The 143,063-nt window shown below is 52.4% G+C and overlaps 1 protein-coding gene across 4 annotated transcripts; it reads right to left on the bottom strand.

Moving 5' to 3' along the window:
• Positions 1-44,739: 44,739 nt before the first annotated feature.
• Positions 44,740-138,477, bottom strand: BCL11B (BAF chromatin remodeling complex subunit BCL11B). 4 transcript variants are annotated; one of them, XM_044230565.1, is made up of 4 exons: positions 138,375-138,477; positions 124,588-124,953; positions 98,887-99,099; positions 44,740-51,786 (listed from the first exon to the last, which is right to left on the bottom strand). In XM_044230565.1, the coding sequence occupies exons 1-4, from the start codon at positions 138,430-138,432 to the stop codon at positions 49,736-49,738; spliced, it is 2,688 nt and encodes an 895-aa protein (XP_044086500.1). In that variant the 5' UTR covers positions 138,433-138,477; the 3' UTR covers positions 44,740-49,735. The 4 variants fall into 4 exon arrangements, with proteins under 4 accessions (XP_044086500.1, XP_044086501.1, XP_044086502.1 ...); XM_044230566.1 differs by having other exon boundaries at positions 124,588-124,950; XM_044230567.1 differs by lacking the exon at positions 98,887-99,099.
• Between the last annotated feature and the right edge of the window lie 4,586 nt (positions 138,478-143,063).

The raw sequence follows: 143,063 nt of genomic DNA, 5'->3' as shown, positions 1-143,063 counted from the left end.
TGAAGTACACAATACAATCCCTTGCATGTACTAAGAGCTTATTAAATACAAGTTTTCTTTCTTCACCTCCATCCCTCGCCAGAGGCAACAAAATGCCAGTCTGTCCAATGATTCAGACAGAACATTGTTCATCTCAGACCTAAGTCTAGAAGTCAAGTTTTTCAAAGCCATCAGGTATTGTGAGAACATCTCTTGGGTGGACCAAGTGGGGACCTGGCTAGGACATTACTAAGGAAGTGAAAAGGAGAGCCAATTGGGAGTGCAGTGGATTCCCAATATATCTAATTGCCCCATATCTAGTCCCCCTTGCTGAAAGCATCTCAGAGTTTTGGAGAAAATTATCTCTGATAGGAATTCCAGAACAAGATTCCCACTTTGGAAGCCTAGAGGATCAGATCCTGGTGCTCCCTGCCCCCGGTAAATGAGGGACTGGGCACTATGACCTAAAGTTAGCCAATCGGGGCTTTCTTCCTAGGATTCGAAACTTGAATCATCACATCAGAGTGATGTGCAGAGAGGAGAGGGAAGTCGTTCATTGCAGCTGTGACAGCAAAAAAAGAAGCAGTGTTGGGTTCCTGGCTAGGCTGCTCCACTCACCAGATTGTATCTGGACTTTGTGCTTCCTTCCCCTTGTCTCTTTGAGTTCTCTTGGTTCCCTTGGTGTCTGCCCATTCCCAGTCTGGTTTCAGGGCTTCTGTCCCATTTCAGGAATTCCTCCATATGCCAATACACATACACCCCATGATATCTTTCCACCAAATTTGCTCAGATTAACCAAGTATGTTTCTATTTCTTACAATCAAAATCCCAAACTACTACAGGGAGTCAAACTCTATGTCCCTGGGAAAAGCCAGTCTTGGGGAACCAAGATTAGGGGGAGACTCTAAAAGGATAAAGAGGGTCAGGGTCAGAGGCTGGTGGGATTAGACAAGACCTCAAGTAGAAGAAAGCCATAGCCCCAATCAGGTCCTTGTGGAGGCAAGCTCACTGCATTGCACTTGCATAGATATTATGATTTTTTTTTTCCAGAAAAGGAAACTAGTCCTTACAGAGTTATGGGATGTGCCAAAAGGTAGGAACACTGGGATTTGAACCCAAAACCCTATACGATGTTACTGTGCCCATTTTTATAACTGAAGGGCCCATGTTTCTAGATAAGAGTAACTCAAATTTCCTGAGTAACTGCCAAGTGTCAGGTGCTACCCTTGGGCAAGAACTTTCCATGTGTGATGTCATCTAATTCAAATACCTTAAGCTCTGTTTCTGTTTTTCTGATCATTATGATGTTGTTGTTATATTTCAAAACTACTGTTTAAATACAAGAGCATACATGGCACCTGGGTGGCTCAGGTCATGAGTCCAGGATCCTGGGATGGAGTTCTACATAGGGCTCCCTGCTCAGCGGGGAGTCTGCTTCTCCTTCTCCCTCTGCCCCTCCCCTCCCCTCATGCTTTCTTTCTCATTCTCTCTCTCTCAGAATAAACAAATTAAATCTTTTTAAAAATAAAAAATGAATAAATAAGTAAATATGAGAACATAGAGTACCGTAGGATGCCCAAAGCGAACTCCCAGGTTTCCATGCTATTGGGAACTCACTGGCCGAATGTTTGCGTGGAATTGAATCCACTCATCGCAAGTTAGGGGCTGACAACATAACTTCCATACAGGATACAATAGGTATTGAAGGAAAATATGTGATTTTGAAGCTGACAGAAATAGTTAGACTCATCATTAAATGCTGCAATTGATAAAATGAAACAACAACAACAAAAGAATATTTCGGGGAGGAGCACTCTGTCACTGACATTGCTCAGAGTTGTCAGCGCATCGTGAACATGAGAAACCAACTCAGTCTGAGTTGGTTCTATTTGTTTGTTTAAATTCCCTGCAGACAATGTGTCCCCTCCTTGCCTGCTCCCCCAAGCCCCGCTCTCGGTACATCATTTCATTTTGCAGATAAAGAAAGTGGGCTTTGGAGAGCTTCAGCAATGTGAAGTCCCTGATACAGAGTGAAAGCAGAATTCAAAGTCAAGGCTGTAGGGATGCCAAGTTCACTTTCTTGCCACTCTGCTGGGCTGCCTACATGCCCGAAGGTGCCAACGCGGAGGCTTCTTCCTTTGTGTGGGAGATGAACGCCTCCACCCCCTCCCTCACCCTCCCCATTTGCCTCTGAGAGACATGTTCTGTTGACACCTCCCCAGGAATGCACACTTTGCCTGAAAGAGAGATTCGCTTCAATCACCCAGGCACGGAAGAGCTGGGTTCAAGCCCCAGGCCCACTGTGGATGTCTCTTCGACATTCGCAGGAGCTCCTGCCTGCACCCCATCTCCTGTGCTGTGCCACGAGGCCACAGGTGGGAGAGCAAGTTGTAAGACGTGGCCCCGCCAGGGTCCGAGGGACCGTCCCGTCTCCAACCTGAGTGTCAGTATCTGCATCCCATGTCTCGAAGGATTCTGACGCCTGCCATCTGGAGGAAGAAAGCCGGACCCGGGGCGGCAGGCCAAGAAAAGCGTTGTTGCTGGAGCCTCCCGGGAGCCAAGCGGCACCATGTGTCTGAGCATTATCATTTACACTGAGGAACTGGGTATTTAGAAAACAGGGCTGGTACCAAGCACGCCATCTGTGGCCAAGCTTTCCCGGCCCACCGCACCATATTGTGGAAGACGCCGGCTGAAGGAAACAGCGGCCCGTGTCGCGCAGTGTTTGTTTGGTTTGGGGCTTTTGTTGTTTTTTGTTTTTTGTTTTTTCAACAAATTCAAATGTGGCTTCCTCACTTCGCAAAGCAGGCTGAATGGCCCCACAAGTCAGAGTCGCTGGAGGGAGAGAAAGATTTGACGGGGTGTGGGATTTGTACTCTGGCTCTGGGAGAGGTAAAAAAATGATCCCACAGGCACACACTGAGGGCTTAGTCCCTGGCGGGCCCTTAGCTAAATGTGATATATATGTATATTGATCTATTTTATGTGTATAAATAGTTCCTTTGATCTGCACGACAGTCTTGTGTGCTAGCTGCCGTTACCATTCATCACGTGGACTTGGAAATCAGAACCCTGAGAGGTTGAGTAACTCACCCATGGCCACACAGCTCGAGAAAGGGGGAGCCCAAGCACGGAGGCGGGTTTAGTCCACCCACATGCACCCCGGCTGGCCTCCAGGGCCTTTCTATCTCTCAGACACATGGAAGCGGCTTCCAGATCTTTCCAGCAGCTTCCATACTCCACTGCGTCACCCTCTTCCTTGGGCCCTGCTGTATTTTCTTCCGTGAGTTAATGACATCTGAAACCATCTTCCTTATGAACTGTTGCCTCTGTTCGCCTCACCAGATCTGTAGTTCCTTGCAGGTCAGGCTCTGGCTGTGTTCATCTCCATATTCCCGGCAATGGGGCTGCAGGCGGCAGGACACCCGTCACTCCAAACATCGACTTCTTATCTCTAAGCTGAGCACGCCTGGTCCTCCTCCTGCTCCACCTCCGTGCCCAGCCTTCCTCGTCTGTAACGTGCAGGTCGGATACCTGTCGTCAGGGTTGTGCGAGGTTTACTGGGGAAGGTGTACAGGGCCAGGATAGGCCTTGCCTTTGCGATCCCACGGCCCCGCAGCTCAGACTCCTGGCCCGTGTCACGATGCGTCCAAGTAGTCTGTGCCCCTGGCTGTCCTTCCCCCAGGCCGTCTACCTTCTCTGCGACTCTGCATGTGACAGGCATGCAAGACACTATCACTGCATGGTAAAGAGCCCTCAATGTCTCTCCTACGTTCAGCCTCAGTTTTCCCATCTGGAACATGGTCCCCTTGGCCTCTGAAGTCCTGTCCAGTTCTGACACCCGTGGGCACAACTCCTCCAGCCCTGTGAGAGCCCTGGGCCCGCATGGGAGCCCCGCATGGGGAGAGGGTGAGGAGAAGGCACAGTACACAGCTCAGCAGTGCCAGCCCCGAGGTGCTGCCTCTCCCGCACTTGCCAAGCAAGCCCCGGCCCTCGCAGCGGGCAGCCACCCTTGGGAGGAGCCGGCCCATTAAGGAGCGATTATCTCACCACTGCTAAGTGGCTGCCGGAGCAATTGGGTTTGGAGAGTAGCAGGCAGGCTCCGCTTCTGGAGCACATGGTAAAATTTGGTGCAATTAGTAGCGAAGGAACACACATTACTACTATTATTATGTTCTCTTGGCACCCTGGCCCTGTTGCGGGCTGCCTTCTTTCTCTAATTTCTTTTTTTTTTTCTTTTTTTTAAAGAAGAAAAAAAAAATTCTCTTTGGGAACTGAAGCAAAATAAAAATGCCAAGAATTAAAAATGCAAATTCATCCAAGATGTTTTCTGCCCAAGACAGCAATGGCCACATGGCTCGATAACATTTTAAATGTTAAAAAATGGGTAATTTTCAGTAAAAATCAGATTTGCCAGAGCCCGAGTCTAAACGAATCCCATACAGTACTCGGGCACCCGGCCAGCATTCACGAACAAGTCCCTTCAGAAGGTGACGTACTATTAAAATGAGGAGAAAACACAAACTTCGCATATAGAGCACTGGTCCTTGGGATCCAGAAAACGCCGTTGGCTGGATATGGATCTGGCTCAGCCTTGGCCTTGAGCGGGCAGTTTGCCTCCCTGCACTTGGTTGCCCCATCCATAAAATGGCCATAAATAAAACCCACCTTTGGGCTTTGATTAGTAGTCATAGTGTTCTAAAGAACAATAAAGGTTTTCTTATTAAATATTGAACAAATGTCTTGCCCATCAGTTGGTCTTGCTAAATGGAACCATTTAAGGACAGGGACTAGGTCTGCGTTGCCCTTCCCACCCCACCTCCGGACTGTCATGGTGTCCAGCAAAGGGTCTGGCTCCTAAAAGATGCTCAGTAAGAGCTTTGGTAGTAATGGGTCTCAAGAAAGTTGGGTGCCCACCTGTGCTCAGCCGCCAGCCCCACGGTTCAAAGATGAGTAGATGAGTCAGGGTTCAAGGACAAAAACATCTCCTCCTCCTCCTCCACTTCTGAGCTCAGTTAGCTGCACAGGGCAGGAGGGGGTTGGCACCCGTCTTCCCACCAGACACAGCTGGTCTCGAATCCCCCTTCAGCCCTACCACCATGAGACGTTGGGTCAGGCACTAAACCTCTGCGTGTCTCAGTTTTCCCATCTGCTAACGGGGATCACAGTGGACCCACTGCTGGTACTGTTGTCCAAAAATGACTCACATAAAGCTTCGAACACCTGTGTGGCCCACAGTGAGCGCCCAACGAAGGGAAGCTGTTTCAGTCATTGAGCTACTATCCTTCCCTGAAGTAGCTGTTTCCCTGGTGTCTCTTGTTCTCCAGTAAACCCTGCACCTGAACAAGGTGATCTCCCTTCAACCACAAAGTAGGGACCGTGCCCGGACATCTGCCTGTCAGCCTGTGAGGACCCAGCAGGAGACACAGTGCCTCCCCGCTCACCAGGATTTCTCACACCCCAGATTCGCTCACGCCTCTGCCTGGAACCCACCACCCATTACGGCAACTCATCCAGAGCCAAAACCAACCCTTACCTCAGCCTTCGAGGCCCTGTACGTTGTGCTCACTACCAGCCTCTCCCTCCTGTTAGCTCCTGACCTCATCCCCCACCAGCTTCCCAGCTCCTGCTCCGTCACCGACACCTCAACACACGGCCATCTCCAGGCAGTAGCCTTACATCCTTTGCTGGAAGCCATTTCCCCAGGTACCCATAGGGCTTGCCTCTGCACTGCCTCCCAGAAGGGGCTTCCCTTGCAACAGCCCCCCACATGCTCTTGGCAACAGTTGACCTTTTATAGAACAAGACCTCCTGGATGTCTGGTTTCCTTCTCTCCCCACTAGTGTGAGCTGCAGAGGGCAGGGTCCCAGCCAGCTAAGCTTCTCTGAAGACCAAGGGTCATGGGAGAGAAAGGAAAAGTGATCAGCACCAAGAGGGACATTGGAGCCCTCCAGACATGGAAGCTATGCCTCATCTCTCAGATAGGAAATGCGGGTTCGGGCGGGGAAGGGACCTGTTCAAGGCCATGGGTGAGTCATGCAGAGTGTATCTACCTCCTTCCCTTCAGCTTGTTTATGAGCTGATAAATCCCACAAGCGGGGTTCACAAGGTATCACCTCAGGAGCTTTACTTTGCCTCCTACTGTCCCTTTAAAATGTATTCAATGGGAGAAGCTCATCCCCGGCCCTGCCTGACCCTCAGAAGGCCTCGTGACTTTGCAGGTCACTCAGGCAATGAAAGCGATTTGGTCACTCTAAGTCACCAAACACGGTGTCCCTTTAGCAATTAAAAGTATCTGTGTCTTCTTGTAATCCGGATTTCAGAAGGGACTTAAGGGGAAATCGTGTCTCCCCCAGGGCAAGGCCTGGCGCCCCAGAGATCCAAAGCAGAGGTCCTGCCTGCTGCTTCCCTCCGCCGTCTCGCAGACTCCCCCGGCACCCATCCCTGCTTCTGCCCCTCCCTGCACGATCTGGGGCTTGGGCACCAGAGAAGGTTGTAAGAGGATAAGAAATGGAGTGAAAAGTTCTCAGCTGCTGGGTACTGTTTAAGCTGGCTTCTCACGCTTGGCCTCAAAGAGGTGCTCAGCAAACTCCCTGCAGAGACCAACCCCCACCGCCCCTCACCCCCCGACCCCCCGCCCCGGAGTACAGGCAGGTGTACTCTGCCTGCCAGTCGCTTCCTTTTCACATCTCCGGGAACCCTCAGCTTCTCCCTACTGAGTCTGCTTTAGCTGCCCCGTCACTCTGCTGGGCAGCACCTGCCTCTCGATGCAGGCCCCTCCCTGTGGGTGTGGAGAGACACACATGTGCCTGCCCAGCTCTGGTCTCTGGGAGTGCAGGCCAAGGTCAGTCCAGCCAGCCTAGCTATCAGGCTGCCCTGACTCCTTTCAGACAGAGTCCGGACAGGCGGTCCTGCGTGCCTTCTCTGCAAGGGACACACGTGAGCTGCCTCTCACTGAACTTGAGAAGGGGGGGGTCGCCTCGTGCTCCTCTTTGTGGTGGGGGAGGGCTGCACCCAGATCCTACCAAGGAATCTTTCCCCAAATTATCTCCCTTTATTCCCCAAACCCATCTTATACTCTCAGTGGGAGGGAAGAGTTTTTAAATCCAGATCAACTTTCTGTTAGTAATTTGCCTCTTGTTCTGGGACCTCACTGGGGAGGGTGGTGTCTATTAAATGATGATATTTCCAATTTAACAACGTGTCACGGTGTTCTGTTGGTTGGTGTGTTTCTTTTTTTGGGGGGGGGAACGTAGCTGATGAGAATGTTTATGATACTAACAGAACAGATGATTTTTTGTGAATTTTCTGAAGTTAAATAAAATGTGACACATCAGAGATGGGGTCTGGACCAAGCATCCAAGAAGCCTCTCTGGTCTCCACCGATGAAACCTTATCTTCCCTGGAGGGAGACACTACAGCCCCAGCAAGGCCCCTCCATCCGCCCCTTCCCACCCACCCTCAGCTGGAGAGCTGCCGTGAAGGAGGGGCCGTATCTTGGACACCACTGTGGGAGAGTGACTGATGGGTACACCATCACCTTATGGGTCGCTGTCATTATTCTCATTTTGCAAATGAGGGAACTAAAATAGTAGGAACCGCTTTCTTGAGGTTGCACAGCCATTTCGTGGAGGAGCTGGGACTTGAACCCACAGCTACGGAGTCCAGGAGCCTGTGCACTTTGCCCTTCTCCAACTCTGCCTCCGGGGAGATTCCAACAGACCGAGAGCACCCTGCAGTGAGATTCCTATCTTCCCGTGGGTGTATCCAGTCCTGCAGGGCCATGGGAGATGTCCCACAGGGAGCCGTGCCTAGAAGGAGGAGCTGTCGGGAGCAAGCACCACCCAGGTGAGCTTCCTGCCCACACCCTACTGCGGGCACCCATTCAGTCAACCAGCCCTCTTGGCCTTTTACTGGGCAGTCCCGGGCCAGGTTGTAGGAATACTGAGAAAGACAAACTGTAGTCCTGGCCTTAAGGAGCCACACGGTAATGGGATGATGAGCAAGTAAACCAACAAGGCCAGCTGGTAAGAACACTGCTATGGACACCATGGAGGCTGTGGATTGGCAGGGCAGGGCAGCCTTTCGAGGGAAAAGCAGGTCTGAGCTACAGTGAGCAGAAAGGGGAACCAAGGCTTGCCAGATGGCAAAGGCAGGAATGGACCTTCCAGCAAGGAGTCCTTCCAGCACCTTCAAATTGACCACGAGGGCCCCTTTAATAACAGAGGAAGGCAAACCCCCAAGATCTGGGGATGTAACTCAAAGTGGGTCACCACCCCCAGAAAGTGCCCCCAACTCCCTTCTATACCTGTGCATGCTTTTCTGCAAAAACACAGCTTTAAATGTCCTGGGTGTCTGGGAGTCTGTATGTTGCCGGGTCCAGCCAGGCTAAGAGCATGGGAGCAGCCAGTGAGAGGTTTTCACGTCGGCACTTCAGGAAAAAAGGCCTTTTGTCCACAGTCAGTCCAGGGAGACGCTGAGACAATGAGTCAGGGAGAGAAATGAGGAGGTGGTTGCCAGGGCCTGATACAGGCTCTGGGCACAGACCTGGGAGTGAAAGCCCAGGGTGTGGCCAGGAGGAGTGGGGACAGAGAGGACCCCACCAGCTGTGTTGCCTGGGCATCTTGATATCAGAACCTGTGCCATCGCTTCTCACTCCTGCTCCTCCACCAAACCCCCAGCCCAGGCTTCACCGCCAAAGGAGCCTGCAGGAACTCCCACCCAGGCCAGCCCTCCTTAGTACAGACTTCCATGGTGACATGTTTCTCTGCCTCCCAGAACTGATGAGAAGGACATTTCACATCTACTTCTGGGACTTCTCAGCGAAAATCTCTCCCCAACAAGGTGGTAGACTTCGCGGTTTGTTGGTTGGCTGCTTTGTTAGTTGGTTTGTTGGTTGGTAAGTTTGCTGGTAGACTGCGTGGTGACTTCGATGGTCAACTTCTCAGTACATTGTTTGGTAGGGTGGTTGGTAGGTTGGTGGTTGGTGGGTTGGTAGGATGTTTGGTGTGTTATTGATACATTGGTTGGTAGGGTGATTGGTAGGTAATTTGGTTGGTTGCCTGGTAGGGTGGTTGATTGGTTGGATGGTTGGTTGGTCAGTTGGTTCACTGGTTTATTGGTTCGTTGGCTGGTAAGCTGGTCAGTAGGGTGTTTTGTTGGCTGGTTGGTAGGGTAGTTGGTGTGTTGGTTGGTTGGATGGCTGGGTGGGGGCTTGGTATATTGGTTGGCTGGTTGTTTTACTTTGAATCACCATCATTCATCACAACGTTATGTGCCTAATAAGCCCACGATAAATATCCTCTGTGTACTCTCACATCCACACTATCTCATTTGATTCTTAATATATCAGTCCTGTTGGTAGGAGAAGAAGTGATAACCTCTAAACTACAGATGTATAGGCTGTGAACTCAGCCAGACCAGCCTGGGTTCAAAACCAGCAAGTCAGAGGCAGAGGCAGAGCCAGGCCCTGCAGAGGTCTGACTGTCATAGAACTCTTACTTCTGATGAATGAGAGAAAATCCTTCATGGTAATGTTAAGTTCAAAAATGAGGGAAAATAGCATGTTTGTTCCTTATAAGTAATCGTGCGGCCTCTGGGTTTTCTTAGTCTGTATTTTTGGTCCTCTGGCTTTACATAAGCACATTACCCTCACACCACTCTGCAAATTCTGTTAGCTGGCCCTCTCTCTTGTGTCCTTACCGACACCACTACTGTGCAGCGTGAATGACACTGAAAGGCCGTCCATTTCAAATGAGTGTGCTTCTCTCTATCCATTGATTACCTCTTGCAACAAGGAGTTCCCTACCACCCTTGTCAGTTAGAAGGGCGCCTCTCAGCCACTACCTTCCATTTATTGGGATAGAGCAAGGCTCAAAGCCTGCTGACCACTGCCTTCCCCTGGGGCTGCAATATGAAGACAGTGAGTGTTCCCAGGAGGGACCCTGCAGGAAGGGGAGACCACCCCTGCTCCCACAGGAGTCCGTATCAGCTTCAGGGAACTCCAGGCTCTGCTCTTCCACCAGAAAGTCCAACAGCCTGAACAAATTATTTGATCCCCACCATCCCCATGGGATGAACCTCGGCTGCCCTTCACAGTGTCTTGTAGAGAACGCCTGGAACCGGGCATGTGGCAGGGCTGACCAGATACCAGACACCTGTCTGAGCACTCTCCGTTCATTATTCTCGGCCTTATCCATCACACAGTCCTTCCAGCCTTCTGTTGTGGTTAAGGCCACCATCCCCATTTTTCAGGTGAAACTGAGACACAAAGAATGAAGTAACTTGCCCAGATTTCCCAACCGGTAAGTGAAGGATCAGGCTCACGGCCACTGCACTGTTGGCCCAAAAGACAGAGGCACTGAACACGGCCACTGTTGTTACTACTACTAAGCTGGTTCACCTCCTGAGAGGTAACCCTCAGTCACGGTGAGTCTGCGTATGATGATGGTGTTGGGCTCCGTCTCCCTGAGCAGGTCAGAGTCTCTCTCTGGCACCCTGCCTCGGAAGCACGATTCACAAGTGAAAGGAAAGAGAAATCTGAGCTTACAAAGTCAACCTTAAGAATACTGTTTCCCAAAGTGGAAACGATCAACAAAGACCTCCAGTGATGTGTTACTCCTGCCGCCAGGCCCTGCCAAGCCCAGCCACCCAGCGAGCGAGGAACGCACATGCTCGCACACTCCCTCGCTGTTCCGACTTGCCCTCCAGCTTCCCTCCCCTCTACCCCGTTACAGGATAGGAAAGTAATCCTCACCCCCTCCTTCCCAGCACGAGGGCTAGGAATGCCAGGGCCGCTCAAGGAGGGGAAATTCTCTAACTCAAGCCAGTTCCAAGATAAACAGAAAGCTACCGGCTACCAGTCTCCCATGGCTTGTGAAAATGAGACACACTTTCTCATTCACACCATGTTGGTGAGAATGTGTGTGCACATGTATGTGATCGTCAGTGCGTATGAGTGTGTTTGTGACAGTGGAAGTGGGTGTGAGTGTGCATTCTTAGTGTGTGATGGTGTGTGCATGTGAGTGTGAGGGGCGGGGCCTATTGGACCAGGAGCCCCCATCTGGAACATCGTTGCCAAGAATGGTGAGCTCAGGTCTAAACCACAGCTTCTCGGAGCACATCCCTGGGGAAATTCCCTCTCCTCCTCTCACTTCCTTCTGTCTGTCCCCAAACGCTTGCAGAGGAAAATCCTGAACCCCTTCCAGCTGTTTTGTGCTAAAGGTGGGGACTGTTGATGTGCAGAGATAAGGAGAATAAGTTCTCTCAATGAAGGTAAAGACAGCGCCCTAGACTGGCTGAATCCCTCCAGCAAATGCTTTGGGTCAATCAGATCATTCAGGATCAGAGCTGGAAGGAGCTGGAGAGCCCAAGCCAACCTATCTGACAGATGAGGGGAAGAGGGAAGGAAAACCCAACATAGCCTGGGGACCACCATCTTCCTGAAGCCTGTGAAAGACAGTCCTTTCAGACAAGAGGCCCTGTGCAGGTGACGAAGCTAGACTCCAAGAGTTAAGATACTGGCCCATGAAATCACAAGCAAAACTGAGAGGGGGCCGATATGGAGCCACGGTTCCTTTTGACACATGGAAGGAGATTCTTTTTACCAAATGGAAAAATTAAAGAAGATATTATCACCGTCCAGACTAGGAAGGGAAACAGAGGGCTACAGGCTCCCATGTTACTCATGAATTGAAAGAGTACAGACAATGTTTTTTTTTTAAAGATTTTATTGATTTATTTGACAGAGATCAAAAGTAGACAGAGAGGCAGGCAGAGAGAGAGAGAGAGGGAAGCAGGCTCCCTGCTGAGCAGAGAGCCCAATGCGGGACTCGATCCCAGGACCCTGAGATCACGACCTGAGCTGTAGGCAGAGGCTTAACCCACTGAGCCACCCAGGCACCCCACAGACAATGGTTTTATACCCTCCTTTGTGCCTGGTGATGGCACACAGGAACAACTGACGGTGGTAACAACAAATAATCTTTCTATAAGTGAGTATCACAATGAGATTATTTTCAATTGTTATTAAAATGAATATTATAAAAAGATTTTTCCAATTGTTATTTTAAAAAATCTTGTGTTACACTTACTGTGTCATTTGCTGCCCTAAGCACAGGAAGGTCAAGCAATTTGCCCAGAGACACACAGCTAATGAGAAGCACAGCTGGGATTCAAGCAGATAAAACTGTCTATGACATAAAAATAGGTGAAATGTATAAAGCATATTATCTAAGTATATACATTATTAACATATCATATATAACATACAAAAACATATATAGCATATGTGTAACATCTAACAATTGATGTTTTGTATATGATATATAATTTGCATTTTATTTATATATAACATACATAAATCTACCTGTGAGCATTTTATATGTATGTAATGCATGTGTATATAAATAATTTTATATCCATTATAAATTTATAAATATTTACATATAAAATATTTCCAGCATATGAAATTTGCAAATGAGAACATTATAACATATAAATTGGCTAGAATATGTCCCTGACTAGCTTGAAATGTAGTGAGTCCCCCATCCTGGGAAGTGTGCAAGCAGAGGTTAAAGGCTGCCCCTTGGACAAAGGAGAACCTTGTTGGGGAGAGAGAGGAGCAGAGAACTGTGTGCCGATGAACCTGATTCTCAGTCTCGGTGGCTGTCCCACTGGGATGGCCTGGGGGGTAGAGAGCATCACGTGAGCATCCCCTTGAAAGACAGGCAGGCGGGTCTGAGCCCTGGGCAGATGGAGGAGAGCAGAGGAAATGTCAGGAGCAGCCAGCCTTGCCTTCCACTTCTCAGTCTGGCCGAGACAGGGTCCCTGAGGGATGGTCAGCTTTGCTGCAGCAGCCACCCTTCAGGAGGGAAGCAGCTAACAGTGACCCCAGATGGGGGCCCTTTCTGTCAGCTTCACCGGCATCCCCATAGCAAGCCCCTCACTCTCTAGCAGCAGCAGCAGATGAGTTCATCCCCACAAAATCGGAAGAACACTAGAGGAGAAGGGGGTATAGAAAAGAAACCCACTCCAGCATATCGCAGGCTCACTGGATACCAGAGCTTGTGCGAGAAGATGCCAGGAACTGCCAGTTCTCCATTGTCTGTGGGCTGATGTCCAGGACGTCAGAGCCTGAAAGACTTGGTTCTAGATCCCAGCCATGCACTTACTGGTCTGAGTAGGTCACTTGGCAGTGACTGAGACTGACTTTTCTCCTCTATAAAATGGGATAGTACTAGACCCTTTCTTCTAAGATTGTTGGGTACATACACTGAAATTCTGTTTATAAAGTGGCTCATTCAAAGCCTGACACCCCACAGGTGCCCAATAAATGTGAGTTTCCTTCCCCTTTTCCTGGAGACGTGTAAAATGTGTGAATATGATGGCTTTAAAAACAGACCAGAATCAGAAGACATGATTCTAATCCTAGCCCCATCTCAGTCTGCTTCACAGGGTCCTTCCAGGCCTTGTTTCCCCTCTGAGAAATGAAGGGCTTAGACCCCAGGGCTTTCCACAGACCACCCCATCGGATGAAAGAAGGGTCTCTGGGCTTGGGAATCAGCATCTTAAAAACTGGCTTGGGGGATTAGACTCACATCAATATCTGAGATTCAGTACGCAAGATGATGCCTCATGTAATGACCTCCCTTCCTTTTCCCCACAGCCATCCTGAGAAGCCAGGGGACTCTGGGCTTAGTCCCTGTTAAAGATAGGGAAGCAGATGGCCCCGGGGAGATTACATCACTCCAGGTGTTAGGAACCACCTCTCTTGGCTCTAGCTTGGTGCATTCCCACCCCCTTTCCCCAGAAACATAAAATAAAATCATCATAATAAGGCAATGACTCAGACACCTCTCTCCCCTCCAGCCACAGGGGCAGGGTCACAGCACCTCTCCAATCCTCTGCTCCATACCCCCATCCCAGAAGTCTTGCGGTCACAGCCCTTACTCCACTGCGGGTCCTCCTGAGAGTGACAGAGGAAGACAGAGCTCCTGTACCATAGGGTCCCCCCCTCCCTTGGCACAGTCAGAAATAAAAGCCCTTACTCATTTTTTGTAAGACAGAGCCAAGGCGGGGAGTCACAGTTGGGTGGGGGTGAGGATCAGCATGGTTTTTGGGGCGGTGGTGGGGGGGCAAGAAAGATGTAAGCGCTAAGAAACCACTCTGTGTATTTTGCTCACTCCCTATGTCTCCTCCCAAAGCAGTTCCTTATTTGGGGAGCATTTGACTATGATCACAGTTCCATTTGCATGAGAAGTTCCTGGGAGGGAAAAAGGACTTGTCACATTTCTCCCACAAGAGTGTGTTCACACCAAGAACAAGGGAGATGCCAACAGTGGCCTTTGCCGTCACCAGACGTGGCAGCTGAGTGGAAGAATTTCTTCCTCTAGGCACATTTCCCCCTGTCTCCCTAAGAACTGACTTCTCTCTAGGGAAAGTGAATCTGGCTGTCACCAGCGCAGTCTCCAGCGCACCCTCCCCGCTCAGCACTCCGGTTAAAATCATGTCCTGTCTCTGCTACAGGTTTATGAGGCCCTGTTTCAAGGATGACAGTCTCTTCTCCGGGTGAGAACAGGAGAGCTGGGGCCAACTGTTACAAAACAGCCTTGTTGGAAGGAAGCCGGCGGGGATGGGGAGGGAGACCCACAGTCAAACTAGGACAGCATTTCCCAAGAGGAGCCAAGCAAGACTCCACATGATTTCAATCAGGGAAGGACACCCGGCCGTTAGCCACTCCACCTCCCAACCAGAGCCAGACGCATCCAGATGTCTGCACAACATCCTGTCTCCCCCAGGTGCCGAGCCTCCTTGCCCTGCTGGCCTTTCCTTGCCCCTGCGGGGCACACCTGGAATGCGCTCCGGCGCTCACTGCTCTCCAAGGCCGGTCATAATTGCTCAAACCACTCACACATGGGTGTAGTTCACAGCGCAGATTACGGCTCCCACAACGTTGGAGAAGAGGTGACGAAACTGCCCAGGCCCTGAGCTGCTCCCGGGCTGCTGCTCCTGGGGGGACATTTCAGGGTGATACACAGGAAGTGGTATGGCGGCCCTCGTCGTACTCAGCGGGGGATGTGTTTCCAGGTGGAACTCCCAGCAGGAAATGAAATCAATGTCTCTTCCCTGGGAGGCCGCGAGTGGTGGCCGCTGCCTCCAGCACGGCAGGAAGGAGTACGCAAGGCAGAGAGCTGCTAGGCCGAAGTGCTGTGTGCAAAGGGCCTGGGGCATAAAGCTGTGCCACGCAGGCCGAGCGCCCTGAGCCCAAGGTCACAGAGGGGACCCCAGGGGCCCAGAGCGGTCTCGCCAGCCCCTTGGGTGAGCCCAGAAAGGAGCCTTGTCTGACCGAGTCCCCTGACCCCCCGAGAGCCTGTCGTGGCGGCGGGGAGTTCGGAGTACGGGTTCCGGGAGTGCCGGCCCGCTGGGGCCAGGCTCGCGACCCCCAGCTGGCAGCCCACCCCGTGCTGTCCCCCCTGCCCACCCCGACCCCGGAGCCCACCTGACCAGCCGCGACCCACACCCCACGGGGCACGGCCCTCAGAGAGCTCCAGCCCGGCGACCTCCGTGGCCCACGCTGGCGTCCGCCGCGGGTCCGAGTGGCTGGACGCTGCCGCTCGCACGGGCCCTCCGCCGGGGAGAGCCGGCCGCGTCCCAGTCACCGACCGCGGCGTCCACGCCAGGTTGGGAGGGGCTCGCCAAGTGACATCTGGGGCTCCTGCTTCTTGTAAGAAGCCCAAGCCCCTGCCCTGCTGAGTTCAGCTCCCGCTGGGTCAGGCCTGAGACTCAGTCTCGGGGAAAGCCCGAGGATAAAGCAAGCTCAGGCCAGCGGGGCTCCGGCCTTTGTCCCCCTTTTCCACCTTCAGCCTCTCCCAGGGAGGAAGCGTCGGTTCTCTCCCGGGTCCTGGCTGCCCCACCCCCCTCAGAGATCACCTTGCAGGTACCAGGCCGTGGTCGCTTTCCCTCCCCTCCGAAATGAGATGGGCCTCGGCGGGCCAAGAGGATGTCAGCGGGGGACACGTGGAGCCTGAAGCTTGCAGACCAGAGCCCTCGGCCTAAGGACTGTGGGCAGCTTCCAAAGGGACTGCCGTATCAGTGTGGGATTGTGCCCCAGTCGTTTTCCTGGAGGGCTTTTGTCAAGGTCTCAAGGTGTTGTGTGACCTAGAAAATGCTCCAAACCAAAGTAGGAAAAGGGAGGTGCGAACGCGGGCAGTGCTCCTCTGCGACTCAGCCAGCCATTCGGCCCGACGCTGCTGGGCGCCAGGCCCCGTGCTGGACACTGGGTATACTGTCGTGATTAAAAATTGTCCTTGTGGACTAGAGTCTCTGGTGGTGACAAATGATCATCAAAAGTGTACAAACATGTAAAAAGGCAACTCTACCAGGAAGAGGCCCACTGATGAGCCCAGGAAGTAGAGAGCAGCCTGTTGTGCTGGGGGTAGAGTTCAGGGGCCTGGAGACAGGCTGCTGCCAAGTTCCAGAGACCCTGGAGTAGCCAGTCCAGAGCTGGCCTTCGGGCAGCTTGCTATAAAGACAGAGAGGCAGAGAGCCGGCTGGAAGGCCATGGCAGGTAACGCTGTGGGGGCAGGGATGAGGGGCTATGTCTGACAGATGGCGGTATGGTGGGTTTAGGCAACTGATGAAGGTCGCTTGAGGTCCTATTGCTGCCTCACAAGAACCTCCATCTTCCAGAGACCCCGTAGTGGAACGTGCAGGAAAGCCCAGACACCCTCGAAACCTTCTCCTCCAGCCAGATGTTGGGTCTGTGAGCTCCTCGGGGATGGGGCTTACCTAGCAGAGTACCAGGCACATAGTAGACCATAGAGAGTTGCCTTCGTGAAAAAAATCCATGGGGTAGGGGGAAAGTGGCTGTGGTCCCGTCAGTGACTCCACAGGCCTCCTCCTCACCTGAGGGCTGGAGGGTGACAGAGAAGCCCAAGGAGCAGGTTCTGTGTCTCAAAGCAAACCCAACCCCAAAACCACAGGACGGAAAACTCAATATGGAACCAGACAAATTTAATAGTCAAGGGGTGGAGAGTTAAAAACCCAGAGCTGAGCTCTCATAGCTGTTTCCAACGGGAAGAGCCTGGAAGCATTGTGTTTTTGTTCAGAAAATATGGCCCCCATCAGTTGCTGGAGAGTAATTACCCATTAGAGCCACAAAATGCCAATGCACTGCTCTCCCCACGTGGAACGAGGAACTTTTATGATTTGGAGAGAGGAATAAATTGCCTTAAGTATGACATGTACAAACAGCTGTTCTCTGCCAGAATGCCCTGAAGAACCCATTTTAAATAAACACCTATAAGGGATTACAATGGGATCCAAGGAAAGGCCTTGTCCAAGGGATTAAAGCCCAGCAGTCCTCACTGGAAAGCTTCCTCTCCACCCTGACCCCTTGTTCTCCTTTCTCCCAGCCAACAAAGCAGGTCTTCCTGGAGGAATTTTCCCTCTTCCATTTCCCCCCAACCTCCATCTGCTTGCACATCATCTCTCTGCTGGACGGATGAGCAGATCCTAATGGGCCTCTCTGCCTTTAGGCTCCCGCCTGTGCTCCAGCCTCCTCCGGGATCCCACAGTGAACACATACAAATCCAGGCTAACCCTCCTAGCTCAAAGTCCACCAATGCCTCCTTAGTGCCTTCAAGATCAAGGCCACGGTACTCTGTCTAAGGCTGAACTAGTGAAAGCAGGTGGGCACTGCTTGGCTGCAGCCCCCACTCCTCCAGCCTCTCATCTGAACTTCACGTAATTTACTGCTTCTTAGACATCACCACTGAGAAGTCCCCACATGCCTCAAACTCAGTGTGGCCAGGAAAAAGTGTGTTGCCTCTGTCGCACCCATCCCAGATGGCCCTCTTCTCCTGGTCTAGTAGACAGTTTCCCTTCCAGCTGTGTGTGTACACACACACACGCGCGCGCGCGCGCATGCACGCACATATGCACATTGGAATATTACTCAGTCACAAAAAAGGATGAGATTGGGCTATTTGCAACAACATGAATAGACCTAGATGGTATTATGCTACGTAAAATAAAGTCAGCCTGAGAAAGACAAATACCATATAATCTCATATGTGCGTTCTAAAAAACCAACCAACCAACAAACAAAAAGCTGAATCAGACCTATAAATACAGAAAACAAATGGGTGGACGCCAGAGAGGAGGACGGGAGGGGATGAACAAAATGGGTGATGGGTAGTGGGAGAGACAGGCTTCCGATTATGGAGTGAATGAGTCATGGGGATAAGGCGCAGCATCGGGCCCATGGTCAGTGGCATCGTAATAGTGCTGTGTGGTGACAGATGGGAGCTATGCTCGTGCTGAGCACAGCATGACGTGCAGAGAAGAACCACTGTGTTGTGCACCTGAAACTGATGTCGTGTTGCGTCGACTGTACTGAAGTAAAAAGAAAACACAGTCCCCCTCCTAGCCAGCCAGGACCTGCTGGTCGTACTCCCCGAACCTCTCCTCCTCCCTCCGTCAGTCTGAAACCTGCCTCTCTTCGTTCTCCCACGCCACCACCTCAAGTGATTTTTCTGTCCTTAACAGACCCGCTCCTCCCCCAAGGCAATGCCAGCTGCTGTCATAACGAAAAATCCCAATTTCAAAGGTTGAACACAATAGAATTTACTTCTCACTTATGTGAGGGTCTGATACAGGTGCTCCTGATGGCAGTGGGTACTTTTCCTGCAGGTGGTGAGTCAGAAACCGCCGTTCCTTCCGTTCTGTGTCTCTGCCAGGCCCTGAGGCCTCAGGCTTCTCTGCAGACCTTGGAGGAGCTCTCGGAGGAAGAGTAGTGAGGCCTCTGTTCTGCAGACGCCCAGCTTTACCTCCAGCCTCTCACTGATGGCTTGAGAGCTAGTCATCCAGGCCCACCTGGACGCAGGGGCTTCTGGGAAATGTAGTTCTTCGGAGATGGCCTCACCTGATCCCTGACACCGCACTGTGGGAGAGGGAGCCTGCGGTGCTCGCTGGAGCACAGCCCTCTCTCCGCACCACTCTCCCCGGTGAACGTAACGTCTCAAATCCTTGGAACACACCTGAGGTGTTCTCTGAACAGATGTGGCTCAGCTCCCCAGCCTCGTCTCCTCCCACAGGTTTGCCCTGTGCTCCCAGCCCGCTGACAGCCCGGAGCTCGCTCTCTGAATGCGTCAGGCTTCTCCGCAGCCTTGGTGGCCACATTCCCCGCCACAGGTGCCAGGGGAGAAATGGGAACCGACAGTGAGGAAAGCGCCATGAGCCTTCGGACAGCAGGCGTGGCCCGTCCGAGCCCATCTTAGCCCCAGGGGAAGCTGGAGTCGGGGCACAGTGCACCAGGCTTAGGTGCACTCCTGGCGTGACCGGGGTGGGCACAGGACAGTGATACACCCCACTTTGCTGGAACCTTCCAGCAAGCCTGGAGGAGGGTACAGTCACCACATCCCCCCTGCAGATTAGGAAAAAGAAGCACTGGAGGACAGGGGGAACGGATGTTTGCGAGGCGGCTCTGATGTGCTGGGCTGTGAGGACACAAGGGTGGGGCGGGCACTGTTACCCTGTGCCACCACGTCAGGGCTCAGCCAGAGCCCTGACCCCAGCCAGGCCCCTTGTCCCCAGGCAGCTCTTCTGGTCTGGGCCACAAGGCCCCTGGCTGGAAATTAGCCCCAGCTAACTTCCACCCTCCCCACCTCAACGGTTCCAGAAGAGCTGCGTCCCCGACCTGCTCCCTGAAACTCCGCGAGCCTGGGCTGCATCCTGGGGCCACAGAGAGGACGGAGGGCCACACACAAGTGGCCCGGAGAGAATTGGGACGGGGTGGGGAGCTGAAGAGGGGCAGGGATGAAGTTGACGTGGAGGTGTGAAGGCTGAGCCGGGAGAACCTGAGGAGAGACGGACTGAGGAAGGTGTTCTAGATGCACGAGAATGAAGAGCTCGAGGAGGGAGGCGTGAAGCAGGACGATGTGGTGAGGCCCCGGGGAGGCTGGCAGGGTAGCGGGAGGCTACGCCTCAGAGCAGTGGGCACAGCAGCAGCCCCAGAGCAGGAAAAGCCTTGGGTAAGCCTGGCTATGGCCAGCGTCACCTTGCTAGAGCTGGCCATGGGGCTTTGGCCAGAGCAGCAATGTGGCAGCACAACCAGGTTTGTGGACAAGAATAAAGCGGGGTGCTGCTGGGCCCCAGAGCCCCCAGCCCACCTGGTGCTCTTCAGTTCCCAAACCCCAGACCTCAAGGAGCCGGGCTTGCTTGGAACAATCCCAAATCAATAATACATCTTAATCAAGTAGTGGCAAATCTTTAATTGAAACCAATCATGGATCTGCAGTCTCCTCCCTCCCAAAGAGCTGTGCTTTTGACTGAACAGAGGGCAGACGGCATAATGTCCCACCCAGGGAGACTGGGGTCCTGCCCCAGCCCCCCTTCTCTGCTCCCCAGCTACAGAAGATAAGCCAGCAGGGAGGACTGTAGGCTCCCAGGTAGGGCTGGGGGGCAGGGCTGGCTGTGCTCTGTGTTCCCCCGTGTGGTCCCCAGAGGGCAGAATGCTCTCAGGGGCACTCCTGATATGAGAAGAGGCTCCCTGATTGCGGGTGCTGTCCCCCCAGGCCTAGGCTGGATATTACTATCTCTGTATGAATGAATGAATGAATGAATGAATGAATGAATGAATATCACAGGGCCTGGACATGCTGGAAGGGCCTCCCTGTGGAGCCTGCAAGTGGCCAAGAAGTGGGGGGGGGCTGGGAACCCCAGCCTCGGGACCTCAGGCCACTGTCACCTCTTCCTCCCACCCCAGTCTTGAGCACATCACATGCCAGAGGGTACAGCTCCCAGTCATCTTTCCAAGAGAGGAGAGCTGGGTAGACTGAGTCTTCTACCTTTTTATTAGAGACTTTGGGACCAAGCATCCCTTTGGCCCTGGCTCTAATGAGGCCCCCAGGCCCCTGTTCCTGCCCAGCCTCAGTCCCTGGCTCACCATCCCCACCCCCACGGGGAGCCTCTTGGGGCCAGATGGGGCATGTATAACCACATTGTGCCACTGCATGGAAATGGGTGTGCTAGGATCCTGCTAGGTGTCCTGCTCATCTAGAGCCTCCCTTAGGACCTCAGAATCTCAGGTCCTCAGGGAGCCCACCTGAGCCCAAGGAGTAAAGCCTATTACCCAGCACTGTGTCTCCATCCATGCTTCCGCCGTCCTTGACTTCCCAACTCCGTGTGGTACCAGCGGGACCATCAGTCATGCCTCCCCTTTCCCCATCCACCCCAGGGGCCGGGTGTCCAGGGCTGGATAGATGAGGCAGGTGAGGCCAATCACAGGCTTGTGCCAGGATCGATACACTTGGAGGATGTCACTGAAAGATGCCAGCCTGTCTTACCGCCGGATGAAGCCGAGACGTGGACAGCAGGACCAGGAGATGCGTGAGGGAGTGGGGAAATTTGACAGCATGGCCTGAGGCCCTGGACACAGCTGTGCCTGAAAGTTCGGGTAGATAGCTCACTCACCTGGAACAATAAACTCTTTTTGTTCGAACCCGTAGGAGTTGGGTTCTGGCACTGCCCTCAAAGGCTTCCTACTCAATATGCCGTTGAGGGGCTTCTCACCTGATCTTACTGGAAGCTCACAGAGGTGTGTGTGCTTCGAAGAACCCAGATGCTGGGCTAGGAATGGCCCCACAGCCCAGTGCTCATGGCGACGTCCAGCGCCAGCCATGCTGAGGGTGAGGACTGCTTTATAATGTCCAAAAACATGTCACAAAGCCCCATTAAAAAGCACCTGCACTGTCAGTATCCCTAGTAAGATGGAAAAAAACACACAAGGAATTCAATAAGCCCTTTTAGTGAATTTGGGTTTTCTCTCCATGAACAGGATCCACTGACATCAGAGGAAATGCATCCCACAGACACATGTGAGAAGGTTAATTCTTAATCCTGAGAAATGCCTGTGCCAATCTCAGCAGCTCCCCAGCCCTCTCAGAGCGAGTCTGAAGCTAAATTTCCCAGCTCCTTCTGGGCAGGGCTGCCGAGCTCCGGGAAACTAGGGAATCACGTCACTCTCCTTATTCTGACACGGGCGCTGGCGTTCACATCCATATAAGGCCTTTCTTTAGGGTTCCAAACTTCAGGTGGTTTCTGAGGTGCCTTCCCCTCCCCGCTCAGCACGCTCGACCCCGGTGCTGCTCAAACTTGGCATGCATCAGGTCGCCTGAGAAATCACGGAAATCCAGAAGCGCTATCCCACACTGGGATTCTCTGGGGTCAGGTGGAGCCCAGGAATCTGCATTCCTAACAAGCTTCGGGCGGACCACGAGCTCTCGCGGTTCATCCCTTGCCCTGGCTTCTTTGGCGCCCTGGGTGCACCCGTAACCCCCGCAGTGGGGGTGGACGAGGGACACTGGAGGTAGTGAAAAATCACTTTCTGGTTGGAGTCTCCATGGCACAGAGGCTTCCGTGACACTTCTACATCCCCTGGGGAACGGCTTGACCTCTTCCTACCCAATATCCTGAGCCAAGGCAGCCAGGCTGTCCAGGGTCCCTCCTGCCCAACCCCCACCCCCCAGGCCTCATCTCTACTCCTGTGCTCTGACATACATACTTAGCCAGGCCCAAACTCTTGCAATTCCTCTGTCAAGTGGAGTGACGAACTGTTCCCCTCTTTGCTCTGGCAAAGAGGAAGACCAGAGCCAAATTTTCTAGCAAGCGTAACGGGCACATGGTGGCATCTCGTGGACTAAGTTCATCCCTGCTTTCTTCATCTTTCTCCTCTTCTCTATCTTTTAATCCTGAATTCCTCCTTACGAATTCTTGTCTCCTGTACCATTTATCACGTATCTCTAGGGGCAAGCGATAAACGAACAAACAGTGACGCAGCAAATATGCCAGGAGGAGGGTCGGAGTGTCCCCGCCAGACCCCCACTCTGGAGCACCTCAGCATCTCGAACATCCCTCGCCCTCGAGCAGCCTATGACCGCAGGGATCTTCTGGACCGAACCCTGGGGAACTTTCCAAGGTCGTGCCGCCCTCCTTGTTTTATTTTTCTCAAAATCTGAAAATGTCTCTAAAACCTGATCAAACATTTCCCCATCCCGCACCACACAAAAAAACAAAAACCTCCCCAGCCATCCATTTCGCCAGTTATCCGGGGGGAACGAGGAGCGCTCGGCAGAAAGGACAGGGGTGCGTTTCGTTACCCGAAGAAGACGCCGAGAACGGAGTATGATTCACAGAGGTCACCGAGTTCTGACAGGCACATTTTGCTAAACAATTACCTGTTTTGTGCATTGTCGTAAACTACCGCATCTTCCATAAAATGTCCAAATGTTACCGAGGGTGGAATTGGACCTCGGGGCCCTATTTCCTGCCACATTACCAGGCGGTAATTAACTCAGCTCAGAGGTCCCGGTCTTCCCCTGGCACCTCCACGTTTCGCCCTCTACAGCGCCCTCTCAACAACACCTTACAGATTCCGAGCTTGAGGACTTGGTCTAGAAAAGGCTCTGCACCTTTCCAAACGTCGCAGCACCCGGCGGGCTGGCATCCCTTAATTAACCTCCACCCGATGGGTCCCCCGCATGCCAAAGGGATTCTCAAAGGTGCCGTCAAAGGAACGCACGTTGATATTCTGGAGGAAGTCCTGTTCTCCCTGCAACCTCGGGACCCTCGTTCCGTGCGCCTCTGGGAGCCAGTCAGTGGCTAGGGAGCCGCTAAGCCTGAATCCCACCTCCTAGGAGAAGGGCCCAGGATCTTCCATGACGTGATTGCTTCCCCGTTCTCCATCTTCCTCCACATGCTCCCCATATCCCAGCTTCACGAAAGAACCAGGCAGTTCTCCGAAGGTGCCGCATCCTAAAGGTCTCTACGCCTTTACCCTTGCCGTCCCGTCCCCTACATTTTTGCTTGACAAAACCCACTCGTCCTTCATCAGTCTATTCCATCCCTAACTCCTTCAACATCCTCTGCAAACACGAGCCAGCTTCTTCTCTCTCTTGGCTGCTAGAGCTCCACCAAGCCGAGTCATGGCCGAAGGCAGTGAAGACCAATTCCGAGCTCGCAGCTTGCGGAAGGCGTCAGAGGGGCATGGTGGCCTGGGCGCTTTCCTCCCCGCCGCGCCACGGAGCTCTCCTTGGCAAACACCACACACACAGACTCACACAACGCCTGTCTACCAATAAATCACACTTCTATCTATTGAAGCTATTGGGGTTCCTTGTCAGCTTTCATTTTAAAATAATAATAATAATAAAGTTGCTTTGTGCTTAAAAAAAAAAAAAAAAGTTACTCTATCAATTTGACCCTGACTTCCATGAGGCCTGGGATGAAAGCAGGGACCATGCTGTGGAAGGGGTCCTGCCGGGCTGCCTGAGGGAAATGCAAAGGGCGTTCAGAGCATGGGGAGCAGCACAGGCAGAGGCTCCCTGCAGCCCATCCGTTCCTCTGCCAAAGGCCATCCGACGCCCCTGGCTCTCGGCCCCTTCCCCAGCTCCCAGCAATCACGCCTCCAAGACCTTGCCCTTTCACCACGTGTTACCCTGCGGGTCTCCCCAGACCTTGCTGGTTTCATTTACCCCTAACCACGACTCTTCAGCATGCTTTACTCAAACTCTCTCCAGTCACCCCCCTTGGAGTGTGGGAGCCCCTCCCCACCAGGCCCCAGACCTAGATCGCTTACGACCACGATTCATCCATCTACTCAACCACGAGAAAGAAAAGGATTCGAATTTGTAGCATGCCCACCCGGGGCCAGGTACTCTGTCCATGTCATCTCGTTGGATCCTTGTAAAAATTCTGTGATACAAGGGTCACCAGTCCCTTCTAGAAAGAAGTAGACTAAGGCATAGAAAGGTGGAGTATCTGGTCTGGAAAAATATAGCCTCTTTTCTTCCAATCTTAGAGGGATTTTTTTCTAAACACCCATCTCTGCCTGTGAAGCACCATGACTAAGAACCACCCATCCTCCTACCTGGCTGTACCAGGAGATTCCTGAATGACGCTCACTGTATGTGACTGATGCTTCTTTAGGGGAGGGCAGTGACAAAATTTGTGGTGTTTGTGATCTGTTTTTCTTTTTGTGTTTGTCCTTTTATGTATTGCTTACATTTTTTTAAAATAATGAACACCCATCATTTATAAAAATAATGATTCTAAGAAGTTTAAAAATGGGAGTTTCTTATAGTGCACAGTAAATAGAAAGTACACGAGGAGCCCGTAAGTATTTCCCTGTCACAAGAGCAGGGCTGGACTTGCAAGTGTGGTATCCAACGGCACCTGGATATGAGACATCGGTCCACCCCTCGCACTGAAACAGGCAAGTGGGCTGTGAGCATTTATCTGCATCCTACTCATAGGCAACGTCATAAAAATACTTAGGAATTAATAATTTGTGACCTAGAAATTTGCTGGTATCACACACTACAGTCATGTGACCTGCTAGTGAAAGTCTTTCTGGTCTCTATTTCAGGAAGTAAGAGAATCATTATTTCCTAATAAGCCACAAAGAGCCCCATGACATCTAGAATTCCCCCAGAATATACTTGAAACCCCTTGGAGGAGGTCATGTCCGAAGTCCGATCCTTCCAGAAGCGTCCAGATTCTGTGTAATAGAGAGAGGACCTGATGATCTCATCTCTCGGGCTAAGTCCAATAATGGGTTGTAGGTGCCAGACATTAACCGAGGAGAATTTAAAGTTACAATCCAATTCATGGGGAAGAGAGCAGTGGTTCATCAGTCAGGTCTGCCATGGCCACGGGAGGCACTGGGACAATACAAATGCTGGAAGTTTCTCATCTGGTTCCACATCCTCAGACTCAAGAAACTTAACCAAAACATTTGTTATATTAATTCCTCCAAAGAATTAAAATTTCTCAGGATATTGCAGGATGGTATACCCTCCCCCCCACCCCAATTCTCCTTTCCTGCTCTCTGGTGAGTGGCTGAAATTCAGTTTAGGCATTCGTGTTTTCAATCAGGTTTAGTGACGTGTAATTATGTACAATAAAATGCACCAACTTTAAATGTACAATTTGGTAAGTCTTGGCAAATACTAACAACCGTGTAACCACCACTGAGGTTGAGTTAGATGACAGAGAACTCCATCACCCCGAAAGTCTCCCCTTCCCCTCCTCCCACCCTCCTATTCATCGGTCTGCTCCCTATCACTGTGACGTTGACTGTTCTAGAATTTTCCATCGACCAAAAATAATGCACACAGACTCTTTAACTTCTTCCTCTTAGTGTCTCTCACTCAAGGTACGGCCGTTGAGACTCCTCCATGTTCTCGCGTGTATGAGTCGTTCACTACTTTCCAATCCTGACTCCTGTCCCGTTGTTTGCCTACCGACTCCGTCACCGGTGAACATTAGAATGCCAAGGAACGCACCTGTTGAGTCCTACAGGAAGGGTGCGTTTGACTTTGTAAGAAGCTGCCAAACTCTTTTCCCAGGCTGGAAATTGCTTTTGCATAACCCCAGCAATGTGTAAGCGTTCCAGTTGCTCCCTGCCCTTGTCACCGCCCTTATTATCAGCCTTTTCCCATTTTTTAAATTAATTATAGTTAGCAGATAGTGGTATCTTGTTCTAGTTTTACTCGTATTTCCTTAATGATGATGCATTGAGCATTTTCTCCTGTGCTCCCTTGACATTCGTGTATATTCTTTAGTGTAACGCTCATTCAGATATTTTGCTATTTTTATCACTGAGTGGCAAGAATTCCTCTGTATTCTGGATACCAGCTCTTCATTAGTTGTGCGTTTTGCAAATAGCATCTCCCAGTCTGTGGCTTGCCTTCTCATTTCCTCGATGAGTTCTTTTGAAGAGCAAATATTTTGCCCTGGAAGTCCCTTGACTCTTTCTTGGGTTTTTTGGTGTTTTGTTTGTTGGTTTTAGTTACTGTATGTTGTGATTTATTTTTTAAATCTTTCCCTAATTCATACAAGGTCATGAAGTTTTTCTCCTACATTTTCTTTAAAGGTTTTACTATTTAAGCTCTTGCATTTAAGTCTGTGAACCATTTTAAGGTAATTTTTTTGAGGTGGAAATAAAGGTGAAGTTTCTTTCTTTGCATATGCATATCCAATTGTTCATCAAGTTATCTTGGGATCACAGTCAAAACCCAAGTGAGCACGTATGTCTGGGTCTATTTCTGGACTCTATGTTCCATTCCATCAATCTAAAAATCTACCTTTATGCACTACCACCAATCTTGCTTATTGCCACTTTATAGTGAGTCTCGGAATCAGGTCATGTGAATACTCTCATTGTTTTGTTAACTAGCTATACTATTCTAGATCCTTGATATTTCTACATAAACTTAGAATAAACTTACAAATTTCTGCTTTTAAAAATCCTGCTGGGGACCTGTACCCCTGGAGCTAATAATACATTATATGTTTATTAAAAATTTTTAAAAATTATTTTAAAAAATCTTGCTGGGGGTGGCGCCTGGGTGGTTTAGTTGGTTAAGTGTCAGACTCTTGGTTTTGGCTCAGGTCATGATCTCAGGGTCCTGAGGTTGAGCCCCGCATCGGCTCAGCAGTCCGCGTGGAGTCTGCTTGGCCCTGTCCCTCTGCTCCTCCCCCCACCCCACTCTCTCTCATTCTCTATTTTATAAATAAATGAAATCTTTCAAAAATAATGAAAAATAAAAATCCTGCTGGGATTTCAACTAAGATTGCTTTGAACACATGGATAAATGTAGGGAGACTTAACACTGAGTCCTGTGATGGTCATCAAAGTGTATCTCATCCTTTAGTTGAATCTCCTTTAATTCTTCTCAGTAATGTTTTGTAGTGTTCGCTATAAATATACATGTTTTTCATTAAATTAATCAACAACACTTCTTTTTTATATGGTTTTATATGGTTTTTTATACAGTATTGCTTTTAAAAGTTTAAATGACAGGTATTCATTGTTATTATGTGGAAAATGCAGTTGGCTTTTGTGTATCGACCTTGTGTCCTGCAACGTTACCAAACTAACTTATCGGTTCTAAGTGGATTTTTTGTTCTTTGGGATATTCCATGTAGAAAATAATGTCATATGGAACAGTTTTACATCTTTCTTTCCAATTCATATGTCTTTTTTCTTTCTTACCTTATGGCATTGTCTAGGACCTCACATAATGATACATATCACATATCACATAATCACATAATGATACATACATATGGTAAATGCAGAAATCATGGCCTTGCTTCTGACCTAAGGGGGAAGATTCAGCTTTCCACTGAGTATTATGTTAGCTGTAAACTTTTGTAGATTTAAGAAATTCCCCTCTGTCACTTGTTTGCTGAGGGTTTTTAATTAATACTAGGTGTTCAATTTTGTTAAATACATTTTCTGTACTTATTGAGATAATCATACTTTTTTCTTCTTCATCTGCTATTATGGTAAATTACATTAATTGATTTTTTAATTCCTGGAATAAAATCCATTCGGTCATGATGTGTTATCATTTTACATACTGCTGAATTCAACTGGCTAAAAATTTGTTGAGGGTTGATATCCAAGAGAGATATTAATATGTAGTCTTCTTTTCCTGTAATATTTTTGTGTGGTTCAGACATCAGGCTAATGCTGGTCTCATTAGAGGAATTGGATTATTCCTTTCTTCTTCTATTTGTAGGAAGTTTTTGTGTACAGTTAATATTATTTCTTTCTTAAATGGTCGCTGAAATTCACCACTGAAGCCAGCTGAGTCTGGAAAGGTTTTTTTCATTTTTTTTATTTTGTGGGAAGATTTTTAGCTACAAGTTTCGTTTCTTCGATAAATATGGAGCTATTCAGGCTGTCTATTTCTTCTTGAGTGAGCTTTGATAGTAAGTGTATTTCAGAGAACCTCCATTTCATGTTAGTTATGGGATTTATTGACATAAATGTGTTCATAGCAAACTTGCCTTCTCTCTCTTTTCCTAATCAGTCCAGCTAGAGATTTATCAATTTTATTGATCTTTCAAAGTAGATCTTTAAATTTCCCTATAGCTTTTCTGTTTTTTTTTTTATTTCAGTGCTTTCTGCTCTTATCTTTAATACTCCCCCTTTTTTATTATTTTGGGTTTAGTTCGCTCTATTTATTTTTCCAGTTTCTTTAAGTGGAAGGTTAGATCACTGATTTGAGAACTTCTTTTGTAACATGAGCATTTAATTTTTCTTTAAGCACTGTTTTACTGTGTCCCACAAATTTTGATGTTTTGTTTACTTGGTTTTGGGATTTTGTTTATTTGTTGCTTTAAATAGCAAATTCTTTTTTATTGATGTCTGATTAACATATTGTATCCTATTTGTTTCAGGTGTACATCATAATGATTTGGTATTTTTGTACATTGTGAAATGATCATCACAATAAGTCTAGTTATATCTGCCACCACACAAAATTAATACAATATTATTGACTATATTCTCTAGGCTATATGTTACATCTCCATGACTTATTTGTTTTATAATTGGAAGTTTATACCCCCTAATCCCTCTGTTTTGTTCACATTTTTCATTCAGTTCCAATTTTTTTTTAATTTCTTTGTGTTTCTTCTTTGACACAGGAATCATCAAGACATGTGATACTTACTTTCCAAATATGTTGGGAATTCTCCAGGTCTCTTTTAACTTCTAGTTTAATCTTATTGTGGTCAGAGAACATATTTGTATGATTTCAAACCACTTATATTTATTAAGACTTGTTTTTATAGCCCAGATAGTAGTCTGCCCTGATGAATGTTCCCTATGTTCTGTAAAAGAATGTGTATGCTGCTTCTGTTGAATAATGTGTTCTATAAATGCCAGTTAGGTCATTGTGAGTTGATAGTGTTCATTGATAATGGTATCTCCCAACATGCTTTTTCACTTGCTGTCGATTTGTTCTTCCAAGTGTCAAGAGAGGAATATTAGAATCTCCAACTGTAATTGTTTTTAATTTTATCAGAGTTTTGCTGCATAGAGCTTAAAGTTCTATTATAAGTAACATAAGCATTTGGGATTATTATAGCCTAAGTATACATGAGTGTGGGTATGTAGTTGAGACTTTTCTTGGTCTTTTTTATAAGTGATTCTCAACTCTTGTCTGAAGCTCACTTATGTGGGGTAATGATCCCACAGTTCATTACTCTACCCATTCCAGTTTTCCAAAGCAATGACCAAGAAGAAAAAAAAAAGATTAATCAAATTAAAACCTAAAAATTATTCTATCGATATGACTAGAAAACACTGAAAACCACATGAATTCAAGATCACATTGATAATTCACTAATAACAAAGTTTCCTTCCCTCAAATGAAGGAAATTTCAACTCCTTATCTACATATTTGATCTACAGGATTTTGTATTGGCAGGAAGTCAGACTTCCTGATGGAATGAATGGTACAGTAAAATCCTTAGTAAACTCCACTAATGCATCACTTTTAATTTATAAGGACTGTATTTGGTAACTTTTAATAATTGAATGAGTTAGTGTTAAGGGAACATCAATCACACATAATAAAAATAAATGGGATTGTGCATCGTTCACCACTAAGAACTAGATTCAGAATGTGCATTTTTAATCAGCTTGTGACTACTGGGGCCTCCTTTTCCTCCCACAAGTGGGTCGTGGACGACACACTGAGAAACACAACTCCATACGAGAATCCATTAGAGAAACTCTTTTCAGATTAAAGTGCCTGGAAGCACCTGTTTCCCCTCAAGTACCATGGTTCTTTCCATACTCACATGATACCCATTGTATCCCTTTTCTCTTTGACAGCCAGGAAGCTCAAAGCCAAACTTGCAAATCCTACTCTGGAGCCCTTGCCTTGAGTATTTTCATTCTCACGTCTTCTGTTTAAACCGGCATTTGCTTTAATTGTATGATTCCTACTGTTCCAATTTATTAACATATTTCTTATCAGTCATCTCTTTTTGTCTTGTCTGTGTGTATGTAGAACAAGGCGCCGGTGTACATAAATTAATGCACAACTGAGAGTGGCTCCAGATAGTCCCACCGTCCGTGCATGTTAAATTCCTGCTCATAGCTTTGCATCCCACAAGTCCGCTCAGGATCCATCCAAGGGGCTAAAAATACCGTTGTATACTTACAAGGCTGACTCTTAAATTAGAGGAGAAACAAAGTCAGCTTCCCGCCAGCCTTCCTGACATAAGAACACCTGGGGACTGCAGCCCCAGCCAGGGCCCGGTGGGCACAAGGTGAGTGAGGAAATGAGAAGCAATCCGGATGGTACCACATCACAGTAGAACCCGGCTGCCGGGAGATGTCTTGTGCATTCTACTAGAGCAGTTACCAGGGTCTGGAGTCCCGGCGAACATGACATTGTAATCTCAGTTATGTTTTATTTATGGGGAGTAGTGGCACAGCTAGGGTGTGTTAACAAACAAAGATGATTGCTTCTGAGCCACTCTCTCGTCCGGAGGTAATTAACACAAAGTAATGCACCAGTTGGGGGATTCAAAGAGCCAACAACCTTTTCCGTAGGAAAATGATCTGCAACACCCAGGCCAAGAGGGCAGAATCGGGAGAAAAAAGGACGTGTTTTATCTTTGGTTAAAGGTGCATCATTAAAAGGCACTGGCATAAATTATTCTTCCTTTTAAAAAAATCCATATAACATTAAGAAAACTGTGGAGTGTAAAATGTCAGCGGCCGAGACGTGTGGATTTGCAGCTGTTAGCAAAGTGGGCCGGGGGCTCCCTGCGTATCTCGGATGGCATAAATTAAAAATATTGACTGCAACCAAAATAGCATTTGCAATCAGCTCAATGTTGCAATGTGTTATACAGACCATTTGCTTTTAAAAAAATTAAAATATGAATCAAACTTGGATGACAAAGAAGTTCAACTTCTCAGGAAAAACCAAATACATCATCAAAAGGTCACCATTCGTAGACAAATTGCTGTTAAAATTTATTACTTGTTTGCAAAATGTACTGTTGATCATTGGTAACTGCTGAATGCCTGGGCGCCTCCGACTAAATAAATAAATAAGTAACGCATCCCGCATTCATTAGGGGGAAAAAATAATATGAAAAAGTACGTGGAATGCCAGAGCCTAACTGAAGCAGGATAGGGAAGGTGAAGCCGATAAGGGAAGAGCTGGGGGCACAGAATCAGAAGAGAGAGAGAGAGAGAGAAATAAACAGACATCAGCCAAGCAGCCTCGTTAACGCTCCTTGGGAAAACTCGAGATGACCGATAAGTCATAAAGCACAAAAGCCAGAGCATCTCAACATGAACCAGCAAGGTTCCTGAACAGGCTCGGAGATCCTATGCAATTCAGCTAAGCTTTCCGAGGCCCCGCCTCCACCCTCACGCAGGCCGGGTGACATCACTCCACCGGTGACATCACTCCACCGGTGACATCACTCCACCCGGCTCTGAGCTCCCTGGCAGCAGAGACCAGGCTCGGGTCCGACCTGCGTCTCTGGGGCCCAGCAGAGAGCCAGACGCCGAGCTGGGCATTGGCGGTTTCTCCCCCAGCACCCCTCCCTTCAACCCTCCTGCACTGGACAGCAGCCACCCCCTGGGGAGCCGGGGCTCAGGCCCCTGGCCAGGCCAGTTCTAAGCCCCCTGCCACCCTGACTGGTTTAGAAAACCAGGATGAAGCCAACTGGCTCATGGCTTTCTTCTGGCCAAAGAATTGGTTCAGGAATGGCCATGTGGCCCGTTTCAAGGTGACGGGCTGTGAGGAAAGTTGGCTAGGGAACTCTAGGAAAGGGGCCTTCTTCCTCTCCCGAGAGAGAGAGAGAGAGAGAACGGCTGGAAACCACTGTCCTCTCTCCTTCAGGACCATGTGGGGTGGAGCTGTCAGGAGGCGGGGGTGGGAGATGGATGGGAGAGAAGGAGAGGAGACTGGGCAGATAGACCGAATTGGCCCACGGCTAGGGTTAGAACCCGTCAAGCCTCCTCAGCCTCCGCTGCTGTGAGGTTGGGCCGCGTCACCACTTCCTGGCCACGGGGGTTGGGACAGAGCGGTACTCACTGCTCCCACGCCTGGCCCAGGAGGACCCCTGCGTGTGGGCCTCCGGGGCCTCCCCTGCAGATGGATGGGCCGAGGATCCTGCGGAGACACGCCCCCACCCAAGGAGGCTCTTGACAGCTCAGCCCCACGGAACTTTCTGGAGCGCTGGAAAGGTCCCGCGTCTGCGCCACACAGCACAAGAGCCATCAATCACGTGTGGCTTTCGAGGTCTTGAAAGGTGGCTAGTGTGAAGAGGAATGGAACTTTTAGTTTCATTGATTCTTTCAATTAATTAATTAATTTAAATTTAAACGAAACTAGTCAGCAGCTACGCTGTTGGCCCCCAAGGCTCTAGAAGACAGTGGAACACGCGATGGAAGGGGCTGGAGGCCCGAGGCACCCCAGACAAAGCTGCCCACCATCCACTTTGTGGGTCTGGGACGTCAGTGAGGGATAAATCTTTTTTTTTTTAATTTCTTTTCAGCGTAACAGAATTCCTTGTTTTTGCCCCACGCCCAGTGCTCCATGCCACACGTGCCCTCCCTAATACGCACCACCTGGTCCCCCCGACCTCCCACCCCCCGCCCCTTCAGACCCCCCAGGTTGTTTTTCAGAGTCCACAGTCTCTCGTGGTTCACCTTTATGACACCGAGCCGCTGCGGGGCTGAGACCGGGGCGGCTAAGCAGGCATCGCCCGTCCCCCCGGCGAGGCGGGTACAGTCCTTGTCCGGGCGCCGGGCTCGGTGTGTCACAGACGCGTCTTACTTAGTCCTCTCAGCAGGGAAGCAGGAAGGTGCTGCCGCTGTTGTCCACATTTTGCAGAAGAGGAAACAGAGGCGCGGAGCGCTCACACTAGACAAAACTCCTGATTGGGATCCTGGCCCCAGTCACTCTCCCACAAGCGCCCGTCTGAGGCGAAAAGCAAGGGATGAGCTTGCAGGCACCCGAACGAAGGCAGTGGCTGGATCGGAGGTGAACCCCAAAGAGTTCTATCATCTGAGAGGTAGGCCCCGTGGCAAACGACGGAAGAGGCTGCCGGCTACAAGGCAAATGCCTAGGGTTCTTGCCCCGACACTAACTCCTTCCTGGATCGCCGGTCCACTAGTGCTGGTAACGGGGGGAGCCGCGGACCCAGGGTTCTGTCGCCCCGCAGCGGGGGCTTCCCTCCACCCAGCACAGTGGCTCACCTCCTCCTTCCCCAGCTGGGACCCGTCATGCTAAAGGCCAGATGGGACTGGTGCAGGCACCCATGCCCTTCGAGCGCAAGAGCCTGGGAGCTGGGCCCTTGAAGCATCGGGTTGGCATGGGCAGGCCTGCGTGGGGCAGGCCAGCTGTTCTCCCGAAGGAGCGGACCGGACAGCGTGCGGAAAGGCAGGATGCCTGGGGAGCAGGGGCTTCGTCGGAGGGAGGCTTGGCAGACGCAGAGGCAGAGGAGGGGAGTGCTACCACTTCTCCCGCTGTTTATTTAATCCATCCATCACTGCCTGATGTGTGTCTAGGGACGTAGGTCTTTGGAGGTTTTCCTCGTGCATCACCTCATCCATCTTCCCAACCACGCCGTGGGGAGGACTCGTCCAGCCCAGTTTGCTGAGGAGGAAACGGACCAAGAAGTGATGGGGAGTGTCCAAAGCGAGGCCTCGGAGAGAGTGGACGGGGGACCGGGAGGCACAAGCGGACATGGCTCGGGCAGGGGAGCAGCGGGCTCTGCAGGCCAGCATTCACGTGACCCGCACGGGCCTGGAAAACCCTGCCTCTCCGTCTCTCAGGATTCGTGTTTAAAATGCTTATCCCAGGCCCTTCCCCAGACGCACAGACCCAGAGTCTCTGAGCGCAGCGGACTGAGGACCTGCATTTCTTTTTTTTTTTTTTTTTTTTTAAGATTTTATTTATTTATTTGACGGAGAGACAGATCACAAGTATGCAGAGAGGCAGGCAGAGAGAGAGAGAGGAGGAAGCAGGCTCCCCACTGAGCAGAGAGCCGGATGTGGGGCTTGATCCCAGGACCCTGGGATCATGATCTGAGCCGAAGGCAGAGGCTTTAACCCACTGAACCACCCAGGCGCCCCGAGGACCTGCATTTCAACAAGCTTCGTGGATGGTTCTCGGCCAGTGACAGTGTGAGAACCACCTGACTAATAAGGTTTTGGGGCTCCACATCTTTAGGGAGACTGTGGGGCATTCCCCAGGGGCAGCTGGCCTCTGGGTAAGGCCACCATTTCCCAGGGCCCCCATCATGGCCCAGGGCGTGCGCTGCCCAGGAGGAGGCAGCGTCATGGTCCAGAGAGGCGCTCGCAGGGGCACATGCACCGGGTCTCCCGTGCAGGGAGGGAGGAGCAGACATCGGAAACATAAGGAGAGATGGGGAAGGGACTAGAAAGACAAGCCTGAGACGGAGGCAAGGGAGACTCTGAGACAGACAGATCAAGACAGTGGAGACAGAGACAGGGAGAGAGTACCCGAGCGGGATCCGGAGACATGAGTCGCTCCCATCTGCTGGGCAGTCCAGGCCAGATCGGCACCCCACCTCCGGAGCTGGCCCCCTCCCACATGCCAGCCACCCCCTGCCCAGCTGCCAGGCGCTCAGGGCTGTGCCAAGTGGGTGTCTGTGTGACTGTGCCAGGCAAGGCTCCCCGGAGGCGCACACATGGTGGGGGGGCGGGATCCAGCGAGCCTTCACGAGTGCGACACCCAGAGCAGCAGGAGGCAGGCGAGAAGGGCCTCTGCAGAGTGTGGGGGAGCGGGGGTGGGGGGGGGTGTGGAGGCAGCCCTCAAGAGGCTAGAGGAGGGGCGGGGGAGGGTCAGAGGCTGGCTCAGAACTTGGGACCACAACTGGAAAACAAAAGGGAGAGCGAAGGAAATTTTCCTGGCCCACGTATCGGATCCCGGATCTGCATTTGCCTGTCTGATCCTCAAAACAGCTGTGCCACGTAGAGACCGGTGCCCTCACGTTACAGGTGAGGGACGAGGCTAAGGGATTACAGACCCCAGGCACTTAGCTGATGAGAGCTGGACCTAAGTTTCCTACTCAGCCTCAAGTGTGCCTAATTCTAAAGGGTATGGATTTCTTTCCACGACACGGAAGTTTCCAAGTTGATCAGAAGACAGAAAACCACACACAAGATTTTTAAACTGTGCAATTTAGTGATACCAGACCTGCCACAAGGCAGTCATGATGGACCACAGACCAGGAGCCGTGGGTACCACAGGGAGCAGGACCAAAGGACAGTGGAACGGACAGAGTGTCCTGGGGCGGTTTCAGGGGTGAAGGGAGTTATCTGTTTAAGTTCCTGCCTTACCGCCTTCCGAAAAGTATTGTGGAGGTTACAGTAAGATCACATACACTGCTAACTGCTAAAATAGGAAGTCAAAAACAGGGGTGCTGGGTGGCTCAGTTGTTAAGCATCTGCCTTCGGCTCAGGTCGTGATCCCAGGGTCCTGGGATCGAGCTCGCGTCGGGTTCCCTGCTCGGCTTGACTGGAAGAGATTGTGCTGAGTGAAATAAGTCAAACAGAGAGAGTCAATTATCATATGATTTCGCTTACTTGTGGAGCGTAAGGAATAACACGGAGGACATAGGGAGATGGAGAGGACAAGTTAATTAGGGGAAATTGGAGGGGGAGATGAACTATCTCAGGACTCAGAAACAAACTGAGGGTTTTGCAGGGATGGGGGTGGGGGTTGGGTGAGCCTGGTGGCGGGTATTATGGAGCGCACGTACTGCATGGAGGGCTGGGTGTGGTGCCTAAACAATGAATTCTGGAACACTGGAAAAATAAAATTTTAATTAATTAATTAAATCCCCAGTGGATGCTTGAAACCATACTTAGTACTGAAAGCTACACACACTGTTTGTTCTACACATGCACATACCTATGATAAAGTCTAATCTGTTTACAAGTCAGGCACAGTAAAAGTTACCCACAATAATAATAGAACAATTATAAAATTTACTGTAATAAAAGTTCTGCGAATGTGGTCTCTCTCAAAATATCTTACTGTGCTGTACTCCCCCTTCTTGTGACGATGTGAGACGATAAAATGCCCACTTGAGGAGGTAAGGTGAGTGACATGGGCGCCGTGACGTGGCGGTGAGCGACCCGCGACCTCTCGACCCGACGTCGGAAGGAGGCTCATCGGCTTCCGGGCTGCAGGTCCCCGAAGGTAATTGAAACCACGGACAGCAAAACGGCTGATGACAGGGGACTCTGGTACAAGATGAAACATCCTGACTTAGCAAGAGAGGTATTTACTTGCCAATGCCAAGTCCTAGAAATCACAGAAAAGGCCTCCAGATGAATAGAAGTCACAAATGCTGATCTTATGACATGCTTACATACACACATTTATGTAACTCTACATATAACGTATGCGTGCCTAACAGTATAATCGTATATGTAGCAATACAGTTACAAGCTGTACGACTATATGATTATAGACCTAGTGTATGTTATATATTATTCATATATATGTACATATAGAGTGTTATATAGATGCCTAGAGTTGTCTAGTTTTGTAATATGTAAAATACATAAATATATAATATATAGTTATAGTATATAGTTATCCATACTGTGTGTGTGTGTCTAAATTCAAAAGGGAATCCCTGAAAGCAAGAGAAATTGAACCCAGAGTGGTGAGAGCTGATGCCACAGCTCAAGGGTTTCAGACCCGGAAGCGGAAGATGAAGCCAGAAACAGGAGCCCGTGCATCCGTGCGCGAGAGGCTGGGTGCCTGGAAGGGAGCCCCTTGCAAGTCTGGATCTTGAAGAGCAGCTGCCGTCAGCAGCAGCAGGACTAAGACATGCTACACCCACCGGGAAGCAATGAAGCGTGTGGCGCTCCAGGGCCTCAGGTGGAAAGAAATGCTGAGGAAAGCACGGAATCCAGAGCCGCGCTCCCTTTCTAGACCAGCTGAAGACCCGGAGCTCCCACAGAAGCAGAAGTTGCTCTGAAGGACCGTTTTATAACCCGACCTCCTCAGATGCAGCTGGAGGGAAAACCCACAAAGATGAGCTCACAATCTGAACTCACAAACCACCAAGGAATCCAATCCATGAGAGTGAGTCCTGGACACAAGAGACCCCGGGATGAATGGAACGCACAGAGCAGAACCGTAAAACGGCCGAGTTCCCGGGAGGTCAGCGACACGGCGGAAAGCATCGTAAGCCACTTTTCTGTTTGTTTCCTTTGACCGTGGAGAAGAGAAGTGCCAGGTGACAGCGGCTGGTTCTTTTTGTAGCCAGCCCTAGAAACGACCCTCGGGGGCAGATGACAATGTAACACCGTGAACCTCGTGGTAAGGACTGATGTGGGTAGAGTGGGGCTCACGCAGGCGGGTGATGCTGTACCTGGAACAGGGAACGGGGCTTCCAATTCCGAGAGAATGGATGGTCCCATGGGCTGTTTACTGATGAACATGAGCAGACCCTGCTGAGAGCATGAGACCCTGTCCTCTGAGAGAGGGGACAGTTCTAGGGGCGCAGAGCTTTCCAGCTGGTTGGTTCACCAGATGCCGAGGCACATACACAAATAATAATTAAGGGCATCCTCTTCCTAACTCCCTGAGGTTGCCTTGGTCAGCTCGGTGGCCATAAGGAAATCCTGTGCTGGGGGGGCTTGCATGGCCCACATTCATCTGTCACAGTCCCAGAGGCTGGGAGTCCAAGATCAAGATGCCAACGTGTAGTCTTCACCCATGGCCCCTGCTTGTGGCAGCCAGCATTGCGCTGAGTGCTCATGTGACCTTGTCTTTGTGTGCACAGGGAGAGGAAGAGAGCAAGCTCTCTGGTGTCTCTCCCTCTCAGGGCCCCACCCTCGTGACCTCCTATAACCCCGATCACCTCCAAAAGGCCCTGCCTCCAAATACCATCCCACTGGGGGTGAGGAATGTGTGGGGGAGACAAAGGTTCCGTCCATAACAGGTATGGGCTATTTGTATCCCCATTTTACAGGTCAGGTACTGAGGCACAACCAGGTTCAGTGATTGGGCCAAGATCACCAGCTTGTGGGTGTCAGAGTGAGGCTATGAACATGGCACTCTGCACCCCTAGTGTTTCTTCTGTTAGTATCTGTGCTCTGCTATTGGTCTCCAGATGTTTATTCCTGAATTCCCTTGACAACCTGGTGAGATAGGTATTACCAGCATTTATCTGGCAGGCACCTCTAGCTTCCAGAGAAGCAAGTTGCTGGAGAGAACCTCCTAGTTGCCAGAGAGAACCTCAAACCCCTTCCCACCTGCCCCGGGATGCCTGCTCACCTCCCCTAGGTCTGTGAGTGGCCATGAACCTGTGGCTTAGGCCGGAAACACATTGTCAACCTCGACACCTGTGATTCCTCTGCACCTACACCCGCCAATCCCTCAGCACGCCACTCTTCGGTCTCCAGAAGGAGTCCTCTGCTTTTACCACCTCCACCTCTTGGGACACAAATCCAAAGGATGCTCCTCTCTCCTTCCCCAGCCCCCGCTTTGCCTGACAGTCTGCCTGCCACATGTGGCCAGAAGGGGCTCCCTAAAATGTGATCCAGAGTCAGCCACTGTGACCGTCCCCATGCATTTCCCTCCAGCAACAGTGGTGACTCCTACATGTCTTCATAAAAGACATGTGCTGTTTAAGTACCCTGTGATGTGCATAAAATCTCGTGTCCCATCAGGGACATCGTCCCAGTGCCCTTTGAAACTGCTCCAATAACATTATTTTTGAAATCCGCAGAGTATCTGCTTTATTTCCAGTCTTTGCCACAGTAAATACAGCTACAGTGGACATCTTTATAGTTGAATCTGTGGCTGAATTACAGCTTGCTTGGGATGATTTTCTAGAAGAGACATTATTTGATCAAAAACTTTTGATTATTTAGGGGCGTCTGGGTGGCTCAGTCGGTTAAGCATTCGTCTCTTGGATTTGGCTCAGGTCCTGACCTCATGGCTCCTGAGACAGAGTCCGGAATTGGGCTCCCCACTCAGTGGGACATTCTCTCCCTCTGCCCCTCCCCCACCGCCGCGTGCATGTCTGCTCTCTCTCTCAAATAAATATATAAATCTTAGCATAGATCTTCTCGATTACTTGATCAAAAAAGACAAGTTTGCTTCTGTTGTGATTGGGCCAGGTTATGGGATGGACAGGCATTTCCACATTGTCCTGTGGTGATTCTGTACAGAGTCTCTGAGTGTCTTGGGAAATGACTAGCCAGAGCCAAAGGGTCCAAGAGACAGCGGATGCTGGTGAGACACTTGCCAGGGCCTACCTCACAATATTCGCTTCATTTGCAAAAGCAATAGGACCGACCTCCTGAAATTTTGGGCGAGGTATGAGGAAGGCATTTCTGATGAGGCTCTCCTTCCAGCACCCACGTCTGGACGGACATTCCCACCCGTGTCCCCTTGAGGGCCATGATGCGGAGTCTGAGCACGTGCAGAGCTTCCATTCTTTTGAAAGTTGATATTGTCTCATACACAGTTTTCCTACTATTACCAAAGTCTTAACCTCCTGATTCTAGGGGGATATAAACGTCCCATTAGGGACCCTCTCGTTTACTCACTTTTTTATTGTTGAACAGAGAGGCTGTTTGGAAAATGTTGCTATGGTGTGTGTCCTTCGCTGGTGTTTTCTCCTCCCGACTCATAAGCACCATGCTTATGTTTCTTTCTTCTCTTTGGTTCCCAAGAAGCTTAGACTCAACTATACGGTTTTGGGGTAGCCACATGTCACCTTTTCTCTCGGTTATATTCTTACAGAGGTGGACACCTTTACTCTTGTTTTTTTTTTTTTTTTTTTTATCTCTCTGATCCTGATGTTCTACTGGGTTTTTTAAAAATATCTTATTGTGCTTCCTACTGGCCTTCTCACAGCCTTTTGGGATGAGAAAGGATGGAAATTGTTAATAAAGAATTTAATGAAAGTTGAGGTAAAGGCAAATGTGTCTGGGTCTATAGCTCTTCCTCTCTCCAGAAATTGCTAACTAGTATACTTAGTATAGTTTCTGAGAATGACATCACCAGATCAAAGAGAACACCATCAGACCTTTAATATACACCACTCCAGAGCTTTCGAGAGAAAACACGGGAATGTGTTTGCAACACAATATAAGTAACAAACCGAACTCTCCACTGTGCCTCCAAACAAAGGTGGAAAGGCTCATCGCGTGGAGACCTGAAGGGGAAGGGGGCCTGGGGTGCCACCTGCAGCTTTCCTCTTAATTTCTTTCACTTTCCACCTCTTTGGTTCTGCACACCTGCTTCCACCCTATAGCACAGGACATGGGGTAGAAGCTTAGTACAACCTTGCTGGTGGAAAGGAGGAGACAGGTGAGGGAGAAGCACTGGGAAGGCAGCACCATGTGTGACCTCCCAGTAGCTCCTTGCTTTGGTAAAAGACTAGCCTGCCCTCTGGAAACTTTAGCCTGCAATGCATCCTGAGCCCAAAAAAAGTTGCATATGGCCTGTCCCATGAACGACATGCCAGCATCATCATCATATCTTGGGATTTGGTTTGGAGAATAACCACCACTTCCTCTAGATAGGACTCGGGGTTCCCATCCTGGGATATGTCCTAAATTGGATATGTCTTACTTTAAAAAATTTTTAATTATAAAAGATCACAGAGACACAAATCTATATTCAGTATGGCCTGTGAGGAATAAACCACAGTAAAGAAAGACCATTTAGACTGGGGCAGGATGAAATGGACAGAGGACAGGTTTCCTGATCTGTGATAAAGAACATTCATGTCCCCTCTAGCTTCCTGCTAGAGCCTGTGCACCCATCCAAAAGCCAGAATGTTCATCGTCTGTTCACCTTCTGCCTCCCCAGCTAACCAGGAGTCAGCCATGACATGGGCAGTGTCCCCACCACCTAGAAGCAGGGGGACACTCTGTAGGAACCCTGGATAGTTAAGGAAACAAATATCTGAAGAGATGGGTGGATGTCTTACCCTGCCCACTGAAAGGTAATACCCTGGAAGGCAGGGGTGTGTCTTATTGATTCATAACTCCCCAGCAGAGTCCGTGCGCAGCATGGGTCTTTGATGAGTGTTTATTTTATAAGCAACTTGTGATTGGATGGATGAGTGGGTGGATGGATGGATGAGTGGATGGGTAGATGGATGCATGGACAAAAAGATGGATGGATAGATGAGTGGATGGATGGATGGATGGACGGATGGATGGACGGATGGATGGACAAATGGATGGATGGATGGATGGATGGATGAGTGGATGGATGGATGGAGAGAGGGAGGGATGAATGGATGGATGGGCAGCGTGCTATACTTTAGGTGTTCACAGAGGATTCCTTTGTGAGATGGGAATATACCAGATGACTTGTAAGGGCCCCAGCTACAGGATTCTGTTTGTCCATGGGCTTCACTGTACTTTCCCATCATACCCTCCACAAGACATGCCTTCCCCTCCCCCCATGTCCTCATCTTCCTGGTGAATCCTTTCTCATCTTTTGAGAAGCAGCACCATTTCCCTAATCCCCTCTCTCCCCAGTAGATCAGCTGCTCCTTGTCCCAGGTTCCTCTCACTGCCCACATTACCCCACCCTGCAGTCTGTTTTCATAATCCATTTCCCTCATTACAAGGAGTTCCTTAACGGCAAAGACCAGGGCCCAAGAACTTCCTCTGTGCTTAGGCCTGACATCCAGCTCCATCTTTGCTCGGGGGGGCTAAATAGACTTCTGAGCTCAAACAATTTTAACTTCTGTAGAGCATTCTAGAAGGTCCATAACCCGAATCCTATAAAAATCATTTTGAAGGTTATGCAATGCAGACGGCTGGTAACTCAGACTTCACCTGCACATGAGGTCAGAGTCTTTGTCTCCCTGGCTTGAAGGTTACGTAATCTTCATTAGATTATTTTATGACATTAACATGTTTTAAAGTTCTATTCATCTAGTTTTCTCTCCAAGGCGGAAGGGGATTTCTATTGCTGAACTTCAGCTCCAGAACGAGATCTTCAGCAGCCGGTTCTGATGCCCCGACTGGGACTGGGACTGCTAGAAAAATGTGCAGATCCGGAGACTTGCAAGGTAACTGAGGACTCGTCCTTGGACCAGCAAAAACATGGGGGTTTCTGTGCTTGAAAATCCATTCTCACCCTGATTTTTGTAATCCGGATAGAGAACATTTCTGACGTCCATGTGCCCACTGAATTCTGTTACTCTGTGAGCACAGGACCTGTGAGCACAGGTCAGGGTCCAACCACCGAAAAGCAAAAATGGGTCTTTCCAGATGACCTTAACTCTCCGTTTTGTAGGTGGGGAAACTGAGAGCCAGAAAAGAGAAGGGACTGACCCAAGATCACAAAGCTACTGATGGGACAATGGTGAGAATAGAGTTGAGCCTTTCCTTGGCAGCATTGGTAACCCACAGATTTGCCTTCTTAGAAGGATTGAGGGAGAGGATGGGCCACAAGAAAGCAGCTGAGCCCTTCAGTTCTGCCAGTTGCCGTTTTCTGGGTGGGAAAATACACAATGGCTCAAGCACCTGCACTTTAAGGCCAGCTGGGGAAAAGACTTAGAGTCCAGGCCTGTGGAAAAGAAGAGCGTTCCTCTCTGCAAATTCTTGTTCCTTAAGCCCCTAGAAAGCAGGGCAGGTCTTCTCCTGAATGCCTGCCAACTCCATGCTTGATGCCGGGGTTCAAATCTCACTTCTTTTCCTCCAGTTCTTAGGTATGGCCTTAGGGGAATGGTGACCTGTTTGGGATAAAAAGAGGACCCAGAGGAACACTCTGCCTTGTTTCTTCTATCATCTCTGCAGACAGAATCCACAAAGCATCTTAATAAGCATGGTTTGTCCTAGCTTCATTTTTTGCAGAGTGTCCTTGCCAAGATTCTTGGGCTGCCTAGGTTGGGACCTAGTCCCTGGTTGGTATCCAAGGACATTGCCCGAATTGACTTGAGTGGATTTTTTTATGTGTGTCTCTAAGAGCCTGAAAGGTAAGAAAAGTGGTCAAGAAGGACCCCGTGGGTCTTTGATCCCTTTTCACTCAAGGGTGGGCTCTGACTCTCACTCACAGGGACTAAACCAAAGGTAACCTTGTGCCTTACTGCCTGAAAACCAGCAGAATGCTCTCTTCCATCTCATCTCCATCCTGGCTGCCCTGGGTCCAACCCTGGGAACAGCCAAGTTAAAGGATAGTTCCTTCTGAAAGACCTCGTTTCCTCTCCTGGATCTGGGCGATTATTCCTAAAGAACATTTCCTCAAGTCTGTTAACGTCTAGCCCATGGGAGGGAAAGGTATTCCTCCTACACGGTTTTGTTAAGTCACAGACAGTCAGAGATGCTCTCCAGTCCAACAACCTCACTTCGCTGATGGGAGACCTAGAGGACCTGACCAAGGCCACAGAACCATCCGAGTGCTAACGGGAAGGGTTCTGTCTCACTCCGATTGCTGGGCGCCTCACCCAGTAGCCTTCACTGGGTGATCAGAAAATTCGAGCCGAATTAGACTAGACCCGAGTCTTGTCCTTCCCAGACAAGTACCTTTTCTTCGGAAGCACTTGTTCTCCAACGGGGCCGTCTACGAGAATCACCTGCACCACTTTCAAAAATACGTCTGGATCTCACCTCCAGAGATTCGGAGAGTGATCGGTTTGGGTGGGGCCTGGGCACCAGGGCTTTGAAACTCTCCCAGGTGATTCCAGTGCGCAACCAGGACTAAGAACCATGGATCTAGATCATTCTGCGCTACCAGAGTAAAGAAAGAGAACTGCTGGTCTCTCGGGCCACGGTTCCCAGTCTTCCCAAGTATGGGAGCCAAGGGTCTGGGTCAAGAGGAAAATGGAGAAGACCTTCAATTCGCTCTTGGCAATGAACTGTCCATTCCCCACCCTTGAACGACACAGAAAAGGACAAGGTTTGGAGATCAAGTTAAATGTCCAATTTATTTTTATAACTTGAAACCAGAACAAACTTGGTTTTGAACAAGAGTACAAATGAAATGGCAGACACATGCTGAACTCAACATTGTGACATTAAGGGAAAAAAGAGGCCCAAAATCTTGTACAGAGAATAAAAGGAACAATAAATATTTTACTAAGCCATATTGAAATGACCTCCTGTCATCTCAACGTTTTATCCATAATAAAAAAAAAAAGTGCCCGTTTCTTAAACAGAGCACAAATATCAAGCAATAATAAATAGTTCCAAACTTGTAGTAAAAGACAGAACCTCCAAGTAAACAACAAAAGCTCATACAATAAGTAATAGAAAAGGTAATAAAAATATTTCGCCTTGCCCGTACAAATGCAAACAACTTAAATCAATGTAACTTTGCTTTGCAGGGTTGAGATACAAAGAGCACCAAATCACGGGTTTGCCTGTGCGCAACAAAACCTTCGCTACGGACCGGGATGAAAGGCTGACTTCCTTACTTTTCACATTTTGCTTATAGTAGTTCAGCCTCCTCCTCTCCCCATGAAATACCTTCTAATGGCAAGTGGCAGGTTCCAATTTGGGGCAACTTTGAACAAAGTTGTGGCAGTATGGAAACCGGCCTGAGGTCGGCTGGGTCACCCAGGCTCAGGGGGCCCCCCTCACTGGGTCGTCTGCTCCAGTGTGGGCTTTTTAAACATGAAAGAGAAGCATAATGCTCTTTTCTCTGCAATCGACAGAGACACAATCTTTGTGCTTTAGGATGGCTTAGTCCTGGCATTCTGGTGACTTTGTGGAAGCTGGTGAGGGCTGGCTAGCTTTCGGAACTACAGGAGGACCACCCTGGAGGCTCCAGTACCTTAAGAGGGCATTGGAAGGAAAGGGCAGCCCCTGGGTCTTCGGATCGGGCAGGTAGGAAACTGACATCTCAGCTTTCTCTCCCCTCCTCCCCCCTTTCTGTTCCCTTTGCAAAGGTCAGTGGCAAGGAGGGAAGGGTATATGAAACAGAAAAGCTCCCAGAAGAAAGATTTCTGCATTTGGTCAAGAATTGCCCCAAAAGATGCTTGGTTATACTTTCATAACCTGAAATAATGGTTTTACAGTTCCTGAAATAAAAAATGGCTTCCTGATATAAGTTTTTTTTTTTTTAATGTATTATTCCCTCATCCAAAAAACCACCACTTTATTATCTTAAAGCTACTTGGCTTTACAAAAAAAAAAAAAAGAAAGAAAGAAACAAAAAAAAACCAGGGGAGTACAGAGAGGGAGAAAGAAAAGAAATTAAGTAAAAATGAAGAGGACAAAATAAAAGACTGATAGAGGCTGGAGGACGGAGAGGAAACACGGGGAAGGAGAGAGGAGATATGGAAAGGCACCGAATTCATCCCAGGCCCTCGGCACTCGGAAACTGACGGAATGTAGGTTTCAGCGAGAAAAGCAGCAGAGCAGGTAGGAAAGACGACAGGCCAACACTCTCCATGGAAGAAAGGCCCTGGGTGTGACGGGGACTCTCTCCTGAAATCCAGCTTGCACTGGTCTCAGCAGCTCGCGTCACCTGTGCCTCGCTGATTCACCAGCTCCTTTACTGCGTCTTTTGTCTGTTTCATGTTTTCTCAAGGACTAAAGAAAGCTCGGTTTGCATTCCTTTCTGCTCTTAAGGGCGGGAGACGTGGTGACCGCCACAGTGGTGGACAGTAGAGAAGGAAGATGCCCTCTCGCTCTCTCCTCTGACACCTGACATCTTACAGACGGCCTCTTGGAGAACGAGAGGACTCTGTGAAATGTTACCGACATCTTTACAAAAACTGATTTCTCCACTCAACACGAATAAAGAATTTCCCATCCGGTCTGCTGTGGCCACACCAGGGAGCCTTGATGCAAGGTTCGGGGCATTCGGAGAGAAGCCCTGCTCGAACAGTCCTTTGTATAGGCCAATTCCGACAAAAATATATACAACTAAAATGGTTTGTGAACCAAAGCATTTAACGACTTCCTTTTGTTTCTTTTCCTCAAAGGTTGTCAAACAACCCTTCTTCTCCTGTACAATAGGACTAAACATACAAATTTTTTTTTGCAATATTTTATCCTGCCAAATTAAAAAAATATATTATGGCAGCCTGTTTGTTTTTGTTTTTTTTTTCTTTTTATTTCCAAATTCACTAACAAAAAGGTACATTAAATCCCTTTAAAAGGACAAGCTTACAGTTAAAAAATTACAAGCTCCAGTAAAAATACAGCAAGTGCCTACATCATATGAACCAACCAATATATCCATTCCAGAGGGGGCGGGGAGAGAAAAATAAGTAAAGGTCAGAAATGTGATTTTTTTTTTTTTCTGCAAAGCAATAACAATATTAAGCACTTTTTTTTCTACATACTTTTTCTACATGGTGTAGCAATCCCCTTTTAATCCCCAAATACAAGTTTCTATACATTTTTTTTGAAATAAAAATTCAACACCCAAGGCAGAAAAGAATTTACTAAAACTCCGACTTTACAGTTACTGTGACAAGAACAAATTTATAGACCCACCATTTAAATTTTACTGCAACATTTTCAAGGAAAAGAAAAGGTTTTTTTTTTTTCTTGTTTTGTAAAATGCCCAGGCATTCTCGATTATTACAAATACTGGTCCACTTGTACAGTAATCAAGAAATTTTAATATATATAATATATACTAAAACCCCGTCACCAAAAAGAAAACAATATACACGCAGCCACTGTGGCATTTTTTTATAACCTAGTAAGCAAACTTGGAAAAAAAATGATCGCTCCAACACACATACACACAATTTTTTTTTACCCTTGTATGTATCCAATACTGTAAACGTATTTTTAAGACAGAGTGCACTAAATTTAACTTTAGAAAAAAATTAGCCGTTGTTCCTGAATTGTTTTTTTTTCATTCAACGATATCAACGTGTAACTTGTGTCACTTGAGTTTTAATTCAGCAGTAAATCACCTCCACGCCAAATCTAAGCAGCGTTGTCCCACAGACAAAGGGGGATGAGGATAATTCAGCTAAGAATGTCCACGGTTGTGCTGGGCTTACCTCTTCATTTGATTGGGTCTTACGGCATTTTCATGTCAGACTCTATCTTCAACCAGGATTTTTTAAATTTAATTAAAAGTAAATGTGGCTTTGTTTGTGTCTAAAGAATGTACTTTTCTTGTTTTACTTTTAAAAAGTCTTTTCATTTCAAAAAAAAAAAAAAAAAGTTTTGCATTTGTCTCAAGAGACTCAGATAGGAAGATCAGTTTCCAAGGCACTCACATCAAATTGAATGGCAGTAGAAAAACCGTCCAATAAATTATTTTATTTTGTTCTTTATAGTGCCAGTATTGTGAATGCCAAGCTTAGCAACACTGACACTCGATCTCGGCCGTCCCTTACAGGTTAACCCACCTCTGGGCCAAAGAGAAGAATATGCTGCAATTTCTTGTTTAGAAGCCATTTAATTTAAATGCAAACAAAAGCTTTAAAGTGCGGGTCAACAGAATTCAAATGTCTAATCTTAACAGTCCAATGTTTAGTACCCTCCAACCTAATGGGATAGAAAAGAAAAAAAAATTGGGAAGTAGCGCTGGGCACCGTCGGATGGAACTCTTTCCCTGCTCTCCCAGTAAAAACGAAGAGAAATTCGCAAGATCCTCCCACCTGTCCATCCAATGTCATCAGTGTGCGTTAAATGAGAGAATACTACCTTCTCTCAGTTCACCTCATCGGGGCACTTGTCTGCTTGAGACACGGTCAGTTATCACTGGAAGCAACGTGCGACTCGGGATTTCTGTGGTGGGGGGTGATGAAAAGAGAGAGAGAGAGAAGCCGTCAAGCCAGAAGAAGCCTGAAAGAACATGGCTGGTTCTTTCCCTTCTGTATCACTGCAGGTCACCACCATCTACCCAAAAAAGTACCCTCAGCCCATTTTATCTAGCCTCATCTACAGCAAAGAGCAAAGATGGCATCCCAGGGCACAAGGACACTCCAAGAAAAGCACGGTATCTGCTGGTCATGCACAACTCTAAGATGCTTTTGGGCCATCTCCCGGGCAGTTCTCAAAACCTCCTATTTCTCTGTCAGTGGTGAGTTTTCTGGGGTGTGGGGGAACTGAGGAGGGGGAAGGGGGGGCCACTGACTCTCCCCCACCACTAGAAGCTCCCTTAGATGCTGTAAAGGTTGAAATCAACACAGGAAAGGCCTCTGTTACTCAGGAGATCATCAGTGCTACATCTCAATTCCAATTCTGAAACAAAGTGCTACAACGTTAAAGATTGTTATCCGCTGTACATCCACCCCTCCCCCCCCACAAAAAAAAACAGCATGCCACTTTTTATTTCAGGACCGAAGGAAAAAAAAAAAAAGAAGAAGAAGGAATTTAAAAAACAAAGTAAACAACTTTAAAAGTCATTTAAGTGTTGGCTTCTTCACAAGAAATTACACATGCTTAGCTTAAATCTCAAAAAAGCAGCGCCCTCCCCCCCAAATTATAATTTAAAAGATAAGCTTCCCTTCTACATCGCTTGGAAATCATTGCTCAGGCTACTACTGGGTTTAAAAAAAAAAAAAAACCAGAAACAAACAAAAAAAACCCAAAAACAAACAAACAAACAAAAAAAAAACAAAAAAGGATGGATCCCCAACAAAATCTCTTAAAGGAATTTAAACAGAAAGAATAATAATAAAAAGTATCTGCACATGCCAAAAAAATTACAAAACCCAATAAATACAGAAATTATTGCACAGTTAAAAGGCTCCACAATTTTTACTGCCTCTATCAACCCTCGGGTTTCCATAGGACTTCGTAGACACAGGTTAGGTTGGAGCGCCGCGGGCCCTGCGCCCCGGGGCGGGGCGGGGCGGGGCGGGGGTGGGCGGCGCGGCGTGGGCGCAGGCGCAGGCGCGGGGGCGCGCGTCGGGTCAGCATTCTCTCGGGAGGCGGCGGTTCCACTGTACAGGGGCGGGGCGCCGGGCCGCGCGCTTAGCTCCTCTCGGCCTGCTCGATTTTGACGTCGTTAGTCAGCAAGTGCTCGCCGTGCCACTTTTTCATGTGTTTCTCCAGGGTGCTGTAGACGCTGAAGGGCATCTGGCAGATGTCGCAGCGGTACACCTCCTTGCCGATCTGCCCGTGCGTCTTCATGTGGCGCGTGAGCTTGCTGCTCTGCGCGCACGCGTAGTTGCACAGCTCGCACTTGTAAGGCCGCTCGCCGGTGTGGCTCCGCCGGTGCACCGTCAGGTTGCTGCAGTTCTTGAACACCTTGCCGCAGTACTCGCACGTGTCGCTGCGCCGGCCCTCCTTGGAGCTCGGCCGCCCGGGGCCCGGGCCGCCCAGGTGCGGCGTGCTGCCCCCGCTGGCCGTGCCGCTGCGGCCCGACAGGCCGCCGTCCAGCAGGTCCCCGGGCGGCGTGGAGAAGCGCAGGCTGCCGTTCTCGGACGAGTGCTCGGACGACGTGGCGAAGGGCGACTGGCGCGCGTCCGTGAAGCCCAGGAAGGGGTCCTTCATGAAGTGCCGCGACGCCGCGTAGCCCACGAGCCACTGCGAGTACACGTTCTCGGACGGGATGAGCGCGGCGGGCGGCAGCTCCAGGTCCTTCTCCACCTTGATGCGCTTGGCCGCGCTGTTGAGCCCGGGGCTGGGCAGCGGCGCCGGCTTGCGCGGGAAGAGGCCCGGGAAGGGCTCGGCGCCGGGCGCGAAGCCGCCGCCGCGCCCGTTGACCGCGCCGCCCGGGCCCGCGTCGCCGCAGCCGCCCGCGTCGTCGTCGTCGCCCGCGTCGCCGCCGCCCGGCGCGCGCTTCAGGAAGGCGCCGCGCTTGGGCTTGTCGGCCAGCAGCTCGCCGTACTGCGGCAGCGCGCCCAGCCCCACGTTCTCCATGACCTTGCCCAGCACCAGCGCCTTCTCGTCGGCCAGCGCCTTGGCCGCGCCGCCCACGCCGCCCGCGCCCGCCACCCCGGCCACGCCGCCGCCGCCGTTCTCGCGGTTGCGGCTCAGCTCCGAGTCCATGCTGAAGCTCGACTCGGGCCGGCTCTCGTTCTCCAGCAGCAGCTCCTCCTCTTCCTCCTCCTCCTCCTCGTCCTCCTCCTCGGGCTCGTGGCCCAGCGACGGGTCGCTCTCGTGGTGGCGGAAGTCGCCGTCGGCCGCCTTGAGGCCCTCGCCGGCCAGCTCGCTGGTGCCGGGCTCCGGGGAGCTGGCGGCCGAGAGCCCGTCGTCGGAGCGGCCGGCCAGCGAGCCGGCCTTGTGCATGTGCGTCTTCATGTGGCGCTTCAGCTTGCTCGCCTGCGAGCACGCGTGGTCGCACAGCTGGCACTTGTAGGGCTTCTCGCCCGTGTGGCTGCGCCGGTGCACGATGAGATTGCTCTGGAACTTGAACGTCTTGCCGCAGAACTCGCACGACTTGCTCTTGGCGGGCGGCTGCGGCGGCGGCGTGCCGCCGGGGGGCATGGGCGGCAGCGGCGGCGTGCTCAGGAACGGGGACTTGGGGCTGGGCTGGAAGGGGTTCAGGAGCCGGTGCATAGGGTTGCCGCGGCCCGGCGACACGGGCGGCGGCGTGGAGCTGTTGCCCGCCAGCTCGCGGAGCCGCCGCGAGAAGTCCATGGCGGGAGAGTCGATGGCCATGGGGTTGAGGCGCATGACTCGGTCAAAGGCACTGGGGTGCTGGGCGACGAGCCCCATCTCCTCGGCACTGAGGCGGTGCGGGTCCAGGTGGTGGCGCGGCGGCGGGCTGAAGAGCGGCGGCGTGCCGGGCAGGCGGCCCTCGCCGAAGCCCGGGTGGTCCCGCAGGATGGGGCCCGTCATGCGCAGCAGGTTGAAGGGGTTGCTGTCGCCCAGGAAATTCATGAGCGGGGACTGGGCCACGGCCTCGGGTCCGAGCGGCGGCGGGATGGTGAGCCGCGGCGTGAGCGAGCTGCTGGCCGGCCCGGGCTCCAGGTAGATGCGGAAGCCGTGCGTGTTCTGCGCGTGCTGCAGCAGGAACCACGCGCTGTTGAAGGGCTGCTTGCATGTTGTGCAAATGTAGCTGGAAGGCTCATCTTTACCTGGGGAGACACACGGACAGAAAGGCAGAGCGTGAGAAGCAGACTGGGCGCGCACCGCGGGGCCAGAGACCTGAGGGCGCGTGGGGGCGGGAATCGAGTCCTGGATCAGCAGGGCTCGGGAAGGCGGCCGCAGGGCCCCTTTGGAGCGGGCGGGGCCCGGCGACCTGTCACCCAGGCCGAGACGCCTACCAACTGCAGAGCTGAAGAAGCCGGCTCTGTGGTCGGGGAGACCCGGCAAAGCCCCCATTGGCCTCGCCACCTCAGCTAGCACCCGCAGTTCCTAGGCCCCGACCTGCTCCCCCAAAGAAAAGCTGCTCTTATCGCCATCATCTCAGAAGCCAAATGAGGCAGCGTTGTGAGACTGCCTGATGTCAATGATAACACAGCCGGGACACCTGCAACCATGACAAACCCAGGTTTTGTCAACCAAGGCACTACTGACGTCTGGACCAGGATGACTCTGCGGGGGTCGGAGGGGAGGAAGGGCTGTGCTTTGTAGAATGTTCAGAACCGTCCCTGGCCTCTCCCACTACAAGCCAGTCAAACTGCCTACACCACCCCCTCCCCCCCAGCCGTTGGAGGATCACAAACCTCTTCAGGCCTAACCAAAGGTCCCCAGGGGGATGGGGTATGAAGCTGCAGCCCACAGCTCCCCTCACCTTGAGAACCAGTGATTAGGCAATATTTGATCCAAGGGGTTTCTACAAAACCCAAGTCGAACTCAATTGCCCAGCAAACGTCTTTTTAAAGAGAGACGGCTGATACCTCTGCACTATTTGGGATTCCAGCTAAAGGAAATGCCAGGGTTTCGTATACCAGCATACCGTCACATTCACCCACGAATTACACAGGAGGAATTTAGCATGTTAGGAAGCTCACTGCCCCCCAGGCCCCCTCTGGCCTCACACACACACCCCTAACCACCATGCAGAATCTGGCCTCCAGGGACGCCTGGGTGGCGCAGTTGGTTGGACGACTGCCTTCGGCTCAGGGCGTGATCCTGGAGTCCCGGGATCGAGTCCCACATCAGGCTCCCAGCTCCATGGGGAGTCTGCTTCGCTCTCTGACCTTCTCCTCGCTCATGCTCTCTCTCACTGTCTCTCTCTCTCAAATAAATAAGTAAAAATTCTTAAAAAAAAAAAAAGAATCCGGCCTCCACAGGCCCCTGGGCCGGGGAGTGAGAGGGGGCCGCTGGCGTACATGAGGTCCTTTGCTGGAATGCTAACTGCAGGACAATGTCCAATCTGACGGGGCGGTCAGGATGAATGCTGGCAAGTGTGGATCTGTTACATACTGGCTCTGGCGACATCGGGAGCCAATCTTAGTGGACACTTGTGGCACGGAGCCAGAAACGTTACTGTCTTTGTCCATCACTGAGGCAGCCACAAAATGGAGGCTGAACGGTTTCATCCAGAAGCCGTCTTGAGCCGCCCTCCTCAAACTCCGGGGGCAGCACGAAGCTTTTCCAGTCTGAATTGCTCCTAATGCTTTCTATAAAGGGGCAGGTGCAGGCAGGCCCTGCTTTCCACCAGCAGGCTCGCTCGCTAGCCGGGGAAGGAACAGGGAACAAGACATCACAGCCAGGATCTTGAAAAATCTCTTTTGTTTTTTCAAACTGTCCTGAACCTGGAAGGTTTTAAAGCTGACCAAGTATGGTCGCATCAGACTCCCTGGTCCCTTATCCCAGCCTCTTCCCAAAAGACCTTCCAAGATCCCGCGCAGAGATTTATTTTTTGTTTTCCACACACGAGTTATGCTTCCAGGGGGCTTCAGGCTTATCTCTAAAACCCAAGTGAATGAAGGACCCAGTGCCCTTTCCGGGGAGATGGCGGCAGAGGGCAGAGACCTCCCCGCCCCGTGCCGGGTGTGAGCGTCACAGAAGGGGCTGAAGGGTCCAGCGGGCGGGGTGCAGATCCTCCCAGACCCCCAAACCAACTGGGCCAGAACACCCACCCCTGGAAACCAAGACGGGCCTTAGGAGCGGGGTGCCTCGTAGTGACCCGACGGCTCTCGGCTCCTAGGTTCTGTCTCCGTGTTTGGTGGTGGTGAAGACAGTGGGCGGGGGAAGGCCAGAGAGGGAAAAGGACCCTGAGGTCCTTTTTCACTCTGCTTTTGCCAACAGCTCAAGGAGAACTACTGAGGCAATTTTCTCTCTCCAGCATACCCCCTCTGTCTGGGCCATTCAGTGCCCCACGCCGGAGTCCCCGAGGAGACTTTTCCCCGGCTGGAAAATGACAGGGAGGCCTCCCAAGGCCCTGGGGCGCCATGTTTCTCATGGGGCGCCCGCTGTACGGCAGCGCCAACCTGGGCCTTCCCTGCCCGCACGGCCCTCAGCTGGCAGAGAGAACGCCACCTCCTGTCCTCGCTTATTAGTTAATGTACTTGGGACAACAGAGCCCTCTGCCTCAGACTGCCTCACGAGAGAGCTGGCCAGAAGCCACGGTGTTTAGAGCCCTCCTCAAATCCTCTTCTAGAGCAAGACAGAATAAATACGTAATAAATAACAAGAAGATAAATAAAATGTGCCTTTCTGACCCACGAGCTAATAACACAAATGAACTGCCACGTCCCACGAGGTCATAGATCTTCAAATTAAAGAGCGTTTCTGTACCCTTCACCTGGGCTTTCGGAAACTCTAATTAATCGATTTATGGTACGCAGCTGCTTTGGCTCTTTGTCATTTAAGTGGGACCCCCCTTCCCCCCCATCTCTTTGTTCATCATCTTCATCTCCTTGGGCTTCCACTCCAGAGCATTTCCTGTTTCTTGTTCTGACGGCCACGTATTTTCTAGAAAGTTCTATGCTGGTGAGGAATGTGGATAACAGAAGTAAATGCAGAATTCCCCAGCAGGCCAGGAATAAAGACTGCTCTTCAGCCGAAATGGCCGATTAAAACCTTTTTTTAACTCAAAATGGCAGCTGCTGGGAAGCATGTAGCTGCATGTTCTAAAGAGCTCAGATGTTTCCACTTCTTGTTTAAAAAAAAAAAATAAGAAGAAAATTTTTAAAAAGACGCTTTTACAACTCTGGAGCAGCCCAGGAAGGAAGTTACCTGTCCGTAATTCACCAGCAGGTGGGGAAGAACTTCGTGTCCATCAGATCGGATGTCAGGGCCACCGTGGTGCCGGGGTGAGCTCTTTCTTTTCCCGCACCCCTGAACCGCTTTGGTTCCCTGACTTCCCCTGCACGATGGCAAGATTCACTGCAGGCGACGGCCTTCCCAGGATCTGATAGCTTCTGACTTTTTTTTTAAATCTCGCAGCCCTCAAAGGCCCTCCCTAGACAACTCTCTTTCCACTACCCCCAGCTTTTTTTTTTTTTTTCCCTTAATAAAATGTTCATTTCCATATTAGCACTTCATGGTTCTCTCGTGCCTGGAAGTAGCCTTGAGCACTAGGGCTGCTCACTTTTAACAAGTGAACAATGTCAGAAGTCTTTGAAGAGCCACTCGGAACATTTTTCTATTCAAAAACTCACTAAATATTTTACACTTGCCGCATTCCAGTCACAGGCGGCTCATTTTTAAACGCAATGGGAGACCCTTGGCGAGAGGGTTGCCCCCCCTCCCCATTGCAGGACCAGAGGTCACCCCCTCCTCAGGCTAAGGGCCACCTGCCCAGAGGTGAGCTGGAGGCTCGATGAGGCAACCCCTTAGCCGGCGGACCAGAGAGGACCCACCCCCCACCACGCTGCCCAGGGGGCCACTGAGGCTCCATGTGAGCGGCGGATGCCTGGATCCTTTTGAAGTGACGTCCCCGGCAACATCAAACCAGCCTACAGACCTAGAAACGTCAGCTGCGCTTCGATCACGCAATCAGGCTGGGCGACTCCAAACCCAGGGCCCGTGTCCGTCCTTGCTCGCTTCCTTCCTCAGACGGCATTACTCTCAGTTGGCAAAAACCCAGATGGGATCTTCTTTGCTCTACTGGCTCTAAAGGCAGTCCTTAGGATTCTCTCCACCCAGAAACGCCCCTTGCCATCTCTAGGTTATGGGGGCTTGGGTGACATTCCCAGCCTTGACATTCCCAGCACAGTGAAGTCACTCAAATCACAACCTCGTTGGGCCTCGATTTCCACATCAGCAGAATGGGACTAAGATACCTGCCCCTACAGAGGGCCGGGAGCGCCCAGTGAGCTGCCACGTGGGGACCCCTGTGGAAATCGAGCACCACGATGGAGAGGCTGAGTGGGGCTTTCTAGGTTTCAGTGTATGGGGTCCGTCCTTGAACCTGGTGGTGCACATTCAAGTCTGGCAGTCATAAAACCCGCCCTGACTTTTCATGCGGCTGGCTTCACGCGTGAGCAGTTCCAGAGAAGTGCAAACTCACTCGCGGTGAGGGAACCTCCTTCCTTACAGTGACACCTGGGGACCGACAGCAACCGGACCCTCCTGCAATGGATGCGAGTCTCCCTCCGTGGTGAGGGGTTGTTGTTCCTTTTTTTAAATAAGCATTTAAATAATTGTTCCTCCTTATTATGCCGGTTACTCTAATAATACTAATAAAGGGATCATGTCCAATAAAAAATACACTTTAACGGAGTCATTATTCAATGAAAAGGACACAGTTGAGCGCGCTAGTTTAACAGGTCTCTCCGAAGGCCAAGTGACGCCACGAGGAAGGGTGCCCGTGGGAGATGCAGCCGCTGCTCAGAGGGGACAGCCAGGACACCCCCCAGGCCCCCAGCTCATGCGGGGCCACAAGCGAGATCCCACCTGGGCCATTCTCCAAAGGTAGAGGCAAAAATTAGAATCCGGACTCTGGGCTGCTGACCGAAGAACCGGGTCTTGGGTTCACAGCCCTCCACAGTTTGCACAGCCCTCCGCAGCCACTTTTGTATCTCTGCTGGCATGAGCGTCGTCATTACTCACCCCGCCCCTGAGGGACGCCAGGCAAGGGCTGCACCCCTGCTGGAAAGAGGGAATGGAAGCTCAGAGAGCAAGCAGAGGAGAGTCCCACAGCCAGCAGGGAGGGGGCCGTGACCCTCCTCAAGCTTCCGGATCCCAGACTTCCCGACCCCAGGCTCGCTCCCTGCCCACTCTCCAGTGCTCAGTACCACCTCAGGGGCTGATCTCTCTCGCTACACAGTTTTATGATGAAAATGGCCAAGAAGGAGGTTCTCCTTCCACGCCATGTGTCCCTTTAGTGCAGGGCACCGATTATCCTCTCATGGAACCCAGTCGAGGCCACCACGGGCCTGGCCCCCGAAGGGAGACGTTTCACAAAACAAGTGAGCCCACTCGATCGGGTATGGAGAGCAACAGGACCCAGGACCCAGATGCAGGGGCAGGAGGCTGGATCCCAGGTTCCCTATACCCCAGGAGAGGGCTTGGTTCACCGGCCAACCCCCGTCCTCCCGAATCTCTAGCTGCTAACAAGATTGTCTCCACTGTTCGAAAATGGTAGTAATTATGATCACCATTATCCCTAAAATGTGTGGACCCCTCATTAGTTGTAAAACCGTCTCTCCTTTCACGATGCCGGAAAAAAAAGGTCAGCCAGACACCTCAGCGGTTTTTGTAGGTCTTGTGTGTCTATCATTTCTGAGCACGGCCATCTCTGAAATCTAGGACCACCCTTGCTTGTTCTGAATGTACCCTGTCAACCCTCAGCCTCTCTCCAAGGTGGAGCTGTGGAAACAGTCACCACAGCAGTAAGCACAGACGTCATGAAACCCTTACACGGGCCTGTCCACAGTGAAGCAGGGCTGACCTCGCCCAAGACTCCACACAAGCCGCGAAGGAAGAATGGTCACTGGCCCCATTTCACGGGGGAGGACATTGAAGCCTGGAGAGGACACCCAGCCGACTGTGCTCTTGAGCCCTGTGCTGACTGGTAACAGTCAAGAGAGAACGTGTCCAGACCGGGCCCCCCGCGCCAGGGCACCCAGGCTTGGCTGTGCCTCGGCTCCTTTCCTTTTGTCCCAGCCCACGTGAAAGTGGAGGTGGCAGCTCTGGGCGAGAACCACAGTAAGTCGGTGAAATCGTGCTGACTGCGTCTCACGGAGAAGTCAGGGATGCACTTTGTTGGTCCTGGGGATGTCGGGGGGGGTGACACCCAGCTCCCGTGTGGTCTCCGGGGTGCTCTGCCAGCCTCTGCTCACAGAGCCCACGCCCCCCCTACCCCCGTGGCAGCCACGGCCAGTCCACGCCTGCGCTCTTCCTCCAGGCCTTGGAGTGCTCTAGATCTTCATGACCACACAGAGCGTGCCTCTGCCTCTTTGCCCTCCATGGATCCCAGTACACAGAAGCCCAGTAAATGGGGGCCCAGGTGAGACAGGGCTGAACTAACTAGGTGGCAGAGTATGTCCTGCGGAGAGCAAAGACCCCACCAGCCCTTCCTTTGTTCAGTGCACAGACAGGAGCTGAGCAGCCTGGGCGTCCGCCCTCTCCCTGGGTGGACAGAGTGCACACTGCAGGGGAGATGATGAAGAGGACAAGCACTGCGGGTGGGCAGCCGCGGTGCCGGGAGAGGGAAGGATGCACGGGCTCAACTAACTGGGCCTAGGCCCGCGTTGTGGGGCTGCTGTCTGCACGGCCCCCTTCAGTCCTCGTGATAACTACACATCGCGACAACTGACAGGAGCTATAAAGGAGCTTTCGGGGAACTTCAGTGAGCTGGTCAAGGCCACAGTATTGGCCCTGAGTTACTGATTTAAATTCATCATCTGAGCTGGATTCCGAGCTCCCTGAGGACAGGGACTGAGCTGGCCCAGGCCGCTGCTGTGACCAGGGCCACCCACACAGCGACTGATGGGACACATGCTTCAGAACTGCGGGTGACCCGCGAAAACACTGTGTCCTCACAGCCAGCACTGCGGATCACATCGTCTCCCGGACGGGGGTGTCTGGGGGAACCCGCCTGGCCCCATAAGGCTCAGCTCAGCATTCAGCCAGTGCACCGCTTCCTGGGCATTCTGGGCACAGGGCCCACCCAACACGCCCAACGCCTTTCAGCCACAGCACCCACTACCCAGCAGGCTGGGATCCCAGGCGCTCCAAACAGAACCAGGCCGCCAGGCCACAGCCACCGCCGGACCCTCTAAGCCAGCATCAGCAGGACGGGCGCGCAGGCCACCCACCATCCTCCCGTATCCCCTGCTGCCCAAGGGAAGCGAGAGGCCCTCAGCCTTCCCTCACACCCCCGGCCCTCTCCTTGGGGCCACATGTTTGCAGCCAGGCTGGTACCTGCCAGTCCCTGCGCGCGGATTACCCGCCTTTCCTTCTCTGCCTGAAAAATGTCTTTCCAGACCCAGCACCACCGCTACTGTATTCCCCCAGCATTTCGGGAAAACCACCTGATACTGATCGCACGTAATATCATAATCTGTCCTTGACCTTGGTGTGTTCAATGCACATGTGATCTGCACGTACCAATGCCAGACTTGTCCTCTCAAACAGATGCTCACAGAAACTCTAGAAAGTGGGTTTTAATCCAGACTTCACATAAAAAAGAAATGAAGTCTCATCCCAGCTAAGTGCAGGACTGAAGGTCCCGTGGTTTATGGATTACAGAACCCAGACTGACACGGGGTCTGAGCCCAGAGTCTGTGCCACGTCCAGACACACAGCTGGCTGCCCCCTCCATGAGACTGCAGCGTCCGCTGTCGTGGGCCTGGGGAGGGGCCAGAGGAGGCCCACCAACCACTCCCCCCGCACCCACGAACACCAACAAGCTGCATGTTTTGTGCAGGAAATGCCGTGGGTTTCTAGGCTGAGTCTAAAGACCTTATACAGATGGGAAAACTCCGCTCGGCCTCATGGTGCTTGGGGACAGACTGTTGACCCTGCCAGCACCCCTGTGACAGAGGTACACTGTGTGCTTCCTATGCTTGGAGATAACTAGGGCTGGCAGACCCAGACTCCAGCCTCCCCCACAGCCTCCAGCTCAAGCCTCCAACATTCCCCTAGGCAGCCAGATGCACACAAAAACACCACCAAATCTTGCTTCAAGCAAGAGCCATACCTGGGAAGTGAGTGAACCCAAAGAAATTTAACTGTGTCCCAAATGCTCTAGGGACATGCCTTTCTCATTCATTCATTCACTCGCTCATTCATTCATTCTTTCATCTCACTATCCAGTCATTCACAGCAGACACGACTCAGAGGGATTGGCCACGACCCCTTGGCTCCAGGAGGCCACAGGTAAGGGCTGAGAAGCAAGCGTGAGTGAGTGGACACAAAGGATGCTAAGGCAGAACATAACCGCGGAGGAAGCTCAGAGCACCTGGGGAAAAGGCAGGCAGGTAGGAACACTGCACGGACGGGAGTGAAAACCGGATGCGGGGAGAGGGTCCCTGCCCAGACCACGGAGGGAAGGCATGCAGGTGGAGGGCACTGCACGCGCACCCTTAGGGCTGCACAGAAGGGAAAGGCCCGGGAGAGAAAATGGGAGACGCAGCCGGGGAGGGACGTACCTACCAGAGACTGCAGACACCTGCTTGGTGCGGGGCTGTCCTCACTTGTCCACACTCATTGCCCAAACCCAGGGCTGAATATTAAACGTGCAGAAGAGGCACGTCCTTATCCTTCTTGTAAGGAAGCCAAGCAGTGCCTCAGGACAGTACCCAAGGTCACACTACATCTGGTACCCCAGAAACTGCACCGCGATAGCAAAAGATGAAAGGATCTGTCCCACATCATGTAATCACTTGCTCCGTCCCCCCTTCCTTGGCTCTACGACACAGAAAGCACCTGCTGGGGGCCAGGCCCTGGGCTGAGTGGAGGGACACAGCAATGTACGTCTGCCTGCAGGATCCTGCAGCCAAGTGCAGGAGCTAATGAGGGCACACGTCTCTAGTGAGGCTTCAGGCCACAAGGTCACCAGGAGGGGCTGTGATAGGAGGCACAGGATCCCGAGGACAGACAGACAGACACAGGGGAGGATCAGGGAAGACCTCTCTGGGGAGGAGCTCCTGAAGCTGAAGTCAGAAGGAAGAAGGAAGCAGGAGTCTGCTGTGCAGAGAAAGGAAAGCAAAGGTGTGCCTTGCAACTACAACTGCACACACACAGGCATGGAAATGGGACCCCAGATTGACAGAGGTGAGGAAAAGGAGGTGGGACTGAAAAGGGGGTTTCAGACCAATCTGAGGACGTTCTGAAAACACAGAGGAATGGAGCCAGGTACAGGTTAAATTCCGTCACTATCGATTCCATCATGGTGCAAGCTCTAATCTATTTTTTTTTAATATGAAGATTTTCAAACCCACACTCAAGGCCTACTTGAGTCAAAACCTGTTCCATGCAACAAAATGTCAGTACAACCAATGAAGGGAAACCCCCTGAAGGGCTCTTCTGGAGACCAGATCCACCCTTTCCAAATTGTGAAACCATTAAGATATAAAGAAATGAAACCGGAGGGCCTGGAAAATGCAAAGAAGAAATTTAAAATCCAATCTATGGATAGCCTACAAGGTAGCTCTTAAATCACTGTCTCCAGCAGGAGTTCTTTTATTCCAGCAAGATTCTCATCCAGCTTCAGGAACAGGGTGGTCCAGGTTCTCAGTGGAAGAGAGAAGTAGTAGAACTGAACTGCAGCAGCAGGCACCATGCACCCCAGATTTCCCCAGACAGTCTCGATTTCAACTGCTCAATTCTGTGGTCAGACCAGGTGTGCAGTTCAGGCTCAGGAAACGGCCACCCACCCCAGAAACAAAGCAGTATTGCTGACCGCGGGGGCATCTCGGGGAAGGGCGAGAACAGCGGTGTTTGCTAGTAAGACAGAAGAGCTGGAGGCAGGACACACGGAGCGATTTTATATGGGGCAACTCACTCACGGCATTCTCAAAAAACCACGGCACATTCCTCAAGATTATCTTTATAGAGCTTCCCCCTTTTACATAAGGGACGCAAATCAGCTGGAAATAGTATGTCTTCCCCAAAATAGATGAATGCATCATCAGATTCCCTTGAAATCTTTCTGTAGACTTCTCTGAAAATGACCTACACCAGTGTGTTCTGGTGGGCTGAGAGATAAACCTATTTGGGTGGTTTTGTTCTGCCCCCCTCCCCATGCCCTCCAAATATATGAGGTTTTCTAAAAGTGCTGTAGCACTCTGGGGACAGGAATGTAGCCGAGAATGTGAAGCGGAAGCAGAAAGCAAATCCTCCTTATCATTTAATGGAAAAATAAAGAGTGAATTAAGAAATAAACAGGTTAAAAAAAAAAAAAAAACCACTCCAGGCGTGAGCTGCCGGTGTGTGTGAGGGCGCTGGTCTGTGCAGGCGTGCGCACACCTCGTGGGGATCTTCACGCACGCGTTCCGGCTGACACAGGAAGTCTCTCTTCTCCATTATTCATGACTTCCTTCGTGAGGCAGGAATCAGGCTTCCTTCCTTTCCTGAAATCCACAAAAATCTCCACATTCCACCCCAAGAAGTATTGCAGGGGCAGTAAATCTCGCTTTAATGGAGTGTACGTTTAGCTCGGAGGAGATAATTGACGTTATGGAGAGCCTCGCCGCCGAGTCCTCTAGGTTGGCTAATGCAGAGGGGACTCGTTACCCACACACTACAAACAAGTAGTAATATATGTGTATTGTTCAGAGTGGCGTTAGACCAAAAGTGTTCCGGTCCGCGGGGATTGATAAAACACAAGAAAACAGCAGACATGCACTTGTAAATTTGTCTCATTTGTCTCTGAAGTTAAAGGTTATTCCCTTGTTCTGAATTTGTAATAAAAACATGCTAGCCCAAGGTTTGTGGAGGATGTTTGAATATTTAAATTGTGTATAATGATAGGCAATTATAGGATGAAAACTGGACCGTGTGAATGGGGGAGCACCGTCTGGATCACGAAGTGTTTTCCCACCACCGACTCATCTGTCTGTCGCGTGCCACCCCTCCCCCTCTCGGAGGGCTGCGGGGACAGTTACCAGGTCCCAGGGCCACCAACCAGCAACCAACCAAGCTGGGGTTTGCTCCGGTGGGTAGGTCCCTCCCCTTCTCCTTTTCTTCTTTCAGTTTTGTTTTCTTCAACATGCGCGGCGCATGTCTGCAACCACAGGCGGAGACCGAGGCCACGGCCCCGGCGGGCAACCGGCCACACGCCGTCCTTCCGCAGCCGGTCAGCGTTTCCGGTCAGCGTTTCCCCGAGGCGGGAGGCGAGGCCGGGCACGGGGAGGAGCCTGGCGGCAGAGTTCGCAGGTGCCCCCACCCACCTGGGCGAGTGGGCTGGGGCTGCCGTGGTGGCTCCGTGGCACCCTGGCCGGTGCCCGAGGCGCCCGGCCGGCCCCGTCCAGGTTAACCAACGCCAGTGTTTGAGTGACTGCAGCCAGCTTGTCACCGAGCACAAAAGTCATCAGCGAGTGAATGTTCTTTTCTGCACCACAATTAAGACGAATCAATACGACGTGCCACAAATGGTATTTTACTCTCAATAAGAACTCGAGCTGAGTTTATTCAGAATATTTTAGCGCTTCCCCGGGGGATTTTGGGCCGACGCAGATGGCAAATAAAGTACTCAGCCTAAGGCTACAGCACATTATGGTAATTCTAATGTCAGATGTACTTTAATATACAGCTCTATTTAATCACCCCATTATTTCACATTTCCATATGAAAAACCTGCGGCGCTTCTGCAGCGCTCTGCCTCTGCCACGGTGCCAGCTTCCTCCAGCCCGCCGGCGGCCGGGGACACGGTCATCCTCGCCAGGCGCTGCTCCGCGCCGAAGTTTCCGGGCGCTCCATGCGCAGCCAAGCTGCCCAGCGGGATCCGAAAATCAGAGGATTCAGAGATGCACCAAATGCCGCAGAGGTTACAGAGAAACCAGACCGAGCACTTTTCCACCTCCCCCGCGCACAGGCTCCCTCACACTCACACACACACGTGCACGTGTGGAGACACAATTACATGCGTGCCTTCCACACCACTCGTCTCCAACACCAGCAGCCACGGCTCGGTGGCTGGGCGGCCCAATGGCTAGACCAACCGTGGCTCGGGGCTGGTGGAGGTGTGGCTCCTGCAGAGCCCGTGCTGGTGAGTTCTCACTGCACTGCCCACCCCCCGCACCCCCCCACCTCGGGTACATGAAAGCAGCAGCAATGCCAAGGGACAGGGGACCTGTGTCAGTAGTGACAAAGGATGTGGGCAGAGCAAGTGGGGGGTCGGGGTAGGGGGCAGGGGAGCGGCAGTCAAACTGCCTGTACAGGCTGGAGCAGGAGGCCCCCAGGACAGTGCTGTCAGGTTTGCACTGCAGAACCTGAAGCCGAGAAGCCCAGGCCCCGGGGGGATGGCGTCCTGTGAATTCCAAATGGCTCTTGCACCTCCAGGCTGGCTCTGCTGGCCAGCTGGCGGAGAGAAGCCAGCGGAAGCCTGGGTTTTGGCTGAGCCCAGGAAATCACTCTCTCGCGGTCACACGCATACTTGGCCACGCGGTGTTCCAAGGAAGACCGGCACAAAACCCACCAACTGCCGGGGTCTTGATTTCTCGAAGAGGAGTCTTCTGATGGATGAAATGACAGCTGGGCACCTCACCCTCCCGGCTGCCCCAGGGATGAGTCAACGTTAAAGCCACAGAACACGATTCTTGTAAATGGGTACAGCATATCATCAAAACGAAGCGCTTGCCGTGAGCAAGTGAGGTCCGGTTCCCACCACGGGGTACCAACCTCTCGGGAAGGAGGGAAGTGAGGAGAGAGGAGGGAGGGAGGGAGGTCAGAGAGAGCACGCACAGGAGGAAGGGCAATAAAGAGAGAATGTCCCAGCATGCGACGCCCAAAACACCGGCAAACACCTCACAACCATCAGTTCGCTGGTAAGATGATCAGTTACCCAGGGCTAGAGCTGTCGCAGAAGCTCCACATAGGAAACATTTTAGAGAAAACGGCTTGCTCATTTGAAGGCGCAGACTTTGGCCAACGTGGCCATTCCACCGCCTGCAGATACCACCGGGACAGACAGCTCACCGCCCCTCACCGGCCACACCAGGGCCGCCTTCAAACCCAGATCATCCTGCAACTTCTTTTAAAAATTCACTTTGGGGGTAAAAATCAAGTGGGGGACTCATTCTCAATTTCCAAGGCCTTTGAGTCCACCCTGCTATTATTGCTGATTTATAACCCTAAAAACGGGTCCTAACAGTCTCCAGGCCTTCTCTGGCTTTAAGTTTGGGAAAAAAGGCCAGACCGGTGGTACTCAACAGAGGACTGTTCTGCCCCTGTAGGGAGTTTTGGCAATGTCTTGAAACGTTCTGGATTGCCACGATTGGCAGAGGTGAGGCTGTGGCTGGCCTCTACTGGGTCGGAGCAGGCGTTCTACGACAAGAAACCAACCAGCCCCAAACGTCAGCAGAGCTGCGGATACACCTCCCAGGGAAAGACTCCCCATTTCAGTACCGACCTCCTTGTAGGCTCTGCGGCTTAACCTGCAAAACTGACTGCGAGAGAGAGAGAGAAACGGGGAGAGAGCAAGGAGGGGTGGGGAGAGAGTGTGGAGAGAAATTCGGAGTCAGAGAGGAGAGGAGGGGCCGACGTCATTTACTTTTGGCAAGAAGCGAGCTTGGGGCATCCCAGTTGGCTTCATCAGTACAGAAATCGTCTGAATCCCAGAGTCACTGGGGCCGGTGGGTCTGGGGCTCCGAGGGAGCTCTGCGCCTTGCAAGCGGGAATGCCAGCCTGAACAGGCAGGGGGAGCAGGGGTGGACGAACGGTCCCCGCACCCCCTCCCCAGCTCTCCTCCAAAAACCCTGCCTCTTGCGGGCTGTCACCCTCCAAAACTGGGCTCTACCACCCGTGCAGGGACGTCGGGGGCTGCCCTAGATTTGGCTGCTCACATGTGAGCCTTGCAACAGCCGCTGCAGGAGATGAAAACCCAAATATACTTCCTGAAGTCAAAGAGATAAAAATACAATTTCTGCTGTGTACGGCACTCTTTGGCGCGGCTGCAGCACTTACGGGACGGGGGTGGTTATGGACGCGGGGGAGAGGGGGAGAGGAGATGACCACGCAGGCTTAAGTAAATTCTTTTTTAAAAAAAACACACGATCCAGAGAGATTACATAAAAAGTACAATTAAGGACCGCTCAGAATCCCGAGGCCTTCAAGAACGTGCTGCCTCCAGAATATTTTTAGAACAATCACTGGAGTGATTCTTCTTAGTTGTAGAAACACTCCAAATCAGAAAGTCAATTTTTCCTCTATTCGCAGAAGCGAGCTGGCCCCACTGGCCGGCAGCGCGTGTTTTGCTTGGCGGCCGCTCGCTGCACTGTCTTGGCAGCGTTTCCTTGGAGCGCGCACGGGGAACCTGGCGCTCGCACACGGTAGCACTTGCATTTCAAACGGCCCAGCCACGCTTCCCTAATAACAGCCTGGGAACTGCAAAACCCCTGTAAGCCCAGCCCTTTCAATGGGGTACAGAGCTCGGCCTTTGGGCTTCGGGGCCCTTCTCACCTCAACAGGGGTTGTAAACTGGGGCTGGGGCTTTTCAGTAAAGATGTTAAAAGGCAGGGGGGTGAAAAAAACAACGCTGCCACATTCTGGGAATGGTGCAAGCGACCTTCCCCATCGCCCCTTGCTTCCCTCTACCCCAGAGGCCCAGCCTCGGCCGGCTCCTCCAGCCCATCTGCCCTCTGGACAGGCACCAGCTTGTCTCGGGACCTGCTGGAGTATTTGCCCAGGAAGGGGCATGGAGGCTCCAGAACCACACTGGGGCTGGGGGTCCTCAAGGCTGACAGATCTGGCTCTCCAGCTTCCAGCCTCGGCTGAACGTGAACGTGAACGAGTGGCCTCGACTGTGGGCTGAGTTCCCTCGTCCTCCGACGTACGGCATGACTACCGGGGGGGTGCCTTGAGATCACGTGCGGAACCTCGCGTCGGGTCAGTGCTCAGCAGAGGAAGCTGCTGCCCAGAAAGTGAATGAGCACACGAATGAATGGGTGGGTGAATGAATGAATGATCGCAGGGGCAGAGCAGGGGCCTTCCTGGGGCAGCGGCCAAGGCCCCACCCTCCACGCCAGGGGCACCGTCCCTCAGAAAAGGGACTTCCAGGTACAATTTCCGCCCCTCCCTGGCAGCAAGAAATGTAGTTATTTGGGCCTCTGAGAACTGGCTCCTTACCACTGTCTCTGCCTCACACGTTCCTCTTTCTCTCTCTCTGTGTTGTTTACAAAGGTTTCATTATGTTTTCAACTAATCAGAAAGGCCCCGCTAATACACAATTAACATGTGATTATAAAAAAAAATTAAAATAGCTTCCAGAAGAAGGAAATGTAATTAAGTAGAGAATGCTTTTCAATAAGTGCTTGCTTTAACCCATTGTCAGAACACAGTCTACGTTCGTCCACAATGCCTGGAACAGATGCCAAGGGCAGAATGTTAAAAGCAAGTTTAAAAAAAAAAAAAAGGGGGACATTATTTTCTGGAGGAATAATAGCCATCGAGTTGGCACGACATGCCGGAAAGCTCAGATTCTGCCTGCAGAGGGGTGACCTCCCCCAATCCTCTTACCCCTCTCTCCCAGAAAAATACTTCCCTTCTAAAAAATAAAAGAAATGAGTAAACCCAAATCCAGGATCCTAAGAATGAGCACAAGTGAGTGAAGAAACAATAGTCACACGCACACACACACACACACACAGACACGCACACACTTACACACTCCACCACTCACAGATGCTGTCGTCCAGACCATGAGGAGAGCCTGATATCACCACTTTCTGATCAAGTCTGTGATCGTTTTGTTTGAAATCATTTGAGCCAAATTTTGAAGGAAGCTGTCTTTAAAAAGCCCAAGTCTAAAATGGGGTTTTGACCTGCCATTGAAGAAGCGAGCTGACAAACAGATTTTGTTATTTCCCAGCTCTTCTTGACCCTCAAATCAATTCTATATGCCAGCGCGGGTCCAGCCCCTGGGTGACTGGCCCGTGGGTGACTGGCCCGCGAGCATGTCGATGGGAATGAAGGCCCGCGGGACCTGATGGTTTCTGCTGATCCTTACGGCTGCACAGCAAATGGCAAATTCGACAAGTTCCCAAGGAAATGGGAACTCGGTGAGAAACACGTGTGGCCCTGTACACGAAGCATCCGGTCTTCACCATAATTCTCCTAAACATGATGGGGAAGAAAAAAGATTGGGAAAGTTGGGGCTGGTGGCAAGGCTGGGGGACCTGTCTTCCGTCCTCCAGGCCTAAGCAGAAAACAAGCATTTCCAGTCCCAGACTGTCCCCAGTGGTGGACACAGCAGACGGTGGATGGCCTGCACCAATTCAGAAAACACACCCGGGTCTGGTGGGCCGGGCCTGCTAAGGAGCTGGGGCTTCTGGATCAGTGCTCCGGAGTCGAGGCAGAGCCAGGGGCCTGGGATATGGCTGGACTCCCAGCTGTGCGGCCCCATTTGCCCCAAGCAGTGGGCACAATGCAACGGGCTTCTGATCTAGACTCAGCAGTGACCAGCTGGACAACCCTGGGCAAGGCACCCTACTTCTCTGCGTCTGTCATTTGGTGTGACCTCCCTCGTCTGTAAAATGACCCCAAGAGTAAGCTCGTTTCTATGTCTTTTGGGGAAAGGAGTGCAGAGTGAGACCTCGAGGAGGTCCCATGGGAAGTGCTGAGACCCAGGCCTGGACAGTCTGGCTCAAGAGCCCATCATCTTAATCACAGACCGGCTGCCCTCGACAACAGGGACCCCAGGAGCGCTGACAGACGCGTACCACGGGCACCAAGTCAGCGGGGCCTTGCTCCGTCCTTATGGCAACCCAGACGCCTACTTTCACTGCGTTTCCAAAATGAGAAACCGAGGCTAAGGGTTGCCTGAGGACTTGCCTGAGGCTACCGAGGCATAAAAACGGGGGCAGGTAACAAGCAAGCTCGCCCTGCCGCACTCCTCCACCACCGGCCCCAACCAGCATCAGATGGGGAAACCAAAGTCACCCAAGGTGGAGAAAGGACTTCCCAAGGTCACACACTAGCCAAGCCCTGAATCAGGAACCTCACCAAACCATCACAGGCACCAACACGGCAGGTCTACTTGACCCAGGACTCCTTCTGGAAAGAAAGGAAGAGAAGCCACCAATGGCTCCCCTGTCATTTTCCATGTGTCCTCTGCAGGGCTCCCCCTGTGCCCTGGTTTCACAGATGAGAGCAGAAAAAAAGGCAGATGGCACATCCATGGCCTACACCCTCCGCCCAGAGTCGTGTCCTTGCTCTGCCCCACCACATTTCCCTGGGACACAGCACCCCAAAAATAATGGCCTGCCCCCATTAAATGCTTGCCGGTACCTCAGTATGTCATCACTAACCCTTGTTTGCCTTGCCACTTCGAATTCCAGGGAGAATCCAAGGCTCAGAGAGGTCTCTGCCTGAGGTCACACACACAGGGGCCTGCAGCGCAGGTGGCAGTCGAGACAAAACAGGAGTCCCTATTTGATAGCACCTACCTGCCCCGCATCCCCAGTGACAACAGGCCTCCCTACAACAGGAGCCTTGTCCGGTCCATCCCCATATCCCTTCACCGCGAGGCATGGCTGACACACAGTAGGTGCTCGCTTTCCTAACACCTGCTGGACTCCACTGACATGCCTGCCTACGGCCCAGAAGGGCCGTGAAAATTCTGCACTTGGCGCCTGCCCCTCGCGTCTGCCCAGCGCAGCAAGAACTGACAATTCTTGCTAGATAAATATCTGGAAAGAAGTCGGGAAACAATTAAAACTAGAAGCTAATAAATGATGGAGAAGCCCATGAGCCAAGTCCTGGCCCACTTCCCAGTCTTCATTCGTGCATCAGAAAACCCCAGCGGTCCGAGGCTTCAAGAGGGCAGCTGGGCAGTGGGGCTGTCCGACGTAATATCAATGGGAATTAGATATGATCAAATGTACTCATCGCATTCCCAACAGCAGCCGCTCTCCCGACTCCCCTTCCCGTGGCTCCCCAGCCAAGCCCCTTCTGGGGAACTCTGGACAGACGATCTTGTAACCAGGCAACCAGGAGGAAAGGTTCCAAAGTTCCTCCACAGGAACCAGGGCGCCGCATTCTGCCGTGGTGGCTACCGGGACGCGGCACTGTGACGCTCTCTTCCGGACCTTTAAAAAGTGGGGGGTGGGGGGTGCCCTGGCTATTCACCCAACATGAAGACTGGAATGTCCTGGTGTTCCCTCTTCCCCAGCAAGGTCTGTGGGCCCACCCGCCCCGCAGGGAGACAGCCCCGGGCCCCCGCCAACAACAGGACGGCCGTCACGTGTCTGCAGCCACGGGGCCCAGGACACAGCCCTCCCAGTGTCACAGCGTGCGGCACCCCACCCCCTTGGACCGCACACCCTCCGCAGCTGTTTCGGCAAATGCTTCCAACATTCTGGGAGCCCGAAACCTCAGAGGTTGGGGGGGTCAGCTGCACTTTGGGGAATTATATGCCCATAGCCAAGGAGAATACCTTGTGTCCTCGGGAGAGGGAGGCACGGAAGGGGGATCTTGGAGCCCCTGACAAGACCACAGAAGCTCTTCAATGTATTCATCTCTGGCTCCTAATGGCCTGCACCACCCACCCACTCTGAAAAATCCAAACCCTTCTGAAGCCGCATTAGACACCTCAAAAGCCTTGTGCTTTCACTGGGCATTCGGCGTCAGCCAGGAGTTTCCACATCCGAGGGGATGCTGGGTCCTCTGCGGTTGGCAGGGTGCTGTGATTATCAAGCTGAGTGTGGTCATGGTAGGCTCGGGGCTGCTCGGGGCTGGAGGGGGGACACGGAGCCTCCACCAGGAGCCTCTCCAGGGCTAGGAATCGGGCCTGAAGGAGTCGGGAGACATAATGTCGTGAGCTTTGTCCTCATGCCTGGGGTGTACCCAGGCCCGGGATGCAGAGCCAGAAGCCAACTCTAAGTCTGCCCAACCCCCGGCCCCCCGGCCTGGCTCTCCTTAGGTACAGCGAACAGCCTTTGCGAACCGCCGTCTCATCTGAGGGCAGGTACAGGATTACAGGGGATGGCGTCAGGGTGGACAGAGTGGGCAGATGAGTGAGAAGGGGAACACGGGCGGACGCGCACACCTGCCGAGGGCCCAGCCCGGGCCAGGCACGGACCTGGGCCCTGAAGAAGCCCCTCGCTCCTTCCTGCCAGCCAGCCAAGGTCAGCAGACAAAGTAGGACCTTTAAAAAGTGGGGGGTGGGGGTGAATTCAGACACTCTGAATTCAGGGCAGACACCTCACTGCGTTCCTTTCCCCAATAACCACAGTGCACTTACTAAAGAAAATGAACGAAGACCCTGTTGGGGTGGAAGCGGGGGCCAGCACCCCCGTACCTGATGACGGTCTTCTGACGACACCGAGAGGCACATGTGCACACACAGCACGCTCACTCTTCCAGCTGCGGGAGACCGTGCGGGTCCGACTCTCTATCCGCAGGGAACTGACCAGAGCCAGAGACTGGGCGGGCAGCTGGAGGCGCGGAGACCAGGCTTCCACTGAGCCAACGTCCTTACCAAATGTCACACTTTGGAAGCAGGCACCCAGCCCCAGAAGGTGAGCATCTGGGCCCCACCAGGGGCCCTGACTCCCAGTTTGGAGCCACAAGCAGGGAATGGAGATAAGGTCAATGAAAAGAGGGTGCCTCCTGCCTGGGCCACACTGTGGAAGTCACCGTCACGGCCCGGCTGACACAAGCCTTCAGCTCCTGTTACCCTGATACACATAAGGGCTGAAGGGTTTTCTGGGACATGGAAAGAGGAGCTAATGAAACCACAGGCTTGGCAGAAACCGACACAGGGTGCCTGGCTAGAAACTTCTCTTTCCAATCAGCAGAAGTAACCATCACTTGTGAAATCATCATTGCTGTGTCTCCTGATTTTTAAAGGAATACTTCCTTCTCATAGAAAACTTTACAGATACAGACCAGAATACAGGAGGAAACACACTACCAAAATCACCTCCATGAATATGTTGGCATTCCCTTTGCTACAAACACACACACACACACACACACACACACCTGCCGACTGAGCCCTTCCCATGTACAGTTCTGGTTTGGGCCTCCCTCTCTTGGGTGTCACATTGGGAGCATTTCCCCACATCGCTAGAAACGCCGCGAAGTCATTATTTTTGGTTGCTATGTGAAGTTCCACCATCCGGCTGGGAGACCGCACATTCTAACCATTCTCCCCCCTCCTGGGATCTACTTACTTCCAGAACTTTCCACCATTACAAGGAGCCTGCAGGTGTGTGCATTTTCCCGCATATCCATGGCGAGCCTTCAGGATGGTGTCCCACAAGTGGCACTCCCGGGTACAGGGGGGTGAAGCGTCTCAGTACACGTTCCCGGGGAACCTTCCAGCACCCATCCCGGCGCTTCCTTACATTTCAGCCTAACAGGGCAGAACAGCTAGCCAACCTCACCCTCGGTCAGCACACATCCAGACTTCCCATTTGATCACTAATTCTGGAAGAACCCTCCCCAGCTGGGCCGGTGGGCGTGTGGCTCTCCTGGTCCGCGACAGAATGACAATGCCTACTGCATGGGGACGGCTGTCTCCCCCGCACACCCCAAGAGGCAGGCCCAGTGCTGAGGACACACCAGCGAGCCTTCCTCCAACTCCCTGGCTGCCAGCTCCCTCCTCAGAATGATGCTTTGCATGGGGCCACTGTCCACAAACAATCATTTTTCAAAAAACAAACAGAAAAAGCGAGTCGCCGATACTTTTGCGCAATACTTGTCCGCTTCCTGAAAATGCAAGATAATGAATAAAAATGTTCATTACTGAATTATTCACTTTCCTCCCTGATTCACGTCCTGGTAATTACCGTGACCAGCCTAATAAAAACTGCTACAAACCGAAGGTCAACTGGCAGTTAGAAGTGTTCATTTTCATTTCAATGTATTCATCTCTGGCTCCTAATGGCCTCATTTTCTCCCATGCTCCTTAATAAATACCACTGAATTACAGGTTAAATAGCTAAATTAAATTATTGCAATTACAGCGTGCAGAGCCCTGAATCTGGGTTTACCTTTCCCAGTTCAATTAGAGGCGAAGTTTCAACAGCCGTGGAATTCTGATTGCTGTCAATATTCTCAATTGCTGAGAATCCGCACGGGCGCCCAGATATTTGGTGAGAGGGTTTCCTTCCCCCCGCTTGTTTCTGAGGGGCTGATTGGAGCTCTCGACTAAAACAAAATCACACAATCAAAAGTGGTTTTTGGAAAGCGACCACAAGGCATAATTGATTCCTTTCGACTGAAAAGGGAAAAGACTTAGCAGGGTTCTGGCTAAACGTTGTGTGTGTGCGTGCGTGTGTGTGTGTGTGTGTGTGTGTGTGTACACACAAAAGAACACCCCCAACTTCTGAAGGGGAAAGTACATTTCAATAAATCCAGATCCTCTCTCCTTCATGCCACTGGCCCACAATTATTTTACGGGTCCACATTAAAGAACTTCCTCATTATTTAAATATATTCTAACGCTTGTTGCTATTGCCTCGCCACAGGATTAATTATCCAACATCCCTTATAAGACAGAGTGTCTTAATAATACGGAAGGCCTGGGAAGGGGGGAAAAAAAAGACCTCGCCTATTCTGTTTCCCCAAATCCCAAGATGTGAGAGTCTATTTCTTGTGGAAGAGCTCCCCCTTACTTCTCTGTCCCTCTGCTTCTAAAGGCACCAAACCCCACCGCTGGCAGGGCTTGTCTTTTTTCTTTTTTTTAAACGATCACATTAACACACAGCACGGGTGAGCGGCGAAGGCCCACGAGGCCCACCCACGAGTGTTTAGAAATCTGGGATGCGGCAGAGAGCCACGTCATGGGGAAGAGAGCCCACCCACTTCCCTGGCCCCCAAGCCCAGGCCTGGTCAGACTTGAGGGGAGAGCCGGCTCCACCCCGGGGGGCAGGGGAGGGGCTGGCGGAATGCCGTCATCCACACGGGAGGCTGCTTGGAACTCTGTCATCCCGGCTCAGAAAGCCCACGGCTGAGCCACAGCCAAGCATAGAAAGGCCGGTGCCCAGAGCGAGAGCCAGGGGATGTGGGCAGCGACTGCGATCCGGGCACAGTGGTCATCAGGCAAGGGTCTACTCAGCGAGCTCTGCTTAGGAACTCACATCCGGAAGCCTTCTAACCATGACAGGCCTCTGGAGGTCTGGGGCGCTCTGTCTGTTTCCCAGAAAGGTGGAGGTTTCTCTGCCCCAGCCCAGAGAAGCCACTTCGCATGTGACACTGGAGTGGGAGGCATCTGTGTTCACACCACATGGCCCTCTCCTCCAGCCAGGGTCACAGCCACGGCCCAGGGTTCCACTACAAAGGCTTGTTCTGGGGCCTGGGCCACAGCCCACCAAGGCCACGTGTCCCTATATGGCAGGTGACTGACACAGGCACTTCCAGACCAACCCAGAATGGAAGCAGAGAGAATAGGAACAGGAGCTGCTTGAGGACAGGGCCTCCCTCGGGCCTGACCCTGGGTCAGTATCTGCTGACCCAAACCAAAAGCAAAGCCTCCCCATTCTCAGCCAGCTGCCTCAGGCAGCCCTAGGAGCCTTTTTCCTCCCAGACCAAACTTTGCTGACATAAGGAAGTTGGCACGGCCAGGCCCATTGTGGTAGGGAGGAGCCTGGGCACCCAGACAGGTCAGGGTGGACACACATCACCCCAACTGTCCAGGTACCCAGTGTTTTCCTAAGGGCTGGATCAATACCACAGAGCACCCGGTTTCCCAAGAGAAGCGGCCAGTGGCCCATGCAAATATTTCTACAAAGGAAAAAGCAACTCTAAGCCAGAGATTTCTAGCACTGGAAACCAAACCAAGACTCACTTTAAAGAATGTCTGAGAAACAAATTGACCATCAACTGCTTAAAACCAATCAGTAGTTGAAAAGCTAGCACAAAATTAACACTTCAAATACTCGGGGCCTTTGGGGGTGGGCCACACGCGATGATGGGGCAAGTCCCCCAAGTACTAGGCACGCTCACACCGAGACCCGTCCTTAAACCTTGCAGCTACCTGAGGAAATAGGTACCACATTCCTCTTCATCATCACCACCACCGTCCTCCCACTGCGGGGGATGCCTCCAGTTTATAGATGAGGAACCTAAGGCTCAGAGAGGTGAAGTGACTTATCCAAGGTCACACAGCCAGGGGCCTCCAGGTGCCCATCAAGGGCTGTCACCTGGGGAAAGAGCAGACCCCGCACCCCTAGCCCCGAACTCACCTTGATCTGCTGCCAGTGGCCTTCTACACTCTGGCCTCACCCATAGGCACCTCCACATGGGGCCCCGCAGCCACCCCAAAGTCCCAGAAGGGTCTCCTCCCTCACAGCCCAGGTGTTCCCTCTGCCTTGCATGGCCTCTTATCCTCTGTGCCACTGGGGCATGTCTGCCTCCCTCACGTTGGGCTCAAACCCCCTTCCAGAGCTCCACACCTGTGGTCCTTGGACGCACCACACTGCTCTCTGGCCCTTTCCTTGGGGCCTGCAGGGACGGCACCCCTGTCCCGGTAGCCTGGTGCCCCCAGCGGGTATCAAGCCCCACCCCAGCGGGAGGAGCCCGTGGCACCAGTCGGACACACCAGCCTCTGTGATAGCGCCCAGGAGGGGCTCCCCAAGGCAGCTGCGGCTGGCCAGAGGAGGCGCCAGGGAGAACTTTGTGGCTCAGCCAAAAATGTGTCTTGAAGTGAAGAGGAAAGCCCAGGCCCCCTCCTGAAGCCGTCTCGGGCCACCGGGACTGCTCTCACACCACCACACACTGGGCGGCTCAGAAACAGCAAACACTTACTTCTCAGGGCCCCAGAGGCCGGGAGTCCAAGATCAAGGTACGAGCAGATGTGACATCTGGTGAGGGCCCCTTCCTGGTTCACAGACAACTCTTCCTGCCATGTCAGCTTGTGGCAGCACGGACGAGGTTGCTCTGGGGTCTCTTTTTATAAGGGGACACTAGTCCTCATGGCCTGATCACCCCCTAAAGCCTCAGCCTCCTAATACCATCGTTCTGGGGCTTAGGTTCAAGTGTATGAATTGGGGACAACACAAACACTCAGACCATAACACCATGTGACAACTCAAGGAATGGAAGTGAGGACCCACAGGGCTGAGCGGAAACAGCGCCCCCCACCTGGCACAGGTTCCCGGGGCAGGGCCCCATCCTTCCAGAGCTCTGGGCAGACACAACAAACCACCTTTTGGCCACCAAGGCTGTATCCAACAGCCCTCACGTGTGCAGAACAGTCTGACCTCCTGGCCCCAGTCTCACCCAGGCCAGCGCACGATGGGGACAGTGAGGCACCTCGGTGGAAGGAACAAGCCTGGGCTCTAAAGCAGATCCACCCCTGCTAAGTGACCCCAACAAGACCCTCTCTGGGCCCAGGCCCCTAGTAGGGAAGGGAGTCGGGCCAGACAACTCCCAACCCTGCACCAAGAAACCAGGACATCACGGCCCCAGTGCTCTGGGGAGGGGCAGCCACTGGAAATGTATGTCCAGAAAGAACCCCGTGGGGGCCCTTCCTCCCCGTCCTCAGCTGTTCACGACCCACACCCCACTCCGACAGAATAGCTAGCAGCTGCTTTTTCCAAACCCCAGCAGGCCCAGGCACCAGGCTGGGCCCTTCCAGGCATTATGCCACTGCCCAGAGAAGGGGCCTGAAGCTCCAAAATGGGAAGCAGCTTCCCCAGGCGAAGAACAGGATGGCAGCGCCATGCCACTGCCCACCGCCCCCTTCTCATCCCTGCAGCCTCGGCAGGCAGAGCAGGCCTCCACGGCAAGCACCACGCGAAGGGTCCCCACGGGCTCGGGTCAGCACCTGTAAATCCTGTCTGCGTCGCAGCAGAAACAGCACACATCCTCAGGATGTGGGGCGGACAGAACACAGAGTGCTGTATCCGTGGCCTTCATTTCTTAAAAATGCGTTCAGCGCGGGTTCTTTGTGTGTTTGTTTGTTGCACAAGCATTTCCTGAGCATCTACTACATGCTGGGCACTGCGGGGATCCCGGCAAGACTCCCCCCTTTGAAGAGCTCATTCATTCACGCATTCATTCACTCGCCCATTCTTTGCTCTTTCATTTCACTAATGGGTCCATGACCTGCACCTTCCGTGCTGGGCTCTGTGATGCAGCTTTGAAGGGATCCCCATCCTCCACACCTAAAGGCATCACCACAGCCCAGCAGAGCAGGAAGAGACTCCTCCCTGCCCCTCGAGGGCAGCCCCAAGCCCACGGGCCCTCAGGGACTGTGCTCAGTCCAATCCTAGGCTTGGAAGAGAAAAGACCACCCTGGATGTGATGACCGAGGGTGTGCCGCTGAAAGGGGACAGCCACTGCCCAGGGGTCTGGAGTGAAGGCATCTCCATCCCTGGTGTCATCAGCATAGAGCCTGGGGCACCTGTGAGCCCTGCTGGCCTGTACCTGAGCGTCCCCGTGCATTTCCTGCTTGCAGTGACCGCAGGCCTGTCACCAGAAGTACTGCCACAAAGGGGAGAGGGGGCCGGCAGGTGGGGGATTCAGAACGTCGCTCTCCCCCGACAGAATGCCACCCCTACAGTGCACAGGAAGGCGGGTAGCAGACTCAGGGATCCCCCAGCTGCCCCCCCAGCACAGCCACTGAGCACACCGTCACGCCCAGGCCAGGGCTGGGCAGCTGGGAGCTGGGCATAGACAGGTGCTGACAGGAGTTCTAAAACCTGCTACTTCCCCGGAACATCCCTCTTTCCCTGCCCCCAGGGAGAGCACGAGTCCAAGCCCAGGGGGCGGAAGACAGGTTTCAGACAAAACGGAGCACCAGGTTCTTCGTTCCATCCTTGGGTGCCTGAAGCTCATCATGAAGGACAGTGTTAAAAAAATGTCCCAAGTGCTAAAGAAACTTACAAATGCACAAGGGCAAAGTAAAACACAGTTGCTTGGCTTGGAACCTAAATTAAGCCCACTCAGTGTGACAGGACCATGACCGCCACTGCCTTGCCCACGGGCACCTGGGACGGGCCAGGTGGGCCAGGTCTCAGATCACCTGTGGGCAGGTGTTCAGAAGACGCACCTCCAGTTAAATTACTTCTAAAGGGAGGACGAAATGATTACTACTTAATGGAAACACGATCTTTCCAAGCAGTGGGAAGGGAGAGTTAAAATAATGCAGGTCCTTGAAAGCAAGACCAGCTGGGCAGCTGAGAGAGAATTTGGGGCCATTCTGTCATGGCGGGGTGGCCAGAGGTCCTCCCTCGCTAGGACACCAGGGCCAGTTGAGCCCCCAAAGAATTCCTGTCCACTCTGGTGCCCTTATCCATGTTTTACAAAGCTGGAAAAAATTCAAGGATTATCCCAAAGGCCACACCACCCACTTCTGACAACCGTTAGTGAAATGCAACCCGACTACGAGGCATCGGCCACTCTAGTATCTAAGGAAAGAAGAACATTGATCCTGGGATCAAGTCCCGCCTCTGGCTCCTTCTCCCTCTCTGTCTGAACCTCCTCCCTGCTTGTGCACGCTCTCTCTATCTCAAATAAATAATAATAATAACAAAATTAATGAAAGAAAAAGCCAGCACAACCACCTCCTTCCCAGAGCAGCTTGGTTCTCAACAACTGTGAAGCTGTTGTGAAGCCAGTGCAAAGGTCTGCCTGCAAATATCAGTCCTTTGCAGAAGCAAGTTGTTGAAGAAGATCAACCCCAAAGGGATGGTGTGGTCTCACAGGAGGGGAGCCAAGCACGCCAGTTCTGGCTTTCTGCCTGGAGCCCAAGGCTTCGGGAAGGGAACAGCCGAGCTGTTCCGAGCCAGCCCAGTGGCCCCCCGACCAGCTATTTACCTCTGTCTCTCTCCATCTCCAGGGACAGAGGGGCAGAATGAGGTCTAGGGGAATGGAGAAGAAGAGGACCACACCCTGAATTTCATGTTTTGTCTCAACTTCCACCAGGGCCAGGATGAGAAGCTGCGTGCTTTTTTGTATGTGCTAATGTTACAATGATCTCTCAGCGTGGTGTTGATCATTCCTTATCTTGGAGAGCCACAGACTACTGGCCACGTGTTTTTTGTAAATAAAGTTTTATTGAAACAACGGTCATACCCATTTGGGACACACTGCCCATGAAGGCTCTTGCCCCGCAGCAGCAGAGCTAATTAGTTGCAACAGAGGTCACTGGCCCACAGAACCCAGAACATTTACTATCTGGACTTTTCATCCTTGATAAAGGCCCTGCCTTATCTAAAACACCATGGGAGGAAGTCTCCCAGGCTTGAGGTTGATGCCCAAAATCCCTCCATCCCAAACCATCTTTCTTTCATAAGCAAACCCGAATTCCCCATGTTTCCCTTTCCACCAGGTTGCCAGGAGGTTCAGAGCCAAAGTCTGTGCTCCGCTGTGGTACAGATTCCTGGAACGACCTCTCCCATCCCTTGCTCGTAAGGGTCCCATTTTCTCATCATTGTTTTAAAGCTTCTGCTCCTGGTTCATTTAGAGTAAGAGACTTGATATTCCTTTATTACAGAAGCAACTATGTTTAAATGATAAAAAAGAGAAAAAGAGCATGAGAACAGTCTAAGCTCCCACCAGCTGAGCTCTCTAGACTGGAATTCTTGCATGCCACTGGGCAAGCTTCAGGCACTCACTCTGGTCACTTCTAGTATGCTATCCGCTTCTGGTAGGTGAGAAGGTTCCAAACATGCAGCCCCTCCTGGTGCCAAGGCCTGCACTGAGAGCTGAGGCCTAGAGACACACATAGAGCACAGTCCGTGTCCTGGGAGCCCTGCCGTTCCACTCAAGGATACAACCTCGTCAGCTTGGCCCAGTGGTGTGTGCTAAGTGCTGCCTGGGCAAGCTTTTCCCGCAGTAGGCTCCCAGTGACCTGGAGACCCAGGGACTCTCTGGGCGGAGTCTGGCCGGGTTAGAGGACAGAGGTGGCCGGGTTAGAGGACAGAGGTGGCCGGGGTCCAGCAAGAAGCCCATGAGGCCAAGCTCAGATACACGACAATAACCAGCCCTGAGCCCTGGGGTTCTGGCTGAGCAGTGTCCCACAGCTGTACCTGGAAACAGGCCATGTATCGAGGGGGGACGGCAAGTGAGTTCCTTGTCCTTTCTAAGTCACACAGTTTGAACGTGAGCTCACCCAGGCAAGCCGTCCCTCCCCTCCTCAGGAAAGGCTACAGCTAGGGAGTCAGCCACAGGCCCGGGGCCCTGGACTCCAAGTATGGACAGGGACCTGCCCCCACCGAGACCAGAGTCTCTAGGGCTGCCATCCCGATAATCACCCCATTATTTGATTGGAGTTTATTAGGAAGTTGCTGCCACTGGCTATTGGCCGGCTCTATATTTACACCTAGCCTTCTTGAAGTCTCCAAAAGTACTGAACTAATAAAAGGGCCATTGCTACATGCCACAGACATGGAACTAACCAAAGCAAGACCGAGCGCAGGGTTGCATTTAACAAGAGGAGAGAGGCGTTTCAGGTTCTTTGGCTCCAGACTTCATGATTCTGGTTATAATGTTCACCTGGGAGGCAACCTACCCAGCAGCCTCCATCCTCTGGAGGCTGGGGGCAGAGCCCCTTTCCAGAATTCAGCTGGGCCCCCCTTTGAGCCATTCCTGGCCCAAGGCATGATGGGGCAGCATGAAGGCATGCCTCCCCCATCCACCCACCTACCAAACACTGCCCCGAGTGGGCCAGGCACGATGCTTACGTCAGAGCCACGGAGGACATGAGACTCGGTCCCTGCCTCAGCCAAGGCCAGTCCAGAGGAAGCATCACGCGTGGGCAAAAACACGGCAGCTGGGCTGGGCAAGTCCAGCAAGTACGGGGGGAGGGAAGGCACGGCCCACACAGGGAGCCAGGATGCGTCCGAGACAGAGCACGGTCACAGCAGATGAGGCTCTGAGAGCCATACCGGGACAGGCTCTACTCACGTCAGGCCTCAAGACAAGGAAAGGAGAGCTGGACCCTCACCACCCACACACGGGCCTCCGCTGCCACTTCCCAACCGTGTGGTTCTAAGGAAAGCCTTGACCCTGAGCCCTGGTTTCCTCTCTGTAAGACAGAGCTGCCACCCCTCATCAGGGAGCCATGATAAGCGTTCAGGAGGCAAGGGGGAGCAATGGGGCCCATGGGGGACAAGCTTCCCCCCATCTCTCTCAGCTCATGTTCCTACTGGACCCCAAAACTCTGCTTCTTGTTGATCAAAACACACAGCCTCACTGACATCAGCAGGGAATTCTCAAGCGACCGGAGACCAGGCCACGGCCCTGGGGTGGAAATCCACGGAGACCACAGAGGCCATGTGACAGAACAAGCCAAGTCCCAGGCCAGGACGAGGTCAGTGCAAGGGCTCCTGGCTCGGAGCAGCAAGCGACCACGGAGCTGCCGTGGCACAGAGACAAGCAGGAAAGAGAAGCACACAGTGATCTCGGCAAGGGGCCCGAACGTGCCGCTCTGGGGAGCCTGGCTTGGCCTGTGGGGCCACTTCGGCCTCAAGCTGGCCGGCATCCACTGCTCCAGGCAGCTGAACCAGAGGAAGGCCTGGGGGTGTCTAGGGAGCAGGGTGCCCAAGAGGGGAAGGAGGTTGGTGGCGGGACCCTGGAGACCGCAGCCCTCAGGGCAGCTGGTAGCCCCGGTCGACCATCCCCTCTGCCTTTCAAGTTGGAGATCCCAGACCAGAACCCTGCCTTCTCCACACATGGACAGCAAAACCACACAACAGCAGTCTGCTGTGGAGGGGGCAGGCCGACCCTAGGAACGCCAGTGCTCAGCCCATCAGCCGTCACCTCTGCAGCTGCCAGACCTCCCCCATAACGCCTTCCCCCACAGTGGTCCAAAGACACTGTCTCCAGGGGCTGAGGAAACGGCGTGGGGCGGTGTCTTCCTCCCACCATTTCCTCAGGTGTGATGCTCAGTCAGGGCTGCCTAACCTACCCCTTTGAGGTGCCCGGGCCCCGCCCAGAGGACAGAGGTGCACCGATTGACTAGTGATGTCTGCCATGGGTACAGAAGGCAGCCCCGGAGGTGTGTGTGCTATATCCACCGCTCACCCCTATGGCATCTCTGAACCACTGCTTCCCCTTCCTTCCAGAAGAAACAAACAAGAACAGACTTAAGGACTGTAGAAGATAGGAAAGCTGGAAGAGCTGGTCCAAAAGAGCAGCTGAAACCAGGGAGGGAGGAAGAAGTTTGCCTAAAATCTCCATAAATCTCTGGGCTTTATGAGCCATAGTAAACGCAAGGGCAGAGTTTTCCAGTCCACCTTGCCTGCAGACGTGTTTACTGAGAAGGCTCTCTCCGGGGAAAAGTTACTGAGAATAGATCTCCCTACTCAGCTAACTGGCTCTCTGGCTTCAGCCCCTTTGCTCCAGACCCGAACAACGCGCCCCCAAGGAACTCAAGCAGCTCACACCCAAAGACTGAGAAGCTAGTATCTCAAGGTTGGGGCCCATGGCAAGGTGTGGGGGGGCCACTTGAGGAAAGAGAGGGACACAGGCCAGCAAGCGGGAAAGCTGGTACCTTGCAGGGGACTCCAGGAGGCCTCAGCAGAGACACTGAGGGCAGAGCTTCCCAGTGGGGACCAGAATGCCTCCAAAATCAAAGCCAGGCACACACCGCAGCCCCAAAGATCAGCTCGCACTGGCCCAGAAGTGGCGACTTAGATACTCCTGAACCTGGGGTCTCCACATCTAGGATGCGGGAGGACCCCGGGGTGGGAGGGAGCCCAGCCCTCGCCACCACCCGCTTAGCTGCAGACCCCTGGGTCACTGCAGAGAACATGCCTTCTCTTCTACTCCTGTGACAACCGTCGTCATGAGATCAGCAATAGCTCCCCTTGTTGGGACCTTCCAGTGCCCCAAGCCCCAGGCTAAGCACCAGACACACCCTACAACCTGAGGAGTGCTGTCATCTCCCTTCAGGGAGGGACGCAGGCTCCGAGACAGAGGGGAAGGGCCCTGGTCACCCAGTGAGAAAGGGGCAGAGCCAGGGCCACCCCAGGCCTGGCAGCTCCACAGCAGGGCTCTGTGCCCAGCAGGTTCTGCTTCTGAAAGCAGCCTGTGTGCAGCCAAAGGAGCAAGGATCCCGGGATGCTCCGAAGAGCCCAGGGTCACACTCAGGGGTCATTCGAACACCTCACTTCCTCCTGGTCCTGCGCACCTTTCTCCGCTCCCTGACCCTTTCCAAAGCACCCAGAGCAGCTGGCCAGAGCCTGGTCCCGGACATTCACACACGCAGGCACACGCACACCCGCACACGTACCCGGACACGTACCTGGACGCACACGTCAACACACACACACACACACACACACAGTGGTGTGCGTCCACCACTCTTACTTCCCTGACCTCCTTAACATAAATGAACGTGCCGACATGGGGCCCTTAGGGCCCCGGCGTGCTAGCCACCTCCCACCCAGGGGCTCTCCTGATACCCTTCCCCACTGCTGGTCCCACCATTCTAAATCCTTGCTTATTTTCCAGGAAAGATAATGAGTGAAAAATTTCTGCTTTCCAGCCCCTGCTTCTCATTAGCTACATGGGCTTTTACTTCTTATCAAAAGAGGAAGCTTCAACTTAATAGAAGTAAATGAACTTGAAGCCCTGCCCACCCCAACCCCGCATCCCCCCAAAAAAGTGATGGTTCCACACTCAGAAACCACACTTTGTATCCAATTCCAGACCCAAGAGCCTCTCCCCTTCCAGTCAATGACTTCGCCCGTTCTGGTGTGGCCCACTCACCTTCTGTCCTTCTCAGATACGTCCCTCAGCACTGGCCCTCCTGCCGGAGGAGTCACCTGAGCGGCAGGCAGGACGGAGCATCTTGCTGAATAAAGGAAGCAAAAGCAAAATGGAACCCCCAAAAAGGCTCCATTTCCAAAACTCAAGTGCACACCCAAAGCGGGAGAGACAGAACCCGGGTTGGACTGACTGACAGCTACGCCCTGGCGAGCGGCAAGTCTCAGATTTCTTAAATCCACAAAGGACATCCCCTCCCTCCCTGCCCCCTGCAAGCTGCACCTGGGGCCAAAGGTCAGCCCACCTGTGGCCCAGGCCTCGTTGGTGTCCATGACAGGGGACAGCCAGGAAGTCACGAACCCCGAACCCCGGCCTCACGGTGCTCTCCCACTTTCCTGGTGTGCCTGGCTGCTTTCCCCCAAAGCAAGAACTCTCCAGCTCTGTCCCCTCCCCACCAGGGACACCTCCCTGCCTTGGTCCCCAACTTGGTTACTGGAGGTTTCTGGGAAGGATACAGTACCACCAAATCTATAGACCAGTTTCTCTGAGGGAATAAAACCTAGCCTGTCTGCACCCTCACCTGAGCAGGACACCCACCATGGAGAGGGGACCCTAGGGCTGTGCGCCTACGGCTGTGTGTCAGGCATGGAGCAGGGAACCCAATTCACTCCCATCTGCTTTCAGTACACATGAGCAGAAGGACGTGGGACCTTTTAGCTGGACATTAATCATTCGCAGCAACTGGACACCCGAGACCTGGCAGAGGGAACGGAGAAAGCCCCGAGGCGCTAGATAGCAAGGCTCCCTGACTTAGGTGCGCCCGCATAAAGGGAAACAGAGGCCCTGAGTCTGCTCTCTCGGGTGCTGCGTGCAAGGCCCCGCAGCAATCAGACTGGAGAGGCTAGCGGTGCAAGACGCCCAGCAGATCGTCAGCAATGAGGTATAATTGAAAGGATTAACATGAATGCGATGTTTCCCTTCCAAAAATTCGAGGAACGCCACAGCAACTCTCATCTGGGCTGGTATGACTCATGTTTTTAATAGAGGAACTTAATTTCCACTTCTGAGAAATTTGGACTCAGGGAAACATTGTCTAAGAAGCGTTCATTTTACTCCAGCGACAGTAAGCCGTGACACCCTGAAAGTAAAAATAAAGATCCCCAGTCTGTCCCTTGTCTCCCAGAGCTCACTGTGAGCCACAAGAGGGTCCTCCTCAGACCTGCCCGGAACATGAGGTCTCAGGGGAAAGCGTGGGGTATGAGGTCAGCCAGGCAGCTCCTAACTCAGCGTGGTGGCCTGTGGCCAGGACCTGCCTGTCTCCAGGACACTGCTTGAGCCACGCCCATTCAAAGGGCAGCTGGCAATGCTGCGCAGGGGCCTGGACAGGGCATGTCATGTGAGCAGAACATGAGGCTGTCCACCAGCATGAAGGATGCCAGGGCACAGCTGGGCCAGGCACCTTCTTCCTCATCTGGAAGGCTCCAGGTAATGCAGTGCCCAGTGCCTCCTGGAGAGGTTCACCCCATCATCTCGACCCTATGGCATCCCCCTCCCAGCAGAGGTGGCTCCCAGAAGACTGAGCCCTAGGACAGACTCCTCCCTCTGCTCAAGGCTGCGTCCTCACACTTGGCGAGGGTCGACAAAACCAAGGCTCAGAGGTCAGAACAACCTGTCGCCCTCCCCGGCTGCCCCACTAGTGGAGGTAATGAGACGTCACAGGAGCCCCAGCCATGCCCGTCCCATCCCACATCCCTCCCTCCTGGCAGAGTCAGCACGCCACCTCCACCTCCCTGCTCTGAGTCTCCACAGAGACCCCGCCTCCCAGGCCCGTCCCAACCCAGCCCCTCCACTCCAGATTCTGAGGAGTGTCAAGTTTTACATAAAAACTAAACCCGGGCTGAGCATCTGGGGTGCAGACTTCTCGAAGCAACAGTACTAGGCAAGACCATTTTTCTGCCTCTTTACCTTCCCAGAAGCATCCTCTTACTCAGACGGCACCCGGCAGGTCCCCCGGCACACACGTGTTTCCAGCTGACCCCTGGGTCCTGAGGGGGGAAGTGGGATCATGGGGGCCAAGAAGCTGATTCGAGGCACCGCCTTCACCGTGCTGAAGAGCCCCTACAGGTGAGAGTTTCCTAATCGAGCATGCCACGAGGGAGGATGCACCAAAAGATCACTGTCCCCGGGACGCTCGTCGCTGCATCCTGGCAGCTCGGTCACCCGGCCAGCTGCGGCAGGACGTCCCTCGCGACCGCCGTACGCCACTCACCACGGCTTCCACCGGACCCCGCAGCCCCCAGGAGGCCACCCACGACCCCCACCCCCATCCTGCCATGAAGAACAGCTATCCAGATCCCCTCCCCAACTCCTCCCCACCTCTGCTCCGGCCAAGGGAGAGGCACTCATTTATAAGTTGCAGATAATGTCACCCACCATTCATCCAAATGTGTCACTAACATCCCATTAGGCTGTAATTATTTTTTAATTAAAACTAAGAAAACTGGCATGCCTGTGCCGACTTTATGCATCTGTTATGGGTTAAAATAGCTTTTAAAAAATGTTTCGAAGACCGCAGTCTATTGTGGCCGCGGCCTCTGCCAAAGAAAACGCAAGCTTGCTTATTTTCTCCATGGGGCGCAACAGCGCCTGTGTGTGCCGGAACAGGATCGGCTGGCCGTGAAAAGAATTCTAAATAAAACACAAACATGGAATTTGGCAACGCCACAGAAGCAAGCTTAAGACTAATTCCAGCATGCGGACGGCTCTCACATAGTAAGTCTGGCTCCAGCATAAATGAAACCAGGCACTGTAAAATACCAAGCGAGCCGGAGTCTCAGCTTAAAGGGACAGAGCGCTGGTTCCAGGTATAAAAGCTTATTAAGCCGGCTTGCGCTGGCTCCATAAATCCATAGGTTATTAGCTGTTTGCTTTCAGCCAATCCCTCCTTAAAGAGATGCATATTAAGAGAGAGAACAACAAATGAAAACCATCACTTTGCACTTGACTTTCAGTGCAGCGGTTCTGGAAATACGGTGCTCATTACCTCAATTAGAGGAGAGACTTTCTGAAACCTCAAATACCCACACTCGAAGGGGAGGAGGGAAGATGGGTGGAGAGGGAGAGGGGCCACAGGGTGCCAGGTAAGACCTCCCCATCCCTGTTGGAAGGATGAAAAGGACGCCGAGAACCAGAGTTGTCAGCAGGCAGGGCTCGGCCACAAGGGGGAAAGCCACGTGGAGGCTGGAAAACCTCCACCCAGGGAAACAGCAACGATAATGGCTGTGATAGTAATAATTATAGCTATAATGACAATAAAAATGTTATAGTAATACCTGCCAATACTCACCACCTTGGTACATCAGCTGCTGCTGAAGGTGGCATAACGGAACCAGGAAAGGGTTTCAAGCATGATGGGACATTTAAGGGCCCTGAAGTCAGACTGCCTCAGTTTCCCAATCTATAAAATGGGAATGGCAGTGCCTTCCTTGCAGAGTTGGGATGAGGGATACTGAGGACGAAGCCCACAGGAAATGTTTGGCCAAGTGCTACCTATCCCACTAAGTGGCAGCCCCCTCATCATACGGACCGGGAAACTGAGGTTCCTAAAGCTAGGTCACTCGCCAAGGTCAAAGAGCTGGTAGGTGTCAGAGCCGGGATTTCAGACCAGCCGCCTCGCTGCTAAGCCAGCGGCCCTCGCACACGCACTCCGGGGTGGGTCACACCCGCACTGGGCTCGTTTTCCAGGACTGTGAACTGGGGTACACAAGTGAATGCGGCCTCCCCTAGAAGGTAGTGAGGGGACAATTCTTCCCCAGAGAGAGATTCGCCCTCAAAACCTCTCAGCAGGCCGCGGTACTGAAACTCGGCTGCACACCGCAATCCGGGGAGAATTACAAAGTTCAGGGAGGAAGATAATCAAAGGGCCTCTGCCATAAACACCCTGCACTGGGCAGGGGGGAGGAGACCCTTGCTGTGCCGATAATTCCCCTCGGCCACCACACGTGCACACACAAACACAGACACACAGCAGACACGCTCGAGTTAACACTGACGTGTACAAACACACAGCATACACACATGAAGACATGCATATGCTTGGACCCCCCCCACAGACACGTGTACAAATACGTGCCCACACATATATTCACACGCCCACACACATACGTATGCACGCTCACAGGTACACACACACACAAATACTCACATGTAAACACACAAACACACAGGGCCTTTTATTACGGGGTCTGTGCCAGGCCCAAGGACCCTGGCAGAGGCAATGGGAAAAACCAGGGAGAAAATTACATGAGGCAATGTTTGGCTCCAAATAAAAAAGCCATGGAATGTTTTCCCTCAAGTCCTGGCTATTTCTCGCAGGTCCACTCAGACCCAGATCCTGCGCGGAGGGCAACGCAGCTCAGCCTTGCCCAGAGGAACTCCCGATGGCCGCGTCCCCAAGGTGAACCAGCTGCAGCCCTCCCAGGGCTACCAGCCACCTGATCAGGCGTGGCGGGGACACCCCAGGTAACCCACAGGGGCCACAGTCCATCCGCTCGTGGCCGCTCCTCAGTGAAATACACGCTTAGCAAAAACAGGGCCCAGGACCGTGTCCTGACCCTCTGACTCCACCCCCTCCCCTGCTCTGCAAGCCTCCGCCGCCTGGCTTGGTGACGTCACACTCCAGTGGGCTCCGAGATGCTCTTCCTGAAAAGATGCACGTCTTAGAAGATGCAGACTAAAAATACTCCTGGCTTCTCAGAGCCAGTTTACAAAAATAATTATATTTTCTTTAAGAAAATAGATTATAGGCAAGTATGTGTCCGGCTATTTTTAGTTCCTATTCAACTCTGCTAATTTTTTCTCATAATAATCGCCGCAGACTTTTTTTTAAAGCCACCCCCCACTCCGTTAATAATTGTGTTCTGACTTGGCACAGGGGTAGGATTGGTGGGGAGGAGGGGCACACAACCTTCCATAAACACAGAGGTCTGAGCTTTGCCCCAAGGTGACAGCATCTGAAAATCACTGGGACAAGGAACGTCTGGCCATCTTGTTGGAGACCAGCTCAAGCCCAACCCAGTATTCTTTTGGGTGATCCTCTGTATATACCTTAACCCAAACCTGGGTTGTTCACAGAGGACATCAAACTGGGATTCCTGCCCTGAAGGGGCCTACAATCCAGCAAGGCGTATGTTGTGGGTTGAAGAGTGCCACCCCCCACCCCCGAAGCCCCACGTCCATAACCAAATCCTTGGAATCTATGACTGTGGCCGAATTTGGAAAAAGGACAGTGGCAGAGATAATTAAGTTCAGGATTTGAGATAAGATCATTCTAGATTATCCGGGTGAGCTCTAAATGGAATAACCATTGTTCTTGTACTGTGGGAAGAAGACAGGTCCCAAGGATGAGGCCATGACTACAGATGCAGAGCTAGAAGATGTGGTCACAGCCAATGCATGCCAGGAGATCACCAGAAGCTGGAGGAGGCCGGGAACAGATTCTCCCCCTGGAGCCTCCAGAGGGAGCACAGCCCTGCCGGCCCCTTGAGTTTGGACTTGCGGCCTCACGGAACTGTGAGGTGACAGTGGTCATCAGCTGTGGCAGCCCGAGGAACTAACACAGGACAACAGAAATCACAGCCTCACAGAATAGTCCTTACTGCAGTCCCATGATTACTTTCCCTCTGGCACAAAGGACCCGAGGTCATGTGATCACAGAGGCAGACACTACAGTCCAACTCAGGATGCCCCCTGTCCAATTCCTCCCAGCCCGGCTGGGAAGCCAAGGACGGCATGATAATCCCCAGGGGACAGGGACCCAGAGAGGCTCTGGGTGGGACCCAGAGAGGGGTGGGACCCAGGACACCGGCCAGCTAGTCCTTGCTCGCAGGTGTTCTGGTTCTCGAGGACACAGTTCTTTCTGCTAAACCAAGCCCAAACCGTCACCCAAAGGACACAGCAGAAAGGAAAGTGAAAATTGTCCGCTTGCAGAATTTTCTTCCCCAAACTCTCAAGCTAGCAAAATGTTCAGCTGACTGCTAGGAAGCAGCAGGCTGGGAGACAGGCCGTCACTGGGAAGCACTTAGGAGAGACGCAAGGGACCCTTACCCCAGGGTGAGACCTGTAAAGGAAATGTCCTGAGTGAGATGGACACACTGGAGCCCGGCCACAGGCACCACGTCCGAGCTCAGCAGGAGCCGGTTCCCTTCTGGACCCTCATGAGGCTGGGGCCAGTGGTGAGCCACATCCCTGAGTCTCGGGGGGTCAGGGGAGGACGCGAGAAACCGGGACTCTGGAGCACTGCGGCGGGAACATAAAATGTGGCCACTGCTTCGGGAAAGAGGTGGGCGTTTCCTCAATAAGTCAGAACCAGAATGACCACGTGGTCGAGCCATGCCGCCCCTGGTGTACACGGCGAGCACTGAAGGCAGGGTCTCAAACCAGGAGCTGCACACCCTGTCCATAGAAGCACGGTTCACAGCGGCCACAGGGCGGGAACGAACAAGTGTGCATCCCAGGACAAACGGACACACATGACAGCAGCGTACCCACCAGACGGGACATCATTTGGCCTTTCCAAGGAAGGGCATCGTGGCACGGGCTAGAGCATGCACGAAGCTTGAACTCGCTGTGCCCAGTGAAACGAGCCAGTCTCAGGGGAGAAATACCGTCTGATGCGTCGTGTGACACCCAGAGTCAAACTCGCAGGGGCAGGAAGAAGGATGCAGGAAGGGGGAAACGGGGAGTTAGCGCTTCGCGGGGAGAGAGCTTCAGTTTGGGGTAACCGGGAAGTTCTGGAGATGGACAGTGGTGGTGAGAGCAGAGCACAGCACATCGGGAAGGTACTTAATGTCACTGAACTGTCACCCAAAAATGGCTGGAAGGGTGACTTTTGTGTACTACATCAGGACCAAAAAAAAAAAAAAAAATCCAAGAGCCCTATCCTCACACCGCTGCGAGAAAGCATCTGTGGAGAGGGTGCACGCAGAGCCCGGTAGGCCCTCGGGCAATGGCTCCTTTACTATCAAATCAAGACGTGGAGGCACCTGTTAATAAAGCACAAGGAAACTCGAGCAGAGTGTGCATTGGGGGGGCAGCCAGGTACAGAGCTAAGGGTCAACTTGTGCACCCCATGGGCCTGTCCCATTGGCCGTTCCTCACCTCCCATTAATAAAGCAGTAATTAAAAATGTCTGGCTTTATGAAAAGATTCCAAATGCCCCTGTCTCTGCAGGCAGTGGCTCTGTTTTCACATTAACCTCTTTCAAGAAGTTCTAAGCCCTCTGACTCCTTCCACTGAAATCGAGTCCTGGCCTTCTATTTTCCGGGGGTGCAGCACCCTGGGATTCAGCCACTCATGCCTCTCCCTCCGGGGCTCCCACTCACACCTGCCAAGCAGAAGGCCAGCAGGAAGCTGTCCGCGAGCCAGAGAGCAAGGTTAGGAGCAGGCTGTATCCCCCAGACCCAAAGAAACCCGGGTTCAAATCCCACCTCTACTGTCCACCAGCTGCCCAATTTCAGGCACACTCCACCACCTCTCTGGTGTGTCTCCTTGCCTGTGAGGGACAGACTAGGTGACCTCCTAAGAAAGGTGATGGGAGGCCTCAATATCTGGAAGGCCCCTGCAGAGGGCCTGCCTGACACACAGTAGGGGCACAGAAATGGTAACATGACTATAACCTGGTGGCCCCATTGCCAAGTGTAAGAAAGACTCTGGTGCGAGAGTTAGAGCCACGGCTGATGCTTCCACGCCCGCTGACCATACACCACGGTCACACGCCAGCCCCTAAGGAGGGGCCTGAAGCGATGAGCAGGCAACAGCGCCCCCACCAAGGTGTGAGGGCAGGCTATGTGTGAAATCCCACCCAGAGGGACCCCTGCCCACCAACGGTTTCTCCCCACTGATTTCTGGATTAAATTGGCCAGCCTTGATTATGTTTGGATAAACTATATTTCATGGTTTAGACTATTTGGGTTTGATTGTGAAATATGTACAGCACACAGCCCCTCCCCCTTGCCCAGCCTTCGGGTTTAAAAAGTCAAGTACATTTTGTTCCCACCATCAAGGAAAAAAAAAAAAAAGACACCAGGAACACCTCAGGCTTTAAGGAGAACCAAAATATGTTTCTCTCCAGTGAAGAAAAATTGCTTCTACAGGACTCTGTGCAAAAAATGAGAAGGTGGGGCACTGGCCTGGCTCAGTGGGAGGACCATGTGACTCTTGATCTCGGGGTTGTGAGTTTAAGCCCTATGTTGAGTGTAGACATTGCTTAGACATGAAATCTTACACACACACACACACACACACAAAGTGAGGAGGTGACTGAGAGCATTCTGTGTCTCCTCTTTCTCTCAGAGACATGAACTCCACCTCTCCTGGGTCTTCACCGTCCACCAGCATTTCCCAAGCCGGTCACTGGAACCCTGGAGACACGGTAAACCCATGTTACAGGGACCTGCAATAAGGCTGTGATAAGGACATCTGCCAGGTCCCTGCCTCCCAGAAACCCAGTCTGAGGGGGAGGAGATGAGAACATCTTCCCTAGTGCCCCAAGCCTCTCCTTTTGTGCCAGAGTTCCCTTTTGAGGACTAAAGATTGATTCTCTGGGTCCTCATAAGTCACTCACAACTTGGACCCCACAGGGGTGCCCCGAGCTGGAGGAGGCTCGCCAGGTCAGCAGACATCTGGCTGACACCCATACCCACGTCTGTCACTGGTCACACATTGCAAGAAGCTGTCCAACCTCCGGCCTCACCTTCTCCATCGAGAAAACCTCAGAGGATCTGTAGAACCCTCCCTGCTCCGGGAGGCTCAGTCCTTTCAATTTTCTTCTGCAGAGAAAGCATTCCTGTCCAGCCCGGCCACCGTGGCAAGAACCCTGCTGAGCTCGTTCCTGGACCCCCGTGTCCTGCCCCAGATTAGGCAGCAGCATGGCTGGCGAACAAAGACCATAGGGACCCTCCCAGGACCATGTCTGAATATGGTCTGGCTTCCTCGAGCGAGCCGCATTTCCAATGCCCCTGGTTGAGCCATTCGGAGACCATTCTGAGCCAGGAGGGCAGAGCTGCAAGTTCTGAGCCCTAAGATCCTCATGAGCGAAAGGGAGACCACCTCTTTTTAGGGGAGTTAAGAGGATGGAGCGGAATGAGCAAAGTGTGCAAAGTATCGAGGACAGTGCTGGCACATAGTAGGCCTGCAGAAAAACCCCGGCAAGTTGCAGGAACCGCGACAGTGGTGATTTCCCGGGCAGCAAACTTGCAAAGGGATGGCAGCCAAGTCGTCATCTTCAGGCATCGGGCGGGGGGACCCACGTCTTCTCCAGAGCCCAGCTTCGTCCTCCGTGCCTCTCACACCTCCCACCGCCTCTGCTTCCCCACGCGCTGGTGCTCAGCGATGGCCTCCCCGACGCAGTGGCCATTCAGCAGAACCTCCAGTGCAGGGACGACGGGCGGGTACTTCCAGTGTCCCCAGTTCACACGGAAGGAAACTGAGGCTTGGGGAGAGGAGGTGGCCATCCAGAAGTCACAATCATACCCAGGTACCTTGAGGACAGGGACCAAGCACAGTCTCAACTCTGCAACTTCCCACAGTGCCTCCAGGCCTCTCCCAGCAGCATGTGTCCACAGTGACATTTCGTTTCAAACACGAACCCATCCACAGAGCCCCGGGAAGGGATGGGGCAGCCAACGATCCAAGCACAACCACGGAACGTCTCAAACCGAGGACACACGGAGGCGTGTTCCAACCACAGATGGCAAAACTGAGGGTCCAAGAAGCTAAACGTGCAGGGCTCCTCCGAGCAAAGACTCTGCTGCCAAATCAGATTGTGTGCTTCACGTGGCTGTAGCTGGAGGCCAAGCCCCCAGCCTGAACTCAGGTGGGGGTGATCTGGCCTGGCGGGCAGAGCCCTAAAGGGCACAGGGCCCATGTCACAGTGTCCGTCTCAGCAACCCCATCTAGATCACGAAGGGGTTGCATGGGGTAATCTCCTGACGCCCCGGCCCTAGGTCATGAGAGACAAACTGAAGCCACAGGTCACCTGGAGGGAACCCACTTCTGGACTACTCCGCAGCACGCCACGTGGAGGTCCCCCAGCCTCCTCTGCCACATTCAGATCCCCTTCAAAGTGGCAGAACGCAGCCGCCTGCCCCGGGATCTCTGATGTCGGTGGCCAGTGCTGGTTCCTCACATCCACTAACTGCTTTAAGGCCCTGCATCCAGCGCTGCATTAAAAATTAATTACACATGCTATTTTATTGCTAGTGCATAATGTAATAAGCACCAGCTGTGCTGAACAGTCAAACTCCTTTTTAAGACAGCTATAAAAAAAAAAAAAATAAAGGAAAGAAGGAAGAAAAGAAAGAAAGAAAGAAACTGCACTTCCAAATGCCTCTCCTGTCAGAGCAGAAAAACAGCAACATCTTGTACGGATTTGAACAGAATTCTTTGATTTAGCTCTGCCTTCAGAACGTCTGAAGGGCCGGCTCGGAGTGAAACAGAATCTGGCATGGTTGCAGTGGTCTCCTCTCCGGGACACTGCTGGGACCCCTTTTATCCAAGGACAGTCACACTGGTAGGTGCCCCTGCATCGTCCCCGCCCCCCAGCAGGCAGCACTGCCCTCCTTCTGGCCCGCTGGAAACGCGGCGCCCAGCCCCGTAAGTGCTGGAGCAGATAGGACTCCGGGACCGTCGGCTTTCCTGGAGTCCTCCCCAAGCCCTGCTGCCCTGTGCCACCTCCAGCAGCCTGGAGAGTCGCTTCCTCTGTCCCGGGGCCCTGGCCGTGCTCGGTGGCTTCTCCTGGTACCTCCCTCAATCACGAAAGGGGGCACCTGGGTTCTACAGATAGGTGGTCCAGAGCGGTCTCTGCAGTGGTGTGACCCCCCAAAGCAGGCAGACACTGAGCAGAATCCACTGAACAGGCATGCGAGAATCACCCATGGGTGGTAAATGCCGGACCACCAGCCCCCTTGGCAATGCAGACATCGCGAGGTGTACAGATGACTCTTTAAATTTTTAATGACTCTCCTGAGAGCGCTTTTCCTCCAGTGAGCCAACCCCCACTGACGCTGGAACCTGGTCAACCCCGAAAGACTCACAGCAAACATGACTTTGCCGAGGGAATTACGGGAGCACGTCTTGAGCCTTCCCCAGACCGAGGGCTTCTGTCCACACACGTTCATCCACACTCAGTTCGCTTCTTCCCGCTGCCCATACTCACCCCTCCCTCCAGAGTCTCCACGGAGGCTCTCATGCCCTACTGGGGAGCCCCTGCATCTCGGGCAGCATCACCCTTTGGCTTCCCGCTGATCCTCCAGTGTTAATCAAACCCAGTTCAGAATGAAACTACAGCGTGCTTCTTGTTCTGGTATGAAATGTGCAAAGCACAGACCATATCATTAACATAAAACTTCCAGAAATAAGGCCACTTTCCAGACAGACTGTATTAATTGCATCAAGCTTCTACAGCTGGGGTGGTCTAATCCACAGTGTCCCATTGGATGACTCCGGTTGTAAAAACCAACACAAACGAACACTGGGATATAATTGAAGGAGGGGAACACGATAGATTCTACTGTTACACCCTACTATTTACTTACAGGTATTCTTTTATCTTTATTGTCCCTTTAACCCATGCCAAGAAACCCCAGACTAGTTAAATAACACAGCAAGCAATTTCAGTAGAAAAGTAAATTGAATTTAACTTTACAAGATTGCCCTGTGATTTCAGCATCTACTAATGACTGCAACTGACTCCTTCTATTAAATCCAAACACTTCCACTTCCCCGAGCTGGGATTCTGTGTGTTCTTGCTTGAGACCTTGAACTTCACCGTGCACATGTATTAATCACAGGAGCTGATGACCATTTGTGGCTTTTAAATATGCAATGAAGTTTCTAGGTTCCTTTTCCACCTCACAATGCCGGTACATGATCTGAGCCAGCCAAGAGGCTAAATGCCTTTAAGAATGGAAACTGTAGATCCAGCCTGATGTAAAATTTCAGACAGGTAACCGTGTCTTCTGCACAAGCAGGAGTCAGAACTTCTACAGGGCTCACTCAGCATGAGGCTCGGGTCACAGAACCTGGCGATGTATAACCTCATTCGATCCTCAAAAAAGCTTTCAAGGGGGGCGCCTGGGTGGCTCAGTGGGTTAAAGCCTCTGCCTTCAGCTCAGGTCATGATCCCAGGGTCCTGGAATCGAGCCCCGCATTGGGCTCTCTGCTCAGCGGGGAGCCTGCTTCCTCCTCTCTCTCTGCCAGCCTCTCTGCCTACTTGTGATCTCTGTCTGTCAAATAAATGAATAAAATCTTTAAAAAAAAAAAAAAAGCTTTCAAGGCATGAACTATCACTGCTCCCATTTTATAGGTGGGAAAACTGAGGAACAGGGAGGAAAACAGCTTGCCCAAGGTCACAAAACCATTCAGAACAGCACCCTTCATTCAGGCAGGGGATGTTGACAGTCATGGAAACCCTGAAAGGGGAAATGGTTCAGAGCTTTCCAAGACCCAGATGTTTCTGAACCGGCCTCCGAACACCCCACCCCTACTCTGGGGACCTGAGCCAAGTCACGTGCCCAGTCGTCCACAGCAGCCAGTAACTGAAACACATCAACATCATCTGTTCTAGAAGTCAAATGTGAAGCCTCATTTTTAAACATCACGTATGTATCGCATGATACACATGTCCGAGAGAGAACGGCTCCTTCAAGGTCACCAGCCAGGTGGAGTGAGGGCCAGGACCATAGCCCAAGCTTCTCCACTCCACCAGTGCCCTGGAGAGGTCCCTACATGAAATTTCTCAGGGAAGAAACTTCAGTTTCCAGGAACGCCCGGACTCAAAGCCCTCCCAATATCTCAGCAGGGTCAAAAAGCAAAGAAGAGCCCCAGTCCCTCCCCACCGTGACCATCAGGAGGTCGGCGGTGGAGGGCCTGGGAGGCAGGGCTGTTGGGGACGCCGCCAGCCAGAGCGGGACACAAACACACACACAAACCTGTGTGGCTTGCTCCCTATAAAATCACATCCTTCTATAAATAACTGTGAATGCCTTCACGGGCATGCAATTAACCTGTGTGAAACACGGTTACTCCGGGGTTTTCCGTATTAATTTGAAGAGATAGGTTCAGTGCATCCTGATCTGAAAGAGACAAAACAAAGTAAGGATGGCGGCCCCTCTCCGTCTTTACAGAGGACTGCTTCTTCCTAACGGGTTACTGCGAATTCAATGACTCCATTCCAACTACTAATTAAACAGGCACTAAAAACACTTCAGCAAACAGCCCAGTGCCAGGGACAGAAGCCACAAAGGGACAAAAACCTCCAGAACAGGGTATCTTCAGGTAAGGAAACTGATCGGAAAGTATGGGGCAGGCAAATTAACGGGGATCCAACAGTGATCCAACAGGACAGCGCCAGAAATCGGCCTGGCGTCACAGGCCCAAGAGCGATCTCCAAGGAAGGTTGGGAAGGGTGGTCTCAGAGACCCCAAGAACAGACCCCACCCTGCCTTGATGCCCTCCCTGGGCACTAACATGCATTTGGGGGCTGCTCACAGACTCTATGCCCTCATGGCATCAAGCTCTAAAACCTTAGAGGGCCTCTAAACCAGATGAGCCAATGCGAGAGGCAAAGCAGGTTTCGGATGACCAAATCAGGGTCAAACCCCCCTCTGCCCTTCCATCCCCTTTCAAGAATGATCTCCGCGGGTACCCATTCCCGCTCTCCCAGTCTCCACCCCTGCAAGCTGCAGGAGGGCCAGACCCGCTGTACCTGACTCCACCTTGGTTTGCGCAACGCCAAAGTCGTGAAAGAATGACTGAATGTGGGCTACGAGAACCCCATCTCCAAGCCTCACTTTCTCTTCTGCAAAGTGGGGAGAAGAGAACCTACCTCCTAAGGTCACTATGGGAATTAAATTCAAGAATGCACACCGAAAGCCCGGTGCAATCCTGCACACGGGACAGGCCCTCCACATGTGGCCCTCGAAGGAAGGGGGTGGCACTGTGGCTGAGGGCAGACGTGCGCCTACCAGAGCCAACAGAGGGTTAAGTGAAGCCCCGGGCGCACCTCTGCCAGGGGGAATCATGTTTCTGTACCACAGAACTTGCCTGAGTCTAGTCAGAAACACTCGGGACGGTCGTTGAGAGCACAGCCCCCCGGGCGGCGGCAGGAGGCTGCGGAACTCATTACAGGAAGCTCTGAGAGCAGGGCAGAGCACCCCGACCAAGTAGGCACCCCTCGCTCAGCAAGCAGACATCACAGTGCAGCCCTGCAGAGCTGGGATGGGAGCTCCGGTCACTCCAGGCACTCGGGCGGCCCGGGGCAGGGAGCCGGCCGCTTTGCTGGCGGGTCGACTCCTTCCTGGACAGTTTCAGTCTTTGCTTTGTGCATTCAAGGCATGAGCCCAGGACTATGATGCCACCATACACCACAGCGGGAGCTGCTGACCAGCAGGCCACCTGACCAGCAGGAAGGCCTGTGAGGCTCTGGCCCTCCTGCAGAGCTGACGGTCTCTACCAGAGACCATCCGTCGGGACAGCTTCAATTAAAGCAAAACCTGTCCCAGAAAAATAGTTTTCCCTTCACTACCCAAATCAAAAGAAAGCCTGCAAACAGGCCTGGTGACAAAGCTGGGACAAACTGAATGGGCCCCAGCCCTGCACAGCCCCCCACCTCTTCTCCTGACCGCGCCCGGAAACCAGACCTGGGGCACTCCTCCCCGCCTGTGTCTGTGTTAGCATGCCGGCACCAGGCCCTCAGGGGGAGAGGCTGGGATGGGAGGCCTGTGCCCACAAACTCCAGGGACCCCAGGCCCCAGCAGGAGTTGGGTTGTTTCCGGAGAGAGAGGTGGGGGGCGTTGTGCGGTGGCTGCCCGTGCGTCCGCCTGTACGAAGGCCGGCCACACAGACCTGCCAGGGGGCCCACAGTGGGGACGTGCATGGCCCTAGCCCACAGGCACCCCGCAAGGCTTCACCCCCTCCCATGGCCACAGCTGAAAGTCTCCTTCAGAGCGACTCTTTTTGTTTCAAAGTTAATAGGCAACACATTCTGGCAAAGAGAAACTTGGCATTTTGGACGGCTCTGGCTATGTGCACAGGCGGCCGGGGAGTCTCCCCCCCAGTGCTGTCTGCAGGGTGGGGGGCAGTGACTGGGGCGGGGAGGAGACGGCAGTGGCGAGGGCAGGAGAAAACTTCAGATGTTAAGTGTTATCCAATCAAGCTTTAGCCAAACAGCCCAAAGACATGAACTTTGGAAGCTGCAGGAATGCATTCTGGGAGTGAGACACTCAGAACAGGCAGACGTGTTGGGGGACCCCCTGACGAATGGGGACAGGGGCACAATGACGTGCTTCCCCACTTCCCCTGCGCCCCCCAAAATGCCTTTAGGGGTGCGACTGCACATCCTCCCTGGGGCCCCACCTTGCCCGGCCCACCTGGGAGAGGCAGCTGCCAGCCTGGACCAGGGCACACCCCGCCATCCCTGGGAGCCCGCCCTCCCCACCGCGGCCGTCTGTTACCTGACAACTGACACTGGCATCCAAAGGGAGCCTCCGTCTGACCCTCACCCTGAGTCCCGTCACCCGAGACCGGGCGCGCGCTGCAGCACGGCAGGGGGAAGCAGGGCGGCAGAGCGCCCAGGGTGCGCAGAGGTGGAGTGATCACGGATGAGTGAGGGTGGGAGGAGGCAGCTATGGGGGCCGTCGCTGGCAGCTGGGCAGGCCTGCACGGCCCTGGAGAAAAAACAATAAAAAAGACTGGTCAGTCGGGCCCTGGACCATACAAGGGACCCGGGGTGTGGGACAGGGGCCCGGGGCAGAGGGCTGCAGGCCACCCTTCCAGAAAGGGAGGCCCCAGGGTGCCTGGCCCTACAGGAAGGTGACCAGGCACAGGCAGGGGGCAAGAGGCCAGGGAAGTGGGTGGGGGGCCTCGTGGGCTCCTCCTTCCACAGCTGCCAGGATGGGCTGTCTTGGGACCAGACTCCCATCCCTGGGGGGCCCAAAAGAGGTTGTCAGAGCCCTCGTACCTGGGAAGCCCCACCCACCCACCCACCACGTGGAGGCTTCTGGAGGGTTCCGGAGCTGGCTCCCTTTGGGGATTCATTCCCAAAAACCTGGTCCACCCCCCTCTGGAGGAGCTGAGAAGCTCCAAGCCACCACTGTCTGCTATATCAGGACAGGCTGCTGTACAGGCCGTGGACACCTCAGTCTACCTCTCAGCACCTGGGCCCTGGTTAACCTGCGGGCCTGGAGGATGGCCAGCGGTGTCTCTCTCCAGCCCACGGTCATCCTCAGCAGCCTGAGCTTCAAGCACACAGCACACAAGCCCCAAGGCCATTCGGAAGGCTTTGAACGCCCCCCCACCCAAAAGAAAATCCTGGCACTGCCCAGTACCCATCCTCACGCCTAGGGCCTGGGGGCGCCTCCCCCATCTGACAGCCAGGACGCAGGGCCTGGAGCTCTCTTGCCTCTGCCCAGCCCCATGGCTCGCCCGACTCCCCGGCAAGGCCTGCGTTTGATTTGGCCGTTTATCTTAAATGGCTAAGAGACCACCAGGGCAAAAATCTGTGTGAAGCCCTTGCCAAAACCACAAGTGAAGAAGCCCAAATTCCCTGGGTAAATAATTGAGCGGGGAAGCATCAGAGAGACAAAAAGAAAACACCAACAAGATGAGGGCAGCTGGGCCCCCGGCCTGCTCTGCCAAGGAGGCCACCCGACGCCGCTCACCATCCCACACGGGCCTGCAGGGAGGGGGTCTGCCCACCTCGGGGCCCCCCATGGGATTCCCCCACCCAGGTGAGCCACAGGGCACCACGAGCCCACTTCTAGCCAGGATCCTGTCAGACCCCCTCCTGAGTGAGCCTTCCAACATGCCCAGGGCACAGGGCCTGGGAGACCCACTGCACAGACCGGCAAACTGATGACGGGCCCGCTGCCCCACCAAGTCCGGGCCACCTGGCTCCAGAACAGGGCTCGTCCGCTCTGGCACCTGCCTCTACAAACCGTGTGCTATCCAGGGCCTTTGAGAAGACTGCAAACGTCCTGCCGAGAAGCCAAAGCTACGTGGACTCCTCAACACGACTAAAGACCTCGTACGAGGCGAGGCTCAGGGCCCCGGGCATGGCCGAGCCCATGACATCCCCAGAAGGGAGGGCATGGCCAATGACCTCATGCCGCTCCAGCCACAGACTCAGTGCTGGCCTCCACGTAAAGTCGGCACCTGAGGCCAGGTTCCCCCACCTCCTCCCGGAAGCCTGCCCTGGCCAGTCCTCGCCTAAGGCCCTGCCCCAGCACCAGACACCGCACATGCCATCCTGTCTTCCTCCCCTGCCTTCACACCGCAGAAGGCTCCCAGCACGGCTCTGTGCCAAGCACCTAGCATAGCACCACAACAGGCCAAGGCCTCACTCAGCTAAGAAAACCAGCCCCCATTCCACAGAGGCTACTGAGGCTCACAGAGACCCGGGACTTGAACCCAGTTGAGTCTCCAAAGCCTGGATACGCCATGCCTCTCCGTCGGCCTGCAGCTAGGGTGGAGGGACCAGGGTGCCCTGGGATGCTGAGGAAAAGGGCCATGTGGGGTGGAGGGAAGCCAGGGGGTCCTTGGGCTCACTCGGGCCATGGGAGACTGAAAAGAGCAAATCCAGGCCCCCAGGTTCTGGGTGAAACCATGACACAGACACCACCATTTACCATGGCTGAGTAAGAGAGACAGGAGTGCCCAGGACTGCCCAAGTAGAAACGGAGCAGAACCCAGGTCACCAAGGTTCGGAGGAAGGACCTAAGGGCAGGTCCAGCCATACCTCTCTCCTTCTAGAAAGGTCAGGCTTAGACCAGGGTCTTTAAAGGCCAAGTCATGTCCCCACTTACATAGGGATGCAGGGCCAAGCTGCCCCCTGGAGGGGCTTCCATATGCCTCATTAAGAATTCCAACCTCACTGAAGACCACCTGTTCCAAGGGCTAGCTCAATGGAGACAGGGGAGGGGACAACAAGAGTGAGTGGTTTCTAATCCAAGCTGCCCACAGAGAACACTCCAGTTGCTCTCAGAAGACCCCTGCCCTGGGGGAATCCCTCTCCCCAGCCCTAGCAGCTTAACTCAAGGGTGAACTCCAGAAAAGCCTCTCCTGAAGCTAGAATAAACACAGAAGGCAATGCTAGAAGTCACCCACTGTTTGACCACGGGAAATGTCCAGAGTTGGTAAGTCCATAGAGACAGGAGAAGGTAGACAAGTGGCTTCAGAGGCCGGGGGAAGGGGAGTGTAGGCTAATGGGGACACGGTTTTTTCCTGGGGCCAAGAGAATGTTCTGGAATTAGACAGTGGTGGTGATGGTTGCACAACATTGTGAAGACGCCCAAAACATGGGGCTCCTGTCGCTCAGTCGCTAAGCATCTGCCTTTGGCTCAGGACATGATCCCAGTGTCCTGGGATCGAGCCCCCGAATCGGGCTCCCTGCACAGCAAGAAGCCTGCTTCTCTCTCTCCCTCTGCTGCTCCCTCCTGCTTGTGCTCTCTCTCTCTCTCAAATAAATAAATCTTAAAAAAAAAAAAAACCCAAACCACTAACTGTCCACCTTAAAGTGATTAAAAGGGCAAAGTCCAAGGTGAGGACTGTCTGGCCTCAGCACCCATCCCAGGCCACCTCCCAAGCCCTTGCCCACCCTCCAGGAAGGAGGCCTGCGCTCCAGCACAGGCAGGAAATCCAGAACACACTCGACAGCGCCCTCGAGGCCTGGTGACAACAGACTGACACACACAGAGGAAGTCAGAGCTCAGACGCAGGCCTGGAGCAGAGGCCTGGGCCCGATCCCCTCTGCCATTTCTTGGCCACGTGACCTGGGGTGAGTCACTCGCTCAGAGCCCCGCCCTTAAAGGAAGGTCAGGGCAAGCCTGGCCAGAGCCTGGCTTCCAGTGAACACACACCGAATGGCCACTACTGCCCATTTATTCTCCACTCCGGAACCATTCGTGCCCCCCACCCCCAGCCTGACACGGAATGTCTGTCGGGTGCTATGGGCTGCAGAAGGCACCCGACAAAGCCCCGCAAGACACTTTTTTTAAAGGGTTTCTTCTGCGGTTTAGTTGGGTCGCCTCTGGAACTGGAACCGCACCCAAGGTATGCGGCAGAGGGACACCAAGACGCCGTCTCAGCTTTATGCAGGATCCAGGCGGCTTAAACATAAAACCCTGGCAGGCCTGACTCCTCACCGTGGAGGCCGGCTTTCATGAGGGGGAAGGAAACAATGAGCACGTAGATCCTATCATTTAAGGCCAGGAGCCTTTCCAGGAGTAGGTGCTATGACCCTCCCCCGCCACCAGTGACGAAACTGAGGCGCGCAGGGGTTAGAACATCGCTCTAGGCCACCTGTACAAAGAGGCACAAAAAGAGTCCAAAACTACGATCCCTAAAATGTTTCTTAAGCCCCAAATCAGGGTACAAGGCAGTTTTTACTGCCTCCATGCTGAGGGTGTCTGGAACCTGTCTCCCTTCTAGAGGGGCCCCGCAGATGTTCCTGCTTCACCCCCACACATGCGCACTACCCCGAGGACACGCCCACACCCACCCGAGTGTAGACACAGAAAACTGCGCCTGGAAAAACCCCAGCCTGGCGGGGAGGGGAACATGCACCCTTCCCAGAGCGGGGTCCTCCGGCACCCCTCCCGCAGGGGAGGGTTACGGGTTCCGAGCTGGCAAGAGGAGCTCTGGAGTACACTGTACTGAAGAGGTAGATTTTTCTCCCTACTGGTGCTTTTCAATTGATACATTTTTTAAGCCAAGAACTCCTACTGATAGTGCAAAAATGAGTCATAGATCAAGGAGGGAGACAGACAGGGAGCGAGCGCTTGTGAGTGAGGGCCACTGGCAAGGAAACCTGACAATCCCCGCGCCCCCTCCCCCCATGCCAAGACATTAATTCTCACAAGTCGGAGAAAATTACTATGCATGAATGCAAAAAGCATGATCAGGAGTAATTAACATGGCTTCATATGCAAATTTTATTAATGCAGAAGTACAAAGTCATTATGCAAATGAAACTTACGTCAACTCTCTTGACAAATATTCATCTCTGAGGCTCAAGTTTCTCCCTTTTTATTTATTTATTTAATTCTTCTCTCCCCCACCCTTTTTTCCCGGGTCCTTTTTTTTTTTAAAAGGGTGGAGGGTCGGTTAGTGGTGGTGACCGCTTCAGCAGCAGCAAGCCATGAGGACTGTTTGACAAGTTTGCAAAGTTGTTTTTCAACCAGAGAAATTTATTCTTGCATTGTTGATTTTTTTTTTTTTTGGTTGTTGGCAGGTACAAGACAGCTCATAGGAGAAGAGGAAAAAATAAAAAAAATTAAAAAATAAAAAAAGCTCTGGGCAGCAGGCAGCCAATCAAAACGCCAGAGCCTGTAATGAGGGCGATTGATGGCTGTTTGGCTTTTACTGCAGGGTAATGAACTAGAATCCAGTCTGAGGAGGGGGGAAAATATGAATATTCATGAGACTGTGCTCCTGCCTTTGATGATTAAAGAAATTTTTAATATTCAAATAAGCGCTTGCCAAGTGATTAACAAAGAACATGCACGCAGAAATATGGAAATGGGAGCCGGGAAAGATTTGAGAGGCGAACAGACTGCTGGAAAGGCAGCCCCAAATTTCATAAACAAGATCGGCAGATAACCCAATTCGCACACGGGCAAATAAAAACATTTCTTTCGGATCGCTTAAATATTTTGCCAGCTACTTTGTCTTAAAGATGATAAAAATGCTATGTATTAAGGGGGGAGGGGGGAGAGACAGAGAGAGAGGAACCGCATGAAGTCAGACACACTGCTTGTGCTTAAGAATCTATCCCAATTCTAGCCCCCCTCCCCCAAGCCCGACGGGAAATCAGGACTCTTTTTCCGGTTTGTTAAAGAGAGAGAATGGAGGGAAGCCAGCTCAGACTTGAAAACTCAGGGCTGGAGGTTCAGGTCATATCGCGTCTAGGCTGACCTACAGCCCAAAGGCAGGAGACTAGGCTGTCTTTGCGGGGCAGGAGGTGGTGACTTGAGCCCTCCAACCTAGAAAGCTCAGGGCCTCCTCTGGACTCAGGCCCCGGTCAAAACACTGAAAGACGGGGGTCACAGGGAATAAAGGGGGCACACACATCTCGAGAAGTTGAAAGGCCTCAGATTTCCACACGGGGCCTGGCCCAGGCATCTTTGGGGCCACCAAGGAGGGGGTCCCAGCAATCCCACAGGCTTCATTAGCTGTGAGCTAGGGCCGCACGTTCATACCCTAACAGCTCCACCATGGGTTCACACTGAAGCACATAATAACAGTATTAGCTGGTAAAACGATCCTGCAGTTAAAATACATCTAATTAGCAGCCGATGACATCCATTTTGGCAATTTCCTATTTGAAAGAAGTGGAGTGCCACCTTAAATGAGACAGGCAGTGGGTACTCACCCAACAAGACCTAGGCTTCCCACCATTGGTCTCTCTCTCTCTCCATTTGGGGTGAAGGGGGGGTGGCTGAGAAAGCAGGAATAGGGACGGATTCTAAGCAGTCTTCTTTGTTACTCAATTTCAGAACTCCACGGGTCTGGGGGAGGGGTACCTCCGAAAATAAATTCCCTCACTCCACAGATACTATTTCATCTTCTTCATTTTTAATCACCAAGGTCTGGTAACCAGCAAATGCCAGAACTTGTTTTTCATTTCATTATAAAATACATCATCATCGTCGTCGTCCTCGTCATCATAAACAAAACAGAAAGGGAATCCAAGCCGAGACGTGAGCACCGTAAGTGACCGTGAAAACTGCAAGGTCAGGGCAGGTCCCCAAGACGGGCCAAGAGAGTTGGTGGGTGTGCAGCACGGTTAGCTCAGGGCACCAGAGCATTGGGGGCATCCAGAAATTCTCTGCGGGGAGCTAAGACCGCCAAGTCCCACCTCCCACTTCTGGATTCTCCTTTTAAGTCAGGCAAGTCTGAGCACCCATCACGGGTCTCGGGTCCTTGCTGCAACAGGTTTGAGTGTGGGGTGCACACGTTGGTGGCCTTTAAAAGAAGAGCAACAAGAAGGGCCAATGAGATCTCACAAAGGTTTGCACAGCTGTGTTTCAAGACATCCTTCAGGGCCATCACAGAGGGGCATAAAAACAAAACCCAGCCAGAGCCAGGCCTTGACTCAGGCTTCCTGCTGAAAACAGCAGCCTGTTCGCGGGCTGGGAGGGTGGGATTTCTTCCAGTGCAGGTGAGAAGGCCTGCCTGGCTTCCCTTGACACTGCCCGGATGTGGCTGGACCTAGAGAGGTCTACTCTAGGGTGCCAGGCAGCAGGGAGAGGGGTGGGCTTGCCAGGGGCCTCCAAGAACATCTCTGGCCTTGAGGCCGATACAACAGCCACTTCCCCGGTAAACATCCACAGACCCTCACCCACCATCACAGCCCTTTGGGGCCACCGGGGCACCAAGAAGGCTTGGCCACATAGAGGAGGCCAGAACCGCGTCCCTTCCAGCACCCTGGAAGGCCACTTTCCGCCTTGCACCTCCCCCTTCGTGCACTCCTGAGATCTGTCACAGTGAATCACCACTTCAACTATTTTTGCTCCCCGGCAAGCGCCACATTTAATGCATCCCCAAAAGAGGAGAGGCAAGGCAAAGGAACAATTGTGTCCCCCCCCATCACCAACGCTACCCAAACCGGTTTCCCTCCTTCTGCCAAGGCTTAGAAAGGGAACATCCACCCGGCCACGGCACCTTGCAGATAGAAGCAGGCCCATCCCATCGCCAGGTCCAAAAGCACCTGTTTCAATGGCTGCCAACCACAATTTCCTCAAGATTCAAGCAGCTGAAGTACTCCAGGGCAGCACCCTGAGCCAAGGAGCGGTGAGGTTACATCACAAACTCCAAAACCTTCTAGGGCCCTTCCAAAAGGCTCAGGGAGGAAGCCCAGGAAATGTCAGGTGCTACTGGGGAGGAAGGATGTGTCTGAATCATATTCCGCCAACTCTCCAGGGCAGGCTGACTGAGTGCTCGGGGCTGACCAGTCCACTCCCGCAGTGGGCATCTGCAGGAGAAAACGTGCAGCTTCAACTCTTTTGCTCATCATTTGGGGAATTCCCTGGAGCCCGCTCAGCCTCTGGAATGCAAATAAGCCGCAATCGCTCGTAACTCTGGCCAAGACACGAAGGCCTAGGCACCACGGCCTTGAGGAACACACAGGAGCACAGAGATGAGTCCTCTGGGGTGACCTCAGCAGTCAGGGTCCACCAAATTGGGGCCCACGCTCCTGGAATGGACAGGCCTGGGGAAAACAGAAGGTGAAACCAGGGGTTTCACCAGTTAGAAAAATGTGCGTGTGCACATCTATTATACAAAAATTATACGTATATGCGTACACACACATACACGCAAATATCAGCAATGTGGACGTGTTCAAATGTCCGCATGCCTGCCCCAGAATCCACAGAGGCCAAGGACAAATGGGAGTTGACGATTCTCTGAATCTCAGTAAAAGAGTAAAAAGAGCTGGCCAATACCTAGCAGAGCAATTTCCCCCTTTTCCCCTGATTCAGGCTTTCCGATCAGAAGCCGGGTTTGGCTGCTGCAGTCTTCTGCAGTTTCTGTACTAAAACACAATTTATCCAAGATCTTTCCATCATTTTCTATCAGGAGCCACTAACAGTATAGGACACATCACTTCAGCAAGAACTCCAGACAGATAGTGCAGTCTATAAACTGGAGTCGGAAGCTGGCTAAGACATATGGATTCCAAACATGAAGTTCATGGCACTTGGGGTCAAGACTCTGTGCCCCTCTCCCAGAAGGCACGTCGTGGCCAGACTCCCATGACCACCTTAGTCTGGTATCCCTTAGGCACGTCTCCAGGGACACTCCCCATGGAGTGCATGAGTTTAGAGTGGTAGGGCACAGGGATGGACCACCATGAAGACAGAAGCCACACATCACATAAAGGAAATACACCACTCTTCAGATCTGCTGCCTAAAAGCCTGAGTTTTAAACTAGGGACACGCCCCCCCCCCCCCCCCCATCAGCATCCACTGTGTCTGACATCTGAGGAATGACCTGGAAATCCTGAATCCTGACACTTGTTAAAAATCTGGTCCTCTATAGAACATGTTTAAAAACTGGTGAATTCAGAAAGTTGTGGTTTGCAAGCCCCGCAAACTCCAACCCTGGCTTTGGCTCAGCCCCCATGCAGAGAGCGCAACACAGTGAATACAAGGGGGAGGTCTGAACTCCGAGAATCCCAGAGAACTGAAAATGAAAACCAAGCAGCACAGCCAATAAAAAGAACATCGAGAAAACAGAGTGCCCAGGAAGGAGTTTATTGCCAACACTCAAGCCAGAGGCAGCAGGACAGAGGACAGCAGTCCCAGGTGCACACGGGGTTGTGGCCATGTGGGATGTGAGCAGCATCAACCTCTATCAATATGGGACCATAAAATCCCTACCTGCCCAATAGGGGAATATGCAACCAAAGGCCAGGAAGGTAGGCTTCTTGGTTTTTAGATGGAAAGAAGTTTAACTTGGTCAGTAGGTGGAAGAAAGGAAGGAAGGAGGAAAGGAAAGAAAAGAAAAGAAGAGAAGGAAGGGAGGAAGGAGAGGAAAAAAAGAAAAGGAAGGAAGGAAGAAAAGGGGGTCACTGCTCTAGCTCAAATGCATTTTGGGGTTTCAGCTGCATTGCTAGTGTTACATGCAACAGAGGGCTACTGTCATAATAAAAATATCCAGCTCTCTCCTGGCTTTTGTTGTTGACTGAGTCTTTTTTTTTTTTTTCTCCTTTTTCATTCTTTTTACCTTCTACTAATGGACATACAGAACACTGAGGTGCGTTGCCTCACATCACGCAAGAACAGAGTCTTTCCGTGGCCTCTTTATGTTTCCAAGCCAAGTCTGAAATGTCACTGACTAAAACACTGAGCAGGCCTGTAATTACTTTCAACAAAGTAGCTCCTTTAACAGAGTTTTCCGCATGTAGATGGCGTGTAATACACATATTGTGAGCCTTCCTTTCAGCATGGGTAGCACTTGACGGCTACAATCACAAATTTTCTTCTAAGGGAGCAGTTCTGACAGCCACCTTCTTCCTGAGTTTTTGACGTGAAATCCATTTTCATCTCCTAACACACCGACAGTAAGGTACAGTGTGTGCACAACAAAATTTGTAAAAATTAACACTTCGCGGGATTAATTGAATAAAGATTGTTAGCACATTAACACGGGGAGCGCTGCTCCGATTCAATCTAGCCGCGCTCCCGGGGCCGCTGCTACTGAAACAGGGCTTACATCAGCTGAGGTTTATGCCGCTATTTAATGTAATTAAAGAAACCAGTGGCACAGTCCTCCACGGAAATATCATTTCTATTGCAGGGTATTCCCATTAGAAATTGGGGGAAGTCAGAGCACGCGGACTTTGATTTTGTTGTAATTTTTTTTTCCCCCTTGGCTGTCTTTGAAACAGAGCCGATGTGCTGGGCCTCAGACAGAACCCGGTGCAGAAACCCCGCAAAGATCGCCCAGTAAGATGAGCCCAGGCTCCTAGCAGAAGCACTCCGCGTTTGTCTTTTGTTTTTGTTTTTGAAGCTGTTAAAAAAATATATATATATATTTTTTTTTTTAATCTGCTGTATTTCTCTATATTCAGCTGTAATTCTCTGCCCAGCAAACACTAGCACACCGTGACAATGACTTTTCAGATACTAGCCCCCCCCCCAACAAGGCTGCAGATAAAGACACGGAGGGAGGGAGGGAGGGAGGGAGGTGTCTCTTTTATATAAACAATGATAGTGTGGCCAGGATCCCAACGAGCTCCAGACCCGGATCGGGACTAGAATCTAGCTGTAATCTCCGAGGAAGAGTGCAGAGCAGGCGCCCCTCAGGAGGCCTTGGAAATGAAGCACACAGAACCCACCAGGAAAAAAAGAGAGAAACAAAATCTTTACACCACATCATCCAAAATGGCAGAGAAAATTAAGTCTTGGGGCTGAAGGGAAGGGAGCCTGACTCAGCTAGCTCTCGCGGCCCTAGGCAGCCTCCCCTCCTCTGAAGGCTGCCTCTTGCCCTTGGAGCCGCCAAGTGCAAACAAAAGTGAGACCCATCTCTGAACCTGCTCAACGCGTGTCCCTGCGCCACGGGGATGACTGCGTGGGCTTTGTTTTTCTTTTTTTTTTCTCTCCCTAAGTGCATTTTTTTAATACTCTTCTTCTACATCCTAATTTCTTTGGGGGAAAGAAAAAAAAAATCAGTGTCACTAAAAAAACGTCACTCTGTTTTGCAAAATCCAGCAGCTTCCTTGGCAGCGAGAGAGGCTGGCTGGCATTATCCCCTCATTTGACAAAACTACTATTTCTGGGCATGTGCTCAAAAACAGGTAGGAAGCAAATGCTGAGAAATAAGGAAGTAAAAACAGGCAACAGATTTTTCACTACCAAGAACGCCAAGCGTAAACACGATTTATTTAGCTGTGTTTAACGTGTCTGTCCTCCGCGCAACGAGGAGCCCACTTGGGTTGAAGGGAGGGTGGGGAGGAGGGGACAGGAAGAGGGAGCAGGGGGACAAGGGGGACAGAGAGAAGAAACTAACGGCTCCGTACAAGGACTTCCTGAACGGTTCTGTTCAGTTTTAGAAGAATCTTCTGCCCCAAAACACACGTATGTGTCAAAAGAAGGCAACACTAATCGGCCTGCTAATTAACGAGCTGCCACTAACAAAGATAGAAGACCCAGTTCATGCAAACAGTGTTTACTTGGGTGTCGCGCTATCTCCTTGCCCACTTCCCTTGCCTTTTTGCAAACCCTAGGGGCTGGCAGCTGGGACAGGCCCCAAGGCCCCTCAGGTTGGGGTGTTCCCAGCTTCTTTGAGTCCAGGCAAGGGGGAGGCGGGGGAGTACCACTGCCCTCCCTGCCCAGCCTCACACGGCCACGTGGAACTGACTGAGATCTGTATTCAATTAAGGAGCACCAGACAGCTTCTGGCTCCTTGCCTACACCTACGCAGGCTCTGGGTATCTGCTGTGCCCCCCCGCCCCACCCAGGCTCTAATGCCAGGGAACAAGGGCTCTATCAAGTCCCCTGTGGAGGAGGCAAAGTGCCACATTCCCCCACCCCCACCCCCAAACTCAAGCCCGAGGTTTGGGCCCTGCCAGGGTGAACCAACCAAATACACGAAGCAAGGATCTGTATTTTCTAACCAGCAAGACTAAACCGGAGGTTTTGGGCCCTGCCAGGGGTTATTCCTTTTAAAAATCTAACTCAGGTTTACTCAGCATTGGCTGGAAAAAAGGAACCTAGCTAGCATCACCAAAAGGAAAACAACACAAGAGGAAGATGGAGTCCCAAAAGGACAGTTGGGGCCTCCCGTTTCCCCCATGAAGGTGCCAGGTCAGAGCGGCCTGTGCGCTCTGGGGGCCTAAATGCCCATTTTTGTTAGCTTTCAGAGGTGGTGGCCAAAAAAGGGGAGAATTTCCTCACCAGCCTGCACTGCACTGAGTTCCTTCCTCATCTGTGTCTAATAAGATTGTGCACTTAAAGGCAGCCTGCTGTATGCATTCCTCCCCACCCCCCAAGTCTACAACCCGTCTACCCAGCTCCTGTCTGGGGGCCAGACTCCAAACGTCAGGAAAGATACCTTTTCTGGTATATTCGGGGCAAGAGTAACAGCAAACCCCACTCCATATTAAGATTCTGACTCACGTGACAGTCCCCCAAAATGAATGGGGATGGGGCAGAGGTATTTCCTACTTAGTATTAGGTTTTTAGATTGAAAATTCAAATCCTCCCCCTTGGACTCCCCACTAAATCCCCTAATTCTTCCCCCTTGCATGGAAAATGACACGCTGCGCTAGTAGTTACTTGATTCCTCTCCCTTTTGCAAATTAGTCACTCTGCCCCCATGCACTGAACAATGCGAGTCTATGCTTTTACGATGTCTTTGAAATAAGCAATTACTTCACTCCTGCAGAATGGTCTGTTTTCACATCAGGATGGTGGCAGGAGTGTCAACAATTGGATAGCCCCATTTTATAGATGAAGACACTGAGACCCGCCCGGGGAATGTTTAGGAACAAACACATCTGAGACGGTGCGAACACCTTGACTGTGGTGCTTTGACAAATGAGGCGGCCCAGAAAGGCTCCAGAGGCTCCAGCCCTAACCAGGGCTCAGGTGCGGCTCTGGGAGACCACACTTCTAGAAAAATCCTGCAAGAAAATCTAGATTTCTCAAAGTAATAAAACTGAGAGTGCTTAATTGCATGTCCAAAGGAGGCCTCCGCAGGATCCCTCTGGATAACAACTCCACTGGTATTTCAACACGATCCAGCTGCCAAAGTCCCCCATTCCCAAGCAAATCTCCCACCCGTGGCTCCTGAACAAAGCAAAACATGTCATCTGCACCCTGCAGATGACACGTGGTTCAGAACACCACACCACAAGGCAAAGCAGCCCAGCCTGCCCCTCGGACACAAAACGGTGTGTGTGTCCTCCCAAGGCACAAGAGCACCCGGGGGCTGCAAAATCCTCTCTTCGAGGAGGATTCTAGACAAGAAACTTCCACCACTCTGCCCCATAATTTTTTGCACTGTTGAGTCCTCAAAATAAAGAAAGCAGAGGTAAGTTGGCTTCCTTCTTCTCCGTGTCATAGACATTAGGTCAGCCAACCACACAGTTACCTGTCTTTCACGCCAAGCATGGACAATTCCCCCCATAAGCACCCTGATTCCAAAAATCCTAAAATTTATGACATGCCTCTTCAGGAACTGCAGAAACCTAGGATGGAGCCCCTCAAACACACACACGTAATTAGTGTTTCATCCATCGTTCTTTCTGTAAAGGAATCCAGTAACATAAATATTAATCAAACACAAGAATCTGCCTTTCTAGTCTTGGACCATTATGAGTGCCGGATTGTGATCTTTACCCGTATTTACAGATATTCAAAGGCAGATTCCATCATGTTAGAACTGTTATAAATGGACGTCTGAGAAATCAACGAGCAAGTTCAGGCAGATATGAAAACCTTCCTGTCCAGGACTGCCAGCAGCTTTGAGTTCCCAAGTGTTGAATTTGTTACCTTTTCTGCAGGCCTTTCAAGAAAAAAATAAACTGACAAGTGCCTTCAGATTCCTCCAGAAGAAAAGCTGGCTTCTCAAAGTTCGGGTTAGCTAAATCTGAGATTTTCTTAAGATCAACTCTTACTCTAAATGCCATGAAGGCATTGTTTACAAAATACTTTAGCCTTTGATAGCACAGAAAGTGCAATATTCTGTTATGATTTGGGTCAGCCCAAATCAAAAAGAAATATGTATACTTATTTTTTTTAGATTACCTTGACTCTTGTTACAGCAAATATATTCTGTGTGGTTCAGACCTATTTCTGAATAATGGAAAATAGAGACGTGGCTCCAATTCTAGCCTAGAAAAGCTGTCACACTGAAGGTAAACTTTTAATCTTCTATAGGCAAACAGCATACATTTTTATTTCTGGAGTAACAGCTTTGGGAAAATGTTTGAACATTTTCTTAAGAGCTTTGTGGTAAATACATTGGGCGTCCAACCACTGCTTTTCTGACTCTTTAAGGGTCTGTTGGAGTGCTTTAAACAATTGGAGGCCAATTTTTAAGAAGCAAAAATAAAGAGAGACTCCTACCAAGGTGACCATTTGCATACAAATTCTCTTTGGGGGGGTTATTGTAAGAGAAGTCGGGCTGGAAGAAGGACTGACATTAATTCCCTGTAATTCCACGAGGCTTTGTGTCCCACTCTAGTAGAGGGCTCCGTTCCCACACAATTGGGGTACCACTTTTGTTCTTGAGTGTTTTAAAATCCCAGCCCCCAGGAATTCCCTCTAGAAAAGCAGGCTCCCTCTCCTCCCCCCCGGGGAAGGGGGAAAAAAAAAAAAACCCCTACAAAGAAAACCACTTTGGGACGGGACTGTTTGCCCAGGATGGACACAAAATGCACAAAGGAACTCTTTGAGGCTCCCTCCAAACGGGCCTCACCTGGATCCGGGAACTGCCGGGCTCTCTCCGGCCAAGGTGGGCTGATGCCGAGTTCCGTCGGGCGCGACGCTTTCAGAGCGTTCGAGGCGGGGCGAAGAGGGGATCCCAGTGTGCCCCCAGGACCACGAAAACGCCCAGGAAGGAACGCCACCCCAGCGAGGAGCCCCGCCCCTTGCGCGCTGATTTTTGAGGATGGGACCACTGGCAGGAGTTTTCAGGGGTCCAGAAATGCAATTCCCCACGCCCGGGAAGGTCACTAGTGCGGGCGCGCGCCTGGGGGTCGGGGAGGAGAGGGCGGGTGGAGGAGGGGCGGACCCCAGCGCACAAAGGGGCCCCAGGCCCGCGGGCTCCCCGCCCTTGACCTTGGGTCTCCGCCTCCATCCATCTCCGCCCGCTGCCAGGGAAGAGGGCTGGCCCCGGGCCAAGGGCGAGCTCGCCGGGCTGCAGCGGGGCTGGGGGCCGACAGGGGGCCGCCAAGGGCGGGGAGAAAGGGGCTGGGGGAGGGGGGAATGACTGGAGGGCTGCAGAATGCTCGGAGGAAACCTGCATTCCAACTTCCCCAGCTCCTACGGGAGCCGGGTCTCGGGGAGGCTCCATTTCACTGCTCGCCTCCCGCCCCCAAAGCAAAAGTTGCAGGAATGCACCAAGGAAGACCCCCCCCCTCGACTAACCCCACGACTCGTCTGCTCCCCGCCCCCCTCGGACCCAGGCCGAGAGGGGGAGGAGAGCTGTCACCGGAGGAAGAAAGAAGCGCGCCTCTTCGGCGTAGCCAGACGCGGGCAGGGTCAGCTGCGCCTCCTCCCGCCCCTCACAGCCCCGCTCGGGCAGCTGGCCCATTAAATCCCCGAATTATGCATGGGCCTGGAGCCCCCTCGGCCCTCCCGCCCCAGGAAGATACAATCTACGTGCGCGGCGGGCTTGGGCCGGGAAAGCAGGAGAGACGCGGCGGATGGTCGCCGAGCCGCGCGCCCCGGGGCGCAGGCTGGAGAGGCCGCGGGCGAGTCGGCGAGGCCGGCTGCCTGGAAGGGAACAGGCGCGTCCAAAGGCCGGGAAGTAGCGCCTGGGAGCCTCCGCCGGGACCGTAGCCGGCGGGTAGGCGACGGGCACCGACCGCAGGGGAGGCCGCCGGTGCAATCACGGAGTCGCCGAAGTGTCGCCCCGATTCCATGCGTGGTCCGGGAGGTGCGGGCCGCCTGGCGCCCCCGCCAGAGCTCGGCACCACACGCCTTGGGAAAGGACATTGTGCGCCTAGGCTTGGGAGTGAGGGGAGGCTAATGGACCCCCAACCTTAGCGCCCCCGGGGAGGAGCCCGAAGTCCCCGGCGGGTGTGTCAGGAGTTCTGCCCCTGCCCCTTCCTACGTGGGAGGGGATGATTTGCTGGGGGTGACACCGGGGGGGGGGGGGGGGGGGGAGAGGCCGGGAAGGGGTAGCGTCGCTGGAGATCCGGGAAGGGGGGCAAGATAAGTCTTGCAAGTTGCAACCGTCGGGACACACGGGAAATTGCATTAGTGGTGAGGCAGGTGGCGCCTCGTTTCATGGGAGCGGGAGAAGACGTACAGTCTCAGAGTTGGGAGGATTTTGATATCCGTCTCCCTCCGCCTCCCCCATAGTCTTAGAATGCGCGCAAGACCGGAGACCTCAGACCCTCTGCGCTCCACAGCCCCCCTGGTTTCTCGTCCCCACAAAACGCCATTTTCGGTGTCCAGGACCCCATGCTGCGGACAGCAAGGCCCCGACCCGAGAGTGTGGAACTTGTTTGCTGTCTTGGGCCCCGTTTGTTTCTGGCAAATGAGTTCCCTCTTTTCCTTCCCCTGTAAAGCAAAGGCCAGGTCAGGAAAATTACATACTACTTTTTTCCCAGCGAATAAAGGCGCCTCCTTTGCAGGGAAAGTTTTACAAGGCAATGATGTCAATGATGCAAGGAGAAGACCACACTGTTTAGGTTTCTTAATTGGCTGGCTTTGAACTCTTGGTGGGAGGAGGAAAGAATCCACTCTGGCTCCTTTGGAGAACTTAGTTTTGTGGGGTCTACCGACCTCAAACCTTTTAGCCCATTGCTGGGGTGGGAAGGGGTCATCAAAGGTTTGTCCTGTTTCTCCTTAAGGGAAACAAAGAACCTTAGATGGCTGTGAGACACAGAGCCCAGGGCAGGCATTCCCTGGCCCCCAGCCTCAATGGAAGACCCCCAGAACTCAGCTGAGGGACTACACTCCCTGCATGCCACGCTCTGACCGGAAAAGTCTTTAAAACAAAGCCAGTACTTTCCCCGAGTACCTTCAAGGATTCTTTTGGTACCCGAAGTCAGGAAAGCAGAACTGTGCATTCTGGAAAGCGCCAGGTTGGACAGATGTCCTCACTGGAGTTTCATCACAGTGTAGGCCCTAGGGCGGTCAGATGGCAAGGCTCTGTTCATAGGGGTTCATCTTGGGTGGGCGCTGACCCACGCTGCGCGCCTTCGAATCCAGATGTATCTGCTTGCATCTAAAGCTGTGTGCACACTTGCAGCCTGAAGTCATGGGGAGCTGTGTGGGTCCTCAGCCCCCAGGAGTCCACAGCCCTGATCAAATATCGCCTTGGCTTGGAGAACCCTGCCCTTGACAGTGCATCTGAATAGCTACCTTCTCCTCTCCACACCAGGAATGGGGGTTCTGACTTCTCACCTCCAACAAAAGGTCATTTTGTTAATATTCCTCCACCCAAAAGAGCCCGGGGTCCCAGTTGTTATGCTGGTGGGAGCAGCAGGCAGCCACTTTCCCAGACCTCTCTCTCAAATGATCACATCTCTTTCGGCCAGACCTCCCTCACGGGCCCCTCCCTCAGCCCAGACTCCTCCTTCCTGAGCCACCCCATCCACCCACCCCCACCTCCAGATCAAAATCAGCAGACCAGCAGGAGGACGACTCTAAGGAAACCCACTGAAAAACAAAATAAAAATGAAACCTAGAAGCCTAGCCTTCTCCAGAAAGGTCTCCTGTCGGCCTCTGAGTCCTAATCACACCCTGCCAGGTGGAGCTCCTCCCTGGACTTAATTTGGTCAAGGCCAACACCCCTACCCCCTTAGGTCACTGGTCACCATCTATCAGTGCATGGGTCAGAGGGGGTTCCAATTGCATGGGGTTTGAGAGTCATACAATTCAGGAGGTCCTGTGAACAAAAAAACAAACCACTCTACAACATTAGGGGCAGTGCCTGGAAGAGGCACAGGAGGGGCCCTGAACCTAAACTCTGCACCAAATCCTTCCAGGGGAATCTTCAGGGCTTGAAGCAGAAAGAAACCCTGTTTATTCTTTAGTATGATAGTTTTCATTTCAGCCACCAATTTCTTCAAAGAAAATTTATTTCCTAAACCCAAGATGTAACAAACGAGGGAAGTTGGTTGGGCTGCTGGGTGGGAGGGGGATTTAGGTAGGAAGCTGGAGCTTGTTGCCCCCCCCACACCCCCGCACCTCCCCCACCCCCGCCATGGGGTTCTTGCAGCTGTTCAAAACCACTGGTAGCTCCTTCTCCTATTTCAGCTCAGGAAGCTCAGGCCCAAAGAGGGGGGAGTGTCGGAGGGTCTGCTCAAGGTCGCACAGCCTGTGAGCCCCAGGGCCTAGACACCACCCCAGGTCTTTGGCCAGAGTCCACCACGACTGCCCCTCCCCACCCTGCATTCCGTAGGCCCAGCTGCCTCCCACCACCCGACCTGACTGGGTTGGCTTTGGCTCCTGACAAGACCGGTCTGCACAGACAGCAGTCAACATGAAATCCACAAACACGTGTAGGACAGGTGGAGGTCCGCCGTCCTGCTTCCTTCAACTCACACGAGGCCCCAGCTCCCATCATGGTGCTTCACCCCCAGAGAAGAAATCACTGGTGGCCGGCCAGGAGCAGAAGCAGCCTGTACCAGACCCTGTTACAGTACTGCATGATCCCCTGGGCCGGGGCTCCCCGTGAAGTCCACCGGAAATCAGGAGCCTGGTGTCTAGGCACAACTCTGAGGCTCTTAACCTCTCTATGACTTGGTTTCCTCATCTACAAAATGAAAGTAATAACTGATTTATCACCTCTCATGGGGCAGAGACAGTAAATAGGAGCGTGGGATGAACCACCACCACAGGCAGCGCTGCCTCGCCACAGGGAAGACATGACTGCTGGAGTTCACAGCCCAGGCCCCTACGCACAGGCTGTGTGACCCTGGGCAAGTGACTTAACGTTTCTGGGCTTCAGTTTCCTCTTTGGTAATGTGGGCTTGATACCAGCACCTACCTCAGGGAGGTGTGATGGAGGATTTAATCAGTGAAATGTTGCAAAGCCCTTCAAATAGTGACTGGCACAGAGTTAGTCCTAATAAGTATGTGTTCAGTTAAAAACCCAGGTATGAAAATTCCATGTTTTTGTTTCCTCGGTGAAAAGATAAACCCAAGGGCACCAGGGTGACAGGCAGACTGCCCTATTTATATAGTTTTACTGACACAGAGCCCCCTTCTAACAGATTCTAGAGCTAGTGGTTATGCATTAGTCAGGCATGAAAATGAGCACACACACACACAAAAAAGCAGGCTGTCAAGTGCCTAATAAAAAATTTAAGGCAACTGCTAACTATTTACTGTCAAACTAAAAACCTAATAATAATGATAACAGAGGCTCAGAGTTGGTTATGTCCCCCACCTGGGAGCCCCATGACCTTCCCTTGCTCTCCTCCCTAACTTCCCGTCCTTTCCGAATTGCTTCCAGAAGCATGGAAACTCCTCTATGAATCACAGCCAACAAGGGCCCTAGACCTAAAGGAAACCTAGTAAGGAGGGAAAAAAAAATTACCCTGTAGCCGACTAGAATTTTTGGTTTTCTTTTTAATTCAATAAAACTTTCAATTACAATTCAGTGCTACAGTCGCACTGGGTAGCTGCTAACACTCTGTAACGGTCTGCACAGTCTACCTTTCGTCTCCTTTTGTCCCTGGGAGGCCGGCAGGGCAGGGACTGTTCACCCTCCGCTGACGGATCAGGACACTGGGACTCTACCGGGGAAACAGCTCGCCTCAAGTCACCAAACTGGGCAGCCTGGTGTGACAAAAGGGCCACCTGACTTGAGATCACTGGGGTCTGGACTCAGCCCTGCAAGTAACAAGTCACATATGCTCACTTAAGAACGGGAGGAGATCCTCACCAAGGAGATCCTTCCAGCTCAGTCCAGGAGGCCAGAATCCCCACGTGGATCCCTCCAGTGGTTCTCTATTATTAATAACAGCTAACAATCCACAGGGACCTAATACAGGAATGCACTGTCTAAATCAAACCTTGTAACAAGTCTACAAGATAAGAAAGATTATCTTTACTCTATAGGAAATGGGGAGTTGGAGAGGTGAACAAATGGCCAAAGGTCATTGGCAAACCCCAAATCCCAGCCCTGATCCATCCACCTGAAGTCAGGTCTTAGTGCTTTCTTACTCACCACCCACCCCTCCAAAACCTTCATGAGACAGGCAACCATATGAGGAAGGCGACCCACAGACTGTGGGTCAAGGCCTCTGGGGGTCTGAGGGCTCCTGGATGTATCCACAGAGTCAGATCAGGATGGCTTCAGAGGTCCCCTGTGATAGGGAAGGTAGTGCCTGCCCCTACTGGCCAGGCCAGCCAGGCAGAGTTAGACTACTCCCTAAAAGCCTCCATTCCTCGTGCCATCTGAGGAAGTCAGGCAGACCTGAGTCTGACTCCACTTTGCTGTGTGATTTTGGGCAAGTCCCTTAACTTCTCTGAGCCTTAGCTCAACGTAGGATTAGAAAGTAGCTATTTCAAAGTGGGATTAGAGTTATCTGTTTTAAGTTTGGTATCTATTTCAAGATGAGATAAACCAAGAAAAGCACCTAAGCACAATGTGGGTTACCAGGTGGGACCCCTCTTCCCCACGACCTACCAGCCCTGGCCCAGTTCTGGGGTCGGCCCTAAAACGCCCAGTCCAGGACCAGGTCTCTCAGACAGGACACTCCACTGTTCCTCGGTGCAGACAGAACTAATAATTAGCTGTCGCGATTTAATAATACGAAAAGATAATCCATGCTACAACACACATGGATTTAACTAATCTTAATTTGGACGCAAAATAACAACTCTAAATATATCAAACACAGGTTTTTAAAGACAACCTGCAAGTGGGGTTTATCTCCAGTTTCCAGCACAAGCAAGTTATTAAGTTTCTTCCACTGACCAAGCTAATATTCTCTTTTTCACATTTATTTTATTTACTTATTTATTTTTTTTAAATCTGAAATGCGCATTTGCCGAACAGCATGTAAAGCCTCCAGTTGATCAGAAGCCCTTTTCTCCAACACATTTGGCCTACTGATGGGTCACCGGGACCCTAAACCAAACACCCTGTCTGCGCTCGGCCTGCTACCTCGAACCCCCCTCCCCGCTTCCAGGGGCACCCCAGACCCTTCTTAGGTTCCAGATGAAGACTTACAGAGCGGGGGGCCAACGGAGCAGGAAACCGCCTGCCACTTCCAGCCCAGGGGGATCTGCCACCTCCTGTCACCCGCTGCCTGTCTCCCACATTTCTCCAGAAATCTGACATTTGGGGTTTGTGGCGGGGGGAGGAGGACAAAAAGGCAACAGGCAAACCTCTGACTGGCAGCTGATGGCTCATTCCTCGGTTATAGCTTCATTTGGTTATGGAAGGGGTGATAACACGTGAAAACGAATTACCTGTGATCAAGAGCCTTCCCTCCAGTGGCGATAAAATGGGGATTCTAAGGAGGACTCGGTGGCAGTGGCTGAGAGAGATATCCGAGGTAAGTTTTCAAGATTCTGACTGAGAAGCCAACACCTCAAGCTGCCAAGTGGGGTCCACACTCTCTTGAAAGCTTTTCAGGAAGCTTCCACTTCTCAGTCATCCAGCTACAGCCAGAGCCTGGGCTAAGTGGGCGCTCTCTGGGTCTCATCCCTGTTCGTTCTCAGCACAGGACTGACAAGCAGGGACAGACGAGGAAACTGAGGCCCAGAAAAGTGAAGCGGCTGGCCCGGGCAGGCACTGGAATCACACCCCTCCCCACTGGCACCCAAGTCCGTGCTCCTTTGATTCCCCCGGCTCCTGCCAGAGGGACCCACCATCAGAGAGGCCGCCATCGAACAGTAACATCGTGACCAAAGATGGCTGGGCAGCTCTTCAGACGCTGTGTCTGATGGTGGAGTTCTCTGAAGCCAATGGAAGTTTCTCCAGCCAATGGAGTTCCCAGAAGCCCTCCACTAGCTATGCTGCCACCAGGAAATGGAGCTGGGGAACCAGCACCAGTAAGGGGGGAAGGTGCCCGTCTCGGCAGCGGGCATCCTGTGCGCCCGGCAGGTACGCATCATTTCGACACGGCAGTTACTGTTAAGAGCGCTCCGTCAGGACACTGCAGCTCAGGAGGTCAGGTAACATGGCCCAAGGCTGGCAGGTGACACAGTAGGGCTCAGACATGCACTGGGTCCCTTCCCATGTGGCAGCATGCGGCCTCCCTCGCACGGGCCACGAACCCCAAACACCCCAGGCCCCTTCTCCCCACCCCTCCTCAAGACACCCATCCCACAAAATGGCTCAGAGACTCCTGCTCTTTGCACACCCTGGAAGCCATCTCACCTGCCCCCTCCCCCCCACACCAGGATCAGCCACTCCCACGTCCCCGAGCTCCGCCAGAAGTGGGAGAATGCAGTGGAAAGGGGGCTCAGGAAAGGTAAAGACCTCATTTATAGGCAGACCTGAGTCACGTCTCCAGGCCAGAGCCCCCCACCTTGGCTCTGGGCCTCAGACACAGGCTGCATAGCCCTGCACACGACCAAGGTGCGGGGCCCCAGGGCCACAACTGCACACATCAAGTGCAGAGCTGCTACTGCTTGCACTTGGGCCATGTCCCCCAAGGGGGACAGAGCAGCAGCCCCGATGGCTCCCACCATGCTCCCCGACCCTGGGCAGGGGAGTGGGGGTTCTGTCACCTCACCGCGGGGGGCGGGCTGCTGGGGACAGAGGAAGAACAGCAGGTGCTTGTTTATTAAATGAGCAAACGAATGAATGGACGAATGCCCTCCGAGTCACAAAGCTCCAGAAAGTTCCTCCTTCTACTATTCTACTTCTCTATCATTAAAATAAATAAAGATATAAAGGAAAGAAAAAACTGATTAACTACTCCTCTTGTGCCCATCTCTGGACTCCAGTGTCCCAAAGGAAAGGGCCAATCCAGGATCCAGCCCTGGTCCAATGACTGATAGAATTCCAACTCCGGTGTCACGCTGGGAGGCACCCTTAAAGGTGGAAGGGATCCCACCTATTCCACAGGCCAACCCTGCCCATCTATCTCTGCAGCCCTGCCTCTAGAAGCACCTGGCAACAAGGAGGGCTAGGACCCATCTGGACAACACTCAGATTGTTGGTTCCCCGAAAGGCATGACCCTCATGGTCACGGCGGGCACCTCCCTTGGGACAGCCAAGCCAGAGGCCAAGTCCCAAGTGTTAACAGCCACCCGCACCCCAGCAACCGGCCCTGGGGACAAGGGCAGGGCTCGGACAGGCTGGAGCATCCCTCCCCACCATGGCCGGGAAGCAGGAACAGGAGAGGCCTGGGAGAAGCCAGCGGTACCAGGGGCCTGGGCAGCAGCTGTGCGGATTTCCGGAAGCCCGGGCGGAGAAGCGCCTGTGATTCCTAGTCCCCCTCTTAAAATATAAAGACTCAATTATCTTTGAGCAGCTTGCTTTACACATGAATTGACACATTTATTTTACAATAAATAACTGAAAGTTATCTGTGTTTCCTTTACTGTTAATCTACACAGAGAAATAATAAACAGGGCTTGTCTACAAAAATGCAAGTAGTGCAGTCCTCAGAATTCAATTAAGCTAAAATAATTAATGCTCCCACCATATTAAATTACTTTATACATTTGAGCCACTGAAGTTTTATTCTTTAATCTTTCCTTTTTATTAAATAAAAAAGAAAGAAAGAAAAGTTGGTGCCAAGGCAGGGAGGGAAGAAGGGGAAGGAGGGCCAGTGAGCGAGAAGGCGCGACGTGCCGCCAGAACGGGACGGTCGTCTTCAGCTGACACAGCATGGGGACTGTTTTGTGCCTTTGATTAAAATAACATTTTAAAGGCTTTGAACAAACATATCTCTATAGACTTCTAAGGGATTATTTTACATATTTCTTCAAGAATGAAGAAATCCATTCGTCCTGTTGCTGAACAGAAAAGGCCAAGAATATCTTCCGTCACACACAGAATAAAAATATTGTAGGCTGCTGCCGTACTACAACCCGAGGAAAGGGGTGCAGAGGGCTGGGTGGGGGGTGAGGACAAAGCCGCCTTGCAGATTAACTTTGCCTTTTATGAAATCACATCTAGTGGCTTTCTTAAACAAACCTACCCACAATGATCGGCAGCCTCTCGCTGGGAAGTACCTTCATTGTGAAATGAGGATTCGGATGGGTTTTGGTGAAAGCAGAATGCCTTTCCATGGAAATAGAAGTAGGGACCAGAGTCTCATGGGCAAGGCCTGTGGTCACTGACGCCGGGTGTTTATTCCACTGCAGAAGAACTGTTCCTCTGGTGTCAAAGAAAAGAAACGCACGGGGACCCCAACAACACCAACAAAAGGGACCCGGCACCTTTCTGGATGGGAGGCTCCAGCTCTAACGAAGGCAGCATCATTCATCTCTGCAGGGTACTCTGAGAAGCCAAGGTTTACATGACCATGGCCCCGGACATGCTGGACATTTTTCTCAAAGCCCTTGGCAACTTGAGAGCATGAGAGACGTCCCTAGAGCTCACCAGCCAGAAGGGAAGGCCCACAGGCCAGTATGATTTGGTAGGGTCTCCCCTGCACCTAGCAAGCGCCAGCAGGAGTCTGCATCCCACCACAGCCTCTCACTAATCCCTAAGAGAGATCTCACAATCCCATTTGAAAGATGGGCAAATTGAGGCCAGAGGTCTCAGACTTGCCACGTGGCTTGCTGCGTTACCCTGGCCTGCCTTCTGGGAGATGCAGCCCTCAGCTCCATCCTGCCAGCGGCAGCAGGTGCCTTGGGCTCACCCTCCAAGGAGGAGCCCCCAGAGCCTCAGTCCCTCCAGCACCTCCGCTAGCTTCCATGCCCAAAACACAGCCAGCCCCTCCTTGCACACTGCAGCCCCCGAGGGCACCCCTGAGAGGAAACTTCCGCTAGCACAGAGCCTCTGCTCACTCAGTGTTCACACCAGGCCCACCGGGATTCTCACTCCCTGTTGCCAGATAAGAAACTGAGGCCTGGACCCGGGAAGCGGCTTGTCCAGAGTCTACCAACAGGGTGTGACCTCTCATGTACCCGCTCGCTGGTCCCATCTTGCTGCGACACCAGCTGCCACTTCCTACAGCCACCGGGGCCTCGATCTCTGCCAGGCCTCCCAGGCTCAGAAGTCGGACCTGCGGCAAATACGGGGGTTTACACAGAACACGGGCTCCCTGCAGGAGGCTCTGTCATGCCATGGCCACGGCCCAGCGGGATACGGTGTCAACTCCCTATGGCCAGAGGACACAACCAAAACACCCATTCTTCAGGTGGGAAAAGTCAGCTGTCCAGGTGGTCAGCTGAAAGGGCGCAGCGCTCCAGGAAGTTCCCACGAGCCCTTCCCTAGACCTGCCAGAAGGATCAGGCAACACGAGAAGGCGCCTCTGGGAGCAGGGCACCTCTTTTTACAGATGGGAAATGGAGGCCAGAGAGAGGAAGAGGAGGAAGGCAGTGCTCCCATTCCTAAGTGCCTACCAGGCCCTGCGCACAGGCCACGTCTCATTAGACCTCACCACAAGCCTATGGAGATCGGTCTCATTAGCTCCATTTCACAGATAGAAAAACTGACTTGTCCACGTTGTGAAGAACAGATTCCAACCCAAGACTGTCTGGCGGCACAGCCAGAGACTCAGCCAAGAACACTAGCAAACCGAGGGTCACCTCGCCTTCCGAACTTCCATTCTGTACTCCCAGCCACCTACGGATTAGGCCCCGCAGCAGAGTGTCATTGCCAAAAGCAAAGCAACCATTGGCCCGCTGTGCTGCTCGGAGCCCCCAGCCCGTCTTGTCCTGAGGGGCACCCAGATAGCAGCCCCCCGGAACGGGCGAGCCCTGGCTGGTAGTCCTATACCGGTAACCCCCGACCCTTCCCAGGCCCGACACCCGGCACGACAAGGGCACAGGCGGGCGTGGGACCTCGGAGGTGGCTTCCGCGGTGGCCTGGCCAGGGCAATGTTCCATACCTGCAATGTTCTCCTGCTTGGGGCAGATGCCTTTCGTGGGTGAGAGCAGGTGGTCATCTTCGTCGGGGGTGACCTGGATCCCGATCTCCACCGGCTCAGACACTTTCCTGAGCTCGGAGCGTGAGGAGGGCGGCGGGCTGCCTTTGTCCAGGCCTTTGTCATAGCAAGCACCCAGGCCACCGCACTGCTTCTTCTTGTGCTCTATAAAAACCAGGATGTCCCCCAGGGGGAAGTTCATCTGACACTGTCCACAGGTGAGCAGGTCAGGGTCGGGGCCACCCACCATCAGCCCCAGGCTGCTGGGCTCCTCTATCTCCAGACCCTCGTCTTCTTCGAGGATGGCGGCCTCCACATGGTCAGCCTCTGCTGGAGAGAGAGAGGAGAAAGGGGCAGAGAAGACAGAGATGGGCTTAGGCAATCACGGGCACCCATCGACCATTCCAACCCTTCCCCACTGAGAGGAGGCCCCTCCACTGCAGGGTCCCAGAGGTCACTGAGTCCCCACATGACTCCTGGAGGCCACAGATGGGCAAACTGAGGCTCTGAGAGTAACATCGGCGCCCGTGGAAGTGGTTGCTTAACTGATGCTGAACTTTCTGCTTTGTCATTTATCTACTGTTAATTCCCACCCCACCCCACCCCACATACCAGGTAAGCACATCCACGTGCACACATCCCCCATCCCACTTTCACAAGAGGCTCGGGGTCCTGGGCCCCGTACTTCAAGCTGGAGACATGTCTCTCCCACTTTACATCATCTGAGAATCACCTGGGGAGCCCTGAACCCCGTGCCCAGGCGGCACCCCAGACCAATTACAGCAAGATCCAAACCTCAGATTGTCTTTTTGTTTTTAAGACTCCCCAGGTGATTCCAGTGGGCCGCCAAGGCTGAGACCCGTGCGCCAGAGCCGGTTCACCCTGCCTGGGCTCGATCCGCCGCCCCCTCCCTTCCACGGTTCATTCATGTCCTCCCCATTCATGGGAGCTCTGCTTGCATTCCTCTACCTCAGACCTGGCTGCACACCAGACAAGAAAACAGAGCCCCAGACAGGCGTCAGGCAGCCAGTCCTTAGGAGAGAAAGAAGCCCACATGCTCAGAAAGCAACAAGTGAGCGCTGGTTCGAAAAGAAACGTGGAAGAGAAAAAAAAAAAAAAAAACAATGCAGGGGAAGGGACTCTGCAAATCTGCTCTCTGAAAGAGGGAGCCCGCTCGGCTCCTGGTCACTCTGCCATCACTTTGTAGATTTCCAGCACTCATCAGCTCCCACTGTCCTTTTTGTTTGTTGGTTTTATTTTCACTCCCAGAAAAAGAAAAGGAAAAAAAAAAAAAAACCCTCTTCAGACTCCAAAAGCATTTCTTGGCAGATGACAAACCACACTTTCAATGGGCTGTACATTTTCATATTTCTTTACCAGCCGATATACTTCCCCCTTTTTTTTTTTTATTTTGGAGGGGACATGGGACCCAAATATTTTGAAGCCAGTAAATGCCTCAAAACAGGAACAACCCCCAGTCAGAGAACAGGAGGACTCGGCAGCCAAAAGTGTCATAAATAAGGGCACTGGACGATAAGGCTGCACATCCCCTTGGGCTCTGAGCAAACGTGGGTTGGTATTTTTCAAGAGCAAACAACTTGGTCGTGGAGACGGCACAAGCGTCAGGGTGTGGGAAAAGCCAAGGGGCAGCCAGAGGTCTGACACCCGAGGAGGCAGGTAAATTTTAAGTTGTACGGTATTTAGTGAGATACAGTGAAAACCACAGAGGAACGTAGGGAAGGGGTGGAAGGGAGGGAAAACACATTCCGGGGCAGTGAAGTTACTGACGGGCCAGAGCCAAAGAACAGATAATTTAAGGAAAAAATTCTGTGGCATCTTCCATCCTACATATGAATCCCTGTTCTGTATTCTCTGAACTCAGCTTCTTCAGGGCCTGTGTGAGTCCATGTGTGATGTTGAATCTAGGATGGACGATGTAGGACAGGTAACACGTCTGAGCCACATGTGAACAGGTTGAGGCATAGGTGCTTCTGGGAAGGGAAGTTAACATTGGAGAACCTGCCTATGTTTAGAGACGAGCAGAGCGCGTGCTTCATGAATCACCCGTGGATATGCAGGAGACCCAAGTCATGCAAAAAAAATACCCCAAAGATGAGGAAATCTTAAATCTGTTATCTCCATACCTCTAAAACACACACACACACATACACACACACTAACCTATAAGGTAAGAGAAACCGTTTTCACCAAGCCAGCCCCGGGAATCATTAATTACACTTCAAAAAAAGAAATCGGGAGTTTACTTAAAACAGAGTTGGAAGACAATGCTACATAATTAATTTACCAATTTATTTTATGAAAAGATGCTTTGGTATGGCTGAAATGTAATCACAGCCCTCACGCCGAACGGTGGTTGTAGGGGGTACCAGATTCCTGTGAACGGTTTGTCAGAATGGAAAAGGTAATTATTCGGTGCTTCTTTTCCCTTTAATGATCTAACATTGAGCAATACTGTTTATATTGAAAAGCTTGCACCTTTAATTACCAATTACATATACATAATTTCAGAGCCAAAGGAGAGGGCTGTGAAAACAGTTCTTTAGAAATATAAGGATGTATTGTGCGCCATTTCTAGAGCGGGAACTCTAATAGATGGGAGGAGGATGTCAAAATATTGTTTTGTTAAAAAAAAAAAAAAAAGGAGAGAGGCACAAAGGAAATGAGCTGAAAAGCAAAAAAGGACAAAATGAAACAGACCTCAGAAGGAGCAGGGGCAAGCTCTGCGGTGGGAAGGGTGACGGTACCCGGCCCAAATGCCACTTGCCCACAGGCCTGGAGCTCCTCTCCATCCCTGAGGCCACCACACTTCCAGTGTGACCATTCTTGCTGGGGATGGGGAGGTGCTTCCTGCCGCTTAATCATTTAATCTTTCTCGTCCTTGTTTTGTTTTGCTTTTCATTAACTTTTTCAGCCCTGCCTGTCTGTCGTCTCCCCTGGGAGGAGTTCTAGGAAGCCGGGAGGACCTCCTCTCTGTTAGGAGGCTTTAAGCTACATAATTTCAATTCGATCTTCTCATTCAAAAGAAACGGAAACTACTTAAAAAATTAGCAAAGGTCATATAAGTCTGTTCGCAGGCATTCCTGCCTCTCTGTATTCTACCTTTTGCTGAGGACTTGGTACCAGCACTTTTTTTTTTCTTTTTCTTTTTTCTTTTCTTTTTTCCTTTTTTTTTAAAAAAACATCTGGTATTCTTTCCTTTATTTGGCTCTCTCTGCCTTTTCACTTTCCTCCTGCAGCAGTCACTGCGTCTGAAAGTATCCATTCGCTGTGCTACAGCTGTGAGTCCTGCCCTGGCCCCCTGGCAGCCAAGCCCCCCTGAGCAGCCAGGCCCTGCCCCAGTCCCACAGATGGCCCTGAACCTGACCTTCTGGACCCAGGACCCTGGACCCAGCTCGCTGCCTTGAAGGGAATCCAGGGGCAAAAGAAACAAACAAACAAATCTTCCCTCCCACCGTCAGTGTTGAAAGTAAAACTCAAGACGACAGCAGGAGGGGTGTTCACCCTACTGCAAGAATGGGGTTTCCTCTCTCCCCTCCTGGGGCGGGGGATAAGGGGGGCTCTGTGCTTCATCGGCCGAGTGAGGTACTTCCCAGGAAGGTGGCAACAACGTCACCCCCAAAGTTCAGGCAGCAGAGGCAGCATGAGAACCCCTCCACTGTCAAGTTTTGGGTCACACACAGCGTGTCGACCAGGACGACTTGTTGAGCCTTAGGGCTCATGCTCATGGCCTTTGGAGACACCCCCAAAGACGGGCTGTGGTTTCATTTCCGCTGGCAGGCGGATACTGAGCTGGGTGTGTGGGGTGCGTGTGTGTGCGCGTGTGCACGGCCCTTCTTAGAACCATATCGATAATGGAAGAAATAAAAAGAGAAAGAGCCCCCTGGCCCAGCTCTGAGAAGGGCAAAGCAGGCTGTGTCTGGCCCTCCCCGCACCCTCCTTTTCCTGTCCTGCGGGCATCCGGAGCCTCACGGCCCCACACAGCTTGGAGAACCAGGCCTCTGCTGGGAAAGCCAGAGCGCCCAGACCGCCACCCAGAACTTAGAATGCACCAGGAAAGAGAAAAGACACATAACAAAAACAGTTTTTTGAATCCCCAGACCCAACAAACCAGCCCCTCAGGCTGTCCCGTCCGGCAAACTCGGGCCTTAAATAAAGACGCAAAGACGCGGTCTTTCCCCCAAGATGATTTCTGCTTTCGTGAGAAAGTCCCCAAGTGTCAGGCAGCGCTGGGAAATATTGCTGCTCTCGCTATTATGAGCCGAATAAAGTGAGGGGTTGCTAAAACGTTGGACTCATCAAGAGGAAAAATGAATGGATGCAGCAGGCACCTTGCTCAAATGTACGCTGACACGTCGGGGTGGGCTCTGAAATGCGAAATCCTAAGGCTCATGGACAAATACACGGTCTCTCTCTCTCACACACAAACACACACAGAGTTAATTTTCTTTTACAACAAAAGCACATTTTATTTACGAGGCTACACCTCCTCCCAGCTGATACATGCATTTAGAAGCAATGAAATCAGGGTTCACAAATAATAATGGATATTTGTTGCTAAGTAGATGGGGAAGCACTCGATCCGAAGTCAAACTCCCCCATGCCCGAGCTCCGCTGGGAAGGAATTTGGGGCAGAAGACAGAAATGGAAAGACATCATTAACACCGACCCAGCCAAGCAGCCAACAGGCCCCCAGCAGCTGCAAGGGCTTAGCATGGCCTTACCTGGCCAGAGATTTCCCCCACACGCAGGGCTCCAAGGCCCCCCCCCCCCGCCTGGTCCATCTGCAACAACTGCCCCTGCACCTGCCTTTTGGGGAATTCCAGCCGAGGGGCCAACTGCCTGCTACCCACCAAGCACAGTGCGTGTGCACTGCTGCACCCAGAGGACACAGGCCCATGGCCCCCTTACCCTGCACTGATTCAGATCCAAATTTCTAACGGCTAGGCTACAGTCCAGAAGAAACATAGGAAGAATTATTGTTTCAGTGATGGGGGGGGCATGGGTAGAAGGGTGTGGGGGGAGGGGTGCCAGGCTCTTAAAATCGTGTGCCACCAACGTCACAGCCGCCATCCTGATGTGTACGCATGTTTACAAGAAATGCTCAGCATCCCTCCGCCAGAGCTCTGCATCCGACTGGAGACTTTACACCTGCTTCCTACGAAGACGGAGCCGTGGCCAGCAAGCTCACGCTCACCGGTAATCTGCCAAGGGATCTTTTCATTCTCCTCCCCGCGAACATTCCGGGAGGGGCTGAGACTCCCGGCGACACTGAACCACCACCAACACGCACTCTCGACGGAGCGCAACACTTTCTGAGCTGCCATCAATTTTTAATTTATTGGATCCAAGAGAAAATAACAACCCTGGGGAGGGGCGGAGGGAGACGGGTAGATGGGAGAGAGAAGGAATCAATTCTTGGTGGAGAAAATAATCTATGACTAGATGACGCTTAAAGGCACGACAAGAGGTTTTATGAAGTTCTCCGAACATTGGGAATAATGAAGTGCCCGGCAGAGGCGGCACAGATAAGAGCAGCCGGTCGGCCCAGCCAGGCATGCATCAGGAGGAATGTCCTCACAGGGTCAGGAGGGATTAGAACGCCTCTGAGGGTGGGAGCTCCTGTCCAGGGCCCAACCCCATTTGGCCACCAAATTCCTGCAGCCATCAAGGCCTAGGGCCGCCACCGGCCCTGGGAGGACACAGCCTGGAGGATGGAAGCAGGCCACATCGTGCAGATGAACTCCCTCCCCTGACCACCTGCCCTGTCCGGAGGACAGCTGAGCAGTGCAGCCAGGCCAGGGGTCTCAGAGCTGCTGGCCCAGGCCCCACACACCCCTGACACCCTCCAAAGGCCTCCTCCCTACCACCCTCAGATCGCCTGGAAAGAAAGGTGCATGCCGGAGCCACCCCCCCCCGCCCCCACGCCCACGAGGCCCTGTCTGCTCCAGGCCAAACACAGCACAACCCTCAAATGAAATTGTCCAGATTTCTGGAATCCGGGTGAAAGGCAGGGAAAAGACTGGGGGTGCACGACCTTGTCGGCAACCGATGGAAATGACCGAGGGTCAGGCTGAGGAGGCCTGCAGGAGAAGGCCTGAGCCTAGCCTGCATTCCAGGAAGGTGGGGATTCCTGATCTGCGGGAGGTGGTGTGGGATACAAGAAGAACCTCAGTCACATAGCCCGGTGGCAGACTCTGGATGGGAAAGTATCCCCGTGGGAGAAAGAACCCCATGTATACTTGTTACCCTACAGCCCCCAGCCTGGTTTCAGGATACTTTGACATATTAAAAACAGCTCCTAGGAACACACTGACTCTAGCCATGGACTGTCCAACCTTCCCTTCCCCACACCTCATCTACTTCTCTTGAACTCCAAAAACTGAGCTCACGGGGCCTGTTCTTACCCATTCAAAAGCAGGGGGAAAAAGGCCAAATGAATAAGGAAAGCAGCGTTCAGGTGCCTTCACAGATCCTGTCCATTACTAAGAGGCTACTAATAAAAAGCCAAGTCCACAATACCAAAGAATAGAGTGACCTATGTTTTGATAAATAAAATAGTTTCTTTAAAAGAAAAAAAGATTTACCACTATAGAAACCCTCCCAAGCATGTTCAGAAGAGTCCACAAAGCTGCAAATGCCTTAAATCTTCAGAGGCACAACAGGGCTCATAATGACGGAATATAAAAGCACTCTTTGAGGCCAAATGAAGAGATTTGTTTTATTTAATGCTGTGCTTTTTTCAAAGGTGCTAAGCGGAAAGAGAAAAAAGGACCCTCCATACAGGACACCGGACTGCAAGCCTTTCGCTGCAGGACATTCTCCAAGGCCTGCAACAAAATAGCAAGGACACAAGCCATTTCAATATCTCCTGTCCAAGGTAGAAATTTAAACATGACCTCATTTAAAAAAAAAAAATCCTAGCAGCACACCCACTTCTGAAGCACACGTTCATCACAATAACATCGGCATTCAACTTTCTTGAGTCATTTTTATACATTGTTTTAGCAGAGAGCTCATCGGAACATCCGCAAATGTATTTCTATTTCAGTGGAAGGGGGTCATAAAAAAGTTGTATGCAACAGAGGCATTTTTTTTTTACACTGAAGTTACTTAATTTTGTGTGGCCTGGGATTTCATTATAGTTAAAATAGCTCAGGCTGGCTAATTCAACACCCAAGCAGATTATCAGCTCTCTTGGAAGAAGAAATAAAGAATGAATTTCTTCAATTTCAGCAACTACACAAAAGACTTGCATATGTCAAAACGCCGGACGAAAAGTCCCAGTGAATGTAGCACCATTAATCAAAGCTCGATCTGGTGACCCTCTTGCCAGTAAAAAACGATGCTGTTCCCTTCTCCCCGTGCACTGCCCCCCCACACACACACTGGTTCATGCAGAATATGCCAGAAGTGTGAAAGAGCATGTCCCTCTGCTTCCATGGGTCTCCAAATTGCCTGCTGTTGGCTCTCTGTATGCAGGCCTTTGGGGAGACTACGGCTCCAGAGAGGCAGTCAACAAACAGCTTTTCTCGGGGAGGAGTAGAGAAACGGGGACATGGACCTGAGCAGGTCTCAGCAGCATCTGGCTCCCTGGGAAAGAAGAGAGGTACACGGAGTGGGGAGCGGGGTGAGGGGTAGAAGCGGCAGAACACCGAGGACTCCAGACCCCGTCATGGGAGTAAATAAAGAAGTGACAAAGCCATACGCAGAGCAGCTTGATGACAGACATTCATCCTCGGTTCTCTCCCCGTTAAAAAAAAAAAAAACCATCAGTGTGCCTACAGCAAACACCACCTTCAAAGAGGGATGCTCGGCCAGCAGTAGTCACTTGACTCTGTGGTGCTGGGTGCAGGCCCCAGAGAGCATTTCTTTTCCCTTGTCTTCCCAAATGGGACCCCAGCACCAAACCTGGAGTCCCAAGTCCTTGGAGAGCTTCGGCTAAAGACAGGCCCCAACCGGACAGCCAGGGGGGCCTTCCTCAAGCCACAGGGGAGGCAGGAGGCAGCCTCCAAAGGTCAAGAACCCCATCTCTACCCTCCCCACATGTACTGTTTTTATCAAGCATCGTCATATCTGCAGTCCATGTTTAGTTACAGCTTGTGAACACTCTCCCAGGTTCCAAGGCAAAGGGCTGGGGATTTCTAAAGTGAATTCTTTTAACGGTTTTCTACAGGCCAAAGGCCACTGCCCAGCCCAAGGCTGCGAGGTGACCGTGCCGCTTCATCTCCTGAGTTGTCAAATGAGCTCGCTGCCGCGATATGCTTACAACTGGCTCAATTCAAACATTAAATGAAGTAGAGAAATCATCAGATAAATTGCCGGCCCTCTGTACGGGAGAGTGAAGGCTCTTTCTCAGCTGATGACAGCACTAGGCTTTTGTCTGACCTAATTTATTTCTCTTTCAGGTTAGAATAAAGCACTCTTTCCTGTCTCAGGGCAACCTCTTCTGCCCATATATTGAACTCAGCCATAAGACTCGAGGTTAACTGTGCTGTCTGCCTATTTCTTGAACTTGGAGAAGACATTATAGATCCAGAAATCCCGTGATCAAAAGCACACATATTCCCCAGCACTAAATTACATGTTTAGGAGAAAAAGAGTCTCATTAAAAGCCATCCATTAAGGGCACTGTTCAGGGTGAAAGGTATTAGCGACGCTGGGTCTAGCAAGCCCATACTCCTTCCAAACAAAGTTTTACACGTTATTTGAGTTGGCATTTGATATCTTTGGGGAATGGTGCTATTTCCCTTAGTACAGTGGGAACATTACCTAATAAATGGAATTGAGAATCCAAGTGTTATAAAACCTGAGCTAAAAGGATTTCCATTCATCAAGCTGTTTTAGGAGCATGACTCCCAAAAGCAGCAATTCTCGACCGTTCCCTGGGTCTGTGACATGCAACACAGAAATGGACAAAATGATGTATGCTCTTCCCAGATCCCTTCATTCCATCGTGAATGCCTGAACAGTCTGATGGGATTTTCAGAAAGTCAAGACCACAGACTCATAGGGAAAAATGCACCCATTCAAAACTTATCATTTTAATTGTTTAAAAAAAAAAAAAAGAGGAAAAAAAGAAAAATACTCCCATCTGCCTAGTGAGGGCTTATAAATCAATGCCAATAGCTTGAAAATAGATTTCTCAAACTTTATTCTCATTTTGTCCTGCTCGAATCTCCGCAGGAAAATCAATATTACAACTTCACACTTAAGACATTTTGCAGCAAGGCAAACTGCCTGGGCTGCTGGTGGAAGCCCGTTCCTGGCCCATTGTAGCGACGGCGCCAAGCCATGACACGGGCACCGAGCTCCCCCTAGCTGCCAAGTGGCACCAGGCGCAGCTCGGCGCTTCAGGCTTGCCATCAACGAAAAGCCAATTCAACTCAAAGTTTATTTTGGAAAGTATTTTATCACAACAAGCAACAGAGAATGCAAAGCGATCAAGGAAGGAGATGAGAAGGAAGAAGGGAAGGCCTGGTGCAAGACATGTTCTAAGCTAAAAGACAGCGCCAGGAGCTCGAGACTGATAAGGCGCTAGAAACTGGTGCTCTCTGCAGTCGGAAGCTGCTATCTGTAAACGAACTGTTCCGTGTGCTTCCATCTCACCTGAGACACACCGCTAATTACTGTCAGATGCACCCAAAGCTGGCCTTTCTCTCCGGTCGGGGAGACCCGTGGAGTCCTGCACTGTGGTCAGCAGACAGCCACACCCAGCCAGCTGACCTCAGGCTCCCTCCACGTTCCTAAGGCCGGCTTCACCAAAGCAACTGCATTCACTCTAGCACTTGAGCAATGACTCGTTTTCTTGTACGAAATACTCTAAAGGCCACACAAAAATCATCAAGGCCAAAGCACAGGCAGATAGCAAGCTCCCACCCTCAAAGAAAGAAATATGCATATGTACATAATATTCAGGGAGGGAAAGAATACCCTTTAAAAATATTAAGGGTTGTTAAAATACGCTCACGGCTGTTTTCTCTCAGGTGTGAATTACAAATGAATAAAATCAGCCTGGCATAACACCTTTGATGAACACATTTTTATTCTCCCGTGGAATCAGAGCAGCTGACTTATATCACACTTCTAATGATATGGGGTTCCCTTCTGTGCAGAAGGGAGACCAACTTCACTCCCCCTTCCCCTGCCAACTATCCCCCCCCCCACAAAAAAGAGGACCCTCCTCTTATGAAATTCATCAGAGGCCCAATCTTGAAAGATTGTGGACAACTGGAAATACACTATACCCCAGAGAGTTAAGGTCGTTGTGAACCCAGCCACCTCCAAAACACACAGCTAGAGCAAAACCCAGTTTAAGAGGCAATTGTGAAATTAACAGTTAGCCTAACTTCCGTGTCAAGCCTTGGGTCTCTAGTTGTTTTTTGCAAAATTGGGAATCATACAGAAAATTACTGACCTTCCAAGGAAACCTGTTGGTAGGTTGTTGACAAAAATCACCTTCACTAGGGCTGTATCATTTACCAGGAACATCTCACTCTTCGGAAAGCCTTAGAGCACCTTCGTGGACCCAACTCCATTTCAATTTCCCCTAACCTCCCTGTCTGGCACAGGGCTCACAGCCCTCCCTCTGCCTGGTCAGCCATTGCCCCTCTTCTTCCCTCCTCACTATTGTCACTGTTGTTTTGTGTTTGTTTTTATTAATAGCTATGTCTGTCGTCCTCCGCTTCTAAAAGCCATATCCATCTGGGTCAAACATTTTGAAGCAAACCAGAAGCCCAGGTTTTCATCCCCAGCTGTCCCCCACCCTGTTTTATACTTCACTTCTCTTCTCTCGGGCCCTGTCTGTACATTTAACAAGGCTCACTACAGATCTCTTCTGCAATGCCCCCCACCCCAAGATCATTTGCTGTTTGTGTACTCTTCATGTCTCCCAGACCAGCAGTCATCCTAAGTTACATTGTCTCTAAAGAACCAGGGGCAGCCACCCCACGGAAGCTGCACATTTTGGGTAATTTTAAAATCTAGAATGTGAACCCTCCGGGGTAAGGGCTATGACAGCGCTGGTTCTGCTGGCCAGGGCTCCAGAGCACCCCAAACCCAGGACTCCGGCATCACTGTGGAGAGGCACTTCCACAGGCCATGCAGCCTCAACTGCATCCAATTCTTGCCATTCTCCTGCCTGCACTCCCACCTCCAGGGTGACACAGGACAAACAGAGAAGCCAGCTGCTTTTTGATAATAAATAGCCTTGTCTGAAAACTGGTTGGACCACTCTCTCTGCCTGACCCCCTGCACATGCCCTGGGCTCCATGTGCCCCTGAAAGGCAGGCAAGATATCCTCTGCCCCTGTCTCCTCCTCCTCCTCTTCCTCCTCACCTCTTCTCCTTTGCCTCTTTCTTCTCCCTCCCCCCCCCCCCCCAGCTCCAGTGGCAGCGGCATTTTCCCCGTTGCAAGGCTGAGAGAGAAGGGAAACAAATGAAGGATGGAAGGATGTTGCACCAGCAGGCACGCCTTGTCCCCCACGACCAGCTGCCACCAGTCCTTCTGGCCAGGGCTTTCTCTTGATGTCCCAGGAATGCCAGAGGGGAACAGAGCAAAAGCAAAGCAAACCTACCTGCTTCTTCCCCCCTTACACACAACTGCAAAACACTCCTGGCTCCTTTCGATGCTTCCAGCTTGGCAATGGAGCCCTGACGACTCCCCCTTCCCCAACCCCCCCCCAACCTCCCCCTCCTCAAAAACAACCCTGGCAATTATACAGAGGCTACTAGGGGCAAATTGCCTCCTAGAGAAATTAACCTCTGCAAATACATACATTGTAACAACCAGTACACCACCCAAGGGGGGAGGGGGGTCCGAGGAATAAGCAATGGTTTTGGCTAGGTAAAGGACGAAATGTCAACTGGCCAGAAGGACCTTGATCAAGCCAGGCTCAAATCTGGTTGTAAAACATTTTGTTTAAAATGCAACCAGTGAGTCTTCTTTGATGTTACAATAGTGAAAAATAAAAGAGAAGTTCTGTTCCCTCCCTCCAAAACCGAATCCCTCTCCCAAGGCAAACCCCACTTTAAAATCTATTCCCTGCCCCAAAAAACAATAATAAATCCACAAATTCTTACTAATGTATGTGCTGTAACAAAGGAGAGGTGGCAGCAGCAAATGCTCCGAGCAGATGGCTCCTGTGCTGGGTGTTCAGGGGAGGGGAGAGCCCCTTTTATATATTTATTTATTTATTTAAATTTTTTAAAATATAACATAAATATTCGGCTCTCGGCCGCCCCACAGCCAGTCCTCGGCTGCGGCTGGACGCGCAGCCCTCTCCAGCTCCGCAAGGGCTGCCCGGCCCCAGCCTCAGCCCGACGAGGTGCTCCGAGGATTGCAGGAACACAACCTGCCCACGGTCTCGATGGCACTCAGAGAACGTTTTATTTCTATTGCAATCAAAAAAAAAAAAAAAAAAAAAAGGCAACGGCGACCTAGAGAAAGGACCGCGGGGAGATGTTCGGGAGATGTTCGTGCGCCGCGAAGCAGCAGCCCCGCGGGCTCCGTGCGCCGGGCAGGGAGCGCTGCGAGCCGACCTTCGCGTGCAACTGCGCGGGTACTCGGGGCGAGCTCCCCTGCAAACACCGTACCTGGCCCGCTCGCGCTCGCTTTTTCCCTTCTCTAAATAAACCCAACTGGGGCGCTGGAAGCTGCTGAGTCTCTGACCCGCTGCCTGACTTTGCCTGCCCGGCCACTTGCTTGAAATCCACACGATTTCGACGGGTGGATTTCCACTGCGACCTGCCTTGTTTATTTAGAGAAGGAAGATGAAAGATACTGAGATAGAAAGATGGGTAAGAGATTGATAGGTCTCTTCTCCTTTTCTTCCCCCCCCCTTTCTTTTTTTGTTCTTTTTATTCTTTCCCCCTATTTTACAAGCACATCCCTGTCTTCTTCATCCTAGCTGACAATCCTTCTTTTTCCCCCATGGCGGGGCTTTTTCACGAACCCCCCAATCCACCTTTTTTTTTTCCTCTTTTTTTTTCTTTCTTCTTTCTTTTTTTTTTTTTTTTTTTGGAATGGGGGATAGAAGACAAGATCATCCCAGGAGACAGACGGAGGTGGGGAAATGGGGGGGGGGGCATGAGCCCAGCAAACAGCCGCGCAGCTGGATTCTTTTGCAAATAGCAAGAGGAGGGAGAGAAAGGCGCTGGAGGAATCCTAGGACCGGCGTGGCCGGCGCCCTGCCCCGCCGGGTGCAGCGACCGAGGACTCGGAGCCCGCAGCCGCCCCTCGCCCTGCGTCTCCCCTAGGCCCAAGCGCACCCCGCTCTCCTCCGCCCGCGCCGTCAGCGCGGACCCACGCGCTCGCCAACTTTTCCCCACTTCCCGGCTCCCCCCTCCCCCTCCGCTCCCCCAGCCCCCTCCCCCTCCTCTCCAAACCCCGCCACCAGCGCCGCCGCCGCCACACACGCCGCTCGGAGGGGCGAGCGTCCAGCCAGGCTCCGCGTGCACACACACCTCCTCCAGCCTTCGCGCCCCCTCCCCGGCCCGGAGCCCGCTTCGCAGGCCCTCGAGCCCGAGGCGCGTCTGACTGCACAGCGCTCCGACTCCAAGGGCTTCAAAGAAACTTTCCTATGCCCCCCCGCCCCCCCACCATGCTCTGGGCCGCCGCGGCTGCCTCTGCAAGCCCGCGGGCGGCCCCGGCGCTCGGCCCGGCCCTGTGTACCCAGCCCCGGGCACCCGGAGCCCCATCCTCCGGCCCCTGGCGCGCACGCCGCAGACACTTACGGGTGATGAGCTCCCTCTGGGACAAGTGCTGCGGGTTGCCCTGTTTGCGGCGGGACATTGCCCCGGCATCTATTCTGGCATCGCCCGGAGAGCTGCACTGATGGGGGTAGCCGGGGGAGGGGGTCCGAGCCGCCGCCGCCGCCGCCGCCGCCGCCGCCGCCGCTGCCGCTGCCGCTGCCGCCGCCGCCGCCGCGCCTCCTCGCCTCCTCCTCTGCCCCGGTTGGTGTTTTGTTTTTTTTTTTTTTCCCCTTCCTCTCTTGCCCTCTCTTCCTCCTCTTCTTCTGTATTTTGCTCTTTCTTCTATGCTGTCTTTTGCTTTGTTTTGCAAAAAGAAAAAGAGAAGAAAAAAAGGAAAGAAAAATCTCTCGATCTAAAATAGGAGAAAGAGGCAAAAAAAAAAAAATCTGCTGTTGCTTGCCGCGAGCTGGCTGGTTTCTTTAAAAATATATTCTTTTGAAGGAAAAAAATCGCTTACACTTCTTCAAACTGCTTGGCCTCCTGGACTTCCAAATGTCTTCTTGAACTTAACCGGATTTTGCACCGGCTCCTGACACTTTCTTTCAGGGTCTGGTAGGTGGAAAGCGCACTTCTACCAGGAGGGGGGGTGGGGGAGATAAAAATGCAAACAAATAAAAAAATAATAAAAGAAGAAAAAGAAAAAAAAGCAAAGAAAACTTGGGGACTTGTCTTGTACCCCTTCACCCCGCCCCCTCAAAAAACCCAAAGCAATGTAAAACTGCCCCGGTTCGGTTGTTTCTGGGCTTTCTGCGGGCTGCCTGTTTTTTCTCGGAGACTGACCCTTCCGAGGCTCTGGGGGGACTCCAGGAGCGGCTCCTTCCCAGTTCACCTGGCAGGCTGGCGCCGGCCGGAGAAGCTGCCGGGTCCCCGCGAGCGCTCCCCAGCGCTCCCCTGGCGCCGCGGGCCCGGGGGGAGCGGGGCTGAGGGGCGGCTCGCCCAGTGCGCCTGGGTCGGTGCGGGCGCGGACTGGGAGCTATAGATTGCAACGTGAAGATGGCGGAGTCCGGGTTCTCTGGGAGCTCTCGGTCTCTCTATGGCTGGGGCTGCCTCTGTACAATGGGATAAAATTCAAGTTCAAGTGCGGACGTGACGTTTAATCTGCACTAGAGACAAAAAGACCCAGAGAGTCGGAGCACTGGGGGCGACTAGCGGTGGCTTTTTAACATTGTACCCTGTAAGAGAACAAGAAAGCACACACAGAGACACGCGCGCGCGCGCGCACACACACACACACACACACGCACACTCGCCCGTGCGCACACCCGCAGTCCAGGCCGGCCACACGTGCAAACAGCGTTTTTGTGCGCTCCTCTTCTCCCCGTGCACTGGCAGCGCAAAAGGGGAGGGGGAGGAGGATATTTTTAAATAAAAGAAAATTCGCTTCATCCCTCCTCCCCTCCTGGGAGCAGGACCCCCTGAGAAGGGAGGAGGAGAGCTGAGTGCGTGGAAGTAAGTTGAATCAAAGCTAGTCCCCACCCACCCATCCAAAATCTCTTCTGGATTGAAAGGGGGAGGGACTGTGTAAAAGGATTGGGGTCGACACGGGAACTGGGGGCGATGGTCAGCTTGTTTCACCTCGCTGGAGAAGTAACTTGGTTGGTTTTACTTTTGTTTTATTGGGGGGTCGGGGTTAAACTTCCAAAAAGTGTCTCCATAGAAATCTTGATATTACAAACTCTGGGAAAGCCAGCCAAGTGGACAAAATAAAAGACACTGAGAGAAGTAAAGAATTTAGAGCACAATCGGGGGAGAGGGAACATGAGACCTTGTGTGAGTCCCATTCCGAAAGGAATATTCATCTGAGTCTTTTCGCTCCCCCCATTAACTCCGTGGGGTCAAACACGGGTCCCACCCCCCAGTCTGTGGAAGCGTGGGGGTAAGGGGACAGGGCTCCGCGTGGGAGAGGGACTTGCACCGGCTGACCCAGAAGTGGGCGTGGCCAAAAATCGCTGAAGAAGAGATATCAGGTCCCCCAGTCCCCTTCGCCCCCCTGACAATTACTGAAACCTGGAAGCAACGGGCGCCCCCGCCCCCCCCCCACAACACCTACGTCTTGTGTGCCTCCGCCCAGGGCAGGAGTTGAAATCGCCCCTTATACTGGGAAGGACACAGCTGCCTTGTCAGCCGTTTGATCTCCAGCCGGCGAGGACAAGAGCAGTTGTGGGGGACTGTCCGTGGCCTGGGGACAAGGCCAGGCCGCAGCCGCGTGGACATCTCCCCCATCCCGCGCCCCGTCCCTCCCCAAGCCGCGGCCAACTTCATCTGTTTGATGACCTGCCTCCATGGCTGGGCGCGCTAGGCGCTGGGCCCCTCTCCCATCTCAGGGTACCTCTGGTCTGGGCCGAGAGGCGGCCAGGGCGGATCGGGGCCTGGCTCTGGGCTGGGCTTCGCCCGCGAGCTCAGCTGCACCCACTCCACCCCGCCCCCAGGCCGGGCTCTGGCGGCTACACACAAGCGAGTGGCTGGGCGGTGACGCCTCCGGGCGCACCGCCTCTCTCGGGTCCTTTTCCTTGGGGGACACATGGAGTTTTTGCTCGCCCTCAAGGTCTTGGGTGGGGCGAAGGTACCTACAACTTAGAATGCAGTGAGAACAGAAAAAACTTCCTGCCCAAACGACCCCCCTCCAAAATTTAATAACAATAAAATGAGCCCTAGCATGCAATTTTGCGGACTGGGCTCCAGGGTCCGCGTCTGAGGAGGCGTGGGTAGGAGTAGGCATTCCCCCCAACCTCGACTACACACAGCTGCCCACCAGCCCCACCCCACCTCCTCGTGGTCCAAAGTCCAGAAGCACTTCTATCTCTTTTCCCTTCTAGACCCACCGTGAAAAAATCTTTCCAGGAAAGTGGCCTAAGTAAGAAAAAATGCTCACACGCACCTTTAATAAACTTCTTAAGAAAACCACAAACTGGTCATCCTAACCGGCCCAGACTCCTAAATTTGGGAGGGCTATCAGCTGTCCGCCTGAGAACTGACTTTGTTAAGTCCAGAAAGGGTTAGCGTTTTGCCCAAGGTCACACAGCGCCCGGGGCAGGTCTGACTCAAACCGCCGCGGCGTGCCTGTTGCCCGGCTCCACCGGCAGTCCGGCGCCCAAAATCCCAACCTGCGACCCTGGCCCTTGGATGCTGATTACAAGCACTGGGGACCCGGTCTGTGGCCTGCGGGAACGCGACAGCCCCCTTCAAGAAAGGGGGGGGCATCCGCGTACAGCGCAGGACGCTCAGGAACTTCGGCTGTAGCTGGGGCGGCGGGGTCCGCCGAAAGGGCACCCCCGCACCCACCCCCGGCAGGAAGTAGCGGGCAGGGGGGCGGCGCGGGCCGCGACGGACCCGGGGAGCACTTCCTCATTGGCCCCGCGCTGCCCCGACGGCGGGAAGAGGGACGCGCGGGCGGGCCGGCGCAGGACCGGACACGCCGCCACTCGCCGGCGCGCTCCACCTCGCGGCGACCGGGGAGAGGCCGCCCTGCCCCTGCCCAGCCCCGCGCTGGCCCCCTCGCCCTCTCCTCCCCCGCTCCTTCCTCCCTTTCCTCCTTTCCGCCGCCTCCTCCTCCTCCTCGCCCGAGAGCTGGCCGGGTGCAGGCAGCGAGCAATCCCAGCTGCCGCTCCAGTCTCCTTTTTTTCCCTCAGCCCGTCTGGCACGGGCGTCATTAGCGCTGAAAGCTGTTAATGTCTGGTCTCACAGCTCCCCCTTTAGTCTTGCTGCGCTCTCTGTCTCGCGTTCCACGCCGGATCAATAGCCGCCTCTCCCCGGAACTTAACCTCTCCCCTGGACCCCGCCTGGCTTTGGCAGCTGGCCCCCAGTAATAGGTCCCCTCTCTTGATGCCCAGGCAACAGGCAGGAGGTGTGGGAACAACGGGTGGCAGAGGTTGGGCCCTACTCTTGACTCAGGACCCTAGACGGGCAAGGTGTCCGGTACCCTGCACACACGTACTCCCACCCCACCCCTTGATCTACCAAACCTTTTTACAGAGTAAAAGTCATTCCCATCCCCAAAGAGGGGAGCTGTGTGTGTGTGTGTGTGTGTGCAGGCGCTTAACATAGGAAAATAGAAGAAGTACAGTACGAATGTGCTCCTGAAGGAATATTACAATACCTCAGACTCATTTCTCCACTACCTTCTATGGGCCTACTGTGTGCCTGGCCCCGGGACTGGGGCTTTGTGCAGACTAGAACCAGGAGGAAAGAAATGCCATATTTTCTGCACTATCTGAAAGAAAGAAAAGAGAACAGCAGATGTCAAAAGACTTTTTGAACTCACAAATATTTCCCTTCTTTTCTTCTTCTAGCTTCACAGAGCATTCTAGCAGATAATCCCCCATATTCTCAGTCACTTTAAATTTCTTTATAGAGGAGTAGCTCAGAAATCATAAATCATTTCATCAAATCAGAGTGCATTTTCATTAACCTCGTGTGGGATTCTGATTCCCTGCGTGTGCTGCGTGTCGCACTCCATGCAGTGGGGACAGATTAAACAGACACGTGACCCCCTAAGCCAGGCTTCTTGTTTGAAATTCTTTGAATGATCCTCAATATTTAGCTCTTAGCTGAGGTGGGGCTCTATTCGAGATCCTACAATGTTATCTTTGCCTTCTGAACGGTTATATTTTACATTATGTCTTTGCAAAAATCTGGAAAGAACCAAGATAAGTAGCATCAATAGAAATGGGA

The sequence above is a fragment of the Neovison vison genome, chromosome 13 (assembly GCF_020171115.1).
Source record: "Neovison vison isolate M4711 chromosome 13, ASM_NN_V1, whole genome shotgun sequence".
Taxonomy (NCBI): Eukaryota; Metazoa; Chordata; class Mammalia; order Carnivora; family Mustelidae; genus Neogale; species Neogale vison.
The sequence above is the reverse complement of the archived record's forward strand: the minus strand, read 5'-3'. Positions and strand labels throughout refer to the sequence as shown.

Coding starts and splice junctions, on each gene's coding strand:
- BCL11B (XM_044230565.1), bottom strand. CDS start 138,432: ATGTCCCGCCGCAAACAGGGCAACCCGCAGCACTTGTCCCAGAGGGAG. Junction 99,100..124,587: donor CAAGCAGGAGAACATTGCAG/GTATGGAACATT, acceptor TTTTTTCTCCAG/GGCCGTGCAGGCCTGCCCAG. Junction 51,787..98,886: donor ATGCCAGTGTCAGTTGTCAG/GTAACAGACGGC, acceptor GTGTCTCCCCAG/GTAAAGATGAGCCTTCCAGC.